General features: G+C 37.2%; 5 protein-coding genes and 5 long non-coding RNA genes across 21 annotated transcripts; 3 read left to right on the plus strand and 7 right to left on the minus strand.

Moving 5' to 3' along the window:
- Positions 1-6,865: 6,865 nt before the first annotated feature.
- Positions 6,866-7,805, minus strand: LOC126598449 (uncharacterized). Its single transcript, XR_007614831.1, has 2 exons — positions 7,365-7,805; positions 6,866-7,238 (listed from the first exon to the last, which is right to left on the minus strand). It is a non-coding gene; the product is annotated as an uncharacterized LOC126598449 (long non-coding RNA).
- A 36,646-nt stretch (positions 7,806-44,451) lies between these two features.
- Positions 44,452-46,895, plus strand: LOC126599102 (uncharacterized). Its single transcript, XM_050265449.1, has 4 exons — positions 44,452-44,810; positions 45,012-45,099; positions 45,232-45,938; positions 46,604-46,895. Exons 1-4 carry the CDS (start codon positions 44,452-44,454, stop codon positions 46,893-46,895), a joined length of 1,446 nt encoding a protein of 481 aa, XP_050121406.1.
- A 2,789-nt stretch (positions 46,896-49,684) lies between these two features.
- Positions 49,685-53,269, minus strand: LOC126599835 (uncharacterized). Its single transcript, XM_050266285.1, has 6 exons — positions 52,275-53,269; positions 51,913-52,075; positions 51,592-51,768; positions 51,416-51,499; positions 50,715-50,796; positions 49,685-50,472 (listed from the first exon to the last, which is right to left on the minus strand). The coding sequence occupies exons 1-6, from the start codon at positions 52,637-52,639 to the stop codon at positions 50,021-50,023; spliced, it is 1,323 nt and encodes a 440-aa protein (XP_050122242.1). The 5' UTR covers positions 52,640-53,269; the 3' UTR covers positions 49,685-50,020.
- Positions 53,270-56,030: 2,761 nt separating this feature from the next.
- Positions 56,031-58,598, minus strand: LOC126600435 (uncharacterized). 2 transcript variants are annotated; one of them, XR_007615444.1, is made up of 3 exons: positions 58,385-58,598; positions 57,544-57,648; positions 56,031-56,616 (listed from the first exon to the last, which is right to left on the minus strand). It is a non-coding gene; the product is annotated as an uncharacterized LOC126600435 (long non-coding RNA). The 2 variants fall into 2 exon arrangements; XR_007615443.1 differs by having other exon boundaries at positions 57,544-57,657.
- Positions 58,599-64,296: 5,698 nt separating this feature from the next.
- Positions 64,297-68,201, minus strand: LOC126598359 (beta-1,6-galactosyltransferase GALT31A-like). The gene is made up of 11 exons (XM_050264716.1): positions 67,873-68,201; positions 66,662-66,767; positions 66,524-66,585; positions 66,183-66,394; positions 65,994-66,057; positions 65,828-65,900; positions 65,471-65,591; positions 65,278-65,365; positions 65,080-65,205; positions 64,856-64,965; positions 64,297-64,586 (listed from the first exon to the last, which is right to left on the minus strand). The coding sequence occupies exons 1-11, from the start codon at positions 67,974-67,976 to the stop codon at positions 64,438-64,440; spliced, it is 1,215 nt and encodes a 404-aa protein (XP_050120673.1). The 5' UTR covers positions 67,977-68,201; the 3' UTR covers positions 64,297-64,437.
- A 2,635-nt stretch (positions 68,202-70,836) lies between these two features.
- Positions 70,837-72,209, minus strand: LOC126599999 (uncharacterized). Its single transcript, XR_007615332.1, has 2 exons — positions 71,725-72,209; positions 70,837-71,459 (listed from the first exon to the last, which is right to left on the minus strand). It is a non-coding gene; the product is annotated as an uncharacterized LOC126599999 (long non-coding RNA).
- Positions 72,210-85,648: 13,439 nt separating this feature from the next.
- Positions 85,649-88,705, minus strand: LOC126600001 (uncharacterized). Its single transcript, XR_007615333.1, has 2 exons — positions 88,640-88,705; positions 85,649-85,813 (listed from the first exon to the last, which is right to left on the minus strand). It is a non-coding gene; the product is annotated as an uncharacterized LOC126600001 (long non-coding RNA).
- A 1,773-nt stretch (positions 88,706-90,478) lies between these two features.
- On the minus strand, positions 90,479-101,779 carry LOC126599998 (uncharacterized). 9 transcript variants are annotated; one of them, XR_007615329.1, is made up of 11 exons: positions 101,596-101,778; positions 101,339-101,480; positions 101,013-101,124; positions 99,728-99,879; positions 98,912-98,982; positions 95,521-95,624; positions 93,544-93,692; positions 93,395-93,463; positions 92,902-92,980; positions 91,979-92,050; positions 90,479-91,835 (listed from the first exon to the last, which is right to left on the minus strand). It is a non-coding gene; the product is annotated as an uncharacterized LOC126599998 (long non-coding RNA). The 9 variants fall into 9 exon arrangements; XR_007615325.1 differs by lacking the exon at positions 95,521-95,624 and having other exon boundaries at positions 90,479-91,690; positions 91,775-91,835; positions 101,596-101,773; XR_007615324.1 differs by lacking the exon at positions 95,521-95,624 and having other exon boundaries at positions 90,479-90,852; positions 91,775-91,835; positions 101,596-101,772.
- A 419-nt stretch (positions 101,780-102,198) lies between these two features.
- LOC126599103 (subtilisin-like protease SBT3.3) lies at positions 102,199-114,985 on the plus strand. Its single transcript, XM_050265450.1, has 8 exons — positions 102,199-102,432; positions 102,612-102,709; positions 102,966-103,386; positions 103,424-103,506; positions 103,593-103,705; positions 103,980-104,174; positions 104,253-104,517; positions 114,470-114,985. The coding sequence occupies exons 1-8, from the start codon at positions 102,199-102,201 to the stop codon at positions 114,777-114,779; spliced, it is 1,719 nt and encodes a 572-aa protein (XP_050121407.1). The 3' UTR covers positions 114,780-114,985.
- A 6,497-nt stretch (positions 114,986-121,482) lies between these two features.
- On the plus strand, positions 121,483-125,312 carry LOC126600332 (subtilisin-like protease SBT3.3). 3 transcript variants are annotated; one of them, XM_050266914.1, is made up of 10 exons: positions 121,483-121,640; positions 121,753-121,844; positions 121,978-122,075; positions 122,255-122,410; positions 122,607-123,268; positions 123,349-123,428; positions 123,524-123,766; positions 123,854-123,968; positions 124,204-124,396; positions 124,475-125,312. In XM_050266914.1, exons 1-10 carry the CDS (start codon positions 121,551-121,553, stop codon positions 125,053-125,055), a joined length of 2,310 nt encoding a protein of 769 aa, XP_050122871.1. In that variant the 5' UTR covers positions 121,483-121,550; the 3' UTR covers positions 125,056-125,312. The 3 variants fall into 3 exon arrangements, with proteins under 3 accessions (XP_050122871.1, XP_050122873.1, XP_050122872.1); XM_050266916.1 differs by having other exon boundaries at positions 122,847-123,268; XM_050266915.1 differs by having other exon boundaries at positions 121,981-122,075.
- The last annotated feature ends 18,867 nt before the right edge of the window (positions 125,313-144,179 follow it).

Consider the following 144,179-nt stretch of genomic DNA (forward strand, 5'->3'; position numbering starts at 1 on the left):
CGTCAAACGAGTGCAGCGCTTCCACCAGAGGGATCCACTCTAGCTTCACTCTCTTTGACTTGTTTGGGAACACATGTTTGTTCAACCAATAGAGGAGGAAGTATGTGTTCCTGAGCCCTATCTACAATGGGAGAAGGCGAGCTGAACATCTTCTTAGCAAAAGGAATGAAGCTCATGAATGAGGTTTCATAGCTTTTGAAGGTGGAGGAGTTATACTCCAGATGAGTGATAGACTTGGAAGTTTCTGAGCCTTCAACAGTCGGGCAAGAAGGTGTGTGATGTCCACACACCTGCCCAAGGGCCTCAGACCGAAGACTTGAGCCATGTCTAGAACTGTAGAAGACATGAGACCCATTCTGAAATCGAATGTATTGGTCTCATTGTTCCAGAAAATGAGAACAGTGGTCAGAAGCTCAGGCTTAGCTATGACCGTGATCATGGACAACATTATGAGCTCGTAGATGCCGTTCGTCATCCACTTCTGCTTCTAGATAGGCTTGAGCTATCCACCCATTGTGACCAGGCTTTACCCCTCATCAGTGGAAACCCTTTCTTAAATTCGACCATTTGGAGGCCAAAATTCCAAAGTAAGGGTTGGGGGTGAACCAATTGGCGGTGGGCATGTTGTTCTCCACTGCGATGGGGACTCGGGCAGTTCAAGCAGGCCTTAGAGAATGTACATTTCCTTCTTAAAAAAAAAATCGACAGGTTTAGGCTAACCCGAGGGCGATGAAGGTCGTTAAGTTGGCGGCACAAATTGACGATCCTCTCGGCAGACTTGCATGCAGGGTGAAGTTTGGGTGCTATAACTGATTTTTGGAAAGAAAAGTGAAGGGGATTAAAGGCAAAGAGTAAGAGAAGATGGAAAGTGCAAAGGAATCAAGAACTCTGCAAATTCAAGGAAGTGGGTTTGCTCGAAGTGATGGTTGAGGAAATTTAAATTGAGGTTATTTAACAGGCAGTTAGTTAACGTTGGAGATCATAGGTTAGTACAAGGGTTTATTCGAAAACGGTTGAGTAAATGGCGCAAGCTCCAAGTTAAAGCATGCAGTTAATGTTTAATCATTATTAATGTCTTGGTTAACAGACTTAACAATAATTACAGGGGGCACTGTTTGGGTTAATATTTAACATTGGGCTTTATGGTAATAAAGGCCCAAAGGTGCCAAAGCAAATAAGGACTCACTTGAAGCCCAATTGATAGGCCTGAAGCAAATCGAAGCCATTTCAAATAAGGCATAGGTCATGTGCCTATGATTGAAATGATGGATGGTAGAGACCAACTCACTACCAGCCAAAAAGCACTTTTTAAGAGCATGACAAGTAAATAAGGGATGACTCACTGCCCTCCGAAAGCTATCAGCCAGAAACAGAACCAAGAAGGGTCGGGCCAAATTGTATATAAAAGGAGAAAGGGACACCGAAGACAAGGACACTCAACCAACCAATCAAAAAACATACAAAATCTGCTCTCAAGCCAGTTCGTACCCAGCAAGTTGAATCTTATCAAAATCCAGTCCTTTTTAGCTATAGTTCCCTTAGGAAAAGTCATATTTTGTCTAGTGTAAAAGCTCTGCTACCTTCCCTTAGTATTGTAGTATTGATTCCTTCGTGTGAAACCTATTCATTTTTCATCTCACACCACATATAAACCTCTGTAAACTCGAAAGAGAAATGGCTACAAGAAGTTGTACCTTGCCCGAGCCTCTTTTGTTTATACTTATATGTCGTAGATCTGTCGTTTAACGTACTTTCCTTCATGTATTCAAGTCATTTTTCAACTGTTTTCTACTTAAGAGTTTAATTTACATTCGAATCTGATTAAGTTAAGAAGTTTGGTTTCATTAAAACAAACTGTGATCATGGAAATGGTTGGGAGGGCCTTGAACACCCTTTTTGGACATATAAGACTATGAATTAAAAGTCCTCATTTACAAGGCAAGAAGAGAACTTAATGCATACTTAACCCATATGTGACAATCATTTGATAAACAAGAAATTCAAGTAAATTGGGACGCAAGCAACCAATTTAAATCACTTCAACTCAACAATCTGTTATACAAAGATAACAGTGACACGCTCAGACCCTTGTTAGTTTTGATTGCGAACCTTAAGGCCTACACCAAAGGCCCCAGAAAGGCACTTTTCAAACTAACTGTAAACTTATCTTGCATCACAAAAAGCAGCAAGAACTTGCCCGACAAGTAACAAAGTGCCATTCCCTCAAGGAGCCGTGCGAGGGACTGGACCCAGAAATCCTTGCCCAAACACCACCCTTATTACCAATCAGATTTCGGTTGAATACTCACATTCCAACAGACACCATTGCACCTCATGTTGATTGGAAGTTTGGAAGTGATCGGGCAACTAGCTGGAAGATCTTTTTCTTGAATCAAGTGAACGACACCGTGAGGAGTAGTCTGTGGCTGAGAGTGCATGGCTTGGTGGTGGTGGGGATTTTGAGGTTGATGGTTCCCACATACTCATGTTGATTGGAAGTTTGGAAGAGATCGAGCAACTAGCTGGAAGATCTTTTTCTTGAATCAAGTGCGAGAACGACCCCGTGCGGAGTAGTCTGCGGCTGAGAGTGCATGGCTTGGTGGTGGTGGGGATTTTGAGGTTGATGGTTCCCAAATAGGATGCAAACAAAGTACAAACCACATCTCGAATTTCTTTCTTCCATATTTTGCTGACTCAGTTGCTGATAATCGACGGTGTCTGGTTTTAGAGAGAAATGGAGACTCCGACACTTGCTTGGAAACCTTAAAAATAATGTAATCAAGTTGCAATTTTGTATTATATTATGCACGGACATTGTTGAAGTAACAATCTTAATCACTACGATCTGCTGCATGTATTGCCACACTAATTTAGGTTGGAAAAATGCTTTGAATTCATATTTTTTCAATTTATTTTTCATATTTGAGGGAAGAGTTGGTTCTGTACCATTTTTTGTGATTTAAAATTGGAAAAATTAGTATCCGGTCAATAATTACTAATGTTCATTGACTGAAACCTTATTAGTTTTCAGATTTTGACCCAAGTCCCTAGTATTAATGTAATAATGAATTTACATGTTAGTTACATAATTTTTCAAAATAAAAATTAATAATTGATTTAGGATTTTAATACTCACACCTTTATTAAACTCCTAACTAATTTTTAATCCAAAACATTTCCAAAATAAATAAAAAATTAGAATAAGTTTGTACCCATTAGCTTTTTAAAAAAATGTTTTCAATTTTTTAATCTTATATGTACCCATTCATGTAAATGTTTTCAAAATTTTAATCATAAAATGTACCCATTCTTAAATATACCAATTTGTTATATGTAAAAGGCACCATTTTTTTTTATATAAAATCTATTCAATTTTTTTCTAATCCATTTTTAAACTTCTATGGATACATTATTTTTTCTTTGATTTTGAGAATGTATCAATGTCAAGTTTTATCGAAGAAATTTACTAATGTTATTAAGCCTAATATCTATTATTATTATTTTTATTTTTTGTGTGGTTTTGAGGAATGTACCCATGTTGTGGTACAATAATTTTTTTTTTTAAATACACACACACACACACACAATAGTATAATTTATATTTTAATATTTTTAATTCCTCAAATTATGGGTTTTTATTTAAAATCTCATTAACATAAACAACTATAAATTTCAATTTTTAATTTAAAATATATAGTAACATAAATAGAAATAAATTGTCACATTAATTTCAAGGAAAACTAACAAAGTTTTAGTAAAAAATAATTGATAAATAGGGACCGTATCTAAAGTATCCTTTTAAAATTACTAATGCCAATAAAATTACTACTTTCACTTTACCCTTTTACTTAGTAATGGGGAAGTTCAAATTTCAGAAAACCTGACGTTGAATTCATGCCATCTTAATAAGGTGAATTGCCTACAATTGTTGTAATTGTTGAAAAATTATTGGCTGGCGTTGGAACACAATCGTGTGGTATAATTATTTTATGACGTGTTATAATATGGATGAACACAAGGCCTAGGTTTTTTTAGCTTCGATGAAGGAAATTGAAATTCTGCTATAAAACCAATTAGCAATATGAAGAGTAACTGAACTCCTTATGTGACGGTCTTCCTCAAATTTGGAGATACTCTCAACAACCAAACCTAATGGGGTTTCAACTGTAAACAAAAGTTGTCATTCTTTCTAATGAAATTTCTAAAGGGATCACGGAGTGAATGTAAGCAAAATCAGCAGCTGAACCACTATAAATTGTTGCTTTTGCATGTGGTTGTTTATTTCCTTGAGGTTGATTGCGTGCGTAGTCATCATACTCCATCGACAACAAAATCCTTAGAACGGCATGTGTACAACATGAATTAATTAAACTATGACTGTATTCCAATTAATACCAAATAATCTCGTGTTGATTACATATAAAATCAATGTTTTCCACTCTATCAACAACCTTAAAATGGCATGTATACAACATGAATTAATTAAACCACGACTGTATTCCAATACCAAGTAACCTAGTGAAGAACACTAGAAAGATCAATGAAACTCATGCTGTAAAGTCGCATTAATACTCATAGTCTCGTACCATCCACTTGTATTGTCTGCGATTGTAGGCCATTTGTTCGATTTGTGGCTGTGTTTTTTGTGTTCTTTAATTTTACAAAAGCAAATTAAGAAACAGTAGAATTACAACACAAGGCACTGCATTCGTAAGTTGCATGAAAACGATGGGGGAGCAGCAGCGCATGTAGTCATGACTCATGACTCACGTGCACTTCAAGTTTTCAACAAATGATATGCACTTTCCTGGAGTTAATTGGTGTGTCAGTCCAAGGTGTGGCCTATATGTTTTTAATTAAATCTTAATCACAAGCTTTTGATAGCATTTTACAGATCAAAGTCATCAAAACTGTTGGATTACAAAGGTAATTTTATAAGGTAAATATCACAGTCGTTGTTGGACCACACATGATTTTTGTAAACAAACTTATGTGGTATCCAGTCATCGCGGAATAAAAAATAGAAAGCAAACAATTCAAGGTTTGAGAAAAAATGGACTGCTAAATTCATCATGTTTAATCTGACTTTAAGCACCCACGAATATGAATGGCACCCCTTCCTCAAATTGCTGGTGGTGGTTGAATCATATGCTGTCCTCGTTTTACTACGATGTATGGAGGCTCTATCTTTGTTGGTTTGCTGCCCAACCCGTAGAGAGTGAGGTGCCTTGCTAATCCGAGTAGCATAAGACATGCTTAATACGACCTCACATCCTGTAAACGGTGGTTTGTGAACAAATTTCAAACACCTTACCCACTTGGCACAAGTTTCGCCACCACTAATCACTTTAATACCCTACTTAGTTACAAGCTCACGCTACCATGCTTTGCTGGAGACTCTATCTTGGTATTGCGGGAAACACACTCATGTTTCTATAGCACTTTTTATGTAACTCATCATAAGATAATTTAATTACGTAATGAATGTTAGAGAAAATAAATCTAATCAAATAATAAGTCTTACAGAAAAAAAAAAAAGTATAGTCACGTAATCAATCTTGTAGATGTATGAATGCATTCGCCCGGGATGCCTATGGTTCCCCACAAAAATATGAATGGCCATCAACACATCTGAAGATGGAAATTATTTTTTTCCGAAAAAAAAAATGAAGTCGGAAACTTTGTTAGTCTAATTCATAAAAGGTGTGGTGGTTGTACCACCCTTTATTTGCAAAGTTCTCTAATTCTGTATACATGTGCTTTCCTCTTGCGACCAAACAACCAGCGAAGAAATAGCCACACACCCCACAAAGATTCATAACCAGATATTTTCTGTGGTGAAAAAAAATTAAATGACTGATATTTCAGAGTACGGTTGAATTATTAAATAAAATAATCAAAATTTTAAGTCAGACATTAAAAACCACAAACAGGTCAAAGATATCATTACGACGGTCTTTCATGTTCTCAAATAAATCACGCAACAATAATTACGGCATAATTTAGTGGTTTGAGACGAATTTTAAATCCGTATTTCACATTGCATGTTTTAGGTTTGATTTTTGACGTTGATGAATCGAACAATAATGTCCAGAGAAGGACCAAAATACCTATGTGAGTCTTTCCAGCCCTCCAGAACGATCAACTGTTGTGGCGAAGCTATCACCTAATCCCCCTCTTTTAAAAATAAATAAATAAAATAAATCACGCAACGTTTTTATCTTTGCCACATAACAACTGTATTAACATCCTGAAACACCTTTTACATAACAAATGACCATCTGGCTTCCAAAAAAAACATAAAACAAATGACCATCTTCCTCGAAGTATTCAACTTCCGTTAACCTGTACGATTTTAAACATTTTGTTCAAGTCTGTCGCCTCTGGTTTTATTCTTTAATTCCAATTTAAAACTCATACAGGGCAAACTAAGCAAACCCAGCACGTTGGGTTATAAGAAATCGTGAAACAAAAATCAAACCCAGCAAATCGGTTCTAATTAAGCAAATTAAACACACAATTAACAATTAACAAAACGTCCAAAAAAACCGTAATTCCAACTCTGAAAAACCACCAACTGGAACCGGAAGCGTATGTTTATGCATTCCAAATAATTTCGACCGCATATAAGCATTCTCTCGTCTCTTTTTTTCCTTCCATTTTTCTCTCCTCTTGTTTGAAGGCTAAAGATTTTACTTTTGTAGAGAGGGAAAAAAAGTAGAGAGAAAGAAGAGAATTCCCCATCCGAGCAAGAAACCCCTACTCCCTACCGACAATTTAAAACGGAAGTACAAACCATGACACATGTACTTCTGAAAATCACGAAGATTCCCGATACAACCCCCAAATTAAAAAAAAATTGAAATTAAATAAGAAAAAAACCTTCTCATTTAATTAATATAAGATTAAATGCTAATTGATGTGAATTATGAGATTGGAGAACCCAAATTAAACACCCAAAAGAGACCCAATCACAAATCAACGCCAAAGTCTTCAACTTTGGAAAAATAAGAAAAACTAAAGGGGAAAGAAAAGGAAGTACAAGGTTTTTTTTCCTCTGAATTCTAATGGCGGGAATTACAACTAACTCTAGAGCTCCGCCGTCAAATTAATCATCTGTGCGCCGTCACCAGCGTCTCAATGAACCTCAAACCGTCGAATCTCGGCTCGAACTTATCCTTGTCCGACGCCGTATGCGAATTTTTCCCGCAGTTCTTCGACGCCGGGGAAGAAAAACCCTAATCAAAAGCAATTAACGCCGTAATTAGATTAAAGTTCCGATATAATAACAGATCCATTAATCCAATTTCACGAAATTCAAAGCAAAATCCAAACTTTGCAGCATTTTGTAATTTTGTGCGTACCTGGTTGGACGAAGACGACGTCGTCAGAGCCATGGTGGAGGCGGCGACTACCGATGCGACCAGAGGGCCCGAGCCCTTCATTTTCGGAGAACTCGAAGTCGACGAGAGGAGAGAAACGGTGCGTTTCGGGGCTCCGAAAACTAATGATTCGAATTCAGGTGGTCGAAACCCGACGAGGCTCGCCGGATCTCTAACCCGAACTTTGCGATTTCCTTCTCTCTTTTTTTTTCTTCTTAATTTTCCGTTGCGGAGAGAGGCTTTGGCTGGCGCCTCTGCCGGGCCGTTATTTATACGCGTTCCCTGGTGTGGGCGACTTTCACCGCATTTAACGGGATTTAATTTTAAATTTAGATCCGGCTTCGTGTGGAGATTCTTTGTCACGCTAGCGTTTTTGGCTGGTCGGATGGATGGATGGTTGTGATTGCCTGGTGTTTGATTCGCAAAAAATCTGACATCGAAAGGTTTACGCTCCCCAGTTTGGAAGAGATTTTTAAATTTAACCGGTACACGGGACGGTACATCACGTATCACTATACAAATGATTGGATATGTGTGTTAAAAAGTTAATAACTTAAAAAATAAATTTTTTTTATCACTCCTATTAAAACAAGTGGTGTACCACTTGTGTTTCCGTCACAACTAAAAATTTCTCCTAGTTTGGACCACGTAATTAAACAGCTAGATGTACGATGAAGAACTCAATAACTTGGATCGAACAACTAAACAAGTAAGCATTTCAGGGCATGTTTTAGTGGCTGATCCATGATTCATACCTCATAGGGGAATCTAGTGTAGAGATCAAAACTATTTTGGATTCAAATAATGTGTCAAATTTTTTTTTTTTCGAATTCCAATCTATTTCTATTAAGTTTTTTTACCAAGGCATTTTGTCAAGCATTTGTTGGCATGTTGACATTTGTTGAGACGTGTCGAGCCATGTGTCTAGGCTTGTCAAGCATCACTTGTCGAGCCCTAGCAAACTGACGTTTCTTCTAACACTACCCATTACAGGGTCTCCAGAGGACCTTCTAAATCATTTTTCAGTCTTCTATAGAGCCCTAAGGCTCAACTGGTCCCTTATTTAAAAAATTGTTGACGTGAACTGAAGGGTGAGTGTTGAGAGGTAAAGGTTGGTCCCGTTGATAGAGGTAGGTGCACCATTAGGTAGGGTGAGGGGGAGAGTAGGTTAGAGTGGTTTTTTCTTTGCGTACAGAAAGGAAGATGCCTTGATTTGAGCCGTTAGATACCAAGGAGGATGGGTCCCATTAGCTTGGGGAATTGCGAGTTCTTGGAGGGAAGGGTGGTTACTGGTTGCGTTAACATTCATTTGCTTAAGCTCGACGCCGTTTTGGTCAGTCAGTCAGTCTGCTCACGCAAGCGATCATCTTTTGGAATATTCAACTTTTGACTTTTATTTTTGAACACCTAACGTATGATAATCCTTTTTTAACATTCTTGTTTCTTTATATCAATCAATAACTTTCACTTTGATTAATGAACATTAATTTTTTTTTTCTTTCTAAAATGTGAGAATTGAATGTTACTAGTCCAAATAATTGTTTATGATAAATTACGTTTATATAAGAATTCAAGATTTTTCTAGTTATTTAAATACGCGTAGTTGACTAATTATCAATCAAACACAAGAAATATTAACCTTTTTAGTTGTACCAAAAATTGTAAGGCATGCATCAGGAGGATTTCCTCTTCTCCTAATCTCTTTTTTTTCCTCCCCTCCTACTTGAATGATTACGGTTAAGATACGTCAATATCTTATATTGATTTTTTTTTATAGAGACAATAAGACAAAAACATGTGAAAGGAGAGGAGGGAAAGAGATGGGGGGAGGGGAGAGAATCCTTCTCTCTAGTTTACAAAGTAGTTGGAAACATATAATATTATGATGAGGGAGATTTATGAATATGGTCAAAGAATCTTCAACTCATATTTGGTCTTTCTTGTGATAAAGCTACGGGTGTAAGTGGATTTCCTGCCCCTTCAAGCACCGGAGGATTCACCAACGAAAAAAAGGATATAAAGATGAAGCACTAGATGTGATTCTCCACCGCTCTAATTTGGTCAGGTGGGTTGCGAATCAAAGATAAATCCTTTTTCTTTTAATTTAATTTAATTTTTTCTTAAGCTAAACAATTATTAAAGCCACTGAGGAAAATCACTACTCATGAATAAACTAGGAATACCACATAATTTCCATACCAGAACCTACATTTACTAGGAACTTGGATTTTAAAAGGGAAAGCCTGTAATTCCTTTGAAATCCTTAATCCCTTGTCTATATAAGGTCAATGCATTTCTTGAGTCCCCCGTAAATTCGCAATCTTTTCGTTCCTCAATCTCGAATGATTGTGTTTAGTGAGCTGTTCGATTTGGAATATTTGCGAGAATGTCTGTTTTCAGTGGGTTTGGTGGAGGCATATGTGGTGACTCCTTTGGTGATGATCACCAAAATCAACCACCAACGCAAAAGATGCTAAGAGTAATTGTTGAGAATCAGCCCGGAGTGAAGTTATTGTGAGCAAGAACATTTAGAGTGTGGGCAACTCCAACAACTCATCATCATTGAAAGCCGATTTGGCTGTGAAACCGAGAAGTTCTTTTGCACCTTTTCATTTTTCATCCAACTTCCCCTTAAATAAAGGCAAATTTGCCATTTAACAAGGTAAAATAATAATGAAAATGAAAATAAAGAAAAACAAACGAAAAAACCTGTAACTAAGCCCCGATACCTAATTGAAAGTGAAAAACTTATCGGTAAGGATAACATTGGTCATAGTTTACAAGGTAAATTGGTTGGAAAAATTGGCACTTACATGATAGTTTAGGGAGGTAAGCAACATTTTACTCTTAATTTTAATATGAGGTATGAATGCTAAGTGAAGGTCGCCAAGTTGATCCCTTAATTTTCAACAACTAGAACCTCGGTCAGGATTTGCGATATTTGCTATGGAACTCATCCATAACTGCTCAATAACATGCCCCAATTTTGTCACACATCGTTGCCGAGCTCCAAATTTGTTCAAGAACATTTCTTCCACTCACTAAACAAGCAACTAGTCACAAGAGAGAAACGATACCATAATGATAACATATTAACAGTTGAAAATTGACATAACGATGGTCTATCGATCTAAGATCTCAACAACGATAAATACTCCTTTGAACACTTCACAAATTCTGAGGATCCAACCCCCTCTCAAGAGGCATTGAGATTTGGGTTTTCTGAGTTTTGGAAACGAACTATTTGAAAGCAAAGCCCTAGAACTTTATAAGCTGGGCAGTTGATTTGTGCACTTAGGCCGATTAGGTTGGGCTGCTGAGTAGTAAATCAAATTACGATAAATCTTTTTTAATTTATTTAAACTCTATCTTCTTCTTTTTTTCAGAAGGAACTGAAAATCAAATTAAGATAAATATTTTTTAATTTATTTAAATTTAATCTTAAGCTAACAAAATTCCATAATTCCTTGATTCATTAGGATTCGGAATCCAAAGGGGAAACTGATTTCCTCTAAAATTTTGAATACTTTGTCTATGTAAAGGTTAATGCGATTGTTGAGTCTTTCGTCAACTCATAATCTTTTTGTTCATCAATCTCAAACTCCTTCTCCTTCTCTTGGTGAGCTGTGAAATTTGTTGTTTTTGTTCATCAATGTCTGTTTTCAGTGGATTTGGTGTAGGCATCTGTGCTGACTTCTTCGGTGACGAATATGGTGTGGCTCTTCCTAGTTGCAAGTCAACTACCAAAACCAACGATACCACTCCGAGTTCTTCAGAATCATCAACCATGAATAAAGCTACTCCGAACAAGAACAAGAACGTGGAAAGTCCAGAAACTAATCAACCAAAGCCTGGAAGTGGAGCTATGCACTGTCTTTACAACCTACCTTTGATGGCATGTTCTTCGTTGTAAAACCCTAGTTTTTCCAACAAACCTACTTATATATTAATGTTCAATTCTTAACTTGCTACTGGCCACTCGGTATAGAAACCTTTTATTTTATGGAGTACTTAGGAAAATATTATTACGATTTATTAAAATTAAGGTTTTTATTCTTTGATAAATTATTTTTTTATATGCTACAGAAGACTTCAATTTGCTCCATATTTATATTCTAATCATTCTAAGTTAAACATAAGCACACAAAAAGATGACAATATACAAACCTAAATTTCAAATACGACAATTAGCAAACGACATAAATTTAAATCAGGATAATTAAAAGAACCAAAGTAAAACTTCGCATGGACCAAAATTCTGTTTCGCTATTCCAAATATTGGAAGTCAATCCATTAAGCAATATTCTATATGGTTCAAATCTTGAAGAGTTGAAGGTTGATATAGCATAATATTATATCTACCCATCTCCAAAACATGAATCCGGCCTTTTCAGGTTGCGTCATTCCCTTATCACAAACTCCCGAATCACCGACCGAGGAAGTAGTCTTGGGAAATTCAAGTTTGCGCTGCAGCTCCTGTTCATATCGAACAACCAACAAGTCTACATTCTCCTTTCTAACTATCTCCAAGACAAAGTCAATGATACCGGAATGTGCTATGAGTCGAGTCAACAGAACACTACGTAACTCGTTACATATCAAGCACTGTTGAGTTCAATTAATAATATCAAAATATATTCTAAATCAAATCAATAAAAAACTGTTTGACTCTTTATACACAGTACTCTGTTTAGTTCTGTACTCGTAGAAAGTCAAATATTTCCTGACTAGATAGATTTTCAATCCGAATTGCATCATATAGTATTAGATCCAGCTGTGAACTATGAAACTCAAAGGTTGATATTCACAAACCTAACATGCATAAATCAACTCACATGTATCATGCAATATTTTGTACATGTTGCACGTTATGCCTTATTCGTGCTAAGTTCATTATTTCAAATGTTGTTAATAGTATTGAAGCCGTAGAATCAGGTGATCAAGGAGCACCTTCAGTTTAGAATAACAACACTGCTTCGAGTTTGGCTGACTATGTTAGAATAAACATATACCAAAACAAGTAAATATGAATCACAGTGATCAAAATACAAATCTTATTCATAAGCCTATAGCACAGAGAAGAAACTTACCTGCAGTCGAACTTGAAGAAGCAGCCATTCCAGATTCTGCAACAAACAAACAGTGCACCTTCTCCTCTCTGCAGTAATCAGTTTGCTCTAACTAATAATAGGTCTTAGTTTGATGATTGAGTGTATAAACTGTGAGAGCAGAGGCCACTATATATACACAACATAATCCTCACCAAATCCCATAAGGATTCCCCTATTAGAATCCTTATAGACAACCAACATAGTGTTTCAGCATAACATGGATTACAAATCCATTCTCAATAAGACTTCCTATCCAAACTTGAAACAAATAACTTAATCCACGAATTCATACTCATGCTCATATTCTAACAGACTATTTATCCAAGTCTCTGTTAACAATGAGTCTTTGAGTCCTTGTTGGAAGAGTTCATCTCATTAGTTTGTTGGCGAGATGAGGTGTCACCAAGTTACCACCTTTATGTAATCGGATATTCTCAAGTACATTTCAAAGTTTGGCATTCTGACGATTGAACTACATTTACCATCAACACACTTATCTCTTGTGAGTATTTGTGTCCTTACATTTTGATATTGATTTAGCGCACCCATATTCTCAGGAATATAGTTCAGGCAGCCGAACCTGGTGCAAGAGATCTTGAACTTTGCAGTGAATTAAGCAACCTTGTCTTCAAGTTCTAGAACCCAGAAGCCAAGATGAGTTCCTTCCTTGGCCATGATTGCTCGGATAATCGGAGTTAGTAGCGCATTCGACACTACCACCACATTCATTCTACTCACTGACTGAGTTTGTTTGTCGAGTTGGCTCACCAGAATGACGTAGTTACCTTATTAGCTATTCGACATGTGCGTCATGTAGGCTAAGTAATGTTTAGGGTCGACAAGTTCACAAGGTAAATTTATTGAAGAAATTGGCACTTACATGATAGTTTAGGGGAGGTAAGCAACATTTTACTCTCTATTTTAATAAGTTATGAATGCTAGGTGAATGTAGTCAAGTTGATATCCCTTAACTTTTAAGGACTAGAACCTCGGTCGCAATATTTGGAACTTCATCCATAACTGCAAAATGACATTCCCCAATTTTGTCAAACATCGTTGTCGAGTTTAAACTAAATCAAGCGTCCAAATTTGTTCATAAACATTTCTTTCACTCACTGAACAAGCAACTAATCACAAAGGAGATAAACGATACCATAATGATAACATATCAACAGTTGAAAATTGACATAACGATGATTTATTGATCTAAGATCTCAACAACGATAAATACTGTGGATGCAAATTTCCGCCTTCTTCTTCTTGGATAAAATTGCACCTACAAAACAATTAACACCTTAGGTCAAGGCCAAGAGCCTCAAGCGCCCAAGATGAATGGGGAGCTTTGGCCGAAGAACCTCTGATGCCAAAGTTAGAATTTAGAGAGAAAAATATTTGAAGAGTTTTTGAGAGTTTTGCAAGAGTGTAGACCTCCTTTTTTAGAAAAAAAATAGGGTCATATATATAGAGAATGGAGGTGGCTGGCCCTTAGAGGTTTTGTGTGTGAAAATGGGTGATTTAATTGGTGAATAATGGATTAATTAATTAATCCATTAATTAGGAATTAATCCATTAATTAGTCAATTAATCTCCATTTATATGGAATAATTTGTAGGTTATGAAGATGAGGATGGATGAGATAATTTGGAATTTGTTACCTTTTTTAAACACTCTTGGCTTTATTAAAAAATGATTGTCCATTGCTCGCACGTGGGACAACCGATGTGTCTCAGGGATAACTTTCTCTTTTTAACAAAAAATTCACGTGTCGCCTTGTGATTATTTTTTGCTTCACAAATACTCTTTTGAACACTTCACAAATTCTGAGGATCCAACCCCTCTGAAGAGGCATCGAAATTTGGGTTTTCGAGTTTTGGAAACGAACTATTTGAAAGCAAAGCCCTAGAACCTTATAAGCTGGGCAGTTGATTTGTGCCCTTTGGCCAATTGGGTTGGGCTCCTGAGTAGCAAATCAAATTACGATAAATCTTTTTTAATTTATTTAAACTTTTATCTTTTTTTTAGAAGGAACCGGAAATCAAATTAAGATAAATATTTTTAATTTATTTACATTTTATCTTAAGCTAACCAAATTCCATAATTCCTAGATTCACTAGGATTCGTAATCCAAAGGGGAAACTGATTTCCACTAAAATCCTGAATACTTTGTCTATATAAAGGCTAATGCAATTGTTGAGTCTTCCGTCAACTCATAATCTTTTTGTTCATCAATCTCAAACTCCTCCTCCTCTTGGTGAGCCGTGAAAAAATGTCTGTTTTCAGTGGATTTGGTGGAGGCATCTGTGCTGACTTCTTCGGTGACGAATATGGTGTGACTCTGCCTAATTGCAAGCCAACTTCCAAAGCCAACGATACCACTCCGAGTTCTTCAGAATCATCAACCATGAATAAAGCTACTCTGAACAAGAATAAGAACATGGAAAGTCCAGAAACTCGTCGTCCAAAGCCTAGGATGTGGAGCTATGCACTGTCCTTACAACCTACCTTTGATGGCTTGTTCTTCTTTGTAAAACCCTCCAACAAACCTTAATGTTCAATTCTTACTTTGCTACTGGCCACTTGGTAAACAATGATGAACTAATTGTACTTTATGATATGTAAACCTTTTGTTTTATGGAGTACATACGAAAATATTTTTGCGATCTATTGAAGTTAAGGTTATTATTCTTAGTTTGATCTCTTTATATGCTATTCTCTATGCCGAAGACTATTTGCTCTGTATTTATATTTTAATCATTCCAAGTTAAGCATAAGCACACAAAAAGGTGACAATATACAAATCTAATTATAATTAATGAACCAACCAAAATTATAATTTCGCATTTTCAAAGATTGGAAGTCAATCCATAAAGCAATATTTTATGTAGTTCAAGCCTTGAAGAGTTGGAAGATTGAATAGCATATAACATTATATACCTACCCATCTCCAATACATGAATGCAGCCTTTTGAGGTTGCATCATTCCCTTGTCACAAACTCCCCAATCGTTGACTGAGCTGAGGAAGTGGTCTTATTCCTTCGTTCCATCCTTATCCAATACTTGACAGTTGGCTATCCCATCCAACAGTATCAGTCTTGGCAAATTCAATTTTGGGCTGCAGCTACTCTTCATATCGAACAACCAACAAGTCTACATTCTCCCTTCTAACTTTCCAAACACGTATTCAATGACACCGGAATGTGCTATGAGACGAGTCAATGGAACACTGCGTAGCTCGGTATCGAACACTATATTCAAAATATCAAAATTATATATATACTAAAAGAGAAAATGAACTGAAACACCGTTCATTCGACAGTGTTCTTCCGTTTTTACCTCTTCTTTGTTTCTTTCGTTACTATTTATTCTACAGTGTGATTCCGTCTTTAGCCCTGCTTTCGTCTTTGGTCTTTTATTTCATTTCTGGATGCTTTGCACCGTTTACATGGCTCCCACAACAGGTTGCATATATCCAATGTAAGTACCAATGTTGTTTTACCGGCTTCTTTCCATTCTTGTAGTAAGGTCATATCTCTGTCAAGCAAGGTAGTATTGAGAGTGAGAACACCAAGGGCACACTCTCTTACCCTCATTGTCCCACATTAAAAAAGAGGCACATTATGTTTGCACCCTATTTTCATATCTCTCTGTAAATTTAGGTATTTTTTACCCAAATTTTTTTTTTCGTTAAGATTTCATCTTGCTGTAAATTTAGGTGTTTTCCCTTTGTTAGGTGTCTGAGAAGTGAACAATGTAAATTGACTTTAAGACAAACTCTAATCAATGAGATGGTAAAGATTGATTAAAATTCGGACTACGTAATAAGCCAGACTAATGAAATCAAATTCAGTAATTTAGTACTAAAAGAGTGTTACTGAAATATTAGATGGATAAGACATAATTGAGGAGAGCCGGTGAACAAGATTTTAATTATTATTTTCTTCCAACTAACTTATTTTACTTTTATATTGAATGGGGAAGCAACATGTGATGAGTAAGACCAAGTAAGGCTCAATTCTTTCAAATTTGTCTTAATTTTGGATTGCAGCTGCCGAAGAATGTTTGAGGCTAAGCTTAATACTAATCAATTTAGCTTCAAATTATTTTATTTTCTGTCTTCAAATTAAGACTAAAGATTTAACACCCGACAATATAGTTTCAATTGTTAAAGATAGTAGATTGAGGTTCTTTGAATCATGTTGGTATTGGTTTTTGGCATTCGATTTTAGTTTTGAATGTGACTTCGTGAAAGAGAATAAAACTAGCAATTCCATCAATAATAATTTGTATCAAACTTGCCATTTTATAAGACTCGAACCTCATAGCTCTATGAAAAAGAATGGGAACTTTAACAAAAAGCTTCTCGTATTGTTCACTTTAACGAAAAACCACATTTTTACACTAAAAAGTCAATCATGGTACTATTCACTTTACCCTTTATTTTGTCCTTATCATTAAAACTCAAAATTTTCAAGATCTTTTCATTAGTTTTTCTAAGAATAAAACTATACCATACCATTTTATTTATGTTTGATTACATTGGTTATTATTAGTAATAGTTACATTTTGTGCATATTGTAGCTTTCATTTTCGGGAACTTATGCGATATGTTCTATTGTTTGTTTGTTTAGATCATTATCAACTTTCTCCTGTCCATTCTGCTGCACAAAGAACATTGAATCTTCCTTTTGAACAGATATTACTTTTGCACCTCTAATCTATATGGATCGAACAATGTTTCTCTTATTTTTTGGTATGTAAATAACTCTCTCTAATCTAGGTTAGACAATATTTTTTGCATGTACGAGCCCAACATTTCTAATATTTTGTATGTAAAACCTCATCCTGATCTGTTGTCTAGGTTGAACAATATTTTGTGCATGTACATAGGCCAGCATTTTCCAATGCTCTCTGTCTAAATGCTGGAAAAAATGTGTAATCTAGGTTGACCAATATTTTATGCATGTACATAGTCCAGCATTTTCTAATCTTTTGTGTACAAATGCTAGTCCCAGTTAAAAATTGGATGAAAGCAATGAATTGCAGCGAATGATTACAATGTTTTGTGTATCTAAATTTATCTTATTGTTTTCTTCGACTATCTCTGATTAAGCATAGTAATCAACACAGTTTTTAATCCCGCTGCAACGCACGGGCAACATTGCCTAGTATACTCTAAACCAAGTTAATAAAATACCATTTGACATTTTATATATCGAACACTATTTAGTTCTTTACTTGTTCCTAACTAGATAGATATTCAAGCCCAATTGCATCATATTATGAGCTCATTTGGGTGTGCTTTTAAAATGATCGAAAGCTCTTTTGGTGAAAATATTTTTAGAACCAATCCTTAGTAAAAATACAAATAAATCCTTAAAAAACACTTAAAGTACTTCCTGGAAGAAGCATATAACTGGTGTTTTTTGCAAAAAACACTTAAAGTGCTTTTGGAATCCAAAAACACTTTCTCTAAAAGCGTTTTCAACCATTTTAGAAGCATATCCAAACGAGCCCTATATTAGATCCAACAGTGAACTATGAAACTCAAGGTTGATATTCCAAAACCTAAAATGCATAAATCAACTCACATCTTAGCCATTCATTGTACATTGTGCGATCAGAAATTATTTGAATTTTTTTATTTAAAATTAAACACAAATAGTACCAAAAGAAAACTGACCGCACGATGTACAATGAATGGTTAGGATGTGAGGATCCCTAAGATCCCCACAAAGAGTATCCGATGAAGATCCTATTCCCATGCAATATTTTATACATGTACGTTATGCATCGTTTGTGCTAAGTTCATTAATATTTATGGATGACTTATCATACAAAATAGTTCCTAAGATTTGCATGATCAATAGAAATGGTCTTTGAGATTGAAAATCAATAGAAATGGTCTCTGAGATTGTCCACCATCCATAATTTTGATCATTCTGTTAAAAACTCTTTGGGCAATTTTCAAAGCTTTGTAACTCAATCGTTTCTTAACCAAATTCGACCCATAATATATCCAAATGAAGATAGGAAAGTGTAGAATAAGATTATACCTATTTGGAAGCCCAATGGTTGCTAGAGATGGCCGGAAAATAGCCTGAAAGGTGACTGATCCACTGGAAAACTGGAAAACTCACTGGAAACTGGGTAAACTTTAAACATTCATAACTTCTTCAATACTCAACGAACTCAAGTGATTCAAAGACGAAAATCATACTTATTGACGAGACAAAGAGAATGGTATCTTTTTCGAAGGCTAACTCGCCGTTGTTTGGTTGGACAACGGCTCGAAAGTGGCTAACTATTTTTGAGTTAGCCACTTTCAAGCCGTTTTTCAGCCAAACCACTGTGAGTTACCAGTCAAGAAAGATTCCATTCTCTTCGTCTCATTGAGAAGTATGATTTTTGTTTTTGAATCACTTAATTTCGTTGAGTATTGAAGAAGTTATGAACGTTCAAAGTTTACCCAGTTTCCGGCAAGTTTTCTAGTTTTTCCGCGGATCAGTCACTTTTCAGGCTATTTTTCGGCAATCATTGGGCTTCCAAATGGTATAATCTTGTTATACCCTTTCTTATCTTCATTTTGATATATTATTAGTCAAATTTGGTTAAAAACATATTGAGTTACGAAGTTTTGAAAATTGTCCAAAGAGTTTTTAACGAAATGACCAAAATCATGGATGATAGACAATCTTAGAGATCATTTCTATTGATTTTCAATCTCAGAGATCATTTCTATTGATCGTGCAAATCTCAAGCACTATTTTGTATAATAAATCTTTCTGGATTAAATTTCAACTTGCAGAAATATTTTAATCACCAAAAAAAGGAGGAAAAAGATCCTTAGAAATTGGTTGTATAATCCGCAACATGTAGTGTGTATGCAAATTATGTTTAATTATTCAAGGTGTTGGATCCCATAATTTAATTTTTTATGACTAGAACATTTGCCACGAATCATGGCTTCCGATCGTTGGTATGAAACTTCCGTAATTCAAAATTATATGTCCCATATTTGTCTTATCTTATTATAACCATCTAAATTTGCAGATAATCTTTGATTTTTTCCTTAATTAATATAAAACAACACACCTAACCGGAAGAACTAATTAAGGAGCAACATAATTAGTGGTTAAAAATTAATCGCATTAGCATAAGAATCCACTAATGACATAATTAGTGCCAAATGTTATCTTTTAGTTCCATTTATCATAAGAATCCACTAATGACATAATTAGTGCCAAATGTCATCTTTTATGACCATTCATCTGTGCATGTAGGGACCTTAGCAGCACAATCCTCTTTTTTCTTTCGGTTTACAACACGACTTTTTTAGTCCTCAAACAAAGAATCTTTTATTTTGAGAAGTAAACTATTTTCGCTTACCAACAATATGTGAGAAGGGGCACCTTGAGTGTAAGTAGCCTTTAGTTACGATGCAATGATTATAAAATTTTCTAGACCACTTAAACTCAAGGTGGCCTAGAGTTTAAGGGAATTTACGCTTGTTTTGAGTTCTTATAAATTATCATTAATTTTTCAAGTTTATATGTGTTATTCCATGTGTACAATAATACCTGTTTGGAAGTATTTTTAAAATAACTAAAAGTCTTTCTGATGAAAATATTTTTGAAACCAATCCTTAGGAAAAATCTAAGTGGATCCTAGAAAAGCACTTTAAGTGCTTTTTGGAAGAAACACTAGATATCTGAATTTCACCAAAATCGCTTTCAGTTATTTTAAAGACATTTCTAAACGAGTCCTAATATAATCCATCTAATGGTATCAAATCTGCTCATATCGTAACGAAAATAAATTTAAAAATCTGAACATCATGCCAACATGACACGTGTATCTAGGGGCGGATGGACTTAAGGACCAAGGTCGTTCCAAGACCACCAGTAATCCAAAAAAGATACATGTGAAGGTCTTCTGAAGACTCTCCGAATGTTTGGTAAGGATCTCTTTTGTGCCTACTAAGTGTTTGATGTAATGCCTTCTAGGCATATCTCGACAGTTTGCATTGACAATACTTGACAAATTCTTTCACATCGCTCATCAGATTGATTCAACATATGTCGATATTTGTGGGCAATTTGATTTTGGCTAACCACACCAAGTGTTCGACGAAATGCCTATTTGAATAAACTTAAATTTCTTTTTTCTTTTTTAGCATGTCGTGCTCTGTTTCTATTTAAAAACTTGTATTTAACACTGAGATCCTTCAAAATTCAAATACCAAATTCACACTGGGTCTATCTTAATCACACACAAAATAACCTTTTTTGGGCAAGTGTGCGCAATGTGCATACAATATCCCAAGAGAGGATTCTCGTCGGATCTTCTTTAACATCCATTCATCGTTCATCGTGAGGCTATTTTTGTCAGGTACTGTTTATATTTAATTTTAAATAAAAAAATTTACAATGATTTCTAATTACACAAGTACAATGAACGAATATGATTTGAAGATATTCGAAATCCTTACAAAGAGGATCCGGAGAGGATCATCTCTCCAATTTCCCAAGTCAAGGAAAGGAATAAGGTTAGACCAAGTCAAAAGATACTGAAGACCTCATTTTCCCAAGTAGGGAGGCGGCTATAGAAAGACCTAGAGTTAGTCTTCACGCGGCTACTCCAGAACAGAGCATCCACGCTATTTCTCTCCGCACGCATCTTCCTCTCCCTCTCAAACTTTCTTTCTCCTTCCCTATAAATACCCACCTTTCTTCTTCAACTCCCTCATCAATCAAACATTCAAATTCTTTCTCTACACTTTCAAATTATCAATTTTGCGAATTGGGTTTTCTTAACCGAAGGAAAAAAGAATTGGGTTTTCAAGTTTTGGTTCATCTGATCAGAAAAATACCTTCAAAGAAATCATGAATTCCATGTTCAGTTCGTTTGATGCTTTGTGTGCTGAGTTCTTGAGCCAAAGGGTGAAGTCCTCCTTTCCCACACAGCAGCCGAAGGGTACTGTCGCAGTTCCATCAAATAACACGATTAGTACAGCAAAGCAAGAGGGAAATATGGAGTCTTCGCCGGAGGCTAAGAAGCAGAGCCGGAGGTCGCCGCCAAGGTTTGCGGTGGAGCTGGACGGCCTCAACTGCTTTGAGACCCTCGTCTCTTAACTACAGCCGCCGCTGGAAGTACAATCCCAGATCATATTTAGATTGTTATACCAGGGAAAGGAAAAGAAAAAAAAGTACTGATGTAAATGTTAATATGATATATTACAGTTCTTTCTTCTCTTTTTTTCCCCCAAATTGTGTTAATTTTAAGTTGAATTTTTGGTATATTGGCGACTTAACAAATCAAATTTCGAAGAGTTTTCATCAAGTAAATTTTATTTTGTTTTTATTTTGTTATTATATTACTTTGTTGCTAAGTTTACAAAACGGCGGCTACGTGGAATTTTGCCTTCCAATCAACAAGAAATAGGGAACTGGAATCTGGGTTGCGTTTGTAAAGTGTTCATCTTAAGCTTGCAGCCAATTAAAGCACTACGAATTTTAGGGACTCAAAACGGCACGTGCATAGATTTTTAATTAAGTAGATGTGATTTGTAAAACAAAAACCTGGAACTCTTAAGGCTCGTTTGGTATTGCTGTGTTTTGAAAAAAAAACTGCTATGAGAATAAGCGGCTGTGCTGTGAGAATAAGCGGCTGTGAAATAAATCAGTAGAGTGTTTGGTAAACTTTTTTGTAAAAGCGCTTTTGGAAAAAAAAAAAAAAAACAGTTGAGTCTTTTCATTAAAGGAGCACTGTAGCTGCTTTGAAAAAAAAACCAGTTTTCCAAAACTGCAAATAGCAGCTTCAGCTTTTTCCTTTGATTTCAGCTTATTCTCACAGCAGCTTCCAAAATAAAGATTTTTTTTTCAGTTTACCAAACACCTAAAATTCTCACAGTTTTTTTTCATGGGTGCTTTTCTTTTAAGCACCTCACTCCCAAACCATCCCTTAGTGCCCTGTCTCCCCCAAAGCGTTTAAACCTCTAAACCCTCTTTTCCATCGGCCTCTTGCTCCAACTTGGGTCGGCGGCAGCTTAGTGCCCTTCCCTCCTTGCCCTTCTCCCTCTTCTCTCCCTATCTCCCATCTCTCCCTGATTTTCGCCCTTCTTACTCTTCTGCTTTTTTCCACCCAGTGTTTCCTTACTTTCTCCCATTCTCTCCCTCTCTTTTCTCCCGATTTCACATCTCTCCCTTTTTCTCCCACTCCACCACATTTTTTCCCTTCTCCAAACCACCAAGGTTGGAGATTTAGATTATATGTTCTTGCATTTAGCTTTTGGTTGTTTTCTTTCTGAGCATTTTGTATCTCAAATTACTCTGAGCTTAGTTTCAGTCTTCTCTAAATTTATCTCAGATCTGTCTTCTTTGCCTTGTTCCTTTCCAAACATTGCTCCTCCACCGTGAATCTTCTACCATCTATCCTTGCTGCTCGTTTTATTAGGTGTCTTCTCCTACCACTTTGGTGGTTCGTAGCATTTAAAGTGCATTTTGCACTATTTGGTAGGATTATAAGGGCGCTCCTAGAGCGGGTAGCTTGCCTACCCCTATTTTCCATTCATCCATTTGATGCTTTGGCCTTTCTTCCAGGTGGTGGCGACAAATTTGCGGTGGCAGTGCAACTGTTTTGGTGGAGTTGGTTGTATGGGTTTTTCGGTTTGGTTGCTGATATGGAGTTGGGTTTTTGCTTGGCCATTTTTGACTCTCTTGAAGTTGTTTTTACCTTGTATTAGCTTTCTCTTTCAATGAAATTTACTTTGATTGTCCAAAAAATAAACACAGCACGTGCAATTTTTTTTTTGGCAAACATAATCTTTATTCATAGAAGAAAATGTTACAATTGATAAGCTTAAAGAAAAGCTGCTAGTAGGCCAAGTGAACAAAGAAATCTAACAATGACGCAAGTAGTCAATGCCACACATGATGTACCGTACCAATACCCTGTCTAGGTCATGCGACATAGTCAACACCAATAAAATACAAGGGTCATAAAACAAAATCACAAAAGCAAAACAGTCCCAAGTGAACTAATCTAATCTCTACCTTAACAACAAAAAAAGATGCACAAAGAATACATAAATTTGCCTCTAAAAAGCTAAGCAACATATATAAGCAGCCAAAAACAACAACCAGTAGAGAAAGACTTTCGATTTTGATGCCAACAAACCAAGAAGATAAAGTACTATCAGAAGGCGGCCTAGAGACTCAAATCGGCTACAAAGCGGTTTTGCACACCTTCATCTGAGTGAGCAATGATTCACTCTCGAAGTGGGTAGCTAACACAATGGCTAAAAAGGCTTCTTAATCAAAAGCAAGCATCTAGTAGGCAATTAAGTATTTGTGAGAGCGGATGAGTGGGAAGGTAGAGGAGAGCTCTCGTGTAATGTACAGATGAAGGAGATATAAGTAGTTATTCGGGTTAGGGATTCGAGATAAATTAGGGACTAATTTCAATTTGGTGCAGCAAACTGAATTTCTCCAAGATGTGAGCAGAAAATCAAAAGGATAAAGACAAAGCACCCAATATGAGACCGAGCTCAGGCTCACCACCGCTGAAATTTGAGGATTGAGGCTCACCATCATCTTCTTCCAGTTCAAGAGAGAGGCACAGGGAGGGCCACACTTAATGGAGATGGAGAGGAATAGAAGAAAGAAGAGAAGTCTTCATCAAACGCCGTTTGTGGGTTGCCTGTAAATAACCATGGGGAGGGGATGAGGAAAGGGGGGAGGAGGCTCAAGGTAAAGAAAAGGAAGGGGGAGAAAGACAACGCGGTATGAGTGGAGGCAGGACACCAGGGTAGGGGAAATGGAGGGCAGAGAAAGACGAGGCTGGGGGAAAGGAGGCAGGGCACAAGGGTAGGGGTGAGTAGAGCGAGGTAAAGGAAATGGAAGGGGAGAAAGAAAGAGGCGGAGGGAAATGATGCAAGACACAAGGGTAAAGGAAACAGATGAAGGGTGGTGGTGGTGGCACGGTGTGTTGGAGGAGACGAGGTAGATGACATGTTTGCCGCCGATCCTAAACTAAAGCAAGAGGTTGACGGTTTTCAAATATAGGTTTTTGGGACGTACTTTATCTTTACATTATTTGCAAGCGAAAAGCAAATGAAAACTTCGTGAACATACGTGGTCCGTTGTCGAATTTATTTCAAGTCAATGAGCATTCTCAATGTTCAATATTATGCCTTAAAGAGGACTTGAACCTCCACGTTCTTTAGGACGAGATTTTGAGTCTCACATGTCTATCATTTCGCTACCAAGGCATCTTAAAAGTGAATCGTATTTCATAAATATGATACCTATTCATAGCGATGTATTGAATATATGGCGAAGGTGGAATGTTAGAGTAAATCTATTGATCAGTTATGTTATATAGGCCCGACTCAACTATTCATAACGATTTTGGCGTTCCTCATTTACCGGTATACACTATACACTCTAAATTGAATATTTACTATTTTTAAAGAACGTCGCCATGCCGATTCGCAAGGATAAAAGAACTTCCATAAAAACATAGGAAGCACAGGAAAAACACAGATAGGCAGATCGGCTTGAAGTACTAAATAAATCCATTGAACCGGACAAGAGTCTTGACCGGTGCTTGGTGTACCTAAATGCATTTCAGATTACATTAATGAGTTTTTGGACTCTTTGCATGAGTCACAACAAACATGAATCAAAAAAGCTCAACCCTGGCCTAGCCAGCCATGTCCAATGTTCAAATGGCTCATTTGGTGCATAGGATTCAAAACAAGTCAATAACTTATAAAACTCAAAGTATATTGAAGGTAAAAGTGATTAGATAAGAAGCAAACTTGAAAATTTGACTCTTCTAATCACCACATTATCAAGTAATTCATCTTCTACCTTTAAATTTGATGCTATTTTATCGTTTCTTCCATTCAATATTGAGTATAGTAAGTTATTTATTTCAATCCAATCCTAAATACCAAATAAGTTCAACGTGAATGCAATGTAGGCTATTAAGCCTAGCTCACCAACCAAGGCCTCAAGTTTATGATCTGCAGACTGAGATTTTAGGAGCACTATTATGACTAGTTACACTCTCAAAGTGTACAAGCTCAGAGTCTCTTTCTGGAAGAAGACAACGGCAAACCGGAACGACATCGTTTCAGACGCATGCAGGATACTAACACTAAAAAAATATCAGCCTACGGCATCCTTTGGAATTTGGACACACATATAATATAACCACACAAAATATCGACAGAAAATATCCAAGTCACTTGTCCAACAATATTCATGAATCACATCGTCAACACAATGTATGCATCACTCCATGAGTTCATGTCATGTGATGAGAGAGATAGAGCGAGCAGAAATAGTGAAATGGATACACGCAAGAATCCCTGTTTAATGAACATCCATGATTGATGAAAATCTGGCTAGCGAGGCCAAGTTGAAAGAAAAGAAATGGATCAAGTAGTACTGTTGTAGTCGGAGTTTGTTCCGAAATTTGCATATGGTAGTGACTCTTCTACAGAAAACCAGCTGTTTAAAGAATGTTTTTGTAGATCCCAAACGCGTATGTCTAGTTTCTGATTGACACAAATCCTATGATTCAACTTTGTGCTTCCTACTCATTGGGAACATCAACTTTTGCAATTGTATCTCACCGCAACCAACAACGTAAAATATGAATCACAACAGCCTTCAAGTTTCCACTTTACCTTTTTCAAATGCGAGCTACACGGGAAACCCCTTGTTTGGGATATGTTTGTACCATACTTGACCAATCCCGAAACTACTGAGCACCGGTCAACGTTATACCGTTAAGGACCCATAAGAGTTTCCCTCCAACCAGGAGGCCAATTACAGCGCGACACGTGTCAACATCAGAAGCCAATCATAGCGCGACACGTGTCAACATCAGAAGCCAATCACAACACGACACGTGTCAATGTCAGAATGAAACTAGAAACTCTCTTCTATAAATAGAGATCATTCTCTCACAATATTTCCTAATGTCATTTGTACTAAATCATTCACTTGTACTCACTAAAGGAGAGCTTGAACCTATATACTTGTGTAAACCTTTCACAATTAATGAGAACTCCTCTACTCCGTGGACGTAGCCAATCTGGGTGAACCACGTACATCTTGTGTTTGCTTCCCTGTCTTTATCCATTTACATACTTATCCACACTAATGATCGGAGCAATCTAGCGAAGGTCATAAACTTAACACTTTATGTTGTACCAAAGTCCTCACTGATTTTGTGCATCAACATTTGGCGCCGTCTGTGGGAACGACACTTATTCCCACTCTCTTCAGCTTTGTTAAGCTGGTTTCCACCATTTGTACACTCTCTTTTGACCTGACATCCCTTTCCAACATGGGGAGCGAAGGAAGCCACAACACACAGAATGGCACCCCTCTTGCACCTAATGCGAAGCAACGAAAGAATGAAGGAAATAAGGTTGCTCTTCAAGCTAAAGTTGATGAGCTAGAAGCTCAAAACAACAAAATAGAAATGAAGAGTGAGGTCCTCCAGGAGCAGTATGAGAAGCTCTTTGAGACGCTCCATGAAACTATGCGTACTCAAACACGCGAGCTTGTTGCCCCTGTAGACATCAACCATCATCTGTGTGCCCCCCAACACAGAGGACCACCTTCCTTCGACATGGGTATCCCTGATGAGAAGCGAGCTAATCATCAAAACATTGATCAACATGAGACTTCTCTCAACCCAGCTGCTTCGACCCGAAGTAGGAGAAGTGGAGAAAGACACCTCCTTGCAGAAGGGTTGGAAGGATCGAAAGCCGTTTATTGTGACTGCTAAGACTTCCTAAAGCAACGTCGAGAGAATCCCCTCCACATATGCTCGAAGATCAATGACCCAAGGGTTTCTAAAAGACTCGGTCCTCTCCCATAATCCAGGCTAGCTGCCAATCTAGGGAAGGAACGACATGTCTTAGAAGAATATGAAGGTACAGGGGACTCTGAGGTATTCCGACAGACTCGCCCTAGAAGTCAGTACGGCGAGTCCAAGGAAAAATTACACGCCCTTGCTCAAACTTTCCTACTTCCAAGAGGTGATGGAGACTTACGAAAGAAAATCCTAGTGGTACATGACTCCACTCAAGACCCCCTTGTCCTACAGCTCATTGATGAAGTAAACAAGTTGAAGGCCGAACGTCAGGCCGAAATACCTGACTGGAACCAACCTAGGCCTGGCCCTTTCACAATGAGGATCCTTGACACCCCCTTCAAGCGAAGACAAAACAAAAGCTTGGTTTACAACTCTATACTGGAAGGGATGACCCAATTAAACACCTTAACCTCTTTGAGTCCACCATGGCATATCAGATGCACACCGACGAAGAGCGATGTCTTCTCTTCCCCTCTACCCTCTCTGGCGGAGCTTTAAACTGGTATTGCCGTCTTCCACCTGAGACAATAGACTCATTTGAGGAACTGAGGAAACTGTTTGTCTCTCAACACATCTTCCAGACCGATCGCTTGCATTCAGCAGATGACTTGTACACTATTCGCCAGAAGCCAGATGAGTCACTACGAGAGTATGCTGGTCGTTTCAACCATGAGTATTCTCGCTGCTGAGGCAGATGACAAGACCGCCCTCAATGCCTTCACGGCAAGCTTACGTGATTGTTTCTTCAAGTACATGATCAATGCCAACACTTGGAAAACTTACTCTGAGGTGATGGCACAGGCTTACAACCATGCCTCCCCCAAGGCAAGGACATATCAAGGGAAACCTCCCACAACCACCCCTTATCAGAAAGTAGGGAATGGAAGCCAGATCTAACAAAATGAGAAGACCTCGACCTTCCAAACGGTAGCAGTGCCTCCCCCTGCCTTACTTAATACTTTGCCAAGTCAACAGACATATCAATCTCAGGGTAACAGGAAAGATTTCCATCCTCACCAGTCTCATTTTAGTAAAAGGAGTAAGGGACACTACCGCGATAACCAAGGGTATCGCCATGATAATCCCCGACCCTAGGCAGTCAACACAGTGGGTCAAGCACGTGTCAGGACAGCCCCTACCCCGAGGTATGAGGCATACACACATTTGAATGCCACATGCATGGCCATTTACCTCAGCATAGCACACTTGATACCGAAGCCAAAGCCGAGGCACCCGGATTACAAGCCCACGAAGAACACGGGCACGTTTTGCTGCTACCACCGAGCATAACGGTCATGACAGCGAGAAGTGTATCACCCTTCGAGATCATATTGAAGCTTTGGCACGTGAAGGAAAAATTGATCAATTCCTCCTTCACCCTCTAAGAGGTAACTGTAACCAACGCCAGGTAAATGTGATATATTCCATAAGTGGTGGCACACACATATCTAAATCTTCCAACAGGGCCATGAAAAATAGTGAACGAGCTTTAAGGTCTGGCCACCAAGTGTTTCACGTGGAAGACACTAGGGGAGGTAAGTATCAAAAGCCTAACTGGGATCCAATATGTTTCTACCCTGAGGAAGAAAGATGTATCATCTACCCTCACAACGACCCACTAATCGTGGAAGCTCACATAGCTAACTTTGAAGTATGACGAATCCTGGTAGACACAGGGGCTTCGGTCGATATCATGTTTGCTGAAGCTTTCAGGGCACTTAATGTAGCTGAACACTTGCTCGATCGCTCAATTTCCCCTCTGATAAGCTTCTTCGGTGATATCATGCAACCTTTAGGGAGCATACACTTACCTTTCACCATTAGTACAGGCCCTTACACAGCTACCATTACCACTAACTTCCTGGTGGTTGATTGCCCAACGGCATACAATGTCATCTTTATGGCAATGGTTACATCAGAGGAGATCAAGGCCATGGTATCCACACATATGTTGTTGATGAAATTTCCAACCCTCTATGGCAATGGTTACATCAGAGGAGATCAACTTAGTGCACGATCATGTTACAACACTTCGGTCAAGCAACAACACTTGCATGTGCCCAAGGAAACCCTTTCTATACATGACCAAGTCATAAAGACCAGCCCAGACGAAGCTAACTTGGATCTTCACGGTGGCAACAGTCAACCCGACGATCCTCAAGATGACTCTTTCACCCAGCAAGCACAACCCGCTGAAGAGTTGGAGAAGGTCTCTATCTCAAAAGATTATCCGGATTGCATGGTGAAGATTGGCACCACCTTGTCACCACCCATTCGATTGGCATTGATCTCTTTTTTGCAAGAGAACACTGAGGTCTTCGTCTGGTCATACGAGGACATGCCAAGCATCTCTCTCGATATCATCTGTCATCGCTTAAGTATTGACCCCAAGACCAAACCAGTGAGACAGAAGCGAAGATCTTATGACGCCGAACGGTACGAGGTAATGAAGGCAAAAGTTGAAAAACTCAAAGGCATAGGCTTCATCCGCGAAGTCAATTATCCAACGTGGGTAGCAAATGTTGTCCTTGTTAAGAAGAATCCGACCAAGGAAAGTCTCCTGCTCCAAAAGGTCTTGTGGAGAATGTGTGTCGATTACACCGATCTAAACAAAGGATGCCCGAATGATAGTTTTCCTCTTCCTCTCATAGACAGACTTATAGACTCTACGGCAGGGTGTGAACTCCTGAGCTTCATAGACGCTTACTCAGGATACAACCAAATCCTCATGAACCCTCCGGACCAAGAATACACAGCCTTCACTACTGACAAGGGATTATATTGCTATAAAGTCATGCCCTTCGACCTAAAGAATGCAGGAGCGACTTATCAGAGACTGGTCAATTTAATGTTCGCCGAACAGATTGGGAAGAGAATGGAAGTTTACATTGATGATATGCTAGTCAAGAGCAAACATGCTGACCAACACATCACCAACCTATCTGAAACTTTCACCATTCTGAAGAGGTATCGAATGAGGTTGAACCCCAACAAATGTGCCTTCGGCGTAGGCTCTGGCAAAGTCTTAGGTTTCATGATAAGCCAACGAGGCATTGAGGCTAATCCTGAGAAGATCAAAGCAATCCTCGACATGAAGGAATCGGTAACTTCAAAAGACATCCAGAGCCTTACTGGCAAGGTGACAGCCTTAACTAGGTTCATCTCTAAGGCCACAAACAGATGTGCTCATTTCTTCAAAGCACTTAAGGGAAGTAAGAAGTACATTACATGGACTGATGAATGTGCTGAGGCATTCAAGAACCTCAAAGACTACATGAGTAAAGCCCCTCTGCTCTCCAAACTTGAGGTTAGTGACACTCTCATTATCTATCTGTCGATATCGACTTCAGTAGTAAGTTCCGTTCTCATTAGAAATGATGGTAATGTCGAACGGCCTGTCTACTACGCTAGCAAGGCCTTACAAGATGTGGAGACACGATACTCCAACATTGAGAAATTGGCTCTAGCATTGGTCATGTCTGCTCGAAAACTTCGCCCTTACTTTCAAGCACACTCCATCATCGTGCTTACCAATCATCCTTTTTGACAGATATTCCAAAGTCCTGACACTTTCGGGCGAATGATCAAATGGGCGATAGCATTAGGTGAGTTTGACATTTCCTACCAACCAAAGCCAGCTGAGAAGGGCCAAGCAGTGGCAGACTTCATCGCTGACTTCACATACCCTGTTGACATTGTTTCTATGCCTAAAGAAATGGTTTCATTACCCTCAGAAGCTCAGAAAATAGAACCAACAACCCTAACATGGAGTATATATGTTGATGGCTCGTCCAACCAACAGGGTTGTGGAGCAGGACTAGTCCTTACGACCCCTGACAAAGTGGCGATGGAGTATGCACTTCGTTTCAAATTCAAGGCATCGAACAATGAGGCCGAATATGAAGCCCTCCTAGCAGGCTTACGTTTGGCCAAACACCTTGGGGTTAAACGAATTGATATCTTCAGTGACTCCCAATTGGTGGTTAACCAGGTCACCAACAACTTTGACGCTAAGGATAGCTCCATGGCAGCCTATCTGGCACCAACATAATTGTTGCTCAAGCACTTCCACTACCAGATCACCTAAATTCCTCGAGTGGCAAACAGTCATGCAGATGCTTTGGCTCGCCTCGCCTCAACAGTGGAAGACAAGATTGGGAGAAAAATTCAGGTCGAATTGTTGGCAGCACCAAGCACCATGGCTGTGGAAGTGTGCAACTTACAACAGGGGATAGTTGGATTACCCCGATTTATAGATTCCTTGCTCATGGCACCCTTCCAAATGACAAAGTCCAAGCTAAGCAGATTCGATACAAGGCTACCCGTTACTTGATCATTAATGACCAACTCTACAAGCGGGGTTTTAACCTACCATACCTAAGATGTCTTACGCCCGCAGAGGTGGAAACTGTCATTCGGGAAATACATGAAGGAGTCTGCGAAGATCATGCTAGATCTCGATCCCTAGCACACAAGGCTTTTCGCCAAGGATATTACTGGCCAACACTCCACCAAGATGCCATCAGAATATCCCACTCATGTGATAAATGTTAACACTACGCAACTATTCCTCACTCCCCTCCCGAGCCGCTCACTCCTATGATCAGCCATTGGCCCTTCGCCCAATGGGGACTTAATTTGATCGGCCCAATGCCTGCAGGGAAAGGCAAGGTTCACTATGCAATCGTTGCAGTTGATTACTTCACAAAGTGGGCCGAAGTAAAACCCTTGGCAACCATTACTGAGGCAAAAATAGAAGACTTCGTATGGAAGAACATCCTTTGCAGATTCGGCATTCCCAATACGATAATCACTGACAACGGGCGACAGTTCGACAACAATAAGTTCAGGATGTTCTGCTCTAAGTTCAACATCAACTTATGTTTTGCCTCTCCCGCTCATCCCCAGTCTAATGGACAAGTTGAAGTCATCCACAAAATAATCAAGCGAACTTTGAAAACCAGCTTGGACAAGGCTAAAGGTTGTTGGCCAGAATTTGTACCTCAAGTTCTTTGGTCATACCACACTTCATATCGGACATCAACAAGAGAAACCCCATTCTCACTTGCCTTTGGTACAGAGGCAGTTGTCCCAGTTGAGTTTGAGCAAGCAATGTTCCGAGTCCAGAACTACGTGCAAAGCAAAAATGACAAACAACTTACCCTCAACTTAGATCTAGTTGAGGAACACAGAAACCAGACTCACTTGAGGAATGTCACCTATGAGCAGCGCATCTCCAACTACTATGACTCAAGGTCAAACCTCGTTCTTTCAAAGTGGAGGACTGGGTATTGAAGAAAATATTACTCTGCGACAAAGTCCCGAGTGAAGGAACACTTAGTCCAAACTGGGATGGACCGTTTGAAGTTGTTGGCATGAGTCGCCCTGGCTCCTACAAGTTTAGAAGCTCTGATGGCAAGACCCTTGGCCATCCATGGAACGCTGATCACTTGAAGTACTATTACAAGTAAACTCACATTGTACAAATGTTAAGCTTCAGCCGTTCGGCATCCTATGTAACGAAGACTATTTGGTTTGAATTCAATAAAGAGGTGATTTAGACAACTCGATCCTAATCCTCTTACATTCCTAGCAATGAAACACTTGGGTTCAAAGCTTCAACATGAATTCTTCCAACATGAAACAAAGTCTAAGTATATGTCAACAAGACTATACAAATAAACGAACAGCTTCACAGTATATTCGTTCAATCATACATTCCAACACATTCATACATAAGCCAACTGTGCTTTGAAAGGGTTCAACATATTTTGTGTCATTCGACACTTGCTACAATGTGCCTAGACACCTTGCCCTTATTCTTACCAACCAGGTGATAACATGTGAAGAAGGAACTCATCTTCATGCCACCAACCAAGTGATGAAATGTACAACCCGTACTCTCCTTCATGCCACCAACCAGGTGATGAAATGTACAACCCGTACTCTAATATCATTTGGCAACTTGCCACTCATGCCACCAACCAGGTGAAGAATGAACTCATCTTCATGCCACCAACCAGGTAATGAAATGTACAACCCGTACTCTCCTTCATTCCACCAACCAAGTGATGAAATGTACAACCCGTATTCTAATATCATTTGGTAACTTGCCATTCATGCCACTAACCAGGTGATGAAATGTACAACCCGTACTTTAATATCATTGCCACTCATGCCACCAACCAGGTGAAGAAGGAACTCATCTTCATGCCACTAACCAGGTGATGAAATGTACAACCTTTACTCTCCTTCATGCCACCAACCAGGTGATGAAATGTACAATCCGTACTCTAATATCATTTGGCAACTTGCCATTTATGCCACCAACCAGGGGAAGAAAGAACTCACCTTCGTACCACCAACCAAGTGATGAAAGCAACTCACCATTCATTCCACCTACCAGAAGACAACTGGTACAACTTGTACATGTGAACTCCTAGCATTCACAAATAATCAGAAACCCTCAAGCTTGACAACTCAACTAGATGAGGACTTATGCCCAACAAGAGTTATATTCACCAACAAAGTCTTATTGCAAGCCAACAACAACTTCAGTGCATGGCATACGAAGATCAAGCTATTTAGCCCTCTTGCATTTGCTTCAATCATTTCCCCTCTGTAACAATGCAAACGCTACAACTCGTAGAAAGCTTCACACACTCTTGATCAAGACAGTGTAAAGCAAAACCAATTTATGGTGCCAACAGGAGCTTCATCAAAGGAGTTCAACCACAATTCTCAAAAGCTTCACACATTCTTGATCAAGACAGTGTGAAGCAAAACCAATTTATGGTGCCAACAAAAGTTTCATCAAAGAAGTTCAACCCCCACAATTCTCAAAAGCTTCACACACTCTTGATCAAGACAATGTGAAGCAAAAACTAATTTATGGTGCAAACAAGAGCTTCATCAATAGAGGGCAACCACAATTCTCAAAAGCTTCACACACTCTTGATCAAGACAGTGTAAAGCAAAACCAATTTATGGTGCCAACAACAAGAGCTTCATCAATGGAGGGCAACCACAATTCTCAAAAGCTTCACACATTCTTGATCAAGACAGTGTGAAGCAAAACCAATTTATGGTGCCAACAAGAGCTTCATCAAAGGAGTTCAACCACAATTCTCAAAAGCTTCACACACTCTTGATCAAGACAGTGTGAAGCAAAACCAATTTATGGTGCCAACAAGAGCTTCATCAATGGACGGCAACCACAATCCTCAAAAACTTCACACACTCTTGAACAAGACAGTGTGCAGCAAAACCAATTTATGGTGCCACCAAAAGCTTCATCAAATGAGTTCAACCACAATTCTCAAAAGCTTCACACACTCTTGATCAAGACAGTGTGAAGCAAAACCAATTTATAGTGTCAACAAAAGCTTCATCAATGGAGGGCAACTACAATTCTCAAACCTTCGAAGCAAATTCAAGACTGTTCGAAGCAAATTCAATTTATATGGTTCATCCAAAACTTCGACTACTACAAGGTCTGGCTTGCATCACAATCTCTTGCTTAACAGTGTGGAAGCAAAATTTGTATATGTTGTCTCTCCCACATTTTCAAATTTCTAGTTTCCCAAAAAAAAAAGGGAAATTCAAAAAAGCTTCGTCAATGGAAGACAACTACAAATTCTCAAAAGCTTCACACTATCTTGATCAAGATAGTGTGAAGCAAAATCAATTCATGGTACTAAAAAAAAGCTTCAACTCCAAAGCTTCACCTACAAAGCTTCAACTCCAAAGCTTCACCTACAAAAGCTTGACCCACAAAAGCTTCACCTACAAAACTTCAACACAAAAGCTTCACCTACAAAAGCTTCACACTATCTTAATCAAGATAGTGTGAAGCAAAATCAATTCATGGTGCCCAACAAAGCTTGACCCACAAAAGCTTGACCCATAAAAGCTTGACCCACAAAAGTTTCACCTACAAAAGCTTGACCCACAAAAGCTTCACCCACAAAACTTCAACACAAAAGCTTCACACTATCTTGATCAAGATAGTGTGAAGCAAAATCAATTCATGGTGCCCAACAAAGCTTCAACATCAAAGCTTCACCTACAAAGCTTCAACACCAAAGCTTTAAAATATATATATAATTTTTTTTCTTTCAGAAATTCGAAAATTTAAAAATTCGGAAATTCAAAAATTCAAAAATTCGAAAATTTAAAAATTCGAAAAAAAAAAATCAAAAAAAAAATTCGAAAAAAAAATTACCTAGGCCTCCTCTTCTTTGGGCCTAACAACTTTCATAACAAATATATATGAAGGAGTTTTGGGCTACCACTTAGAAAGGAAATGCCTCATTCGTCAACTCCCTCGACCGGAGACTTGGGGGACTCCTACCATATGCTACTGCACCTTGATACTCGAAAGTCTCACGACCACTCAGTGACTTGGATTTTTCAAGTCTCCAAACGAGAAGTTTTCCTCACTCGGGAAATTAAGGGAGCACTACCTCAACCTACATGCTTCACTCACAAAGCTTCAACATACAAGCTTCAACAAAAGGAAAAATTCAAAGAACTTAGTGAAGAAGGCCTTGGTGTATTTAACACAATACGTTGAAATGAAGCAAAGCTTGTTTATTGATATCTCCAATAAGTTACAAATATGTACATATACATGAATCAAAATAAACAAACAAGAGGGAGCATTCACAAAGGTTGCTCAGGAGAAGTCTCAGCAGTCGGCAGAGCCCCAGAAAGAGGAGGCACCATAAGGTGATTATTCGGAGCCTCAGTACTAGGCAGAACCGCAGAAGGAGGAGGCACCGAAGGTTGATCATTTGGAGCTTCATTACGCGGTACAGCCCCAGAAGACGAGGGTAATAAATGCCTTTGGAACAAACCCACAAACCTCTGATGATCAAGTAAAATCTGACCATCAGATTCCTGCAGCTGGTCGAGCTTCCTCTTCATGTTTGTAGCATACTCATGTGCGAGCCTGTGCAACTATTTATTCTCATGCTTGAGCCATTTGATCTTCTGTTTGAGACTTATCACTTCAGTCGCCAATGATTCAACTTGGCGGGTTCGAGCAAATAGGCGTTGGGCCATATTAGACACAGAACCTGCACACTGAACACTGAGAGCCAGATAATCTTAATAGCCAACTCATCAGACCGTTTGGAAAGTAGTCTGTTATCTTTGGGAGTGATAAGGTTCCTGGCCACCACCGCAGCAGTTATATCATTCTTCATCACAGAGTCCCTAACGGTAAGAGGACTAGTAGGGGATAAGAAGGATGGGCGCCATATGTTGTCTTGAAAAGGCATGGCTGCCTCTTCACCAAAGTTCAAGTCAAAACGACGGTCGGATGGGCCAGACATTCTCAGAAATGATGAAGGAGAAATAAGGTGCAATAAATCTCTGAAGTAAAGGGAAAATTCCTACAAGAAATAACTCTCTGAATGAACTCCTTGCACACAATTGGTGCCCTTATAAAAGATAGGGCAACAAAACCGTTGGTTCAAAAATCGAAGAGGCACCATTCTCCGGATTTCGAAGAGGCACCACTCTCTACACGCAACATCAGCTCCTTGGGTACCACAAATAACTTTGACAAAGATCTCTGACAAAGTTTAGACACATAAATTTTAAAGGTCCAGTTACCCTACTATTACCCACAAGGGTAAAGGAACAGTACCACTGCTTGATAACTAGAAAGTCTCAATGTGTGTCAACCTCCGTGCTTCGTGGCAAGGCAGACTGGCAAAAATGCCCAACCTTTACTCACATTAGAGAAAACACTCCCAACAAGATTGCTTTCTAAAAAATCGAAGAGGCACCGCTCTCTGAATCTCAAGAGCCAGACTCCCAACAGGATTGCTTTCTCAAAAATCGAAGAGGTACTGTTCTCTGAATCTCGAGAGCCAGATCGCCGACATGATTGCTTGTTCGAAAACCAAAGAGGCACCGCTCTCCGAACTTCAAGAGTCAGATTTCCTTGGATAAAGCTTGTCTGCAATCTTCACACGCAACATCAGCTTTCCATATACCACATACCATTTTTTCAAAGTGCTCTGACAAAGTTAAAACATGTGAAGCTTGCCGCTCTCACTACATTGCTATGACCAAGAAGGGTAAAGGAATAGCATTATTACTTGCTCAGAAATCGAAAAGGCACTGCCTTCCGAATCTCGAGAGCCAGACTCCCAACAGGATTACTTTCTCAAAAATCGAAGAGGCACCGCTCTCCGAATCTCAAGAGCCAGACTCCCAACAGGATTGCTTCTCAAAAATCGAAGAGGCACCACTCTCCGAATCTCGAGAGCCAGATCCCCAACTGGATTGCTTGTTCGAAAACCAAAGAGGCATCGCTCTCCGAACTTCGAGAGCCAGATTTCCTTGATAAAGCTTATCTGCAATCTTCACACGTAACATTAGCTTTCCAGATACCACATACCACTTTTTCAAAGTGCTCTGACAAAGTTAAAACACGTGAAGCTTACAGCTCCCATTACATTGCTATGACCAATAAGGGTAAAGGAATAGCATTACTACTTGTTGTTAGGGAGACTCTTATATATGTCAACTTCCATCCTCCACGGACAGGCAGACCTGCAAAAATGCTCAACCCTTCCTCATATCTGAGAGGGCACTCCCAACGAAGCCTTTTGAAATACTCAGCTTTCTTCCCCCCCAATAATACTTATGCAAACCAGCCACACCAGAGCAAGAGTATTTCATATCATCAGGGTCAAAAGCAATAGTATCCCATATTATGCTTTTTCCCTGTTTTTTCCTTTGCCCTTGTTCTTACCTGCAAGACAAGGAGAAAGAGAGCAATCAGTCAACACTTGGAATCAAGCTTCCAATCAGGAACTGACTGCCTGGAACTCATTGCCTGATTACTTACCTGGCATTGCTCTCGAGTACTCGTCTTCAACATCTTATGCTTCCAGAAAAGATACCACATCTGCCTGAGGAACATATAGGGCAAGTGAGAAGGATACAAGGAAGCATGTGGAGACAAGCGCAACAAAACACATGTCGATTCATCTATTACTTCGTCAACAGCAAAAGTATCCCATATTATCAAGGTCGAACGCACTCTTGATTTGATGGACTTGTTTTGACCCTCACATTCTTGAGTCAGCCTTATACTCTGGAGGAAACTAGAAAACCCTCCAACCCAGTTCAAGAATAAGCCTATGGAAAGTTACTTTTTCGAAAGCAAAAGTATCTCATATCATCTATCCATTTGCTTCTCTTTATCCTTATTGTTGTTTACGACACAAGGAAAAGAAGAACAATCAACCGGAAGCCGAAGCCGAACCTCTAATCCAGGTTGCTTGCTTAGAAGTCTAATTGCTTACCTTATCTGTTACCTCTTTCGGCAAATCTCCTAGCTCGGCGACTTGAGGGACTCCTACTATAGGGTTTTGTATCTCACTTGGCCAAGCCCGAAACTATAAGTAAGCTTCAAGTGAAATTGATACATTACCTTGTGCATCTTCATCGGTTAAAGATACCACCCCTGGATGGAGGAAAAATACTTCCAGAGAAGATGCCACAGCTACGTATGAGACAGATAAGGCAAGTGAAAATGATACCACACTTCAGTACTTAGAAGTTTCGTGATTACTCAATGGCTTGGATCTTGCAAGTCCCCAACAGAGGAGCTTCCTTCACTCGGGAACTTAGGGGAGCACTGTTTGTACCATACTTGACCAATCTCGAAAATACTGAGCACCGATCAACGTTATACCGTCAAGGACCCAGAAGAGTTTCCCTCCAACCAGGAGGCTAATTACAGCGCGACACGTGTCGACATCAGAAGCCAATCATAGCGTGACACGTGTCAACATCAGAAGCCAATCACAACACGACACGTGTCGGTGTCAGCATGAAACTAGAAACTCTCTTCTATAAATAGAGATCATTCTCTCACAATATTTCCTAATGTCATTTGTACTAAATCATTCACTTGTACTCACTAAAGGAGAGCTTGAACCTATGTACTTGTGTAAACCCTTCACAATTAATGAAAACTCCTCTACTCCGTGGACGTAGCCAATCTGGGTGAACCACGTACATCTTGTGTTTGCTTCCCTGTCTCTATCCATTTACATACTTATCCAAACAAATGACCGGAGCAATCTAGCGAAGGTCACAAACTTAACACTTTCTGTTGTACCAAAGTCCTCATTGATTTTGTGCATCAACAGGATAAAACTTGAACTTTGGGTTAAGAAGAGGTTAGCCCAAAAGGAGGTTCAGAAGAAGGAAAACTCCAAGGCCCAGCCGAAGTCCAGAAGCAAGAAGGGGCTTGTTTCCCGACCAGGTACAGCTCATTTAAACTATCTGCTCACCTACATAGGGGTCAAGTGGTGTAGACCAGCCAACTAATCAGCCCAAAAGTACTTTACAATGGCAGTACAAGTAAAAAGTTGATGAGTCATTGCCCTTCAGATGCATTCGGGCAAAATCAACACTGCAGACAGCCAAGCCAAATCGTTTATAAAAGGAGGAAGAAAAATCAGAGATAAGGACACTCAATCAACCAAACAAATATAAGCACAAACTCTACTCAAACCAGATTTGCCTTCACGAAGCTGTAGCCCCAGTCTTCATCCATTTCGGGATCAACCTTCACCAGAAATCCTTTGTAAAAACTCTGCTACCTTGTTTAAATCTTGATGTAGTATCGATCACCTCATATAGATTCATCTTCCAATCTCCCTTTCTAGCATTCGAACATTCTGTAAATCACAAAGAGAGGAAGTTGCAATACAATCAGTCTTGCCAGACAAGGTGAAACCTTGCCCGACCTCCTTTGTTGTTGTCTTTCATTCATAGATCTAGTATTATGATGTATGTTTTCATCTGCATCCAAGTTATTGCTAGTCTGTTTATGATTAAAATACTTCTAAGTTCTAATCATTCGGGCAGACAAGATTGACCAATTAAAAGTCCTTGGTCTCAAGGCATAAAAAGAACTTTATGTGGACTTAACCCATCCACGACAATCTTTGATCATCAGAAGTCCGAAGTTACTTGGGGCACAAGTAATTGGTTGATTCTCTAGTTTTACTTCTGTTATATCATAATTCCCATAGAACGCTTGAGTATAGAATTAACTCTGATAGGAAGCCTCAAGGCCTATACCTAAGGCCCGACAAAGGCACCTATTTGACTTCATTCTGCTCTGCGGGCTCGGGTAATTAACGTATAACGGGAGTGATACGTACGCAATAATGAAACAACCAAGATGTGTTCAAGTATTCGGTTAGTTTTGACGGGAAGCCTCAATGCCTACACTTAAGGCCCCCACAAAGGCACCTTTCATAACTAACTAGGTCACTCGGGCATATATATATATATATATATATATATATATATATATATATATATATATACACACACTATAAAACTTAACATCGGTTTTACATCTGTCATGCTAAAGACAACAGTGGCACGCCTGGATTCTTAAAGTTAATTTTGATTGTGAGCCTCAAGGCCTACACCTAAGGCCCTACAAAGGCACCTTTCAGAATTAACTATGTCCTTCTCTTACAGCCCGCCAATAAGTAAAAGCCCAACAGACGATATCAATCGGCGCCAACCTCTCGGGGAGCTGTGTGCTTGTTGGCCAAGGAACCTCCTTACTAGATATTCCTCTAGACAAACATAGTTTTGGCACGCCCAGTGGGACCACATACGTCAAATCTTATTTTCTAAAGCAATATGTCAGAGCTACCTGAAGATTTGCAAACTACCTTGTTGCAGATATTGCACAGATTGGAAAACGCCTCCACAGACTTCAAAATGAAAACAGACCTTATGAAACCAAATATTCCCATATCTTTACCTCTAGTTAGGAGGGAAGATGATGGGGAAGAAGAAAGAGAAAAACTGGAGGCCAGCCAACCAGATGAAGAGACGATCTTGACAAATAATCCACCTAACCTATATCCGGTACAAGTCGAAACAATGCTAAACAAGCATGCAAACCCCTTTTCAGAAGCCCCAGTTAATATGATTAATTTAGCATGGGTTGAGAAAGGGAAAGGGAAGGTTGCAAATGAGACAGAAGAAGGAAGGCCAGCTGACAGGTCCACAAAAGAGGTGATCAAATTGCCCGAACATCCAAAAACAGCCATAATCAAAGGAATGGTTCCGTGCAGTAGATGCCAATGCGAGTGTGAGCTCGAAGTACCACCAGCAAGAGTCTTCATTGATCATGAACTAATCAAGAGGAAAGAGGAAGGAGAAAGAAAAGAGGCCTGTGAAAAAGCTAGACGGACAGCAAGAAGAGAGACTTCCCGAAGTGTCTTTTAGTGGTTAGGAGGAGATTCCCAACCTAGAGCTTTATCAGAAGTGTTTCGAAATCAAGAAGCTTCTGAGGAGGCAGAAGACAAGGAGGCTAAAGGTATAAAAGAGAGGGAAATAAGGCATCCTTAATATGGCCGTGCAGGGAGAGAAGATAAAAGAAATGATAGGATATCAAATCCTGTCAAAAATGAGAACCCTACCCGTCTCGGACGAAAATGGTACGTGGTCGGGAAAAATGGCCAACCCACCAAACAAATGGGAGCCTCTATGATCAAAAGGGTCCAGAGGCAGCATAAACCCTATATGAATTCTTTAAAGATTCTCGTGACATCTGAAGCCTCAAAGAATCAAAAGTTTGAAAAAACACCCTCTGGGGGAAGTAGTCAGTTTAACTGGAGGAGTAAAAAGGAGGTGCAGATGGCTAATAGCAAAACAGAGGGTGAGGGAAACCATGTACCACAAAGCCTACACCCTGAGAAGTACAGGATATTGAGAAGAGCTCAAGAAGATATGATAATGATGCCCACTCCTGGATTGAGGACATAGCCTATTTGTTTTGGAACTGTTTCGCCTGAGATGAAGCTCCCTGGTGTATCATTGGATCTTTTCGGTGAAGTTCCTAAGCAGATACCAGATTCGGGCATAAATTAACAAGAGGGAGCACCAGAACCTTTACTCCCAGAAGATGCGATGGCCTAGTTAGACGAATTTATGGAATAGATCGGGAGCAAGAAAGAAGACTTTCCAGAGCCTAGTACCTTTCATATCAACATGACGTATGTGTTATCCGCCATGTTTGGTGCTGAGCCTGATCAGCCCGCTACTATGGAAGGTGATTATTTGACAACAGAACCAATGATGGCCCATGTCATCATTGAAGTAGCCGAAGAGGAAGAATTGGAAAAAACTGAATCATCCAAGACATTCCAGAATGGTCTGTTAAGAATTTATACTGATAAAATGGTGTTCAGCCTCCCAAACATGTTGCTAGTCAACTATCTTAAGCCAATATATGTTGCAGCTCATTTGGAAGGAGTTCCCTTCAAAAGAGTTTTGATTGATGGAGGAGCAGCTGTTAACATATTGCCCGCCAAGCAAATGAAGAAGATAGGAAGAGGTGTAGAAGATCTCAATCCCACCGATCTCACGGTCTCGAGCTTCTCCGACGCTATCACCAAAACTCATGGGATATTACCTTTAGAAGTGGACTTGGGATCCAAGCGAATCATGCTGGCATTCTTTGTGATGGATTGTGCTTCCACCTATGGAGCATTACTCAGAATGGATTGGATCCACCAAAGTCTTGCCATACCCTCCACTCTACATTAACAAGTTGCTATTTACCACGAAGCAGGAACAGAGGGACCAGGCTTTTGGGAGATGGTAGAGGCCTAGTCATGGCCATTTCTTCCTACAGCCAACGTAGCGGAAGTAAATTTCTACGATCCCAATGTAGGAATTCTGCAATGTTCAGGAGCAGATAAGAACGGCCGCCCTACCAAGGTGACGGCCCAAAAGCTCTTAAAACAAGGAATGTTTCTTGCTAGAGAAGAATGGGATAGACCCTGTATCGTCCCAACACCTCAATATCATCAATGACAGAACAAAAGAGGAAGGATCAGGTAATAGCAGTTAGGTTTTTGATCAAAAGACTGTTGGTGTATGGGAGAGACAGAAAACAAGAAAGGGAACTCTTAGGAAAAGAAGAGCATGAGCAGCAGCCAAGAACTTCAACCGGCCAGGATGAAAACAGGGAAGAACTTTACGGAGAAGAATTGGAGGGGGTCATACGAATGGCCAAGTGCAGATATGATTTGGATGGACCAGACGACTTGCCCGAGAGCCCGGAGTTAGTCTAATTTTTGTGTACAGAACCTGACAAGCCACCATCAGAAGTGCAAGAACCTTTGGAAGTTATTGATCTAGGGACAGAAGAAGATCCAAGACCTATACAAATCAGTGGCTTATTAGAAACTAATGATCGGGCAAAGATTGTCTGTATTCTGCAAGAATTTAAAGATTGTTTTGCTTGGCATTATTCTAAAATGCCATGTTTATATTCAACCTTGGTGGAACACAGAATGCCCATCAAGGAGGGATATAAACCTGTCAAGCAAGCACCACGAAGGATGTCAAAAGAGATAGAAGAAAAGGTCAAAAAAGAAATTGAAAGAATAGTGAAAGCCGGATTTATTAGACCTGCCAAATATGTAGAGTGGTTGGCCAATATTGTACCCGTTTTAAAAGCCACAACAAAAGCAGTACGATGTTGTGTTGATTACAGAAACATTAATGGCGCCACACCAAAAGATGAATATCCCATGCTCATGGCTGACCTGCCCATAGATGATGTAGCAAAACATAAAGTCTTATCTTTTATGGATGGAATGCCGGATATAATCAGATAAAGATGGCCTAGGAAGATATACATAAAACAGCTTTTAGGTGTCCCGGTCATGTGGGGGCATATGAATATCTAGTCATGCCGTTCGGACTCAAGAATGCTGGTGCAACCTACCAAAGGGCGATGAATGCTATTTTTCATGATTTGATTGGCCATAACATGGAGGTGTACATCGATGACATCGTGGTGAAATCCAAAACAGAAGAGCATCATCTGATAGACCTCAGGCAAGCATTGACAAGGATAAGAATCCATAAACTCAAGATGAATCCAAAGAAGTGCGCGTTTGGAGTAAGAGCGGGCAACTTCTTGGGATTCCTGGTTCATCAAAGAGGTGTAGAAGTGGACAAGAACAAGTCCCGGGCAATAATGGAGTCACTTCCGCCCATCAACAAAATGCAACTTCAGAGACTGCTAGGCAAAATTAATTTCTTAAGGAGATTCATTGCTAATTTAGCAGGCAAAATTCAGTCGTTGACTCCTCTATTGAAACTGAAGGATACAAAAAGTTTCGAATGGGGACCACCATACCAAAAGGCTTTTGACAGCATCAAAGCCTATTTGACTTCTCCACCAGTGTTGGTACCACCTCAAAAGGGAAAACCCTTAAAGCTATATATCTCTACTTCAGAGAAATCAATCGAGAGTTTACTAGCTCAAACCAATGAAGGCAGAAAAGAGCAGGCAGTATACTACCTCAGTAGAATTTTGACTAAGGTAGAAACAAGGTACTCCCCTATAGAGAAGTTGTGCCTATCTCTATATTTCACTGCTAGTAAGTTGAGGCATTACATGTTACCTTGTCACATGCACATCATTGCCAAAACAGATGTGATAAAGTATATGTTGTCAAAACCAATGCTAACAGGAAGGATTGGGAAGTGGATTCTAGCATTAATAGAGTTCAGCTTTCAATATGTACCCCAAAGGGCGGTCAAGGGCCAAGCAATTGCTGACTTCTTAGCAGAGCACCAAGAGTCTCAAGATGAGATCATCAATGTACCAGGGATCCTGGAGGTAATTAATGTTTGGATCCCACCAGGCAAGGGCATCTCGGGCAAGGAAGAATGAGTCCAACAAGAAATAAAAAGGGTAACTGGTCTCTGGATTACTCCTTGGAAGCTTTATTTTGATGGTTCTTACACTCAGAAGGCTTCTGGAGCAGGGATTGTCATCATAAATCCCCAAGGAGTTCACAATTATTATTCATTCCTTCTAGATTACCAAGGGAATACCAACAATCAGGCGGAGTATGAAGCCATAATAATTGGCTTAGAGATCTTGATAGAGTTGGGGGCAATGGAGGTACAGGTATTTGGTGATTCAAAATTAGTGATAAACCAGCTAAATGGAGAATACAAGTGCAGACATATCACCATGGCTGGGTATTACTTGGCGACCACGCAATTGTTAAGCTATTGGGATTCTGAAGTATCAGTTAATTATGTTCCTAGGGAATCTAATCTGGCGGCCAACGAGATGGCACAAATAGCCTCGGGAGTACCAATCCAGGAAAGGAAGTATGGAGTAGATGTCGAGGTTCAAAGAAGAAATCTTCTTTCTATCTTAAAAAAAAGATTCAGTCTAGATATAATGGTCCTAGAAACCGAGACGGAAGACTGGAGATCGCCTATCATTCATCATTTGAAAGATCCTTCTGCACCCACAAGCAAGAAGAATAGACAACAAGCAACTAAGTACGTCTTATGGGAGGAGAACCTGCTAAGGAAAACGCCGGATGGGCTTCTACTGAAATGTTTAGGTCAAGAAGAATCTATGAGAGTAATGGCCGAGGTACATGAAGGGATATGTGGGGCACATCAAGCTGGAACGAAGATGAGGTGGTTGATTAGGAGGTATGGGTATTTCTGGCCTGATGTGGAAAAAGATTGCAAGTCTTATACCCGAGGATGTGAGGAATGTCAAAGGCATGGACCCCTCCAACATGTGCCTTCAGTACCTTTAAATCCGGTGGTTAAACCTTGGCCCTTTAAGGGATGGGCAATGGACTTCATCAGACAGATTTATCCATCTTCTAGCAAGGGGCATACTTTCATAATTGTGGCAACGGATTATTTCACCAAATGGGTAGAAGCATCAACTGTAAAAACCATAACTTCAGTTGCAGTCAAGAAGTTTATTGAGACCAAGATTCTGCATAGGTTTGGGGTGCCCGAAACCATAGTCACGGATCGTGGGCCATCTTTTATATCAAAAGAAGTTGAAGAATTTTCAAGCAAATACAAAATAAAGATGATCCAGTCTAGTCCTTACTACCCTCAGTCAAATGGTCAAGCCGAAGCCAACAACAAGATTTTGATAAACATTATCAAAAGGATGGTAACAGATAGCCCGAAAAAGTGGCATGAAAAGCTAAGGAATACTTTGTGGGCATCCCGAACCTCTAAACGAGCAGGAACGGGGATAACTCCTTATGCTTTGATTTCGGGCAAGATGCGGTTCTTCCCATGGAAATCAATGTAAGTTCTATCAGAATTCAAAATCAATTCGGGTTACATAGTGAAGAATACATAGAAGCTATGTGTCAAGGGATTAAAGATTTAGATGTAACCCGAATTGAGGCCTTGAACCAGATTCAGGAAGGGAAGAGAGTTATTGCCTTAGCTTATAACAAGAAGGTAAAACTGAAGTCTTTCAAGGAAGGAGATTTAGTTTGGAAGGCAGTCCTCCCTCTAGGAGCTCAGCTTAGGGGCTTTGGGAAATGGAGCCCGACATGGGAAGGTCCTTTTATTGTTAGTCAAGTATTAGACAAGGAAGGATATTACTTGGCTGATCTTGAAGGAAATTGGTAGAAACATCCCATCAATGTCAAATTCTTAAAAAGGTATTGCCCTACATTATGGGATGTTAGGGATTGTTATATTGAAGAAGATGAGAAATAAAGCAGGTGTTGGAATGCAGTGTATTCATCAACCATTCAAGAAGATAGAAAGATAAAAGTTTTTAAAATGATGCTTCATTCATTTCGACGAATTGATAAAATTACATCGGAGCAAGTCTCAATGTGTCATGTTTCTTTCCTTCTACATTGTGTTGGTATCTCGACTAGTTTCTGGTATCTTCATGGACAAAACCTGGTCAGGCAGGTGATCGGGTTGTGCGGCCAAGATGAGCTTGGTAGAGGACCTTCGATAAGGATCATCATTGGATATGATGGTGAAGCCCGACTTATCAAAGCAATGAGTAAGAGGGCAAACCCTCAGGAGAAAACCGCCTGACCAAAGGTGTTGGGGATAGCGGTGTGTCTGACCAAAGGTGTTGGAGATAGTAAATATTTGATGAAAATCCTTTTTCTCACAAAAATGAAGTTTTAGGAAACTGCAATTGAATCCAGAGGAACCCATTTTCCAGGTTTAAAAGAAGACTAAGAAGGCAGAAACGTCGAAGGGTGATAAAAGAGAAGGTTGAAGATGATCTGTTGGCTGGACATGAGAAGTTTTTAGCTGGAATTTATAGGAACCTCAGAGGATAGCTCAAAGGTCATGAGAACAGCAAGAGATGCAAGATCACATTCATCCCATCTGGAAAACACCAAGTTCCTAGATCAGGTATACAGGCATGCAGCTATTCAATCAATATTGGCGCCTAGAATTCCAGCCTGAATATTAATTGAATGGGGCACTGTTTGGGATAAAACTTGAACTTTGGGTTAAGAAGAGGCTAGCCCAAAAGAAAGCCCAAAAGGAGGTTCAGAAGAAGGAAAAGTCCAAGGTCCAACCGAAGTCCAGAAGCAAAAAGGGGCTTGTTTCCCGACCAGGTACAGCTCATTTAAACTACCTGCTCACCTACCTAGGGGTTAAGTGATGTAGACCAGCCAGCTAATCAGCCCAAAAGTACTTTACAATGGCAGTACAAGTAAAAAGTTGATGAGTCATTACCCTTCAGATACATTCGGGCAAAATTAACACTGCAGACAGCCAAGCCAAATCGTTTATAAAAGGAGGAAGAAAAATCAGAGACAAGGACACTCAATCAACCAAACAAATACAAGCACAAACTCTGCTCAAACCAGATTTGCCTTCACGAAGCTGTAGTCAGCCCCCAATCTTCATCCCTTTTGGGATCAACCTTCACCAGAAATCCTTTGTAAAAGCTCTGCTACCTTGTTTAAATCTTGTTGTAGTATCGATCACCTCATATAGATTCATCTTTCAATCTCCCTTTCTAGCATTCGAACACTCTGTAAATCACAAAGAAGGGAAGTTGCAAGATGATCAGCCTTGCCCGACAAGGTGAAACTTTGCCCGACCTCCTTTGTTGTTGTCTTTCATTCATAGACCTAGTACTATGATGTATGTTTTCATCTACATCCAAGTTATTGCTAGCCAGTTTATGATTAAAAGACTTCTAAGTGCTAATCATTCGGGCAAACAAGATTGACCAATTAAAAGTCCTTGATCTCAAGGCATAAAAAGAACTTTATGTGAACTTAACCCATCCACGACAATCTTTGATCATCAGAAGTCCAAAGTTACTTGGGGCGCAAGTAATTGGCTTATTCTCTAGTTTTACTTCTGTTATATCATAATTCCCACAGAACGCTTGAGTATAGAATTAACTTTGATAGGAAGCCTCAAGGCCTATACCTAAGGCCCGACAAAGGCACCTATTTGACTTCATTCTGCTCTGTGGGCTCGGGTAATTAACGTATAACGGGAGTGATACGTACGCAATAATGAAACAACCAAGATGTGTTCAAGTATTCGGTTAGTTTTGACGGGAAGCCTCAAGACCTACACCTAAGTCCCCACAAAGGCACCTTTCATAACTAACTAGATCGCTCGGGCATATATATATATATATAAAACTTAACATCGGTTTTACATCTGTCATGCTAAAGACGACAGTGGCACGCCTGAATTCTTAAAGTTAATTTTGATTGTGAGCCTCAAAGCCTACACCTAAGGCCCCACAAAGGCACCTTTCAGAATTAACTTTGTCCTTCTCTTACAGCCCACCAATAAGCAGAAGCCCGACAGACGATATCAACCGGCACCAACCTCTCGGGGAGCTGTGTGCTCGTTGGCTAGAGAACCTCCTCACTGGATATTCCTCTAGATGAACACCCCTTCCACGAATTGGATACAGAATGATGTCTATGCTTCTATATCACTCATCACGTGACGTCGGAACACAAGTAAGTTTTTTACCGTTCTAGGACGCTAGGACCACTAATATAGAAACCTAGATGAAGGGGGCCAATTGCTCAATAATCGATTGCTTTGACAGTATTAATTAGAACACAGATCCGTAAAAAGAAAAAAAGGATTCAGCCAACTTTGTGAGGTCAGAGGTGGCTGTGATTGTGTGAAGTGCGACCTCAAACTTCCATGACTTTTTGGGGTGCTTCACTGCTGGACCACGTGCGCTTACAATTCCACACATTTTTTTATCCCCGAAATTTCCCGTTGCACCAAAGACCACTAACTTTACACGGTTCACGCTCCAACCAGTGTAGACATGTGGCAGCTTGTGATTGATTTCTTGTTTTTCCATGAAGTCAATCTCAGATTAACCTTCTTGGGTTTTTCATAACCCTGTCAAGTTCAATTGTTTCTGAAGTTTGTATGCAAAGAAAGCATGAAGCAATTCAAGATCATTAGAACTGAAAGAATGAAAATGTAACATCAAAAGAAGCTGAAGGTTACTGTTATCCTTGTAGCACAAGATATCCTTTAATCACATTTCCAACTTTAACGAATACGGCTATACAATCACTCTCCTTTCTTCCCAGACATTTCTTTTACTTCTCTCTCTGGCTGGTCCTCTACAATTAAGTTGTATTCATGGCTCAAACAAAAAGGACAAAGAATAAGACCTCCAATGGAATCCTCTTGAAATGGGGCAAAGCGTGGAGATCCACCGTCTGGCAGTTCCTCACTTCACTTGACAACGGCATTAGCAGGCGTCTCTGGAATCAGAACCTCCTACCAATTTTGGCAAATCTTCGGGCTACTCCGAATATGACTGCCTTTGTTAAGAGCCCTCGGTCAAGACTACAGGCAAGGGCAATAGCCCCACCGACAACTAGAAGCTTAGGTATGCTCTTCCCTTCTGGTTTGTCCGATGAATCCAACTTATCTGACTTTTCAACCACCATGGAATCGCCGGTGCTGTTTTCAACAGATCTCAAGTAGTCTGCACTGACTTTGGTGTTGATCTGAGCCATGTAAGCACACCGCGAAAGTGGGGCTTCAGAGGCTCTCTCCTTCTGATATGCACGCAAGCCAGGTTCGATCTTTTTAACAGCTCCCCACATACCTTGCCGGACTCCAAGTTTTGCAAGTTCCCAAGGGATACCCATATCTTCGTGATGATAGAGTAAAATTTCACATGCAGTAAGCTGGCCATCCCCTCTCTTTGATTCAACTGGTTCATACCCAACCAATACAAGTCTTAGTGATGGTTCCCAAGAGCACAATTACAAAAAGAAAGCAATATGAACTTTCAAAGTTTGAATCAATAAAAATTAATCTGCCAATTGCACACCATAACAAAGAGATATCCCATTTTTTAATAGGTAAATAAAGAAAGATATCTTTCATTTAGGAAGATTGACAGATTTGTTTCTCATTTCAGAAAGCATTAAGATGTTATAAGACTTCCGTTACCTGCTCGAATGCACCAACTTGAATAGTACAAGTCAACACGTCTAGGTTTGTCACGCCTTGGTACAGCAGAGGAGGGTACTCCCTGAAACATGTTAAATCACACCATTAGGTTACGCATCACGAGTTAATAACCTTAAAAACAGAACCGTTCTACATGACGAGCACTACCGCTTATTTTATTCCCAAACTACGCACAATCAGCTCAAAACGAACTCTTGCAACAGTTACAAATATGTACAATCTGGAGTATAACTCGAAAAACTAGTTTCATTTAGGACTCTCCACTTATTAGCACACAGAAGGAATTCAAATTACTTTAGATATGAACTCAGTACAATAAACCGACCAGTACCTTCAAATGTTCAAATCCCTAAATTATATACCAACAAAATATTTAGAGTTGGAAATTACTAAATATGCATTGACCGGAAAACTACAAATAGCTTAGCACTTCAACTATTCACAGCTACAATCTTTTAACATACTAAATATAACCAAAACTAGTGCATTAACTGTCATTATTTCACACAGGACACCCAGCCTTGTCAAGAAAAATAATGAAATTTGGACCCTAAAGGAATCCTTTTGACATTAATTTTCTTCTGCATAATAGGTTACAGCAGCTTGTATATGTGACTAGACTAGATAGTGCATTGAACTGAGAGGTTTATATAGATAGCTAGATCTTCCGGTTTACATACCTTCGTTACGCAGTAGTATGTCCGTCCTGCTTCCCAAATGCGACGACCTATCAAGTATTCTCTGTCGCTACAAAAGAATGGGAACTGTGTCCAAAACAAAGAAACAATTTAAGTAATAAGCCAATGCAGCAACGACAACTCAAGAATCAAAGGAGACAAAGTATCATTGTTCTTACCTTGCGCACCCAGTGCACCAACATGGTTCCGGTGGTTGGACATTCTTCCAAAGTAGATGCATGTACAAGCATGTCATCCCACTTCACTCGAAACTCATCATCCCAAAAGAAATCCCTCAGTAACTCAGGTGTACAGTCCTCATATATAGTACTACTGCGGTATTGCGGAGGTCCAGTCTAGAACATATAGATGAAATCCAGTTAGTTAACCTCACCAACATAATACACGTGAGCAAAACACGGTTATGCATCTGAGAGCCACCAATATTTCTATTGAAAAAAGAATCGAGGATCGAATACAACGAAATGTAAAATAGCTACCTCGGGGTCTCTTCGCCAAGCTTGATAGCGCATAGTTGGGGTAGACCGATCCATCATATGAATCCAAGCAGGCCCTCCATCTTTCTCCTCAACAAGCTGGCATATGTGCCGTAAATCCTCATTGTTCACATGACCGGAACTTTCTCTTTCAATCTTTGAGGAGCTGCCATGCCATATCATAACATTCACTAATTAAGCCAAAGACCTTAAGTCGTACAAGTTAAACTGACAAAAATCCCCAATTTAACACATTAAACACTAATCAAAGTTGCGAAATTGAACACATTAAACACCTAAACTCGAAAAATTAAAGCAAACCCAAGTTGTAAAATTAGCCAAAACACTCAAGAAAGTCAACAAACCTGAAATCAGGATTGGTGGTAGGTGGCAAAGAAAGCGCCTCTTTCGGATTCCTTTCGTCGGCAGGCCATGGAATGCAACTGGGCAGCTGAAACTTCAACGAGCTCAGCCCCGGAATCAAACCGATACACGTGGACGAACTCTGCGAGGACGACGAGGAAGAGGAGGATTCTTTTTGTTTTGTGATTGGGCTATCCAACAGCTCTCGGCCAACCAAGTTCGCCCATTTGGGCTTCCACGCCCACCCAACAAAAACACCAACAACCACAGCAATCCACAGAGGGGTTATGAACATCATCAACTCACCGAGCACCTCCACAATCGTGGGTCGTCTAAGAATTTCCAGAAAAGCCGACGCCAACGCCATCGTCGAGCAGAAAAGAAAAAACCCAAAAAACCCCAGAAGTTAAAAAACCGTAAAAAAAAAAAGAGAAAAACCCTCGATTGAATCGGATACTGGTATGCAATAAGCACAGCGATTACTCAAGGGTTTCAGAGAGGAAGGAGATAAGAAGATAGCAAAACCCTGACCCAAGAGAGAGAGAAGGGGGATATTACTTATTAGATATATAAATACAGAGAGAAAAAACCAAAAAAAAGGGAGAGGAGGAGGAGGAAGCAGAGAATGAAGGGATATAGATATGGTTTATTTGCAGAGAGAGAGGAGGAAGAAGACAGAGGAAAGGTGAGAGCTTTGGATAAGATTTCTGAGATAAGCGGTATAGAGATGCGTTGGGGAGATTACCACAGGCTCGCAGAGCAGGGTCTTTGTTGTTTTCTTGTGCTGCTATTGCAAGTATTGCCCTTTGTTTTTGGCCAATGGCTTCAACTTAAGTGTTCAGTTTTTTTACTTTTTTGGTTCCCTAATTATTATATAATTTTTGATAAAAAAAAAAAAAAAAAGATGAGAAAAAGTGAATGAGTTATTGAGTGAATGTGAATTTTCTGAGAAAATCTCAGAAATCTGTGGGTGTAGAATTTATGAATGGATCTTGGGATGATGAGTTGAATTGGTGATTTGGTCCTCTTTTTATACCATGGTAATGGTTTGGCTCTTTCTATGGTGGCCGCGTTTCCCCTTTTTCACGTTCTCTGACTTGGACTTTTATAGATTTCCTTTTTCTCTCTTTTACTATGTAAAATGTTGGCCAATATAAAACATATGTTTGATTTGATTGGTTTTATTCTTTTTTTCATTCGTGGAAAAGTCTTTGAGATTTGAAATCAATAGAAGAGATCATTAAGTTTGTCTATTATCAATTATTTTGATCATTTTGTAAAACAAGATAAAACGACAAAAATACCTTCAAATTTTGTTGAATTATTTTGGTTCATTGTTTATTAACTTGAGGATATTTTTGTCATTTTGGTCTTTATTTAACAGATTTTTCCACCGAACAACTAAAATGATTGATAGTGAGCAAACTCAAAAGCTACTTCTATTGATCTCAAATCTCATAAACCAAAGTGAAGAGTTATGTCAATTTCAAAGATCATTTTGGCTAAAAAGCCTAAAAGTTTTTCACTAGCTCATTTTTTTGGGGGGGATCAAATTCACTAACTCATATGAATAATGAAAATGAAAACTCGTACTTGAGTGCAAAGTAGGTGATTGCGTAATGCTCTAACTCACTTAATTATGTATAAAATAAAAATTCAAAGTGAAGTGCATGATGCTCTAATCAACTTAAGTTATATCTATTATATTTTAAATGTTTAAGTTGAAAATTGGTGGATAACTGTAATTTGCCACTAATTGTTTCCGTTTTTTAAGGAAAAAAAAATCTACTCTAGTTAGTTTAGGCCCTTATCTAAGAAATTATAGTTATTGTCTGAATATTTGATTAATAGATTCCATCTTCGATTCTATTGCGTAATAATCTTTGGTAGAAGTTCTGATTTCATTCAAAATGCTTTTCTAGATGATGATTGTATCGGTTGCTGGTTTGCTTAAGTTAATGTTTATTGAAACTCTTACTAGCTCTTACAGTGGTATTCTTTTCACTAGTAAGTGAGAAGTTCTAGTCGTAGATAATGAGTTTAATAAAAATTTAGTTTTACACCCCATGTAAAATATCCTTAAATAACAAAATTTATCATTAATAAAACAAAAATGATGAGCTATTAACTTAAAAAAATAGTATTTGAGGTATTATGCTTTTTTTAAAGTGTTAATAACAACTCCTTTTTAAAATAATATCATGGTTATTTTTATTTTTATTGTTATGTGACTTTATTTTGAGTTCATGATTAATTGTTTTTTTTAATAAATGATATTATCTATATTAAGAGGAAGAGGTCGGCTTAGTTTCACAATGACCTAGTAATAATGTGGTTCAAATTCACCTTTAGCGAGAATTGAACCTAAGATCTCTCACTTACAAGTAAAGAATATTATTATACCGTAATATTAAAGAGCGATTAAGTATTTTTTATTAGTCATGAAATTCAGATTAAACATAAACAGTAGAAGTTTTCTCACTTCTCAGAGAAGTAATACTCCAATTACTTCTACTTCTCGGAGAAGTAATACGGTACCCTAATTATTTAGGGGAAAATGCCACCGACAAGGTGACAAGGGATATAAAACAATTTTTTTAATTAGATTAGAAACACTAATTTTCATTGTTTGGGGTTTAGTTGGGAACACTAATCATTTGTTGTGGTAGATAGAATGAGGCTAGTTTATTATTCATTTAATGAGAAGAAAATTAAACATATAATAAGATTGTTACTCAAAATTAAACAAAAATAAAAAAATGAAACATACAAGAGAGGTTACTGTATCAGCCGCCATATGCTAGTGGAATATAGGATGGTTCAACACCGTTGGATGTCAAATGAAGCAGCATTCCAGCATTTGACTGGTCGTGCGTGCATTCTTTCATTTATCAAATGGAGTACGCGGCTTGATGTTCCCACCACTTAAGACTAGCAATTGAGAATTGACCTGACATTTTAATTAAGATGGTCCGACGCTGAAATGAGACTTGTATAACACAATTAAAACATGACATTAATATCTCATATTAATGGTATAATAACACATATCAATGATACAATGACAGTTTTTTTTTTTCACTTCCTGTTGTATTATTGACAGAAAACACGACAATAATAATGTATCCATACTGTATAAGCTTCAATGGAAAAATGGTTGAGAAATTTCTCCAAAGCCTCCAAGGTCATAAAAGTACTAGGGCTACGTGAAGTGAAATGAAGGTTAAGATGGTCAAATTCATATACCATAATATTTGGTCAAATTCAATAGAGGGTTTCAACATAGCTTCGGGTCCGAAATGAGTGGATAACCGTGGTTTGCCATCAACTGCATTTCAAATATATATATATATATATATATATATGGTCAAATTCAATGGAGGGTTTCAACATAGTTTATTCGGGTCCGGAATAAGTGAATAACCATGGCTTGCCTTGCCCCTTTTCTTTCAAAATAAAAAATATATATATTGCTTGGTCTGCCCAACATTTATTCCCCGTAATGCCTCTGAATTGGCCAAACTCAATGACTCATTGACCCTTTTGCATGGACATGCAACTACTTGATCGTGTTAATTTACTGGTTTATTTGCCAATTAATTGGAATTCATCAGTGCAAAATCAAACCTTACTCTAGTCAAATTATAAAAATCACAAAATTACAATAATTAAGAATGTGAACAGTCTGCAGCTAGCTAGGTCTTTGGTCAATATTAATCAACAAACACGTTAAATGAGCATACTATACATGCACGCAAGCAACTGTGCAAGCGACTCGTAGGTTTTGCACCACCGACCGCCTAGCGATGTGTCTAACCGAGACATTGAGTACCAATTTGGTACATCTTAACTTTTTTAAAAAGCATCGATAAAAGAAAAGTTTGGGAATTTTTTTTGTTTTGAAAACATCTTGTAAGCAGCTATTTTTTTAAGTTTTAAGTAAAAAAAAACTAAAAACCCGAAGTAGCAAAAAATAAGCATAAAAAAAATCGGTTTTTCTTCATTGAGAGGTGGGTGAACAGTGTTGTTTAAATCTGAAATTAGTTGGACAGAGAGCATCCATCGTGGAGAGCACAGAGCGCCTCCAGGTCGTGATTCATGAACAACTATGTGTTTTCTCCTTCTCCTCCTTCAGCCTTCTCTTCGAAGCAATCGTTTGTGAGTCTCATTGCCAAACTTTGAAATAAAAAGGAGGAGTAATTTCGCTCCTCTTCTCCGTCAGCCCTAAATACGAAGTTTGAAGTCCCACTCGGAGATTGGTATATATGGAGTCATGGGCAAGCATCGTGCTATTGGAAATGTTTGCACCCTAGCAGTCCAGCAGATACACAATTTGGTGTTGAACTAGTGTTGAGCAGATACAATTATTTGTGTCAAAATGTTGTTCATGTAAGATACGATGCAAAGAAACATTTGATACAAATATGATTATGTATGTATAGTTTTCTGATAAGAAGAAATGATGATTGGAGAAACATTTGATACAAATAAAATTATGTATGTATAGTTTTCTGACAAGAAATGATGATTGCACATACTAATACAAATCGCAATGATGTGTCTTTCTCCTAAAGTATTGCACCTTGTTTACTTATCTACTGCAATTCACTTTCCTTTCGATTTCCTTTTTACAAATCTTCATACAAATTGCTGCGGGAACATACATGATTAAATGATGACTTGTGAAATTCCAAACATCCTGTTATGAATTAAGGTTGGGTCGAAAACCAAAAGAACAAAGTATATTAAATAATTGGCCTTTATTGATCAAACAATTAAATTAGGGGTGTGCTATCCACACACCCCTTTTTACTTCTCTCACACTTCTTGTTAATTTTTGTCCTTTAATCTTCTTCAATTCATCCGATCTGACGGCCGAAAATTAAAAAGGTGTGAGAGAAGTAAAAATGGGTGTATGAATATCACATCCCTTAAATTAATAGCATATTTAGTATTATGCTTTTTTGGTCATTTTACACAGTCACAGTTGTTTTACATCAAAATTTACCAAACATTATAGCATTGCTTTTTTTTTTTTTTTCAAAAGCGCTTTTATAAAAATGTTTACTAAACATTATGCTGCTTCATTTCACAGCTGCTTATTTTCACAGCACAATAAATATAGTGTTTTTTTTTCAAAACACAACAATTCCAAACTAGTCATGAGTGAGAAGAACGAGCACCACAACATTGGGTAACTGCTTGAAAGAAACCAGTTGATGACAGAAATACAATATGGCTGTGAAACCGACCATATAATGGTTGAAATACCTGCATGCTTTCGTCGTGTAAATTATTTTATATGGTAAACGAGTTCGCAGTCACACTCCAAGCTGTAGTGCTTCACCTTTTTGACCTCCGACCGTATGCATATGGCTGCATGAACTAGATGATGTTTATGTTTGAAAAATAGACAAGTCTTAACTTTATCAGGCTTTACACATGCAACCGTTTTCTAATCAATTATTACAATTATATTCATATTGGACGAACCGCAAGATTAATAATACAGAAAACGCTCATATTTTATAGTAGCCTCCTTGTAGATACAGAATTCTACTGTAGGGTGGTTCCAAAAAGTCTAAAAAAAATATGAAGACGAAAATAACATTGAAAATTAAACAATAAACTACTAACTTTTCATTCTTAATTTTTGTACAAACAACATTACAAACTACAAAGACTAAATATGGCGACGACGAGATTTCATAATCTGAAAACATATCATGATTGTTTCATTGTCAAAACAAGAAAAAATAGATCGATGATGAACTATCCAAAATTGGAGTTGTACTATTCAGAATAAGATCGGAACTATCCAAACTTGGAGTTGAACTATTTGAAATAGGACTATCCAAACTAATTGATGATGATTTTCGCTTGTAATATCATTCCATACTTCTAATTTCTAAACATATCAATTAATCAAAACAAAAAACCATATCAATTGATGAAGCGAAAAATATATATATGAACTAACCAACACATGATCCAAACAATATCAAAAAATCATAACAAATCAACAAGAACTATAATCTATTATGAATTTAAATTTTCCATTCAATACACATCAATTTTAACCTCTTAATTTAGACTAAAATAGAAAACTTACTTAAATTCAGAAATTACGAGATTAAATGGTGGTCATGGAGACAGGTGGAGGTGTGGAGCAGCTGGTGGTGGCCCGGATGGGTTTAGACGAAAAAAGGAATTGGAATTGGGAATTACCCAATTGGAGCAGATGGCGGTGGCCTGAGATCGGTTGGGTGGGGTTAGAGGAAAAAGGGAATTGGAATTGGGAATTACCCAATTGGAGAAAGTGAATGCAAAATGGAATTGGATGAAAATCCCGGGTAAGAGGAAGAGGTATACTCTATTTTTTTTTACTAAAAAGTGTCGGCTTAATAAGAAAATTTGTTTTTAATTATTTTGTTTTAAATGAATTGACTTAAAACGATATTGTTTTGCCCAAGTCATTTTAAAAATTGAATAGTCACCTTTTCTTTCGCTAATCATTTGTAGAACCTGCACCCGCCAATCCAATGTTGCACTCTTCTCCTCCACCACGCACCCAAAACTTTGGTGTCACAACCACTTATCCGGGCTTCCGGGTGGTCCCTTAAGGCATCCACCACTACTTTCGTCATAAAAGATTTTGGTCCCAACTTGGGTCAGCTATGTAGGAATAAACTCCACATTGTAATAAGTTATAAATTTTTTGGTCCATCTTAAGGAAACTTGCCTACACATAGTAATAATTATCAATAAGTCCAAAAACATGCAATGCCAAATAAAAGTTTAAGATGAATGAAAATATCTAGCTAAGGTTGTTTGAAAACAGTACATTATTTTTTAGGGTTTATGCCACATCTTTGAGCTTGTGGGTACACAATACCACTTCAACATGGATATCTTCTTGTTGAAGCCAAAATGTTTATAGCTTTTCAAGTATGTTTACAACTTCTTGGCTTAAAACTTTTGGTGTTTCTAGAGATTAAGTGTCACATTTTAGAAATTGGCATGATCTACTACTAATGTGGTTCTTTGTATATATTAAGGATACAAAAAAGAATATTTTTTGGGTTGTTTTTATTAACACCTCACATCTTTATGAATACCCACATCTAAAATGTGCCTAAACAATTCTAGCCTTGTCCTCTATTTTTTTTTGAAGCCACCACATCCCCATAAACAAATGATGGCAAAAAAGCTAGCTCGACAGCCACGGGCCACCCATATAAGAGGTATCTGTCATTGATATCGACACAGCCAAAAACCCTCCACGTCGCGGAAATTGGCAACTAAGATCGACTCTCTAACAAACCGAGAATTGCCCAACACTCTTGATTCACACACCCCATCTCCCAATTCCCTATTACCTACAGGCGAGTGGCTGGTGATTGGATATATATATATATATGGAGAGAGAACATGGTGAGTGGCTGGGATTGTTTGCCCAGACACTGTGGTGGTTGGCAGCTGGCATAAGGGGGTGGATGGGGTTTATTTTGGATTTCAGAACTTAATTCGTCAGGGTAAAAACAGAAATTTAACTGAAAAAATAAAATTATGGGGTATATTCATAAGATTGTGGGGGTGTTAATAGAATTAACTACTTCTCTATTAAATAATAACGTCTACATAGTAATAAAATTAATTTGGTCCCCAACATTATAGCTATATTTACTGTATATACATCCAAATCCTATATAGTTACAATGTTTTTTATAGTTCTAATCTTAAGTTATGTACAACTTTTATGTATAGTTAATAATCTGCATGTTATAATATTAATATATGACAATATTGATATTTTATGAACCTTAGGATATATTATTTATGGGAACTAATATTATACACGCGTTACAACAATACATTATGTCGTTTAGCTTATTGGTTAATTTTTTTTCTAATAAAATTTTGGTTAAATTTTTGTTAATAAAATTTTAATATAATAGGGGCGACCGGCGTGGGCTATGAAAAGTAATGATCCCCTTTACCACCTGTAACTATCACTAACAACACAAAGCGGTTTGACTTAGGGGTGGGCACGGGCCGGGCCGGGCCCAAAATTGGAGGGACCGGACCGGACCCGCTTGAAAATACAACGGGCCTGGCCGGGGCGGATTTTATCATTTTAAAATTAAGAACCGGACCTAATCCGGCCCGTATAAAACGGGCCGGTTCCTACGGGTCCAACGGGTACCCTGTTTTTTTTTTTTTTTTTCCTTCTAATTTCCAGAACTCAGATTCCCAATCGAATTCGAGTTCAAAATCAAATCAGGACAGGAAGAGGGCGCCGCTGAAGATGTAATCAAGCTCTTTCCTTAGTCGCTGCGAGAAAATCCTGCAAGCGTCCGTCCTCAGATTAACAACTACAGCCAATTAATTTTTTTTTTGCCAACTCAGAAGGTGAAGAACGACCTCGTTGAGGTCGTCTTCCTCAGCACAGAAAGGAATCGATGGTTGAGAACAAGTCGTGGACGACCCATTTGACGCCCGAGTGTTGGACAAAATGAGTGACTGCATGCTTAAGCAAGTCGTAGGATATTTTGAGGTAGGGGGCTTTGTTGATTGGTAGCTCGGAGGTGGGCTCGACGAATTCAGGTAAGTCGTCAATGGCGGAGAGAGGAAGCTCGACGAAATCAATCGAGTTAATAGCGCCATAGAATCAGGCGAGTCGAACCATATTAGGTGGTCATCTCCGATCTGTTCACCTTCGCCTTCTCTGATATGTTTGAGCGCCACAGAATCAGCCCAGTTGTTCATCTTCGCCTTCTCTGATCTGCTTGAGCCCACCGTCTTCTCCGATTTGAAGCCTCACAACGTTCGTCTTCTCCGATCTGATTGAGCCCGCCGTCTTTCGTCGTTCGTCCCCTCGAGTTCGATAGAGAGAGAGACTTGAGTTTGTCATTCGTCCCTTCGAGTTCAATAGAGAGAGACCGAGAATCAAGAGGGATGATAGTTGTTCTGAACTCTGGAAGAGAGAAATCTTAAGGGAAGAGATCGAGACACAAGAGGGATGACAGAGAGAGGAGATTCAATCTGAGTTCGGGAGTCTTCGAGAAAATGAACTGAGAGGAGATTCAGTTCATTGGATACGGTCCGGGCCGGGGGCCCGTGTCTTTAGAAAATTGGAACCGCCCCGCCCCGCCGTTTACTTGGACCCTCCCCGCCCCGCCCCGCCCCGTTTTGTATATAACATAATATGGACCCGCCCCGAACCGCTAGTACCCGCCCCTACCCGCGGGCCCAGGGCCCGTTTGCCCAGCCCTAGTTTGACTAACGGGATTTTTTACAATGCTTTGAAGTATAGGATACTAATTTTTGTACCCTTAGATCACTATTTTAAAAATACAAAAATTAAAATGTAACGGTTAAAAAGTTCAAAAAATATCATATACTTTAGAATACCATAGAGTTTTTAAATGACTATAACGCAAAAGAATAATGCAATTAATGGACACTTACAAATTTCTCAAATTCATGGGACAAAAAGAGGAGTTTTGTACCTTGAACATATATGATTATATCCATAACTCACTCAACATCTATTACTAGAAGAATATATTCTATCGGGTTATTTGTATACGGCAACACACTCACATGAGATCAACTTTTCTGCATATATGTCTTTTTTTTTCTTTTTCATTTTTTTTACTGAGGATGATGAAAGATTATGCGAGTCAAACTACTCTTAAAATTTGGTCATTGAACTACAAAAGTAGCCTTACTTTATAACACGCACAGAGCGGTCAGAAAGAACTAAGACCCGAAATTTAGTCATCAACTATAAAAGTAAGCTACTTCCTTCCCGCTCATAGCAATTAAAAAGAGCTAACTTTCTTATAAAACGAGCGTCTCCAAAATTTTATTTAAAGAAAAAAACAACGGGTTACAAGACAAAAGCCAAGACATACAAATCCCGAACCTATCTCATGTGAGTGTAGCCGCACAAATAAAATTTCCATTGACCCCGTTACACCGGCCAAAACTGTTAGTGTATGATGTTGAACCCAAAATTAGGCCACTTTGTACTTCAAGAATTGACATCCTTGAGAAGGAAGCTCACTGGGCATAGACGGTGTACTTTCTACATCAGTGTAGACTTCATATGATTTTGGAAAATCCCATCAGATGTGCCCACTTCACCTGTCAAAAATTGCATTTCGGCTGTACCACCGACCACAGAGAATTCCTCATGCAGTTAATTACAAATTTGAACAACTGCAAATTAAATAGGTAACTGATATGTAATCGATCAATTGTCTTGATGGTTATGATTTTTTTTTTTTCTTCAACTGAGTGCATTTTGGGTACAAACCTTCTCTCTTTTCTTTAGTATAAATTAGTTTAGAATATCGATGTAATGAAAAATATTCAAAGTGAACATGTATAACTCATATACATTGGAGAGCATATTAGTTTTGTGTGTTCAAATACCATCACCCGACGTACCCATATGTACGAAAGAAAGTTGAGTTTCACCATAAAATCAATTGACAATTAGTCCCTCCTTTCTTAATGTAGGCTTTACTCTCAACATGCCCCTTCATGTGTGACGAATTTTAAAGCCTAACATACGAAAAACACAATCGGGTGATTTGCAACACGTGTTGGGTTCGATACATGAGACATGCTTTGGTACTATAAAGAAAATTGAGGTTCGACCATAAAACTAATTGACAATATGAGATGTAATCCAATATCTTATAAGCACATCAAAAGTCCTTTTTTTTTTCTAATGTGAGAATTATTCTCAACATGCATGTACACTTGGTAATATGTTGGGGAAAGGGATCCTCTCCGGATCCATTCCACCTAATTCTTTTCATCAAACAATCCGAACCCTTGAAATTTGATCCAATAGCTAAAAACAGAGGTTCACTTTAAAAGTTATAATAATTTTAACCGTTTGATCAAATTTCAAAGACCTGAAGTGTTTGATGGGGAGAATTAGATAGAAGAGATTCGGAGATGATTCATTTCCATATGTTGGTGATCTTATTCCAAATCGATTTTCCAACCACGTAATGTTAGGTTTACCTGTGATAAGATAACACATTGCCCGAAGAACTGAACACACAGAAGAATGAAAAATCTTATTAGTGCTTAACAGGTGTAGGGTGTGAATGTCATCTCATCTCTGCAAATGGAAAAGTTACTACTTACAAACCCTAAGTGTACCTGCTGCACATCCAATAACTGTTTTAGGCTTCTTGGCCAGAAATTCTATCACCAAGACAACTCTAATGTCGCATTTATTTAATGAGTGCATGCTGCCGGTTCAAAATATGAAGATAAAAAGTTTTATTGTGATAGGAGGTCCTTAAAAGTGCAATAAATCGGGAACGAAGTAGATACTAAAGAAAGGCTGTGGAGTGGCTGTGCCACTAAGATGGTGTCTTCATTACAATACAGATTTGCCCTTGTCAGTGCATCTCGAATCCAAAAATTTATTTTATATTCGTATTCTTGTATCTGGGTCTAAAAGTAAAGAAAGATATACATAAAACAAGTTCACGGTCAAATAATGTCTTGATCTACTAATACAATAACAAGTGTGAATTTCACTGCACAGTATATGAGTATAGATTGTACAGTGTATAAGTCTCCATTAGAGATCTTTTGATCCAAACTCACTCCTTTGACATTCTCTTCCCTCTAACCTTTAGGCCCACAATTTGAGCTCCTTAATTAAAAGCAATCTCAAATCTAGATTTGGTAGGATGAAGCAGATTTGAGTTTTCCTTGTATTCTTAATTCTCCGATCAAGGAGAGCAACTTACAAAAAACATATACACTGTCATTTTGGGATCTCAATTTGATAATATACTTACACATGTCAATAAATAATTATCCAAGACGCGACATGACACTAAACATGTTCCATGTAAGTCCTCCCAACTCATAAAAATGGAAAGAAAAAAATAAACCCAACTTGCGAACTAGTTTCCATCCAAAGGGCATCAAACAGTTCAAAGTTGGAAAGAAAGAATTTTCTCCATATTTTCCGACTCAAGATTCTCTGTGCAATGATTAAATTAATCATATACCAACTGTCCCAGGGGCATAAATAATAGCAAAAATGGGGCAGCAGGTTTTTGTTTAACCAACTTTCTGTTAACTCATACACATTTACATCACAATCAAACGTGCCAAGTTTCAGAAACTAGTGTGCCAAATAGCTTCATCACCTTCCCCACATCGCTCATGCACCTCCTCCATTCTCTCCACCGATTTGCATATGCCGCTGCAGCTCCAGTCGAACGATGCAGCACAAGGATTTCCTGCTTGAGCTTTCCACTCACACTCTAAAGTTAAGATAGTTCCGAGTTATATACAGTTGCTTAATAATATCCAAAATGAACTAATCATAATGTGATATTTTTGTGTGGCTTTCCGGAAAAGTACTTATTTTAATGAGAGCTTTTAACAACCAATCAGATGAGATTTCTTCTCAATGGAACAATCAACTAATTATGTAGAAATGCAAAAAGCATCAATCTTGATGGCATATGGATAAATAAACGAACTGGTTAATGTCTTGAAGTGGAGATAAATCACATTGCCAAGAACTTACCAGGAGGAGTTCCACAGCAAAGGCTTCGCTCGTCAATGTGCTCAACATCAAGACCAATAAACCAAGAACCCAAAGAGACATCCTCATTTGCATATTTGTGAAGTATGTGGCTAAAGTGGAAAACAGAACTTTTCAAAGTTATATGGGAAGAAAAAAATGTAGAATATTTTTTGTGCGTTTAAGAAAAAAACCAGAGCAAAATGAGACTGCATAAGAGCACTTACTGATGCACTGAAATGTAAGTTGCTAAATCTTTGGAAATTGCGTATATTTGACCTGTTGCGTGGCGAAAATACTTATTTCCCTCCTCTCCGAATTTCCAATATTCCGGTTCATGGTACTTGACCCCCCTATCAAAATAGGTACAGATGAATGACGAACATAAATTAAACAAGAGAGATGCACAACATTTGGCTGCTTACTTATTCGCCAGGACAGGTCCAGACTTCATGCAACCGATATATGTACGAGGTTTTGATCTATGACGGGCCAAAGTAGAACCAACCATTCCTGTCAAATATTGAAATTAATTTAGTGTCGCAGATTCTCTAACAATTGTTTCGTTCCCTTATTTCCATAGCAGAAACAGCTGAATTAAAATATGTACACACTAACCAAGATTTATGTGCACATCATCATCAACCTTGATATAAAAGTCAGCATCCCACTTAGAGACAGCCGCCGTAAAATATATTTGGGTTTTTGACGACAACTCGCGATATCCTTCTATGTGATTCTGCATACATACAATGGTAAACAATACATCAGGTCCACCGAAGTGATATGAAGTTTGAACCAAGGGACAATCTAGATCTTAAAACAACTAACTAACAAAAGCCGACAAAAAGAGTTTCAGAATTTTGTTCCCCTGATTGGTCCCAAGACAATATATATGCATCAAGCATTGCACGAGTCTCCAAACAACTAACTGGAGATAACAGGTAATTTGGTCCTAGGCACTGAGTTACTTACCAGTCGGAAAAAATCCTTATGTTTTTCCTCTTCCGCCTCAATGGCACGATCCAAAACGCCTCCTGTAGTTGCACTGATGGCAAAAAAGGAACCAGTAAGTTTTGTTAAAATTTTCTTTCTGAAGCAAGCAGTTTATTAAGCTAGTCACTTGCAATATAAAGTCTACCTGTGTCCAATAACAAACCGCATTATAATTCCCTTTTCTTCCTCTAACTTCTTTAACTCATCCCCTGGAAAAGTGATAAACTAATAAGTTATGTGTGTGTGCATATGTATATGCGTATTTCTTATAACAGCAATGCTGGCAACTAATCTTTTAGTGAGAGAAATGAATATTGTAAATTTGGATTTCAACCTTGTGGCATCCATGTTTCCCTGATTGACTCCCTTCGTTTTCGGCTGCTAAAGGCAGTCATGATTCCCATCACAAAGAAAACCTTCTGGCGCTCTTTCAATGGCTCACCTCCTGGTTTTATCACCATAGGAGATCCTTCATCATTTCCATATTTGGAAGATCTAGCTGTTGCCAGCTGGACCTCCAATGTGGAAATTGTCTTGTCCAATGCCCTGGAAAAATATGCAACATAAATTTCAATAACATACCAATATTAATGAGTATATATTTGAAATACGAAAAATGATTGTGAGCTCTTATGAGATTTCTTCAACAAATAATAAAAGGATAAGGGAAGTTACATGATCACATCATGTGTTTGCGAGACTTGAGAAAGGATGTCTCCTACGCCGTTAGCTGCCTCCTGCAGCAGAACGGATAAATTATTAACGAGTTACCACAGAAATGGAGCTAATAAATATTTGAATCTTGTAACTTGCCTTCTTCTCACAATTAACTATGGGATGCAGAACTCTTCGTGATTGATCTTTCTCCAGTGGTGCAGCCTCCTCATCAATTTTCTCTGGATCGGGAACACCCCAAAACCTGCAAGATAAACATCAGCAACTGACCGATGCATGTGTACTTAGAAAAGAACACTATGAACCAGACAACATAATCTCATGTCACATGAGTTGGATAGATTAAAACAATTTTGTTTCCTTGCAATTTACAGTTCAACTCTCATACTTTACTGTATGGTAGTATAGTTAAGTTAAATCCTTAGCTTTCTAAGGTCATCCAATATCCTCTCATCACATTCATGTGATTTGGGTACCATAGTTGGGCTTCACCAGCCAAGTGTCTCGAGGGCGTTGGACTTTCGTGGTGATGATCAACAGTCGCCTTATATTTCTATGAAATATCAGAGATATAGGAGATTTGGCTCCAAATCGACTATTAAATCTATTGGCAGATTTGAAAATGTAGTATATAAATTACCAATCAACAGAGCAAAGCTAAGCAAACCAAGAGTAATTCTATTGGGTGCATCATTCGTCTTCAAGTTGCCAGCTTTTCACGGACTCCACTGGCTAGAAATCTCTTTCAGCACCACTGAACTTTGTCAACCGGCTGCCATTATTTACCATCCAAAGGAGTTAACTCGAAACCATTTTCCTAGTGCCTGGTCTCCAACTTAAAATCGATCAACCAGCTCCCCAAAGTTCTACGGAACTTGAAAAATCTGCTTTCCGGCCAAATAAACACCCAAATAACATGGAGAACTCCATATCCAATCAGAGTTAACCTCTCAGATTCCAACGCTAAACATCACTGAATCTACTACTTTCCACACTAAAAAGCCAATAGATCACAATATATTCATTACGCCAATTCATGTAACTTTAAATTACGACCAAGATTTAGCATCCATTAGTCCAATTGGAAACTTAAGTACAATTCAAAATTACCAAATAGATAGCAAACATCCTAAATTTCAAACAATGGTGCCAATAGAACTTGAATCCAGAAACCAGAGCATCATTTGCAAAAAGCAGCAAAATGGTCGAAAAAAAGAAAGCTCATTTGCAGCAAACAACATTAAAAGAATGAAAATTTACAATCCCCATTAGACTGAGAAGCAAATCTAGAAGCTGTGAGAACCACCTCAGCACAAGATCTTAGAGAGAGAGAGAGAGAGAGACAGAACCTGTTGACAACAAGAACACCGAGGAAGAAGCTGGCAATGCAGAAGAGAGAAACCCATCTGGCGGGGACTCCATTGCCGACCTTGTGAGGTCTGCTGACACCCATCTGGTTGCAAAAATGTCCTCAGCTTTAAGGAACCCCCCTTTTGGTTTATGGGAGGAAGCTTTAGGAAGAAGATATGAGCAGCAGCAACCTAGAGAAAGAGCACAGTTTTTCGTACAGACAGTAACAAAATCAGGTCATGAGACAGTGACATACATATTTGAAAAGGAAAAGGAAAAGGAAAAGGAAAGAAATTGATGGAGTTAAGGAAGGGCCTTCCCTAAACCTATCAAACACCCTGATCGCTATATTATATACTTTCGATCGCTTTATTTTTGTTAAATCAATTTAAATTTTGAAATCTATCTGGTGAGTATACACAAATTTAAAATTTAAACTTATTTTATGAAAATAGTTAAGGAAAACTAATGAAAATCACTTGAAAACTTTGAGTTTTAATGATAAGAACAAAATAAATTGTAAAGTGAATAGTACCAGGATTGACTTTTTAGTGTAAAAATATAATTTTTCGTTAAAATAAACAGTATCGCGAGTTTTTCGTTAAAACTTCCAAATAATTAAGGGGTAAATATTACAATTAATTAAAGTTGGCGACTGGTGAAGGCAAAAATACACCCAGTAATTATAATGTCTCATCTATTCCGTTGTTCTGTCATGATGGGTAAATAATATTATTCAAAATGTTTTTGAAAATGACAAAAGCCATGGCAGCTTTAAGTTTTTAACTGCCAATAATGCCCCTTTATTCTTAAGCAATGGGATGCATTGGCAAATGGCACCGGCCATACTTTCTGCGCCTTTTGCCCCTCTGTTTTTCTATTTTTATTTTTTATTTTTCTCTGTATATTTTCCAAAATGCTCATTTTTTTACAGATTTCCAGTTTAGTTTAAAATAGGGATGGGCACAGTTTGGTTTGATGCGGTTTTGAGTGAAACCAAAACCAAAACCGAATTTTTTTGCGGTTCGCTTTGGTGCGGTTTTGAAGCCAAAACCGAAATGAAACCAAACTGTTTGGTTCGGTTCGGTACGGTTTCAAACGGTTTCGGTTTGATTTTTAAGAAAAAATTTACAATTTACAATTTAACATATTAATAAGTATTTCCCAGTAGCAATAGGAAAAAAAACATTTGTTATGTAAACAATTAGCATGTTGCATGCAGTTGTGATGTTAAAACATGTTTGTGCAACAAAAGGGTGTCCCCGTATAAGGTATAACATAAAACAAGTTGAATAACTTTGAATTCATTAAAGGTGAGCGAAACTTTCATAGTAGGATATGTGATATCATGCTTCAAATGAGTGGACTTCATTAGATGATTGTTCTACTCTTGATAACAAGATTAGTCCACCCTTGTATATATATGTGTGTGTGTGTGGTGTGATGGTATAAATTAAATAACAAAGGTCCTTCAAGTTAATGAACGAAAGAAAGTGATGAATGATGATATTCTAGTGTGGTTGAGTCCATACTAAGTGTATGGATTCTAACAAACAACCAATTAAAACATAAAATCTAATATGGACATTTAATTAAAAGTTTATTAATATTTGCGGTGCGGTTCGGTTTTGGTGCAGTTTTCAAAAGCCAAAACCGAAGCCAAACCGTTTTCTATGTTGCGGTTCGGTTTCAAAACCGAAACCGTTTCAAAACCGCAAAACCAAACCGTTCGGTGCAGTTCGATTTGGTTTGTGTTTTGGTTTCGGTTTTCGGTTCTAAATGCCCACCCCTAGTTTAAAAGAAGAGTATATATATTTTTCTGCACAATATTGTTTATTTATCAGTTATATCTAAACAATCCAAATAAACATAAATGTTCAAGAAAAATGGAAAAGTAGTGTGCATCTACCAATGTTCCAAAAGTCTCTGCCTAGGTGTTAGGCGGTTAGCTACCGTAACGATTAATTTCTAGCATTTAAAAATAAGAAAGGGCGTCCACACTTGCTTAGACATCTGTCTAGTCTGCCTAGACCCATGTAGGCACCCGCCTAGACCATCTAGGTCGCAACTCTCACTTACACATAACTTCCTTTTTGTACTTTATTTTTTAATAAATTGTAAAAGACTTGTTAGATACGTGGGCGAACAGTCATTATATGCTTATTCCTCATGTTTTCAATATATTATAATATTTTATTATTTATATGTCATTCTATTTCACACCATATGTATTTTTTAATTAATATTTATTTATATGTTATATAAAAGTTTAATTAAAATTAAAAAAAAAACTGCATAGGCCTTCGCTTAGGTCTAGACTCCTAAGCCCTTGGCTCCTGCTCGCCATTCAATTTTAACGTCTACCACCTTTTAAAACCTTGATATCTACTAATAAAAAAAAGTTGAAACCTCATAAATTTATATATTGTTTATGTTGACTCTAGTATTGTTGATGTTGAGCAATTTGTCAAGTTATTTAGCACCCCCAATTCTGAGTACAAGTCCCTATGTAGAAAAACAAAAGCTTATCTAAATGTCTGATGTGAAACCTTTATTTGTGTGTTATAGTAAAGAGATTTTAACATATCACCAACACATTATATGAATAGAACACTTATCAAGTGACGATGACCTAATTACGTGACGATTGTTAGTTATCGCACGTTAGAGGTACTTAGTAGTTGGTAAGTAGCCAAGTCTTTTCCCCTTGTATGGGAGGTTGTTTTAGTTTTGCCCCATAGGGACAGAGATCATGTTTGTGTAACCAAATTCGAAGTTGGGGTTTCAATAACATTTCCATTGATCTAAATAAAGAAAGAAAACTTTACTTTGAAGGAGCTCAACATAAAACAAATACAGATTTGTAAACTGAAATAATGCCTAAACCTGATTTTAATATATATATATATATTTTTTTTTTTTGAACAAATGATATTATCTACATTAAGGGGAAATGAGATGCATTAGTCTCATAATAAGCTAGTAATAATATGGTTCAAATTCATCTTTGACAATAATCAAACCTAAAATCTCTTATTTACAAATAAAGAAAAATATCATTAAACCGTAATACTAAACAACATCTAACTTTAATTTTGGAACTGCATAAATCTAACTTTCTAGACCTTTAGTTTTGGAGCAGAGACATAAGCAATCAATGAAGCCGAAGAGGGCAGTCTGGTCCACATGCAAAAACAGAGATGCGAAGTTGGCCATATACTGTACCTTTTTCTGTAGTAGAATTCAAAACATAAAAGCTGAAAAAGGTCGGTTGGTGATGTTATAGTAAATGTGACCTAAAGTCGAGGGTAATATAGTCCATTTGATGCCAGGGTGTCGAATCAGACATGGGGAGAGACAAGACGACGTGAATGCATGATGAAATCATTGATGTTAAAACTAGGGGTGGGCACGGGCCGAGCCGGGCCCAAAATTGAAGGAACCGGACTGAACCCGTTGAAAAATAAAACGGGGCGGGCCGAGCCGGGTAACAGAAAAATAAAAGTTGGAACCGGACCTAACCCGGCCCGTTTAAAACGGTCCGGTTCCTACGGTTCCACGGGTCCTTCTCCTGCCTTCTCTTGACCTGCAAAAAGTAGCAAACAAATATATGAAGCTTCAAGAAATTTCAAGTTCCCAGTGCCCTACATGCATGTTTCAGCCCAAATTCTTGCAAATAATAACAACAACCCATAGATCCAATCAGCTACGAAATGAGCAAGAACCCAAAAAACACATACATGATAATGCAACCTTCAACCTAGATAAAAAAAACAATTCAATAAGAACCATATGATTGAAATTAGCTACGAACACTGGAAATTTTAAGATGGATCGTCAGATTTGAATACCTTTTGTTTGAAGATTTGGCTTTGAGATGGATCGTCATGGTGGTCGGAGTTGAGAGGAGCTGAGGAGGGATCTCAGGTGTTGAGAATTCGGTCAATCTGGGAGAGCGAGAGTCGGTCAGTCTGGGAGAGAGAGATCGAGAGGGAGGAAAGTCTCCGAGCGACGAAGATGATCTATGAGGGAGAAATCGCGAGGAGAAGAGTCTCCGAGCGACGAAGATGATCTAGGAGGGAGAGATCGCGAGGAGAAGAGTCTCCGAGTGACGAAGATGATCTAGGGGAGAGAGATCGAGAGGATGAGAGTTTTTGAGTGTAAGAATCAACGAACACAATCTGGGAGAGAGAGATCTCGAGGGATGAAAGTCTCCGAGCATAAGAATCAACGAAGACGGTCAAGATTCGACGAAAACGATTGAGGACTGAGGAGAATCGGAGAAATCGAGAGAGGAATTGCAGACAGTCTAAGACCTGTGTGTGTGTGAGAGAGAGAGAAGGAAAGCAATGAATGAGTATATGGTCCGGGCCGGGGGCCCGTGTATACTCAGAAATTGGACCCGCCCCGCCTCGCCATATACTTAGACCCGCCCCGCCCCGATCCGTTTCAAGTATTAAATATAAGGCCCCGCCCCGAACCTGCCCAAAACCCGCCCCAAACTGCCCCGGACCACGGGTCCAGGCCCGTTTGCCCACCCCTAGTTAAAACAAAGAAAAGAAGAGTTCTTTAAGTGGTACTGTGGAGAAGTAGATCACCATCAAGGACTGAAAAATCGATATTATAGGCGAAATATCGTCGATAATATCGTTTTTTTTAGACAGCGATATTTTCACACGTTTACACTTAATTATCGTATTAATATCGCGATAATATCGATAATGTCGCGATATTAGCGATATTATCGCGCCGAATCCGTCGTCATCGTTGCAACGGCAGCCGAAAATGAGCAATCCACGATCAGACCCACGCTCAAACCCTGAAAATGAGCAATCTTCTCTCTGCAATCTACGCTCAGACCCTGAAAAGGAGCAATCCCTGCTCGGATTTGATGGATCTGATCATCTGAAAGCCTCGTACGGCCTAAACAAGGCCTCCCCTTGCCTGATGGTGCTCGCCGCCGTCGGGAGGTGAGAAAGGGAGGAGGAATGGTCCACAGGTGGTGATGGTGCTCGGCAGAGTGTGCGCCACTGTGGTGGAGGTCACGGTGGGGTGTGTCTGTGCTCCGTGAAGGAGAGTTGCAGAGAAGAGATGGGGGGAGAACCGGAGAAGAAACAAGGAGAGGAATGAGGGAGAAGCGGAGAAAGAAAAAAAAGCAGGAAATGACAAACAGAGAAGTGAAACCCAAGAAAAAAAACCAAAACAAATGGAAAAGAAAGAGTGCAACAATCATCAACACGTGCAGCGATCATCAATTTTACTCTCTAACCAATATGGTCTGATTCTGATCTGAAAATGATACGTCATGATATGACTACTGTTCATGAACAGTAGCCTTCCTCCTTTTTTTTTATTTTTATGTTTTTTGGAAACTCAGTGCTTTCTTTTCTTTATATACCAGCCACATGATTTGTGGCACAACAAATAAGAAAAATTTATATAAAACAAAAATAAAATATTAAAAAATGTGACAAAAATGCCGTTAACAATTACATATGGATGGCATGTGGGTGGCATGTTAACAATTACATGCAAAATTATTTTGGAGATTTATCATTTGATGACTACTCTTCACAATACACTTACTCTACACATAGAGATGATGAAGATAGTGACAATTTTGAACCTCATAAGAACTCTATGTGGTACTAAGTCACTCATGTATCTTACCATGCAATGTATAAAGTGTAAAATATTGTACTAATTCATTATATATAAATGATTATGGTGTGTTTAAACTTCTTTCATTAATTACTACATATTTTCTATACTCACAATGTTTGCCAGCTCGCTATATAATTAACTTAAATCAATTAAATCCATCATGCAATGCATTTCCTTCCAATGTTTTGTGATAAACTAATAGATAATTGACTAAATAAACATCCTGCAAAGTTTCAATAAAAATTTCCAAGTTTTTCTTACAATTTCCGTAGTTTTTATTCAATTTTTATCGATATCGATAATATCCCGAGATTTCCATCGAAATTTCCCTATTTTTGAACTACCGATATTTCCGATATCATCGATATTTAATACCTTGATCACCATTAGGTCCATTACCATACCGTACTCCCAAATTCTCCTACACTCCACGGAAATTTTTGCATGTATTAGAACGAAACATCGTTATGTGTAGTTCTAATTCCAAAACAAGTTAATAGATTTGATATATCTTATCAGATGGCGTGTTGAGGGATAACGAATGGTGCAGTTAGAATGTCTCAAATTTGAAGGGTCTTAAAATTTTTGTCATCCAATATTATGTAATAATGTTCTATATTTAAAAAAAAAGGTAAAAGACTGTTTACTACCCTCATGTTTTGTGGTTTTCAACATTTAGTACATCAAGTTTTTTTCATCCCAGAATCATACTTAAAGTGTAAATTTTGGAACAGCCTCATACATCCGTTAGTCAAACTGTTAAGTCTCCCGTTAACTGTGACGTGGCGCCCATGTAGACAATGATTAAGCGCCACGTGTCATCCAGGTGGAAATTAAAAATAAATTATTTATAAAATAAATAAATAAATAAAATTAAATATATATATATATATATTTTAAAAAAAACCTTCATCTTCCCCAAATCCCACTCGTGCCCACCCTTGATAACGCTAAGAACAAACTATGAAGAAGAACTTATGAAGAACTCAAGAAAGCTTTCGAAGAGAGAGAATGTAGAGAGAGAAACTGTATTATCATTATATCCAACTATTACATCATACATCCTTATAAATACAATGACAAATAACTGACTTCTAGAGTTCCCAATACAATTGTGACACCTGGCAATGTAAAACAATACTAATCTTTTATCCTAACATTCCCCCTCAATATTATGTTGGGCAGTGGCTAGCATAAGATTGTGACAATGAGAACTAAACAATGGAAAACAGAGACCCTTTGTAAGAATATCAGCAAACTGTTCAGATGAGTTAACAAACTGCAACATAATGGTGCCTTGCTGCACTCTTTCCCGCACAAAATGACAGTCTATTTCTATGTGTTTAGCTTTAGAATGGAGAATGGGATTGGTTGCTAGAGCCACGGCTGATAGATTGTCACAATGAAGTAAAGGAGTTGGTGAGGGAGATAAAGAAAGATCCTGGAGTAACTGCTGAATCCACACAACTTCAGCAGTGGTAGTTGCCATTGCGCGATATTCTGCCTCAGTTGAAGAACGACTAACTGTATGCTGTTTCTTGGAACTCCAGGAAATTGGATTATCACCTAAAAACACAACAAAACCAGTGGTTGACCGTCGATCATTGGGATCCCCAGCCCAATCAGCATCTGTGTAGGCTCTTATATCCAAATTACCAGGTTGAAAACACAAACCAAGATGCAGAGAACCTTTGAGATACCGCAATATGCGTTTGACAGCAACAAAGTGACTGTCAAGAGGAGAATGCATAAACTGACATACCTGATTGACAGAATATGCTATATCAGGGCGAGTGAAAGTCAAATACTGCAATGCCCCGACGATACTTCTATAAAGACCGGGATCATGGAATGGAGGACTACCATGATTTAAGAGCTTTTGATTTGGATGACAGGGAGTGGTACATGGCTTACTGTCAAACATATGCACCTTATGCAGCAAGTCCCTGATATATTTGGACTGATGAACTAACAATCCCTGAGGTTGATACTCAATTTGCAGCCCAAGAAAGTAGTGGAGGACCCCTAAGTCCTTCATATCGAACTCCCTGGTTAATTGACTGATCACAGACTGAACATGTACATCATCATCACCACTGAGTATAATATCGTCAACATATAACAACAACACAACAAGGGAAGGACCATCACGTTTTACATATAAGGAAGGATCGGCATAAGAGGATGTGAAGCCCAAACTGAGAAGGAAGCTCAAGAACCTTGCATTCCAAGCACGAGGGGCTTGTTTGAGGCCATACAAAGACCTTTCTAATTTGCAAACAAAATCTGGATGATCCTTGTCAATAAACCCTTGTGGTTGAGACATATACACTTCTTCATCTAGAAAACCATGTAGAAACGCATTTTTAACATCTAACTGCTTAAGTTTCCAGCCCTTTGTTGCAGCCAATGATAACATTAACCTAACAGTAGTAGGCTTAACCACGGGGCTGAACGTTTCATAGTAATCAAGGCCGGCTTCTTGAGAAAACCCCTTGGCCACTAAACGAGCCTTATATCGAGCTACAGATCCATCGGGATTTCTTTTGACTTTATATATCCATTTGCAACCCACTAAGTTCTTATGAGATGGGAGAGGAACAAGAGTCTAAGTATGCTGTTTAATAAGAGCATCCATCTCTTTTGTCATTGCTTGTCTCCACTGAGATGATCGAGCAGCAATACTAAAAGACTGAGGTTCCTTGACATCTTCGTGAACAACAGCAGAAAAAACCTTCTTTTTGGAAATCCCTGACTTGGATCTTGTTTGCATAGGATGAGTATTAGAACTGACTACAGAAACATGTTGCAAATCTGGAACTTGAGAACTTGTTACATCAGGATGAGACTCAGACAGCAACAATGAAGATGCAGACCGTGAAGCAGAATTGCCTCCAGTAGGACCAAGATCACCAAGTTGCTGAAAATCGGACTGAGTAACTGATGGGTGAGAAGATGATATGTGTGGAAATGGTATTGGAATAAATGGAGGATGATCAAAGGTAGTAGGAGGAGTTATTGAAACTGGAAGTGATGCAGACGAGACAGTAGGACTGAAGGATGAAGAAGACAGACCATATGTACTAGGGAAGACAGATTCATCAAACAAAACATGCCTAGAGACAATTAGTTTATTATCTCTTATAGCATAACAAATATACCCCTTATATTGAGCAGCATACCCCAAAAATATACACATAGTGGTCTTAGGATCAAGTTTATTGGTTCTATAAGGTTTTAAGGAAGGGTAACAAGCACAACCAAAAACCCTCAAGTGATCAAGTGTAGGTGGGGATTTATACAACACTTCAAATGGAGATTGCATCTTCAACACGGAAGTAGGTAGTCTATTAACAAGATATGTACTTGTGGCACATGCATGAAACCAAAACTTAGATGAAAAAGAGGCTTTTTGAAGTAATGTAACAGCAGTTTCAACAAGATGCCTATTTTTCCTTTCGGCTAAACCATTTTGCTCAGGGGTGTATGGACAAGATTTTTGATGGACAATGCCTTTGGTGGTGAGAAAGTTTTGAAATCGAGTACTAACATATTCCCCTCCCCCATCACTTTGCAAAACTTTGACAGTTGCAGAAAAATAATTTTGAATATATGCAAGAAACTGAACAAAGATCTCAAAGACAGCAGCTTTATTATTCATGGGAAAAATCCATGTATATCGTGTACATTCGTCAATAAACGACACATAATAGCTATACCCTTCTATAGACTTGGTAGGAGATGGACCCCATACATCTGTGTGAATGACCTCAAGTGGAACAAAAGATTTGGAAGCCATTACAGGAAAAGGCAACTTGGTGAACTTGCCTTGGAGACAAGCAGTACAAGTTTGAGATGGGGAATTACAAGAGGAAGTAATAGCTGACTTACTAAGAGCTACGTGTAAAACAGAATTGGTGGGATGACCCAATCGACAATGCCAAAGAGAATCATTTATTTTCTGTCCAAGAAAAGCTGCAGGATTAGTCTTTGGTGGTTTGAGAAGTGGAAGAGGATAGACAGCTTGATTACTCAGTCCTTGATAGAGAACCTTGTTGGTGACCTTGTCCTGTATACACACAGAAAACTCATCAACAATACACCTACAATTGTTGTCTTTGCATAATTGATACATAGACAGTAAGTGCTGTGACAATTGTGGAACATGTAACACAGAATTTAACTCAAGTGTATGAGAAGGAGTGGATAAGCGAGCTTGACCAATATGAGAAATTTGTAAACCTTCACCATTAGCACCAGTCACAGTTTTTGATGAAGCATATGGAGTAGCAGCTTGCAGATTTGACAAATCGGATGTCATATGATTAGTTGCTCCCGAATCCAGCAACCAAAACTCATGTGTGGGGGCTGATGGTGAGAAATTAGTGCGTGCAGTAAAAGCAGCCTGCGAATTATTGGGAGGAGACATCATTCCAGTAGGATACTGTGATGGAGACATCATAGTAGGATGCTGCACGTGAGATGAAAATGAAGGTGAAGAGTGAGGATGGGGCTGCAACTGTGAAGAAGTCTGAGGATATGAATGCTGCGGAAACATCATAGGAGATGAGGAGAAAGTAGGCATAGGCATAGATCCAGTATTGTTCCTGTCAAAGCAAGTGGCAGCTGTGTGTCCTTTTCTGTGGCAGATTTGGCAGCCATTCTGAAAGCAGTTCAAAGCGACATGGCCCTTTTTATCACATATTTGACAAATCAGCAGTGGTTGAAAAAATTGTCCCGAAGCCATTTGAGATCCAGAATTCTGAAACTGAGATTGTGACGGAAGAGATGGTTGAGCAAAGGTTTGATGTCCAGAAGGTTGTTGAAAACCAGTGTTGAACCTTTTCCCTTTACCCTTGTTTCGATAGTTAGTCCCCCTGAAATTGTTGTAAGTTCCAGAACCAGTCTGAGAGACAAAAGCAACAGGACCATTGGGAGATGGAAATGGCAACTGTTGAAACTGAGCCATTGGTGAAAATGAAGAACCACCAGTATATGAACCAGTATGAGAACCCAGATCAAAGTTTCCAGTATATGGACGAGAATTGGAAGATCCACCAGTTTCATAAGTTGGGTTGGAAGCATTAGCAAACATAGCTGCCATTAACTGTGGTTGTTTAAGACCTTCTTCCAAAGTAGACTCTTCTGCCTTCAACTGAGACCGAAGTTCCTTCAAGGAGACCAAACTTTCTCTGCCCCGAATCACAGACTTAATGGTATTGTATTCTGTAGGTAATCCTCTTAAAGCCACAATCACAATATCTTCATCAGAAATCACAACACCAGCAATAGCTAACTGATCCCTACATTCTTTAATCCTCTGCAAGTAAGCATCAATCGATTCTGACCCTTTCTTAATGTTCTGCAGATCAATCTTCATTTGAACAATACTAGTGCGAGTCATATGAGCAAATCTTTCTTTCAAATGATTCCACATATCACTGGAGCTTTGACATCCAATAACACAAGATAAAGCAGCAGTAGATAGTGTGGCAGTTATCAAGGTCATAAGAGCTTTATCATGAATACGCCAAACTTGATAGGCATCAGTCAGTGGAGAATTATTTACAATCGACTCATCATCAGACGCCAACGCAGTATATTTCTGAGGACAAGGAATGGTTCCATCAATAAATCCCATAATTCCATTCCCTTCTAGTAACAAAGAAATCTGGAAATTCCAAGTAACATAATTGGAATCATCCAATTTCACAGTCACCGTGTTTCCAACACTAGGTATAAGCGACGAAATTGGAGATTGAGTGAGGGCTAATTGTGCAGCCGTAACCATAATGAAAGAACAGTAATCAATAGATCAAGAAAGCAACAGAGAAACACCTCAAGAATCACGCAGCAAGAAGTACCACGAAGCAATAATTTTGATAGCCAAAATCTTGCAAATATCAATACGAAGAAATCGAAAGAAAACACCTCAAGATGATCAGGACTGCAGCTGCAAAGATCGACCAACAAATCAACCGTTGACGACTACAGAACGAACAACCAACAAGAAGAAACTCCACCGACTTAGAGCACCAGACTACACGAATCACGGCACGGCAGTAGCTGCACAGATCGACGAACAGATCAACAGTCTCCAATGGCAGAACGAACAACCGACAAGAAGAAATGCCATCGACTTAGGGTTTGAGAAATCAACACTGCTCTGAAATTACGAACAACCAGCAAGGATCCGATGTCGGTCACCGGAACAACCACCACCACTACGACTACGACGACGACGACGACGACGACGAGCGGAAGCACAGGAATCGTTAATCACAGGTGTTAACCATGGCAGGCGAAGATACCATGATAACGCTAAGAACAAACTATGAAGAAGAACTTATGAAGAACTCAAGAAAGCTTTCGAAGAGAGAGAATGTAGAGAGAGAAACTGTATTATCATTATATCCAACTATTACATCATACATCCTTATAAATACAATGACACATAACTGACTTCTAGAGTTCCCAATACAATTGTGACACCTGGCAATGTAAAACAATACTAATCTTTTATCCTAACAACCCTCCCATCACCCACCTCTTCGTCTTCCCCGCACCCTCACCCTCACCCTCCCTTCCCTCTTCTACAACCCTCTTCTTCCTTCCCTTCTCTCTTCTGAACCTGCACCACCACCCTCCATTCTCTACTCTACAACCCGTACTCACCTTTCCCGCACACCCAACCCTTCTTCTTCTTCTTCTTTTTCTTCCTCTTCTGGGTTGCAAATTGGGGTTTTTTTTTTCTCTTCTTCTTCTTCCTTCTTCTTCTTCTTCTGGGTTGCAGATTCGGTTTTTTTTTTCCTCCTCCTCCTTCTTCTTCTTCTTCTTCCTTCTTCTTCTTCTTATGGGTTGCAAATTCGGTTTTTTTTTTCCTCCTCCTTCTTCGTCTTCTTCTTCCTTCTTCTTCTTATGGGTTGCAGATTCGGTTTTTTGTTTTGTTGTTTTTTCCTTCTTCTTCTTCTTCTTCTTCTTCTTCTTCTTCTTCTTCCTTCTTCCTTTTCTTCCTCCTCCTTCTTCCTCCTCCTCCTCCTCCTTCTTCTTCTTCTGGGTTGCAGATTTGATTTTTTTTTTTCCTTCTTCTTCTTTTTCCTCCTTTTTCCTCTTCCTTCTTCTTTTTCTTCTGGGTTGCAGATTCGGTTTTTTGTTTTTGTTTTTTTTTTCCTTCTTCTTCTTCTTCCTTCTTCTTCCTCCTTCCTTTTCTTCCTCCTCCTTCTTTTGGGTTGCAGATTCGTTTTTTGTTTTTTTTTCTTCTTCTTCTTCTTCTTCCTCCTCTTCTGGGTTGCATATTCGGCTTTTTGTTTTTTTTTTCCTTCTTCTTCTTCTTCCTCCTTCTTCCTCCTTCCTTTTCTTCCTCCTCCTTCTCTTCTAGGTTGCAGATTTGTTTTTTGTTTTTTTTTTCCTTCTTCTTCTTCTGGGTTGCAGATTCGGCTTTTTTTTTCCTTCTTCTTCTTCTTCTTCTTCTTCCTCCTTCTTCCTCCTTCCTTTTCTTCCTCCTTTTTCTTCTTCCTCTAGGTTGCAGATTCGCTTTTTGTTTTTTTTTTCATTCTTCTTCGTCTTCCTCCTTCTTCTGGGTTGCAGATTCAACCAGTTTTTTTCTTCTTATTCCTCCTTTTGGGTTGCAGATTCTTTTTTTTTTCCTTCTTTTTCTTCTTCTTCCTCTTTCTGGGTTGCAAATTCTTTTTTTTTTTTTTTTGTTCTTCCTCCTTCTTCTTCTGGGTTGGGGGCGAAGGGGGGGGAGGAGAAGGGATGTTATTTATTTATTTATTATTTTAAATATTTAATTAATTATTTTAATATTTTTAATGACACGTGGCGCCCCCGTCATTGTCCACATGGGCGCCACATCATCACTTAACGGGAGAATTAACAGTTTGACTAACGAATGTATGAGACTGTCCCAAAATTAACACTTTAGGTATGACTCTGGGACGAAAAAAACTTGATGTACTAAATGTTGAAAACCATGAAACATGAGGGTAGTAAACAATCTTTTACCCTTAAAAAAAACTTTAAAATCTCATTGTCCACTTCTTATAAGAGTAATTTTTTTCTTTCTAAATATAAAAATTCGGCATAAAATGAGATATTTTGTGTGCCAGTAATAACACCCTAAAAATAATATTTTTTTTCAATTTTATTATATAATAATATTATATGTTCAAGTGAAACTTTAAAGTTAGAGATTTGAAGTTTTTTGTTTTTCATGTTTGGTTGTTTCAAAATGAAATGCTTTTAATTATTTAGTGAAGGTTATGTTTGTCTTTTTATTTATAATTAATGACATTTGTAAACTTGCAACTAGTGAGTGCTAAAATTTGTTTTGATTTAAGTGATTTTTTTCTAGCATCAATACATTATCTTTTTTTTTTTTAAAAAAAAAAAAACCATTTTAAGGAGGGATTCATTTTCAAATTTTGCACAAGATTTTCGAAATCTCAAGACGGAATCTTACATTTAAAATTTATTATGAAAAATAAAAACATGTTATAAATTAAATAAAATCAAGTTTTTGTGACGGTGATTTGGGTATTTTAAACCGCACTACTACTATACTAATCCCTAGGCTTTCTTATACCAATCCCTTCTTCACGAGCCTTTGATCGCCATGACTAATTTTGACTTGTCACCACGCTTCCTATATTTTTCCGGAAATAGATCATCTTTGGATCCCTTCCATCAAATTCTCCTTATCAACTAATTCGAACTCTTGAAATTTGATTTAACAGCTAAAAACAAGGACTCACTTTAAAAGTTATAATAACTTTAGTCGTTGGATCAGATTTTAAGGGCCCAAATTGGTTGATGGGGAGGATTTGGTGGAAGGGATCTTTCCTATTTCTCCCATAAACTTTGTTTAAGTTTACGAATGAGTGAATTTAGCAGTTCATCAGATCCAGTGCTAGATTCCTTTTTGTTCTGTTATGTTATGTGATGTTTTTCTCTTTTTATGTAAACACGTAGACAACATATATGAGATGATGTCAAGTACGTGTGACCCGTTAGACTTCACACGTGAGATATTTTTCTTTAATACCATGAAGGAAGTTGAGGTTCCACCATAAAGTGTGTTGAGAATGAATATTACATTGATGAAAAGATGGACCTTACATAGGCTTATAAGTTGATCTACTCTCCATATTACCGAGGAATTTATAGTGCAACATCAACTTTCTTCATGGTATCAGATCGAGCTGTCCCATGTGTAATGCCAATTGCCAAACATGCTCCACATTTGTTCGTGTTGTCCATGTGTTAAGCTTGAAAAAATTCACCACACATGAGATGGTTTGTTGAGAATAAATCACACATTAATAAGAGAAAGAACCTTGCATTGGTCTTATAAATAAATTAGGTTACTTCTCATATTAACAATTGGTTTTATAATAGAATCTCAACTTCCTCCTCATCATGCATGCTCAGATGTTGTAGAAGAAAATACATTAAGAAGCCTAACAAACCTTTGAAAAGTTGGGTAGTATTGTTGAAGTTGTCAGTAGCGTTGGGTGAATGCTGCTCTTAATTTAGTTTTATTATGTCATCAGTTTGATCAGTTGAAATTAGTTATTTGAGAACTGAAACTGGTGATGCAAACTTGATGGTGGCTGCCAATCAAATTATTTTAGGGTAAATTACATAGTAGCCCCTCATGTTTGAGGTCTATTTGCAATCTTATACAACATCTTTAAAACATTTCACTTTCATACCTCAAGTACTATTTTATTTCAATTTCATACAACCGTTACATTTTCCATCCATAGATCTATTAAATGCTGACGTGGCTGCCACATATATGTCATGTGGCTGCCAAATGTCTGCCACGTGTCAAATAAAATAATTTTTTAATTTTTTTTTAAAAAACCTGAAATTGGAAGAAAAAAAAAAGAGACCGAACCCCTGCAACCCAGAAGAAGAAGCAGGAAGAAGAAGAAGAGAAGAAGAAAGAGGAGGAGGAGGAAGAAGAAGAAGAAGAAAAAAAAAAGACAAAAAAAAAGAAAGGGACCGAACCCAGAAGAAGAAGGAGGAAGAAGAAGAAGAGAAGAAGAAAGAGGAGGAGGAGGAAGAAGAAGAAGAAGAAGGAAAAAAAAAAAGAAAAAGAAAGGGACCGAACCCAGAAGAGAAGAAGAAAGAGGAGGAAGAGAAGAAGAAAGAGGAGGAGGAGGAAGAAGAAGAAGAAGAAGAAGAAAAGAAAAAAAAGGGACCGAACCCAGAAGAGAAGAAGAAAGAGGAGGAAGCGAAGAAGAAAGAGGAGGAGGAGGAAGAAGAAGAAGAAGAAAAAGAAAAAAAAAGGGACCAAACCAGAAGGAGGAAGAAGAAGAAGAGAAGAAGAAAGAGGAGGAGGAGGAGGAAGAAGAAGAAGAAGAAAAAAAAAGAATGATCGAACCCCCTGCAATCCATAAGAAGAAAGAGGAAGAAAAAGAAGAGAAGGAGGAGGAGGAGGAAGAAGAAGAAGAAGAAGAAGAAAGAGAAGAAGAAGAAGAAGAAGAAGAAGAAGAAGAAGAAGAAGAAGAAGAAGAAGAAGAAGAAGAAGAAGAAGAAGAAGAAGAAGAAGAAGAAGAAGAAGAAGAAGAAGAAGAAGAAAGAGAAAAAAAAAAGTGGCAGACATGTTTTTTAAAAAAAAATTAAAAATTTATTTTATTTGCCATGTGGCAAACATTTGGCAGCCACGTGGCATATATGTGGCAGCCACGTCAACATTTAACAGATCCATGAATGGAAAATGTAACGGTTGTATGAAATTGAAATAAAATAGTACTTGAGGTATGAAAGTGAAATGTTTTAAAGATGTTGTATAAGATTGCAATAGACCTCAAACCTGAGGGACTACGATGTAATTTACCCATTATTTTATTAGGCAGTTCTGTTAGATTATACATCAGACTTTCATTTCATATACTAATTGAGATAAGCAGCTGATAATTACTTACATAAAGCTCGTAGCTCAAATAGCTAAGATCGTTAATCTTTTGCACCAAACATCCTAACTCTAGGTCTGACTGATTACTGAAACAAATAGAAGAGTGCATCTCTGAGATGCTCAAGTTACAAAGTAGTTCCTGTGAGAGGCCCTATTTACCTATTTATCATGCAGCATACGAGATATCACAAATTAGAAAAGTTGCAGCAATTGGTAACGTGCAACTTCTAACGATCATCGTCATCCTAATCGGTGCTCAACCCTAATAGACACGTAGATTTACCCAAACCCTTCCCCATTCATGGTGGGCTTTTACAAAACCTCCCTTTTAAGAATTTGCCCTGCAAAACTTATGTGTCAAATTATACAACTTTTAGATAAAGAGTTGCAATTTTGAGACGTAAAATTGTATTTACATCCCATACATTTCTAGGAGATGTAAATCTAATAGCTACTCTGATGGGAGATATTTTAATTTGGAATCTAATTTACTTTTCTCTTTGATTGACAGGGCCCTTCATCAAAATATATACATTTATATTTTCGACAAAGATGAAAATTTTATATTCCATATAATGTAGAATTTTTTTGGCCAACAAAAAAATGTAAATGTTCGTTCCAATGCATTTTGCTTGGACATTTCGCATCTCTTGTTGGATGGAAGTGATCCCCGTTACTTTATAAAAAAATAATGCATTCCAATGCATTTTGCATTTCCGATCTCCTATTGGATAGGAATAAATCCCTATTATTTCATTAATTCACCTATATTAAGGAGTGTGTCTGTTTTTTTTTTTTTTTAAAGAAACGATATTATTTACACTAACGGGGTGGAGGAGTGAGCTAAGCCTCACAATGGTATAGCAATAATGTGGTTCAAATTCGCATTTGACGAGAATCCAACATAAGACCTTTTAGTTACAAGTGAAGAAGAGTAAGAGTATGTTAATTTTGCGTTTTCCAAATAACATTATTATTATTATTATTATTATTATTATTTGGTTGATTGATAAAATTCTCCCCCAAAAGTACGGTTGAGGTTCCCTTTAAAAATATCATTCTTCACTTGGTATTTCACAAATTTTTTAATACTGTTTATACCATACTTAGGGTTTCCGTATTTAGATCTCGTATAAATACTCGGGGGACTTAAATGTAATTATGTAATAAAGGAAGGGGAAAATATGTAAAAAATGAGGAGCCCTTATTCTATAAAAGGACTCCTCACCCTCACAATTAGGGGAGGCCATTTTCTTAGGCCATGGGAAGAGTTCTCTCACCCTCAGAAACTCTCTCCCTCACTCCCCTCACCTCTCAGAGAAATACAATATCAGTGTGGATGTAGCCCAAACCTTGTGGTGAACCACGATACATCTTGTGTTATTTACATTTCTTGCAGATTCACGGTCGGATTTACGTTGTTCTAAGACCTCCGATTTTATGCATCAACATTTGGCGCCGTTTGTGGGAAACAACACGAAAAGCTGTGTCAGTTCTCTCTCATTCTTTACCTCCGCCGTGGATCTGCAAAAACCCAGAAAAACCCACTTCCCAATCCAAGCCTCTAAATCCGCAAAACCCGGAACCACTCTCACGCCACCACCGTCGCTTCAAGGTGCAAAACCCATCGCCTTCATCATTTCCATCGCCGTAGGCATTGCGGTCGGCTTTTTCGTACCCAAACCAGTCGAAGTCACCCCACAAGCCTGGCAATTGCTCGCCATTTTCCTATCCACCATTTTCGGCTTGGTTCTGAGCCCGTTACCCGTTGGTGCTTGGGCCTTTCCCGGCCTCACCGCCTTCATTGTGATCGAAACTCTATCTTTCCAAACGGCCTTTGGTGTTTTTACCAATGAGGTGATCTGGTTGATTGTCATTTCCTTCTTTTTCGCTTGCGGGTTCATGAAGACGGGCTTGGGGGATCAGATTGCCACCTACTTTGTCAAGTGGTTGGGGAAGAGCACACTGGGTTTGTCCTACGAGTTGACAATAAGCGAGGCACTAATTGCTCCAACAATGTCGAGTACCACGGCCAGGGCTAGCAGTGTTTCTTGCCAATTATCCAGTCATTATCCCTCTCCGGCGGGAGTAAACCCAGTGACTCCTCCAAACGAAAGCTCGGTTCTTATCTGGTTATGTCTCAGTTTCAGGGGAGTGGTGCAATGGGCAGAGCCACGGCGTCAGAGTGCAGACTTGCTCCGATGGCAGCTGATACGTTAGGGAACTCAAGTATGGCGCCAAGCACTGCCTCAGTTGCTACCATCTCAGGTCAGTTCTTCGGTTCCTGATCTTGATTGTACACTCGATTGCAGCAAAGTTAAGAGACAGAGAAAAGCATCAAGAGCCATTTAGAACGTGATAGAGACAGGAGAGAACGTGACCGCGAGGGTGACAGGGACCGGGAGAAGGATAAAGAGCGGTCACGTCGAAGCAGGAGCCATTCAGAAAGGCATTAACTTCTGAAAAAGATAAAGACTCTCATCATGAAGGACTGCATGTTCCCACTCTTTACAGACGACACCATGATGTTAAAGTGAAAAGAAAAGGCAAAAGAGAAAGCAAAAGCAGAAAGCAAAAGTAAGGAATAAACACCTCACCATAATGATGTGATTTACTTTTTTAACAGATGTATGATGTAATTTATTTTTCTTATCTCTCGGAGACATCTATATAAACCCCATCAGAGGGTAAAAAACAAAAAAAAAAAAAACGACAAAGCCCAAAATAAATAGGTTGGAATGTTGTGTGGAGAGCGAAAGCTCATAAACCCAAAATAGCACCAATTAGGCGATCAAAAGTAAGCCCAGTACTCCAAAATTATTCGGCAACCTGCCGCTATTACCACCAACCAGGTGATCAAAAGTACGCACAGTACTTCAAATTATACATGAGCATTACTCATGTCAATCATACATAAACATTCATGAGCATCACTCATATCAATCATACATAAACATTCATGAGCATCACTCATGTTAACATTCATAAGCATCACTCATGTCAACATCCATGAGCATCACTCATGTCAATCAACATAAACATTCATGAGCATCACTCATGTCAATCAGCTTCAAAAGCTTCATTTACAGAGTTACAGCTTCGAAAGCTTCATTTACAAAAGCTCTAGCTTCGAAAGCTTCATTTACAGAGCTCTAGCTTCAAAGCTTCACTTGCAAAGCTTCACCTACAAAGCTTCAGTGCAGGGTATACAAATACCGCATCTGAACAACCACCACTACTGCCCATACATGGATTTAATTTGAAGTCTCCAGCCAACAGACTTTATTGACCGAAGACTTGGGGGACTACATTATGTACCATATATTGGGCCTCAACTGGGCCTCATGAAAAATACTTGGGGGACTTAGCCTATTATTTATGTGTTGAGGAGTGAGCCCTTATTCTATAAAAATGACTCCCTCACCACCATTAGAGAGCTTCAACTCTAGCCCATATTTATGTATTGAGGAGCGAGCCCTTATTTTATAAAAGGGACTCCCTTACCATCATTAGAGAGCATCAACTCTAGCCCATTATTTGTGTATTGAGGAGCAAGCCCTTATTCTATAAAAATGACTCCCTCACCATCATTAGAGAGCATTGCCGCCTACTGAGCAACCGCCTCGCCGCGAGCATCAACTCTAGCCCATCACTTATGTATTAAGGAACGAACCCTTATTCTATAAAAGAGACTCCCTCACCTTCAACGCCACAAGCCGAGCCAACCAAGGCAACATAAACCACAAGCAGAGCAGCCTCACAACATATGCTACTTCTAGTTAAGCATCATTTTAGATTGGGCACCGCCTTATATCGAGTATCAGTTCTAGACGACATCTAGTTACTTCGGCCCACACATGGACTGAATTTCAAGTCTCCAGCCAAAAGACTCTTTTGACTGAAGACTTGGGGGACTACTGTTTATACCATACTTAGGGCCTCCATATTTAGATCTCGTATAAATACTCGGGGAACTTAAATGTAATTATATAATAAAGGAAAGGGCAAATATGTAAAAAGTAAGGAGCCCTTATTCTATAAAAGGACTCCTCATCCTCACAATTAAGGGAGGCCATTTTCTTAGGCCATGGGAAGAGTTCTCTCACCCTCAGAAGCTTTCTCCCTCACTCCCCTCACCTTTCAGAGAAATACAATATCAATGTGGACATAGCCCAAACCTTGGGGTGAACCACGATACATCTTGTGTTATTTACATTTCTTGCAGATTCACGGTCGGATTTACGTTGTTCCAAGACCTCCGGTTTTGTGCATACAATGATATATTTAAAATAAAAAGATGAAAGTATAAGGTGATTGCGAATCTATCATTATTGATATTCGAACTTAAAACTTCTCACTTTTAAGTAAAGAGAAGTACTTCTCGACCGTAGTAGTTCGTGGCTGGTATTTCACAACTTTGAATTGATGCGAAATATAATATATTTTGTAGTAAAAAACACCCCAATAAAATAAGTGAAAAAAAGGCATAGGACCACATAATTATGTTATAACTTGGTAATGAATTATTTCTGTCAAGGCTTCTGCAAGTTAGGGTGGCAGCGTGTCTAGATTATCGATTGTATGGATTAGAGATTAATTACGTTACCACCTGAGACTTATATCATATTCCATTTATACTAAAAAGGCTCCAAAATCGTCTTTGATATAGTAATGCGTTCTACTCTCCTACGGTCATCTCCAACTAAAAGAGGACCAAAATGTCATGTTTAGCCTTATGGTCATGCAAGAAATTATATTTTAATAAATAGTGTCAGACCATATTTTATACCATCTATAACCGAGAAGGCCAAAGGATCATAGGCTAAACATAGCCATTTGACAAAAAATTATCTCCAACTGAGGGGGCCAAAGGGCCATAGGCAAAACCTAATTTATTATTTTAACTGAATTGATATGGTTAATTGCATTGAACTGCTATATTAAAATAAAGTTTTTGGACATATTTTGAGTGTCACTTGTCCCTAAATTAATAAGTGTTTGGATTTCTTATCTTTATGAATGAAAATGATGTGAAAAATTGGTGAAAATTTGAAATAAAATGGAGTATGATAGTATAAAATAATGAAAATGATGTGAGAAATAAGGCAGAAATGGCTTAGGTATTAAAAAAACAAAGAAATCAAATAGTAACCTAACGTCAGCATAATGTCAAATAGCATGTGTTTGGGCGGTGGCTATAAGGTGAGCTGGCTGGCTGCTCTTGGCCAGCCCTTTGGTCGGGTTCTCCCATTTTTGGCCGGGTAGGGCCCATAAGCTCTTTTGCCTAGTCCTCAGTTGAAGACAGTTTTGGTGTCAAAACAGATTATTTTTAACTCTATAATCCTTTGGCCGGTTCTGTTGGATATGACCTAATAAAACTTGGTGGTATTTAATTCATTTGTGTAAACAATATATGCCACCTGGTTTGGAAAACTATGTCTAGCCCTCTAGAATTATGTGAAATGTCTACCACTTGTGAATTGTGATGCTCGATACCTGTCACTTTAATTTATAAATTTTGCAAAAGACGTTTCCAAAAAAAATAATATTGCAAAAGACGTGGTCTTTATATTTGAATTAGTACAATCTGATCAACAAGCACACTGTTTTTTGATATTAATACGTTTGATATTTTACTTCAATTAAATTAATCAATACAGTTGAAATCGAATGCATAGAAAAGCACATCCAGTCTAACTAATGTAATTAATCTCAATCTCATGTCTGCAACAATTACGCTGTTTGGATGAACTGATTTGTCAAATATTTTCGAAACTTCTTGACAAGCAGGAAGGGAGTTTAATTTCCAGTGTCAAACATTCACCGCCAACCTTTTTGTGCCTTTTGTCTTCTTTTCGGGTTTAAGGTTTAGAGTTTACTAGCAATAGTGCCCGCGCGTTGCTGCGGGTGTTAAAATTACTGGACGTAAAAATGCATAAAAAAACATGAGAATATGGTGTAAAATGATATGTAACCCAATCTTGTACTGAGAAAGAACTCACCAGGAAGCAGTTACCTGAACTCAATAAAAAATGAAATATAATTACTCTTTAAGTATGCTTATTTTCAGGAATCAGTACAACTTGAAAATATCCCAATCAGACTCTTATACCTCATGTATCCAATAGAGATATCCAATAGAGCTTCAATTTCTAAAGGAAAAACTTGAAATTATATACGTAAGAGTTGTGTTCCATCTGCAGATAAAAGTGAGAAAGACAAAGTTTTCCAAAATTCTAATAACTTTACATATTATCAATTTCGCAACAAAATACATAGGTTTCAACACTAACAGCATAAACAGTTTTAAAAGTGTAATCTAAACTAATGTTTTCAACAGAAATGTAAATATTGTTTTTAAGGGATTAATACGATTGGTAGTGTGATAGCACTGAATACAAAGTAAAATTTCAGGTCAATAAGTTGAAGAAGTTGATAGGAGCAAATATTGTGTGCGTACAAATATTATAATTGACCATATATTTTTAGTACGATGATGATTTTTAAACAGAGAGAAGAGTATAAAAAGAAAAAGAAGCAGAACCTTTATGGAAAGCGATGTGATCTGTGACATACCTGCAGCTAGGTCTGTGTGGTCAATTCTAGTTATGAACATTGGTAAACAAAATATGACATACTAATGATAAAATTGTGTTAAAAGTGTTATGATATCGATGTAAACTTGTGGTGGAGAATCATGTATAAGTGGGTAAAATGATCGTCAATTTCAAGCAAATCATTATTAAATGAGTAGAATAGAAGGTGAAAAAGATTGAAAAGTTGTATTCAAAATGGATAAAAAAAAATGGGAGTAAAGTGGAAGAAGATATGCAATGTAGTACTATGGTGATTTTTGTTGTAATAATGGGGATAAAGAATGTTGAAAGATGGATCAGATAGAACTTAATTGGTGTAGATAAACAATCATCATTTCCATCTTTCCTCTTCAGAGGAATTGACTGTTGCAAATTTATACACAAAGACTTTCGTCATTCGATGTGCTATGAATGCATGTCAAATTACTTGGTTAATCACAAAAGGGTTTAAGATGGACATCCAAAAGTATAAATGTAGATATTTTAAGTAACTATATATTGTCTCCACAGGATGTTCACCAATGCTTTGGATGTCCAGGTTAACTCATTAGTGGGGAAAAAGTTAAGTGGACATGCGTTCAAAGCAGATGAAATAAAGATAGTGCGTGCATACATTGGAAATAGGCAATTTCCCTGAAGAGAAACATTAGTGAAGGTAGAACTTAAGCATAAAACATTAATGAAAAAAAGTAGAAATTTTTGAGTATTTTGAGATACCGTAAGTAGTTATACAGATGTGTCCACAGGAGAAACAGAGCAGATGATTGGCTGTCAAAACCTAATTTTCAGTAATAATGAGATTTATATTAATATGTTTTTTTAGTATAGACGATGTTTTCGTGCATATGTTTTTATGAAGTATTAGATAGATGGCAAATCATTTGTTAAGCTATTTTTTTCTTTTTTGTTTTAATTAGTTACCTTGAGGACAAAGCACCTTGAAAGCGAAGAACAAACAGGGCAAAATGCAGAATAACCAAGATTTTTGAAATCCTGTATTAAAAAAAAAAAGAACATTAACCATGATCAAACATAATTCGATTCAAGTAGACACTAAACTGACATAAACACTTTAAATGCAGTAGATGCATAATTGATTTAAAAACATTTAGTAAATACTCAGTTATCTTAATCAGTCAACCATCACAAACCATGAAATTAACATCAAATGATCAAATTAGTGAATCTCAACAAAACAGTATACCTCACTAACCAAGCTTAATAATTTTCACACCATCTCTTTAGTTTCTCAATTACTTTGACACCACAGGCTCATTCATGACCAATGAACTCACATTTTAGACAAAGATAGAGGACACCTCATTTGGTTTAATCCTTAACATCTAAGCAAGCTCAAATACAAATGTTTTGCTGAAATTAATGAATCATAACTTTTTCTCTCATCATTTTTCTCCAAATTGTGACCCAAGCAATACAATGAAAAAACCCAAAGAAATGACTGTAAACATATAAATCACTCCATCAGTCAAAATTTACAACGATGTATAAAGGAAGCTGAATTAATCGTAGAAGTTTAAATCAGCTACCTTTATATACCCATTTATCAATTGAAGCAACAAAAGTTTTAAAAGTGAAATCATAATTTAAGCATTCTATATCACCGTGCACCATTTTTTTATCGGTTTCTTTTAAATTAAATCTAAATGAATCACAATGAAAAAAAATACCAAACAACATTTATTATCCCTCTCTCCAATTTAATCCATGAGGTGCAACGCCAAATCAAATAAGCAAAGAAAGTGAATACACCAAAGTGGTCACAGATATTTAATCAACAAAGCAAAGTTAGTAATAGTGTTAATTTATAAATGTCATGTACTCACATATAAATAACGATCCTGGTATTTGCAAATTGTGGATAAGTTGATGTGGAAGCAGAATTTGTAGTATTAGTTTTGAAAGCTGCAAGTCAACAACAATAACTCAGGATAATACTGTTGTTTTTGCTTTAATCCGTATGAATAAGACAGAACGGATCCATAGGCTTAACAAATTAAACACACATCTAAGACTCGAAAAGCTTATCAAATCAAACACAAAGAACGGATCCATATGCTTAACAAATCAACAAAACAAAAATAAATAAAAAATAAAAAATTCAAAGCATAACCATCACAGCAAGTCAAATAAAAAGAAGAAGCTATGGATTTAAATAAAACTGCCAACACAAAAATCACCAAGAAAATATGCATTACTAATTAACAACCCAAACACACAAAAAAGGTCCCAAATCACCAAAACAAAGCCAAAAATAAAAATAAAAAATTCAACTGCAAAGAAAACAAAGGAAAAAAAACAAATAATACATTTATATACCTTTAGTACAGAGAGTTCCAAGAATCAGAATAAAAAATCCAAAAATCTGAAAGGGGCTATTTGCTGAATCTGGAAAACAAAATGCATCAGACATGTTCAACAACGATCCAACCAAAAACAATATAAAGTAATAAACATGCAGAACTCACCTGGAAACGCCAGATTAAATCGGTCACAACCAAATTCCAAGCGAAGTCGACACGTTGGTGTTCTCGAGCCTTCCATGCTTTTTGATCCCTGTCTCACAAACGCTTTTCTTCCTTTGAATCCTCATGTTGGTACCAACGTTATTATACAGCTATTTTAATGACATTGAATAAAAAATGTAAACGTTTAGATATTGGTTAGTAAAATAAACAGTCTGCTTATAAATTTTGCAAAACATCTTGAAACACTATGTTTGCAGTATAATTGTTTACATTATTGTCTCCATCTGGAATCAAAATTTTCAGACCTTTTTTTTATGTAACTTTGGATAATGCTACATATAATTGACCATGGATGAAAACAGGTTCAGGAAGATATAAACCAACTTGTTTCAAAGATTGGCCTTGACATTTGTTGATAGTCATTGTATAACATGGTCTAACCGGAAATTGACGTCTTTTAAAAATGAAAGGCCACTTATTTTCTGTTGCTGTCAGAGTGATTCTCAGAATGAATACTTTGTGACCAATATTGTTTCCAGCAAGTATTTTAGCTTCAATAATTTGGTTGAATAATTGCGTAACCACTAATCTTGTTCCATTGCACAAACCCTAAGACTGATTTAAATTTCGTAACAACATAATTGGCATTCCTATTTTCAAAATTAGCTTACGTGTAGGTAAACCATTGAAATCAAGTTTATTCAAAAATTCAACAGGATATAATGTTTCTAAATTTTCATTATTTCCATTTGAAGAACACAAAGAATCATAGCTTAGAAACACGTGTTCTTCTTTAGGTAACAGATCAGTTATATAATTGTTTATATCTGTAACAGTTGTGTTTTGAGGTGTTATAATAACACGTTCTCTCAAGTAAGCAAAATCTTGATAAGAATGTTCAAAATTGGGATAAGTTGCAAGAAAAATTGATAAAATTGGGTTGTCAGAAGAATTAACTATTAAATCTTTAGGTATTTCAATTAGACATGTATCTTTATCATTTGAATTATTTTCACCAATTTTTCCATCATCTATTTGTAAAATCCAATTTGCAAAATCATTGATTCTTCTCTTTTCATCAATGCTTAACCCATTTTTTGATAATCTCATGTTTTCTTTTAAATAAAATATTTTAAAATGTGACCACAAATAAGAACTATTTAAAGAAGCATTTATTATGTCCTCTTTGCTTCCTCCAAGTATAACAAGTAATATTTGTCAAAAATCACCACCTAAGAAAAGAGGTTTACCACCAAATAAAATATTACCTTGTGAATAATTTAAATGGGACATAATGTCATAAAGTGATTTATCTAATGCTTCAAAAAAATGTTTGTGATTCATTGGTGCTTCATCCCATATAATCAAATCTATTTTTTCAATTAATGTGGCAAGATGAGTTTGCTTTTTTATTGCACAAATTGAAGAATCAGTAATAACCAAGGGAATTTTAAATCTGGAATGTGCTGTTCTACCAGCTGGTAATAACAATGAGGCTATCCCTAATGATGCCACAACTAAAACAATTTTTTTCTCAGATCTAAGCTTACTTATGATAACATCCCATAAGAAAGTTTTTCTAGTGCCTCCATGACCATAAACAAAAAACAAACCACATTTTTTTTCTTTCCATAGCATCTATAACACAATCATATATAAGTTTTTGACCTTGATTAAGTTGTAATTTTAAATTTGCGTGTTTTTTTTTGACAACTCTTAAGAATCATAGTTTAATTCTTCTCTTAGAAGCTTATTGTTAATTTTTAACATTTTTCTTGCATCAGGCATTGGTAAATGATACTTAGCTAAAGAACTCAATGCATTGTTAAAAAGCAATTCCAATTCAAACAATACAGAATTTTTTAATTCATCTTGTGGTATGATCATATCAGGAATTGCAAAAGTTTTTCGCAAGCTGTACAAAATGTCATCATACATGTTTTGCCAATGAGTATCAAAAAGAGTTTGAGGATCTACCACATCACAATATAAAATGATTGTAACAAATAATTGTCTCAACTGAGGAGATGACGCTACATTTACAGCACTTGATAAAGCCTCAATCCATTCTTTATCATCTCCTAACAATCCCAATGATTGACATGCATCATGATATGAAGGATGTACAATACCATTAACAGTTTTGAGATCATTAAAGTTTAATGTACCTTTTTTCAAGTTCAAAAGCATTCGTAAATAATACAATTCACCAAATGTAGGATGCACATATGCTATTCTACCTATTGAACCTTTTTGTTTTCTAGGTTTCCACATTTTTTTTCCGTGTGTCATATAAGAATTTTGAAGGGAATTCTGCATAAGTGAGTGACCGCACTTCACTATATATTTTGTTAGTTTCAAACCAACTTGTTAACATTGTATGGTTAGAAGCGTTTTGTTTGATAATTGAATGGAGTGATTGATCACCACTGAAAATAATGTTTTGTTCTAATGGTAAATGCACTGGTAATCGCTCTATAGAAGGTTCCCTAAGGTGTATAGAATATTGAAACAATCTCCAAACAGCTTCGTAAGACAATATGTATCTACAGTTTAGATGTGTTAATATTTCATCATTCGGATCATGTTGGAGAGCCAATCGTGCTCTATCTGAACCTTTGTTTACATATTTGAATAAATATTTTATAAGCATGGATTGACAACAGGATTCAACATTTATATAAGCATTATATCTCAAAAGTAGTTCAGGATTATAAGGAACAACAAAACTGTTATCAATTTTTATTCCATTTTTTATAACAAACTTTGTATCATCATCCCGACGCCTATAAATTGGAAAACCATTTTGTTCAAAAATTGTTTCATTTTTATAAGGCTTAGGAAAGTTTTTGGAGCACTTATTTTCCCGCATGCAAGGAGAATTTTTATATACATGCCCACATGGACCATGAATCATAAATTGATTAACAATCTCATAAAGTCGAGGGTTAACAAATTTGTCTGGCAATTCTGCACAAATAATTGAATCTATATCTGATGGCACATAGCATTTGAAATTTGATTTCAACCATATTAACATATGAGAATGAGGCAAACCTCTTTTTTGAAATTCAATTGTACAAACATCTGTTTGAAAAATCAATTGAGACAAGCAAAACCCCAAAAACAAAAAGTTAGCTTCTTGAAGAGAAAAAAAAAACAAATCGAGATAAGCAAAGTAATAAGTTTTTAGAACTCAGTTGCTTCAACTTGACCAAAAGGCTCTCCAGATTTGATGAAATCAAACATATCATCAAGTTTTATTTTAAATATTCTAGAAATTATATCAGGTTTGTCCTCAGGTTTGTAGCCTGGCTTTTTTTTTCAAATTCTCTTATAATTTCTGGTCATTTCACATTACAGGTAAATGTTATAAACAAATCAGGATGTTCATATTCTCTACAAATAGCCATAACATCTTGATAATTATTAATCATATATCTAGGACTTCCTGTGTATGATGCTGGTAAAACAATTTTTTGTCCCAAACTGTTTGCATCGTTGTCACCTCTTGACACAGCATCGTAAATTCCTTTGTAAACCTCACTTCTTAAATTTTTTTGATTTTGCCTTATGTAATCCAACTTATCTTCTTCAAGTGTTGCATAAGAATCTACTAAATACTGTTGAAAAAGTCTACCTTCTTTCAACAATGTAGTTAAGTATGCATCTCTTTCTTGAATCTGATAAGCTATATAAGTTCTCATAGGTATTCTTTGTCTTTTTGTTTTTGGACCGTTATAATTTTCATTCCATTTTAAATCCAGCCTGTAACTATCTTCACCATATGGAAAAAGAATAGGGTGCTGAAGAGCCATAAATTTTGAATTCAATTTTGTAACACGATTAGCTTCAAATTTATCTCTTACTGTTCGAAAAAGTTTAACCAAGTCATTGCATGAATCAAACATTTTAATTAAACCTTCTACAATTTTTGAATCAAGTCTTTCATTTGTTCCATCATTGTCAAAAGCTCTAAGACGATTTTGTACTTCATTATATGTATCATAAACATATAATTGAGCAAATTTTGAAGACTGATTATCAGGAGGTAAAAGAGATCCCATCAAATGACAAACTTGACCACTAATTTTGAAAATGTAAGAGCTTGTTCCATTATTAATTGAGTGATCAACTTTGGCTCCCATTGAAGTAAATGAAAACATAGAATTGTAAGCTCTAATATTTTCTCGAAATGATAAACATTTTTGTCCTCCATTTGGATCAAGCAAGGAATCTAAATAGGGTGGTGTTGGATTTGGAGTTGGAATCTTAATTTTTCCTTGTTGACAACAAAGAGTAAAAATGGGTTCATTTTTTTTTTTGAGCTTTTTTTAGAGACTCATTTAACCAAAAATAAGCACCGCAACACACACACTTATAACTCTTATCACCCAGATCTATATAATCCCTGACAACACCTACAAAAAAATATGTCCAAACCCGAAAATAATAGGACATTAGCGTTATACGCCATTAACTAAACACTAAAAGTAAAAAGAAATTTAAAAAATTATTATAAGAAATTAGGAACATACCCCTTCTGTTGTTTTGAAAAAAGGCTTGCCCTTTACTCATAAGATTGTGATTACGATCACAAACTTTTTTCAACTACGCTTCCAACATCGTTGGAGACTAAGAATTTTTTTTCCCTTTGTGTCACAACTGTCAAAGTTTTTTTCAAGCGTAGTCATATCCAATATGTTATCATTATCAGAATGTTCAACAACAGAATCATCAGCAAAAGATCTGCTTGTACTGCATTGATATTCACCCCGTGAATATTGACAAACTAACGCATCAGTTTGAAAAAGAGAGGTGTTTTCAGAATTTTGCATATAAGTGGTTGTATATAATTCATTATCAAAATGCTCAACAACAAAATCATCAGCAAGAGATCTGCTTGTACTACACTGATATTCACCTCGTGAATATTGACAAACCAACGCATCAGTTTCACAAAAAGATGTGTTTTCAGAATTTTGCATATAAGTGGTTCTACACAATTTTTTTGGTTGCTGGTTATGCTCAAGGAAAGGATTATATCCATTATTGCCAATGTTTTCTTTTTGTTGTAGACTATCGTTTATTCCAATATTTAAAGATCTTTTAGACATGATGCAAACAAATTTTTACAGCCAATTCAAAAACAAACTGCTGCAAAGCACAATTCGAACAAAAGAAAAAATTAATAAAGATATAACACATATACTAAAACAACATAGGAATCTAAACAAAACCTCAAAACCAAAGTTTGATTTAAACAAACATAAACACAATACAATGGTTGACTTTGGTGAGAAAAAAGTATATAAAACTATATAATGAAACTTTGAATCAAAGTACATTAGAAGTTTAAATTACTTACTTGTAGCACAGAATGTCCTCAATGCCAAAAACAACACTTCAAGAGGTTATAAAAGAGAATTCCCTCAAGTTCTGTAAAAAGAAAAAAGAAAAAAACTACATACCATAAGTTCACAAAATTTTATCAGGCCTGATAAAGATAATTTTAAAGCTTAAAAATTTTACACCAATGATAAATTTGAAAAGCATAATAACCATAAAACCTTAATTTTGGACACATGCATTAGTCAGCCTAGAAAAAAAAGGACCAAAAAAGTACAATAATTTAAAAACAGCAACCAACATTTCACAGTAAGAAAAAAAGTGACACTAAAACAAAATAAAAAACTATTAAATTCCAGACTATAAACTTTATAACCAAAGAAATTAAATGGATTTATTATTAAAATTGATAGCACAATTAAATTTCATTATACCACCACAGTAACCGTCACATAGCCAATCATAATTAAAAGAACGACAATTGTCAAATAAAAATTTTAAGCTATATAAAATCAAAAAATAAGAAAGCACGGAAGCAGGGAGCAATACTCGCCAAATTGATTTTTTTTGTTTAAAATGTAGACCCCAAACAAAGCCCCAAGTAAAAGACCCAGCCATTTTCTCTGCCTTCTCTCAACTACCCTTCTTCTTCCATTTCTCTGAGTTTTTTCATTCTGCCTTCCCCTAAACCCCAAGTAATTAACGATAATTTATAACACTACAAAATTATTCCCAATTCTCAACCTCACATAAAATTCAAAGCTCGAAAATAAAAGAGTCTGAAAGAATGAATCTGAAAGAATGAATCTGAGAAGGGTAAAATGTGGAAAAATACCTAGATATTTTGTTGGAGGAGGAAAGGAGCCCAAGCAGCTGAATGACTGTGCTCACGGTGATTCTCAAACTCCGCACAGTTTGTCTCTTGCAATTTTTTTCAAGATCTTGCTGCTTTCTTTGAAAGTTTGGAAAGCTTTTTATGTTCGTATACTATTAAAAAGAAAACACATGTTAGTAAAAAGAAAATATCATTGACAACTGCATAGATTATTTCAATTGTGCCTACTATAATCAATTAGAGAGAGAACGAACATGAAGTAATCCATACATTTTCAATGTGAAATATATATATTTACAAAGCTCTATTACTGAGAAAGACCAACACCCTCTTTTTTTTTTGCACCATGATCAGTTTTAATGTTCACATTTATAAATATCACAGCTTTTAGTTCCAATTTTTCTCTCTCTGCCTATTTCAATAAAAATTCTTTTTTCACTTGGTTCAAATGATAGAAACTTACTAAAACACACAAAGTTTAATTTAACTTTAAACAATGTTATCCAATGAATTACATTAACCTCAATCAATTTACAGCCTTCTCAGTGCATGAGGAATGAAAAGCGGAAAGGGACCTTCTAGAATTAACAAAAATAAGTACCATTTTACATTAGTTGAAGGTAATATAAATTTGTTAACAAAAAATACAAACATAAAAGTACAAAAAAAAAGACAAAAGACAGCCATTAGTTGAGGAGAAACCATTGTCATCTTGAATCAACGACAAACAGTTGCTATCTCCTCGAATTAACGAAGATAACCATCATTTTTCATTAGTTGAAGGTAATATAAAAAGAGATTATACATGTGCAGTTTTAATATGCACAAATCCTATGCAATCAACCAAATTGCTCGTGTCTTCTCAGGCAGGAAAATACAATGGAACGATCAGGAGGTTTCCATGGCTATCAAAGACCATGACTACCCCAAACACAACCTCTGCTTCTGGTAAAACTATTCTTCCTTAATTTTCTTAATAATTAATTTACCTATGTATAATTTCACATTTCTTACAAATATATATAGACACACTCTTCTTGATATACATATGTGTGTGTGGTACCATTTTTATATATCTATTGCATGTATTAGATGTATGTATCTTGGTTAATTCAGAGCCTTGCTGTCCGTTTGTCTTTCTCAAATGCATATATTTTCGAACATATCCAGGCAAACACAAAATTCAAAACTAAATTCATAGTCAAAACATTTAAAGGCAAATGACATTGATAATATCAACCCAAATCAGCAAAGAAAAGTAATATTGGGAAATATCCACCACTACCTCAGACGGAAGCTCGTTTTCAATAATCCTTTGGTTGTTTATAAACCCTTTGATGGGCACACAGATGCCACGCACAGTCTCAAGGTTGATACGACCATAACGCTAAAATTTCCTACAGAGATAAAAAGAAATCAACAAAATTTAGCCAACTCTAAATTCAGCAGAGGAAAACAAAAAAAACCTTAAAACAACAGAAAAACCAACATCCAGAAACACAAAAATAATGGGTTATAGCAACGAAATCCATCTGTAAAAGAGTTTTACAAATTTTAACAACAACTTCCCCAAAAAGGAAAAATAAATCAGAAAAAGGTAAATTAATTTACCTGAAAGTTCAAATCTTTTGGGGTTTTGGCTTCAGTTTAAATACCAGAGAGATGAAACCCAAAAGAAAAATTACTCCCAATTTTTTCAAAATCCCAACAGCTCCGATCCTGCGAGAGAGAGCTCGAGAAGATGGAGCAAAGACTGAGAGAATCAGGACGGGAAACAGGCCAAATTAGCATAAAATTATCGGGAAAATTAAATAATAATGACTTGCCTGGTAAAACAAAAGGTTTTAAAGAGGTCGTGGAAACCCTACCAAATTTGATGTGGGTATTAGAAGAGAGAATCTGACTGTGATTGGTTTCAGATCAGAGGAAGAAGAAGAGAGGAACCTTCGAGAAAGAAAGAGAGAGAGAGAGAGAGAGCTGCTTCGGCTTTTGCATCCTCCTTCCCATTACGCGATATTCAACACGCGCACAACACGGGTAAAATTGTCATTTCACTGTGCAATACAGAAAATTGGCGTTGAGAATCAGCAGCAGCGAAGGGCATTACCGCCATTTCACTGTTCATGAACAGTTAAAAACAGTGCCAACAAAACCGAGTTTTAGTATATAGATAATTTTCCAACCTATTATTCTGGGTAAATTACATAATAACCCTATAGGTTTGACATCTATTACAACCTTATACAATATATTTAAAACATTTCACTTTCATACCTCACATACTATTTTATTTCAAAATAATAACTCTGTTACATTTTCCATTTATTAATTCATTAAGTGCTAACGTGACTGACACATTTGTGCCACGTGGCTACCAAATGTGTGCCACGTGGCCTTTTTTTATTTTAATTTTTTTTAAAAAAACCTGAATCATCTAAATAAATTTAAATAAATTAAAAAAAACTTAGAAAATGCAGAACCCACCCCCGCAACCTCTCCCCACCCCTATCCTCCCTCTCAAGCTTCCCAACCACCTCCCTCTCCTCCCATCCAAAAACCCACCCCACCCCTACCTTCCCCAAGCCCTTTTCTCCTTTTCACCCCCACCCCCTTTCCACCCACCCTCCACACCCATCCTCTTCCCTCCTCTACATACCCCACTCCTTAAATCCACATCCATTCCTCCCGGCGTAGACGAGATCTGGGTTTGGAGAAGAGAAGGGAGGAGGAGGGGGGAAGACGAACTGAAGGGGTTTTTTATGTTTTTTTTAATTCTGGGTTGCAGGGGAAAGAAGATGAAGATGGGGGATAAGAGATGAGGAGGAGGAGGAGGAGGGGGAGAGACGAACTGAATGGCTCCTTCTTTTTTTTTCCTGGGTTGCAGGGGGAAGAATATAAAAGAGAGGAGGAGGAGGGGGGAGGGAGGTTCGTCTGCGTGGGTCGTGGAGGGATAAGGTTTCTGGGTTTGGGGGTTGCGGGGAGGTGTGCTTCAGGTTTAGGGAGGTGAAGAGAGTGAATGAGAGGGAGGTGGTTGGGAGGGAGAAGAGGGGTGGGGAGAGGTTGCGGGGGTCAGTTCTGCATTTTCTAAGTTTTATTTTTTATTTTTTATAATTTATTTAGAAGATTCAGGTTTTTTTTTTTAAAATTAAATTTTTTTTGCCATGTGGCACACATTTGGCAGCCACGTCAGCGTTTAACGGATCAATGGATTGAAAATGTAATGGAGGTATTAATGGTATATCAATGGACTTCTTGCCGAGTATGCAAAGCCATTGGACAAAGAATTCCATTCTCCTAGAGATGCACATGGACATGGTACTCATACTTTAAGCACTGCAGCTGGTTCTTTTGTGGCTAACATTAGCTGCAAGGGCCTTGGTCTTGGTACAATTAGAGGTGGTGCTCCAAATGTTCGGTTGGCCATTTACAAGGTTTGTTGGAATGTGCTTGGAGGCAAATGCTCAACAGCTGATATGTTGAAAGCTTTTGACGAAGCAATACACGATGGGGTTGATGTGTTGTCATTATCACTTGTGAATTATGTTCCCCTCTTCTCAGATGTTGATGAGCGTGATGGCATTGCAACTGGTTCGTTTCATGCTGTGGCTAAAGGGATTACTGTTATGTGCGCAACTGGAAATAATGGATCTTCAGCACATGTAATGAAGACTTTCCATGCTTTATATCCATGCTTTATATCCATGTAATGAAGACTTTCCATGCATTGAAGTTGACTATGGGATTGGCACTCGAATTCTATTTATATCCGGTCTACCAAGTACGTAACTTTAAACTTTATTGTAAAATGTGTGATTAGTACTGCTAGGTTTGTTTGTAATCCTCAAAATTTGTTTGGAATGCACATATATCCTCTTGTAAAGTTGAGCCCTCCTAAAATGATTGTGGGCAAACCACTATCTGCAAAGGTGGCTTATTTTTCCTATAGGGGGCCAAACTCCATTACACCAACAAGTCTCAAGATATCTACTCTAAATTAATGCTGATGTTCGATGTATAACGGGCTGGGCAACTGTAGTTTTCATGTTGACATCAACTTTTGAAAATTTGTAACTCTCAACAGTTCAATAAACTGAAACTTTTTTCAAGGGATCATCTCTTGCATGTTTTCTCCTGGAAAAGTTAACAAGTTTTAGGTAGAGACAAGTTGGTGTCATTCGAGATTCACTTTAAAGTCTTAAACTGTTGAGACTCTTCTTATAACACTTTTTTTATTGTTGTATCTTTGTCGGACAGCCAAATATAGCCGCGCCTAGTGTGAACATACTAGCAGCAACTTCTCCACTTTATTCATTCACGGAGGGTGGATATGCCATGATGTCTGGAACATCAATGTCAACTTCTCATGTCACAGGCATTGTGGCACTTATCAAGAGAATGCATCCTAATTGGTCTTCAGCAGCCATCAAGTCAGCAATAGTCACAACTGGTAATCACATTATATGATATGTTCCTAATTTCAATAAGATATATGTGAAACCTAACAGTTTTATGAATTTAAATGAAGCATGGAGGAACGGCCCATCTGGTTTACCGATATTTGCTGAAGGATCTCCTCAAAAGTTGGCAAATTCATTTGACTTCGGAGGTGGTCTGGTGAATCCAAATGGCGCAGCAGAGCCTGGACTAGTATACGATATGGGCGCAGCCGACTACATGGAATATCTTTGTGCAAGGGAGCACAACAACTCTGCCATCTCTCGGCTTATAGGGAAAATCACAACGTGTCCCGTGAAGAAGCCCTTTATCCTTGACGTTAACCTACCTTCCGTGACCATACTTGTGGATGCAAATTTATTCCTCCTTGATCTTGGACAAGATTACACCTACAAAACAATTAACATCTTTGGTTAAGGCCAAAAGCCTTACGCGCCCACAATGAATGGGGGGGCTTTGGCTAATATGATATGACCGCCGCTTGCCCTTTACCATTATGTCGTCGACATAGACCTCCATGGTTACCCCAATTTTCTTTTTGAACGTTATATTTACTAACCTTTGCTAAGTGGCTCCAACGTTCTTGAGGCCAAAAAGGTATGACCTTGTAGCAATAAGTGCCCCGCTCGATCACGAACACGGTTTTCTCTTTGTCGGGCTCATGCATGGCTATTTGGTTGTAATCAGAGTATGCGTCTAAGAAGCTAAGCAGCTGGTTCCCAGAAGTTGAATCTATTATCAGATCGATCTAAGGGACATGATAAGGATCTTTTGGGCATGCTTTGTTGAGGTCGGTGTAGTCTATGCAAACCCTTCATTTGCGCTTATCTTTCTTCATTACTAGTACAACATTGGCAAGCCATACCGAGTGTACTACCTCTTCTATGAATCCGGCCTCCAATAGCTTGTCAATTTCCACCTCAATGATCGTTACTCGTTCGGGTGCGAAATGTCTTCTTTTTTGGATCACTGATTTGGCAGTGGGGTCGACGTGCAGCTTATGGCAGGCCACATCCGAGTCAATGCAGGGCATGTCGGATGGTGACCATGCGAAAACGTCTCGATTTTCTCTAAAGAAAGTCGTGAGTTCTTCCTTCTCGGTTGGGCTTAGTCGTGAGCCAATTTTAGCCGTCTTTTCTGACTGCTGGGGATCCAGAATGATGTCTTCGGTGTCTTCTTCGGGTTTCCATCCTATCTAGTCTGCTTGGGCACCATCTTCTCGATCTTTCTGCTGTAATTGCTATTTGGGAACCTCTCCGTCCCTTTGGACTTCAGTAGCTTCTACGGGGGTAAAGGTTTTTTTTTTATTCTTTCAACATTTGCACAGTGCATTATCGGGATGTGGCCTGGTCAGACTTGACCTTTCCGATTTCTCCTCCCGGGATAGGAAATCAGATTTTTTTTACACTTGACGGAAGTGACGGTGTCCAGCTTAATCAACCAAGGTCTCCCAAGAATCCCATTGTAAGGAGACTGGTCACTTATGATCGTGAATGTCTGCTTAGAAACAACTGGCTGTGTTTTCACGTTAAGTGTGATGTGACCGATAACAGTTGAGGTGTGTTCGTTGAATTTGGTGAGTACCTTTGCTCGGCTTATGATTATGCTTTCTAGGCCCATCTTCTAAATGACTGAGAGTTGAAGCAGATTGACTGCACTTCCATTGTCAACCATCATCCTGTCAACTATAGCATAGGCTAATTAGACAGATACTACTAGTGCGTCATCATGGGGGAAATCGACGCCTTCTGCATCCCATTCAATGAAGCTGATGATGGGTCCAAGTTGGGTATCAACTGTTTGGATTTGCGAGATTAGTAAAGCCTGCTGGATCTTCCTCTTTTTGGAGTTATTAGTGGCCCTCAAGTGTTCGGATTCGGCGAAGATGTCATTGATTCGAATCGTCTTGGTTGGCGGCTCCTTATCATCGTCTGCATTCCTTCTTGGTTGCGCAACTGGCTTGTCCAAGTATCTATCGACCTTGCCTTCTTTCATGAGTTTCTCTAGATAGTTCTTCCAAGTGTAGCAGTCGTCGGTTGTGTGACCAGGACCTTGGTGGAATGAGCAATACTTGGTGTGGTCCAACTTGGAAGTATCTCATTTTGATTGTTTCGGCAGCTTGAACTATGGCTCATTCTTGATGTCACGAATGATTTGATGGATCAGAATTGAGAACTTAGAATAGTTCTTGGTTATTGGGCCTTTTTTTGTCGTGGGTCGGTCCCTACGTTTGGCCTCCTATCTGCTCTTGTTGGGCTGCTTCCTGTCTTCCTTCCTTTGAGCCGCTGCCAACTCTTTTCAAGGCTACTCGGGCACTTTTTCTGCTCGTCTAGCCTCGTCCCAAAGTGCATGCTTCTCTATCCTGCTAGAGTTAGGTTTTCTTTCATGATCATTTCTCCGAACAGTGAATGGTTTGTTGGGAGTCCTTTTTGGAAGGCTGCAATTACTATTGAGTCGTCACATTCGACGATCTCTGCCTTCTCTTCTTTGAACCTCTTTACGTAGTCGAGAAGCGACTCATTTGGGTTTTTCTTCACGTTGAACAAGTTATCAGACTTTTTCTTGATCGAGCGATATGATGAGTATTCTTTGCGCATCGTTGTTTCGATAAAGGACCATCGCACTTCGGTAGTGCTTCAAGTGCCTCTCTAGATCTCCATCTCTTTTGAAAGATGTGAAGTGTGACATGCTAAACTTGCATGAAGGCTCTGCTTGCTCAATCTCATTCGTGAAGGGTGATCTACTTATATTGGTCATGTCCCGCCGTAGTACCTCATCGGCCGCTTCGTTGTGTTGAAAATCACGCAATCGTTTATTGAAGAGTCTCTTTAGCTCTTCTTGGATTTGCCTTTGCTGAGGTAGCAGAGCTCTTGACTACCCCCGGTCTTGACATACTGATCTAGGTTGCTCTTCCATGTTCTTGGTTTGTTCACACCGAGGCGGCGGTGCATGTGGCCCATCCCTAGCAGGCAAGGGAATTCTTTGCAGGCTACCGGTTGAACTTGATTCGAATTGAGTGACTGCTTCTCTTCGTTCGTCATGTTGTCTGCTCCGATGTGATGTGGAGAATGCTCATTGCGGACTTAACCGCAAATGCACATTTTGCCTTACTCATGTTGATTATCGAATCGTGGCCCCAACTGTGAATGTATACTTGCCCGTGAGCCTAATCGAGAATGCACACTCCTCCAAGTGCTAAGACTGGAGTATACTCTATCTCGATGACCTAATCGGGAGTGTACATTACCCGAATGCTCGATTTGTGGTTGGTTGAGTGACTGCTTAATAGGGTGCTGCTAGAGAGGTTCCTCGTCTACCCTTATCCTACTTTTGGACACCTCGTCTGGGGCACGTTGTATCTCGGTGCGTTACAAAAGTTGATTCACCAAGGTTGTCTATTATGCCAGGGCGCTCGCCAACTCCATGACTTATCGGGACAAGTGCTATTCACCGTTTGGATTGGAAGAGCTTAGAAGGAATATGCCTCTTTAAGCAGTGGAATAGTGGTAGACTCTAAGCGCGATATTTGAGTTAGGAAATGTCAAATCCGCCGAGAAATGTGGTGAAAATACCCCCGGTTCGATGATTGGTCCTGATGGTTGGGATAGTCTCGGACCGACTTGGGCTGCTTGGGAAACCACAGAAGCAGGTTGGGTTGCAGGAGCAGGTTGGGCCACGAGAGTGGGCTGCTCAGTGCATGATGCACGCGAATGCGAGGCTTGGGCTCGGGTTGGCAACGCATTGAGCTCGCGTTGGGCTTGGAGTGACATGGCTTGGGTTATGGCCTTAGTGTCGTGGGCCTTGGATGGCAAGGCTTGGGATTGCTTTGGTGGCACGGCTCGGGCCCTGGTAGTGGTGCCATGGACCTCACCGCGGGTGGCTACCACCGCGGTGGTTCCCGTGGTGGAAACTCGTGGTGGTGGTGCCAATCCACCTATTGTCACATTTAGCCTCGTGGATTGCCGCAGTCCCATCTCTTAAATATTGGAATTTTCACTTGTTGAATTTTCTAAGTTTCTAGCCATTGCTCTTCTCTTTTACGTTTTATCAAAGAATTTTTGCAAATAAAAAATTCTAATAATAAAAACGTACGAAAAACTACAAGTGGACTAGAAAATAGAGAAAAAAAACCTTTTTATGCGAGAGTCTTGTACAAGTGTGTGACTCTTCTCTCAATGAAAGCACTAATTTGTGGATGCAAATTTCTTCCTCCTTGATCTTGGACAAGATTGTACGAGTGTGTGACTCTTCTCTCAATGAAAGCACCAATTTGTGGATGCAAATTTCTTCCTCCTTGATCTTGGACAAGATTGAACCTACAAAATAATTAACACCTTTGGTTAAGGCCAAAAGCCTCACACGCCCACGATGAATGAAGGGGGGCTTTGGCCGAAGAACCTCCGATGCCAAAGTTAGAATTTAGAGAGAAAAGTGTTTAGAGAGTTTTTGGAGTTTTGCAATAGTGTCGACTAAGGTTTTTAGAGAAAATGGGGTTTAATATATAGAGTATGGCTGGTCCCCTTTGGAGAAAAGGTGGCCGGCCTTTGGGATGTTTTTTGGGTGTATTTTGTGGTTTAATGTGTGATTTATTTGGCAATGAATTGATTAAGTAGGCAATTAATCCATTGATTAGCCAATTAACACATTTTTGGAAATAAAGTTTTGGAGGTTATTGAATGAATAAAATAAATAGCTAATTGATTAGCTAAAAAAAGGGAAAATGAGGTAAAATATATATGGAATGAAATAGGTTTTGGGAGTTACCTTGTAGAAGGGATTTGATGAGATAGGTTTTGAATTGTTACCTATTTTGGGCACTTTTAATTTAGTTGAATGATGATTGCCCGCTGCTTGCGCGTAGGCCTGTAAATGGGTCGGGTTTATTGGGTTTGGGTCGGGTTTAACCCGACCCGTTAAGCTAATGAGTCTTAACGGGTCACCCATTTCACCCGTTACTGTTTTTTTATTTTATTTTATTTTATTTTTTACTCATTTCATCCAGTCAATGTGTTTTCCTCACATTACTTCAACTATCACAAATTCAATATCAGTTAAAAAAAATATTACTAAATAAATAACTGCTACAAGGAAAGTCAACTCATGTGTGCAAAACTTATTTTGAGTATATGTTACTATATTTTACCACCACACACTAAAAACAAGGGGTTCCCTAATGCCGAGTACTAAACACATATGAGCAAAAGGCATTTTAACAAACAACTCCTCTGTGATCATACAGAATCTGGACTTCTGCAAAACTCAAATAGAAGAAGCACTGCATTTTAACTATTAGATTATGGGTCCATTCCAAACCGACCAACTGGAGAACAAGTGCATGGCACGGTAAATACTTACATGACTGGGAGGGATGTGTTTTCCTCACCCATACAAAGTACGTGCAGCAATCATTTACAGCGTATTCATCAAAGGTCAGATGAGGATTGAACTCACAACAAACAACTTAGAGGCCTCAGAATTATATCATGATTACAAGTACACTCCCATTGATAAGTTCCTTGATATTTGCTTGGTTGATCCTCCCAAGCCAAAATTAGCAGCATTCTAATTAGCAAACTTGGTAGATCCTACAATGTACTTTGCTGCCATTTTCCAACTGCAATAATAAAGAACACAACAATAAGAAAAATGGAGAAATGTTGAACGAGAATAGCCATTTTCCAACTACACTTCACTCATCACCTATATAGCCTTTAACACATTGTGCCTTAGCTTAACAAGATAGTATTACATGCAGATTACGTAGAAAAATGTCTTTAAAAGAACAAGTTAAAAAACATACCATACTTAATCAAGACTAATACTACTAGAGCATTGTCCCGAGTTTTCGTTAAGGCTCATGTCAAAAATTTCTTCAGTAAGTTCTTCCAAGTCAGCACCCTCTTTCTCTAAAGCTAAACATAAAAAGAAAAAAAGAAAAACAATTATAACCTATTATCTAAGCAAAAAAACAAAAAAAAAATACAAAGAAATATGAAATTTACCTTATTTGCCAAAAAGCCAATCTCTAGTACATAGCAAGGCTTGAACGGTTTCAGGCAACAAAGAACTTCGATATTGATCAAGCACCCTACCACTAATACTAAATGTTGATTCCGAGGCAACAATTGAGATAGGAATTGTTAACACATCAGAAGCCATAGAGAAAGTACGGGATAACGAAATTGCTCCAGTTTCCACCATGAAAGAATATTCAACTCTTGTTTTCTATCGAGTCTCTTTCCTTCAAGATATAGATGTAATTTAGTTTTTTCAACTGAAGTTGACCCATCTTGATAAATATTATCAAATTCCTACATATAAAAACAAAATAGAAACAAAATAGAAACAAAGATCAACGTACAATATAAAGATGCATATAAAAAGTATAAAAAGAGGAATAACAAATATAAATACTACCTCAAAGGGTTTGTCTCCAACTTTTATTTGAGTAGGAGTTTGATTAACTGGGTTGGATACAAGAAGATGAGAGAACTTATCCATGTAACTACCAAAGAGTGCAAACAATGTGTCACTATCATCCTTCAACTCTCTCGACTCCTTACCATAAAGCTTGTCATAACCCCACTCTACAAATTGCAATTTATAGCGAGGATCAAGAATCACTGCAATGGCAAGGATCAAACTATACTCTGACCAATACTTTTCAAACTTCAAATTCATATAACTCCCCATCCGTCTCATGAAATCATCACAATCTTCCATAGCATCTTAAATACAATAATGGACTTTGAACACTTTTGGGAAGAACAAGTTTGATGTAGGGTAATTTGTTCCGGAAAATAAGCAAGTAACTTCATAAAAATACCCCAAGAAATTGAAAATATTCTCTATTTTATCCCACTCTTCCAAGGAAGGATATGAACTAAAATTAGAATCAACAAGTGCCAAATTGAAAAAAGCACGACGATAGAAATGGCACTATCAAGCATTGTATATGTCGAATACCATCTAGTAGGCACATCTTGTCTCAACCCTCTTTTACTACTTGCCAACCCTACTTGTGCAACGCAAGTAAAAAACTTATTTTTTCTCCCTTCTGAACACTTTATATATTTGATGCACTCACGAACTTTCGTCACTGATCCATCAATTTCTTTTAGTCCATCTTGGACTATCAAGTTTAGAATGTGAGCACAACAACAAACATGGAAGAACTTTCCATCCATTAATAGCGAACCTCTAAAATTTAAGTGTTTCTTCAATAACTCAACAGAACAATCATTTGCAGAGGCATTATCCAAAGTAATGGAAAACAGTTTCTTTTCAATCCCCCATTCAACTAATAAGGTGTTAATTTTTTCAGACAAAGCAACCCCGGTATGTGGAGGAGGCATACAACAAAAATTTAAAATTCTTTTGTGCATTTTCCTTTCTTTGTCAACAAAGTGAGCTGTGAGTGAGATATCCATCAGTTGTAGCAGAAGACCATAGGTCAGATGTCAAACAAATTCTTCCCTCAACTGTATTTAACCAATCTCGAAGTCTTATCTTTTCATCTTCAAACATCCTCAACACATGTTTCTTAACTGTATTTCTACAGGGCAGTTTGATATCAGGAGATATGTATTTAAACAAAGTTCTAATGCCCTCATATTCAACAAACCTAAAAGGCAAATCATGCTTAACTATAGCCTCAATCAATAGCTCACAAAAACTAATATGGTTAAACTGAGGAGAACGCAATTCAACTTGAGATTTTTTCATATCAATGTGATGTTTTTTACTACACGTATCCATATGATTCAATAGGTTTTTCGTCCCACAATTACTATCACATACGTAAACTATCCCACAGTTTTTACACTTCGCATGTTGTTTATTATCAGAACCAACAGGCAATTCTTCAAACAAAGTCCAAACACGGGATCTCTTTTGACGTATCTTACCTACTCGTATACCTTTAGCCTTTCTTTTTGAAGGACTTGGTGCACTTATTGTACCTTGCGTATCACTTAGATTGAATGTTGACATTTCCATAGCCTCGATGTTCTCTTCATCAATATCCATCTGCACTAACCATAAATGAAAAGACGTGAATGGAAGATGCAGTTTAATTTCTACAAAACATTTATGTCTGACACACGCTTAACATTCAATAGCATCAACTGCAACCACTTTATCTCTCTTTTTACCAATGTGCATGACATTAGCAGCAAATATTCAATCTGTATATTAAGAATTCTGACCATATCCTGTATCTGCTTGGAAAGGAAGCCAATACATTGATCATTTAAAGCTTACTTTTTTAACATGAAAGCCATAAGAATCACCATACACCTTGTGATTGACATGTAATGATAGGAATCATCGTTGAAACATCACATAAGGCAAACAAAACTGGTTTGATGAGATGACCCCTCCCTCATATTTATGTCTGACACACGCTTAACATTCAATAGCATCAACTGCAACCACTTTATCTCTCTTTTTACCAATGTGCATGACATTAGCAACAAATATTCAATCTGTATATTAAGAATTCTGACCATATCCTGTATCTGCTTGGAAAGAAAGTCAATACATTGGTCATTTAAAGCTTACTTTTCTAACATGAAAACCATAAGAATCACCATACACCTTGTGATTGACATGTAATGACCCCTCCCTCATATTTGATGTTCGCGCCAACAAACTCTAGATTAAATTTTAATAAGAGATCAGAAATGCTAAACATTTGGAGTCTCGAAACATCTTCTATCTCCAACCAATTTAATCCCATAGCAAAAAAAATTCCTCTTCTTAGCAGTGCCTAGGTGACTATATTACTAAGCAAATAATCCTTCGTTAAACATAATCGGTTCTCTAAAATTTATCGATGAAAGGAAAAATATATATATTCACTAAGAGTGAGTGAACAAAGTATGTGTGAAAACCTTCCATGCTCCTGATCTTCCTAGATTCCTACTCTCGATGTATTACTCTCTTGGTTATATTTCTATTACATATTCATATGCACAAACAGGCAGGGAAACAATATCCCTCTTAAATCTTATTGACACTTGACTTCCAAACTCAACATTGAAAAGAACTCCTTAAATTACATTTCAATCTAAACAGGAACCCAAATATTAGATATGGACATTAGCTCAAATATTATATTAGTTTGGGTTCCAGAAAATAAGCAAATATTAGCTCAAATATTTGGCCTGTTTAAAAGTGAAGTGCTTTTGTTTAGTATTCGTAAGTGATCAAGGCCACCAGTGGTGGTTTTTCTGATAAAATGCAAAAACAACAGCATCCTATCTCAACTGTTGGATTTACCTAAAAAATGTGGAGACCTAATCAATGCAAAAGCAGAGACCTAATCAATCCAAGAAAGTCCTGCGATTTACCCAAAAATGCAGAGACCTAATCAATGCAAAAGCAACAGACATAATGCAAAAACAACAACCCAATTCCAATCCAAAAACCTACCAAAACATAGCAAACTCAATACTTTTAATTTCATGGGGGTGAAATAACAACTCCAATTTACCCAAAAATGGAAATTTTAATTGGAGAATATACAAATGAACAAATTTTATACAAAACCCATGAACAAAAAGCAAAACCCAATATCCAAAACACAACCAAAAAAAAAAAAAACCCGAAAAGGGTCGAATCTAATCTGCAGAGACCACCTAAAATCAAGCTCAAGTAAAATCTGAGAAAAAATAGATGAATCTAATCTGCAGAAACGAAAAGTAATCGAAATGAAAGAAAAGGTGGAAGGGAATTGGAGCTTACCAAAGAGAGAGTGGTGGAGTTCAGTAAAAATTTTGAGGGAAGAAGATGAGGGAGATAACCGGAGCACAGCGATCTCTCAGTCTCAGAGAGCTAACGAACGGCGTGCGAGGCAGTTTGAGAGAAGAAGATGAGGGAGATAACCGGAGCACAGCGATCTCTCAGTCTCAGAGAGCTAACGAATGGTGTGCGAGGCAGCGACTAGCAACTAGCAAGAGAGCTAGGAACCTGAGGGTTTTGTAAACTATTGAAATTACACATAAGTCCTTACTAACGGGTGTTAATGGGTGGTTAACGGGTTTCACGGGTTCACCCAAACTGATTCGTTATTTAACGAGTGATTAATGGGTTGACCCGTTAACCACCCGACGTGTTTATCACCCACCCGAATACTAATTTTAACGGGTTGGGTCGGGTCGGGTTAACGGGTTGGGTTGAAAATGCCAGCCCTACTCGCGCGTAGGAATCCCGTTGTACCTCAAGGGTATTTTTGTCCTCTTTTGTCCAAAGATTCACGTATCGCCTTGTGATTATTTTTGTTTCCACAATACCTAGTCCGAGAAATCCCATCACAGTAAAAAGGACTGTAACAAATGTTGGAGCCCCTGAGTCCATTTACAAAGCTACCATTGAACCTCCATTCGGTACAATTGTATATGTGAACCCTACTGCTCTGGCCTTCAATTCCACAGTTGAAAAACTCACTTTCACAATCACAATCTCCGCAATCCACGAGATGAACACTGGTTACTATTTTGGAAGCCTTACTTGGGTTGACGGAGTGCATGCCGTGAGGATCTCTTTGTCCGTGAAAACTGAGTTCTTACAACCTCATGATGATGATGAAGACTAAATTGAATACTGAAATAAATTTGTGCATTTTAGTAATGAAAAATATCCGATAACTATAACATTATCATTCCATATGTACTAAAAATAAGATACCAATGATCTCACACCCGAAAACACAAGAAACAAAAAGAGGGAAAATAAGTAGTGGATCGTATGTGTTTTCTTGTATCACCAGAGGGACAAAGGAGAAAGAACTTGTTGACTGAATCTCAATGTCCATTATTTTCGCTAGGAAATTATGGAGGAAAGCAATTTATAATTTAATTGTTTAGTTTTTCATTTTAATTTCTTTTTTGTATTAGCAGGTGACAAGCGTTGAGTTGGGTCATAGTTTCATACAACATGGTCACCATTGAAGATCAAAGCAGGTGGTATTCGTATCACTTCATATTTCTGATCAATACTTGGATGATATAAAATTAAATGTGAGAAATCATAACCTTTCATTTCGCCATATATATAATTATATGGGTAAACAAATCTCCATAATAAAAATGTTCTGGTTCTCTCTCTTTTTTAAAATCACTAAAGCTTTTGGGCATAATAAAACTCTTAAATACCAATCCTTGTTTCAAATAAATGAAAAATGAATGATCGAAGTCCGTTGTATTTTTTCCCTTCAGCTATTTCTTGGAAAGGTTCTTTGTAGGGTTTGGTGTCTTTCTGTGCAGTGCATAAATTTTGTAAGTATATTGTGTACAGGGGTTTGTAAACATTATTAACACACTTTCTTTTCTACAAAGATAAATTTAACCTGAAAAGAAAATAACTCAAACAGACTTTTGGTTTTTGTCTTTGAAAAACCTAGACAGTATGAGGGTGATTTTATTGATGACAAAAAAAGAGAAATTACACTTAGTTAAGGGAGACATAAACTTTACTCCTCATAAAAGTACATGAAAAAAAAGGGATATGAAACCTGAGTCCTCTAAAGCCAAACCTAAAAGGTCTAAAACCCGCAAAATAAGTCGAATAATTCCACAAAGTTAGGACAACTCAAATGGACTTATATGTATGCTTCTTTGTTACAAACTATAGCCTATTCTTATAAAAACAATTTCTTGTATAGGCTTCTTATATGTATGCTTCATCTTCTCCACGAACTTATGAATTAAGTGAATATTTTTTTCCTGCAAAATTTATTCCTCACAGGACACAGGATTTTCAAGTGATCAATGCACTTTCGTCCTTAGTTTTCCAACGACAAATTTAACTCATTAGGTCCATTACCATATCGTACTCCCAAATTCTCCGACACTCCAAGGAAATTTTTGCATGTATTAGGAAGAAATACCGCCACGTATTGTTATAATTTAAAAATAAATTAATAGTTTTGATATATCTTACATTTAAAATTTAATTTAAAAAGCAAAAACATGTTATAATTTGAATAAAATAATAAATTTATGTGATGGTGATTTGGGTGTTTTAAACCGTACTACTACTATACTAACCATATCTTTCCCTTCTTCACGGGCCTTTGATTGCCATGACTCATTTTGACTTGTCCTCGCGCTTCCTATATTTTTCCCATAAACTTTGTTTAAGTTTACGTAGGAAGGAATTTAGCAGTTCATTAGATCCAGTTCAAGACTCCTTTTTGTTCTGTTCTGTTCTGTGCTGTTTTTTCTCTTTTTATGTTCAAGCCAAACACATGGACACTACATATGCAGTAATGTAGAGCATGTGTAATTGTTGGATTTCACATGCGGATAATTTGTTTTGATACCACGAAGGTAGTTGAGGTTTCACTATAAAGTGTGTTGATAATGAATCACGCATTGATGAGAAGCGGGGATCTTGCATGAGCTTATCAGTAAGCTAAGATATTCCTCATATTACCAATTGATTTAAGGTGAAACCTCAACTTTCTTCATGATATTAGAGTAGGTTATCTCATGTGTGAAGACTAGCGGCCACACGTGCCCCACTTCTGTTCCATGTGTTAGGCTTGAAAATTTTCACTACACGTGAGAGGGCATGTTGAGAATGAATCACGTATTAAACGGAGGAGGAATCTTGCATTGACTTATAAATAAGTTAAGTAATGCCCCATATTAACAATTAACTTTATAATAAAACCTCAACTTCTTCACTATCATGCACATTCAGATGTTGCAGAAGAAAATATATTAACAGGCCTCTAAAAAGTTGGGTACTATAGTTGAACTTGTCAGTAGCGTTGGGTGAATGCTGCTATTAGTTTTATTATGTCATCAGTTTGATCAGTTCTGAAATAAGCTATTTGAGAACTGAAACTAGTGATGCAAACTTGATGGTGGCTGCCAATCAAATTATTTTATTAGGCAGCTCTGTTCATAGATTATATATGATATATCACACAATCAAATTATTTTATTAGGCGGCTCTGTTCATAAATTATATACCACACTTTCATTTCATATGATCATTGAGATAAGCAGCTAATAAGTACTAACATAAAGCTCTTAACTTAAAGAATTAAGAACATTTATCGTTTGCACCCAAGGTCCTAGCTCTAAGTCTGATTGATTACTTAAACAAATAAAAGAGTGCATATCTGAGATGCTCAAGTTACAAAGTAATTCCTATGAGATGCCCTATTTGCTTATTTATCATTCAACACACGAGATATCACAAATAATAAACGTTGCAGTAATTGCTAATGTGCAGCTTCTTAATGACCATCATCATCCTAATAGGTATTAAACCCTAATAGATAAGTAGATTTACCCAGACCCGGCCCCATTCATTGTGGGCTTTTACAAAACCTACTCATACCATAATTGCCCCAAGCCCATATTCAACCTAATGGGTGTTTTGGTAAAATCACTTTCAAGGATTTGCCCTTCTAAACTTATGTGTCAATTGTCAAATTGCTACTCTAATGGCTCTCTTTTATTGACAGGCCCTTCATCAAAAGATGCATATTTTTATTTTTATTTTTATTTTTATTTTTATTTTTCGACAAAGATGAAAATTTTATAGTCTGTATACTCGGCCAACAAATATTTGTAAATGTTCATTCCAATGCATTTTGATTGGACATTTCGTATCTCTTGATGGATAGAAGTGATGCCTATTACTTTATAGAAAAGATTAGAATTCTCTCACTTCTTCTTTCCATCTCCTTCTATTTCATTCTCTCAAATTCTTTATTATTTTTTAATTTTTTAATTTTTTTTATAAAAAATTAATATAAAATTTTGATATGGCTTAAATGTGACTGTTCAAATAGAATGGAAAAGAAAGAGAGGAAAAAAAAAAGAGGGACTAGAATCGGGAATAGAATCATACTCCTTATGGAGAATGTTTTCCAATGCATTTTGCATGGACATTTCCGATCTCCAATTGGATAGAAGTAAATCCCTATTATTTTATAAATTCACCTATATTAAAGAGTATGTCAGTTTTTTATTTTAAACAAATGATATTATTTACATTAATAGGATGGAAGAGTGGGTTAAGCCTCACAATAGGCTAGCAATAATGTGGTGCAACTTTGCATTTGGTGAGAATCGAATATAAGATCTCACACTTACAAGTGAAAAGGAATAAGAGTATGTCAGTTTTGTGTGTTCCAAATAACATTATTATTATTATTTTAGTTGATTGATAAAATCCTCCCTCAAGAGTACGGTCGAGGTTCCTTTAAAAAGATTTTCATTCTTCACTTGGTATTTCACAATTTTTTTATCAATGATATATTTATAGTAAAAGGATGAGAGAATAAGTTAATTGCAAACTTGTTATTCTCGTGATTCAAATTTAAGACATCTTACTTTTAATTAATAAGGAATACCTTTCAACCATAGTAATAAATGACCAGTATTTCACAACTTTGAATAGATGTGAAATATAATATATATTGTAGTAAAAAACATCCCCGATAAAATAAGCGAAAAAGGAAATGGATAGGACCACATAATTATGTCATAATCATTTGGTAATGTATTATTTCTGTCAAGACTTCTGCACGTTAGAGTGCCAGCGTGACTAGAATATCCATTGTATGGGTTAGAGATTAATTACATTACCACCTGAGATATATATCATATTCCATTCATACTAAAAAGGCTCCATAGTCGTCTTTGATATAGGAATGCATTTGACTCTCCTAATAAAACTTGGTGGTATTTAATTAATCCATTTGTGTAAACAATATATGCCACATGATTTGGAAAACTATGTCAAGCCTTCTAGAATTCTGTGAAATGTCTACCTTGTAAATTGTGATGCTCGTTACTCACCTGTCACTTTATTTTATAAATATTGCAGAAGACTTGGTCTTTATATTTGAATTAGTACAATTTGATCAACAAGCACACCGTTTTTTTTTTTTTTAATACGATTGATATTTTACTTCAAATTAATCAATACAATTGTATTCGAATACATAGAAGAGCACATCTAATCTAACTAATGTAATTAATTTCATGTTTGCAAGTTTGGATGAACTGATTTGTCGAATATTTTCGAAACTTCATGACAGCAGGGAGTTTAACTTCCAACGTCTAAAACTGTATTCACCGCCAACCTTTTTGTCCCTTTTGTCTTCATTTAGGGGGCGTTTGTTTGCCCTCACTAAGTGGGACTGGACTGGACTGGACTAGCTGTTAGTCCAATACTGTGTTTGTTCCATGCTGGGACTAACATTAATGAGACTAAAGGGGACTAGCATGGACAAAACCCTTCACTAAGAGGTCTTAGCGAGACCCCCCAATAACCATGGGACTAGCTAAGACTATCCTTTCTCGTCCTCGTCATGCTCAACAACCACTCCCGATAGACTCCTCGTCATCTCCGGTCACCTAGATCATAATAAAATATTAATAATTTATATATTAAATAAGATAATATTAGAATTTGTTATTATCCAGCTTCTTAGTCTAACACTGCACCAAACGCTTCACTAAATTAGTCCAGCTTAGTCTAGTCTAAGCCAATCCAGCTTAGTCCTTGAAGCTAGTCCAGTCTGAGATAGTCCGGCTCAACAAACGCCCCCTTAGGATTTAAGGTTTAGAGAGAGAGAGTTATTTTCCAAGCTACGATTCTAGAACGTAAATAGTCAATCTGTCTCCGTCACCTTCTGTATTATCATCCCTTGTTTCCTTCACTCTCTCTCTCTCTCTCAGGTCAAGATATTACTAAGCAAAAAGGATTTGTATTTTGTAGCTTTCAAAAGAAAATAAAATATATTAATAGGAGCCTACTGCTAAGAGCAATCATTCTTGTATACCCGATGTTTCAAGTAGGATATCCCCCTTCCGGCTAATATTGCTTGTATAAAAATAAAAGAATTTTAATGAAATATTTTTCGTTTTGTTTACTTTTAACGAAAAATCACATTTTTATTTTTTCTGTCTACTATTTACTACACATATATTTATCACTTTTCATTAAAACTAAATTTTTTTTGAATTTTTAATTAGTTTTTCTTAAAAATAAAAGTCTGAAGTGATCGAGGACTTTAAAGTTTAACTTTTCCCATTATTTATTCTCTAATTTGCCCTAACTTTTATCGACTTGACCTACCCTCCATGCTAGCATGCACCAGCCTAATGCTGTTATAAAAATAGCGGCTAACAACCACGTTATGCAGAGTTAATCAAATGTTCATATACATGCACTTGGTATAGTTCATTGCAAGTCATATGTGACCCTAGTTTTTTTTATGGAGAAATTAGATTCACATTCTTCTTTTTCTACTCCATTAATTAAAATTCTATTCATTTTCAATTTTTGATCAAGGTTCTTAGATATTAATAACATCATTAATTATTTGAATAATAAAATATTTTTATTTTTAAATATATTCCCTTAGTGTTAAAAATGTTACAATTAGTATATTTATATTTATGGCTAAATTTTTTATCATATATTTTATTTTTAGTTTGTACCTATTTTTAATTTGTACCAATTTTTTTTTTCATTTTTAATTTGTACCCATATATTAGTTTCTTTTTGTGCCCATATTTTTTAAAAGTTTTATTCTTGTTTGTACTCATGTGTATACTGTTACGTGACATTGTAAATTTAATCAATGATATAAAAATTACATATGGTATATTTATGTTTTATGCCTAAACTTTGTATCATATATTTATATTTTTAGTTTATACCCACTTTTAATTTGCAACATTTTTTAAATTTGTAGTATTTTCTTTTTAGTTTTATTTTGTACCCATGTATTAATTTCTTTTAGCGCCTATATTTTTTAAAAATTCATTTGTACTCATAATTTTTTAATCTTTTATCTATACCCTAATTTATTTATAATGTACCCATTCTTCTTTATTAATGTACTACTTTGTTATATGTGAAATGTACCAATTTTTTTGTAAAATGTACCAATTTTTTAACACCATGGATACATTCTTTTGCCATTTATTATTTATTATTTTTACATAGTTTTTATCCATTTATTCAATAAAAATGTTTGAATTTTTTTATTGTAACCGTTTCTAATAGTATTATAATGAGGGATTTTAAATTTATAGGATTATAAATCTCATAAAATATCAAACAATTAATGTCAAAACTATAAAAATATAAATATTAATTGTAATATAATGAGTTGTACAAAGTCAAGGGACTTTGATCAAACTTTGAATACCATTAAGGATTTAGTCAAAGAATGTTAAGGATTAGGAACCACATCCAAAATATCTTTTTTTTTTATCTATATATTCGAAAGAGAGTGCTCAGATTCTTCATCTTTATTCGGTCATAATTGATCAACCTCTTCCACACGATCCCCCCCTTGTCTCTTTCTCTATGTGGTAGAGACAATATGAGCAGCTCAAGTTCAATACTCGCTCTACTCAGCCTTATCTGTTTTACTGGTCAGGGATTGATAACAAGGGTGGCAGCAAAGAGCCATGTATATTTTCAACATCTCAAACACTTTTCTTGTTCTTTACGATTTGCCTTTTCTTTGATTTTTCTTCGAAAAAACTTGAACTGGGTGCTCTAATACATCTCTCAACCAACAGGTACACATTGTTTATATGGGAGATAGGCAGCATGACAACACCAAGTTAATCACAGATTCACATCATGACTTGCTTGCCACTGTCGTGGGAAGGTAATATAAATGGATGTAGAAAAATAAAGCCTTAAAGACCAATTATGTGAATTTTAGTCTAGGATCGATGCTTAAATAAACCAAATTTGGAGTAAAATGTTTGTTAAGTAATTATGTGGTTCTTATGCCACAGCAGGGAATTAGCCTCGGAATTGATGGTATACAGTTACAAACATGGTTTCTCTGGGTTTGCAGCCAAGCTCACGGAGTCTCAAACCCAACAACTTTCAGGTATCTTTTAAAAACTTTGCCATAGATCATTCAATAAAGTCATGTATCGTGTTCAATGATTGGCAATGATAACACAAACTGCCATGGACTCATGAAATGTTCTTCAAATTTAAATGAATAAGAGCATTGTACTTATTATAATTATGGCTTCTTATGCTTATAACATTTGTGAATTCAAGAGTTGCCTGGTGTTGTACGAATCATACCAAATAGCCTTCATAAGCTGGAAACAACTCGGAGTTGGGATTTTCTTGGCCTCTCACCTCACTCTCCTTCCAATATTCTTCCCAAGAGCAACATGGGGGATGGAGTTATCATAGGTGTTCTTGACACAGGTTGCTCTCTCTCTCTCTCTCTGCCTCTCTCTCTCTCTCTGTCTCTCCCTTCCTCCCTCCCTCCCTCCCTCCTTCCTTCCCTCCCTCCCTCACACACACACACACACACACACACACACATACACACACACACACACACACACATGTACACACACGTAGTGGTCCCTTAACATAACCACTCAATGAATCAAGGCAGGTATATGGCCGGAGTCTGATTCATTCAATGAAAAAGGCCTCGGGCCTGTTCCATCTCATTGGAATGGTGTTTGTGAATCCGGGGACAATTTCAATGCTACAATACATTGCAATAAAAAAATCATCGGAGCCCGTTGGTTTATCAATGGACTTCTTGCCGAGTATGCAAAGCCATTGGACAAAGAATTCCATTCTCCTAGAGATGCACATGGACATGGTACTCATACTTCAAGCACTGCAGCTGGTTCTTTTGTGGCTAATATCAGCTACAAGGGCCTTGGTCTTGGTACAATTAGAGGCGGTGCTCCAAAGGCTCGGTTGGCCATTTACAAGGTTTGTTGGAATGTGCTTGGAGGCAAATGCTCAACAGCTGATATGTTGAAAGCTTTTGACGAAGCAATACATGATGGGGTTGATGTGTTGTCATTGTCAATTGGGCATCCTATTCCCCTCTTCTCAGATGTTGATGAGCGTGATGGCATTGCAACCGGTTCCTTTCATGCTGTGGCTAAGGGGATTACTGTTGTGTGTGGAGCTGGAAATAATGGACCTTCAGCACAAACGGTTTCGAACACAGCACCGTGGATCATAACTGTTGCAGCAAGCACCATGGATCGAGAATTTCCTACTTCTATAACTTTAGGAAATAATAAAACTTTCCTGGTATGTGTTTTTGTGATTGGGGCAATTAGCATTTTGGAGTTTGAAGCATCTCATACACGTATACTTTGATATTCTTGTAGGGTCAAGCTATGTTTACAGGGACAGAGATTGGATTTACAAGCTTGGTATACCCAGAGTCTAAAGGGCTTACCACTAGAGGGTACGTAGCATTCTTAATAACATTGTGCCAGATCTTACAGTTTGCCTAATTTACAATATATTTATTATTTGTTTTCACGAGTTGCTTGTTTTCAGTGTGTGTGAATCCCTCTCACTTAACAAAACTATAGTAGTTGGAAAGGTGGTTCTCTGCTTCACTACAATGGGTCGTCGGGCGATAACAAATGCTTCAGCAGTTGTGAAAGAAGCAGGAGGTGTTGGCCTAATCATCGCAAAGAATCCAAGTGATGCTTTATATCCATGTAATGAAGACTTTCCATGCATTGAAGTTGACTATGAGATTGGCACTCGAATTCTATTTTATATCCGGTCTACCAGGTACGTAACTTTAAATTTTATTGTAAAATGTGTGATTAGTACTGCTAGGTTTGTTTGTAATCCTCAAAATTTGTTTGGAGTGCACAGATATCCTCTTGTAAAGCTGATCCCTCCTCAAACAATTGTGGGCAAGCCACTCTCTGCCAAGGTGGCCTATTTTTCCTCTAGGGGACCAAACTCCATAACACCAGCAACTCTCAAGGTATCTACTCTAATCTAATGTACTTTTCATGTTCACATCAATTCTTGAAAATTTGTAACTCTCCGCATTACAATAAACTGAAGCTTTCTTCTAGAGATCATCTCATGCATGTTTCTCCTGGAAAAGCTATCAGCAAGTTTTTGGTAGAGACAAGTCTCTGTCGTTTGAGATTCACCGTAACCGTTGAGTATCTTCTTATAACACTTTTTTTTGTTGTTGTGCCTTTGTCGGACAGCCAGATATAGCCGCGCCTGGTGTGAACATACTAGCAGCAACGTCTCCACTTTATTCATTTGCGGAGGGTGGATATGCAATGATGTCTGGAACATCAATGTCAACTCCTCATGTCACAGGCATTGTGGCTCTTATCAAGAGAATGCATCCTAATTGGTCTCCAGCAGCCATCAAATCAGCACTAGTAACAACTGGTAATCACATTATATGATATGTTCCTAATTTCAATAAGATACATGTGAAACTTAACAGTGTTATGAATTTAAATGAAGCATGGAGGAACGGCCCATCTGGTTTACCTATATTTGCAGAAGGATCGCCTCAAAAGTTGGCAAATTCATTTGACTTCGGAGGTGGTCTGGTGAATCCCAATGGCGCAGCAGAGCCTGGACTAGTATACGACATGGGTGCAGCAGACTACATGGAATATCTTTGTGCAAGGGCGTACAACAACTCTGCCATCTCTCGACTTACAGGGAAAAAGACAACATGTCCCGTGAAGAAGCCCTCTATCCTTGACGTTAACCTACCTTCCGTGACCATACCTAGTCTGAGAAATCCCGTCACAGTAAAAAGAACTGTAACAAATGTTGGAGCCCCTGAGTCCATTTACAAAGCTACCATTGAGCCTCCATTCGGTACAATTGTATATGTGAACCCTACTGCTCTGGTCTTCAATTCCACAGTTGAAAAACTCACTTTCACAATCACAATCTCCGCAATCCACGAGATGAACACTGGTTACTATTTTGGAAGCCTTACTTGGGTTGACGGAGTGCATGCCGTGAGGATTCCTTTGTCTGTGAGAACTGAGTTCTTACAACCTCATGATGATGATGATGATGAAGACTAAATTGAATACTGAAATAAATTAGTGCATTTCAGTTATGAAAAGCATTCAATCACTATAACATTATCCCTCCTGTACTAAAAATAAGATACCAATGATCCCACGCCTGAAAACGCAAGAAACAAAAATTCGGAAAAGAAGTAGTGGATTGTATGTGTTTCTTGTATCACCAGAGGGACAGAGGAGAAAGAACTTGTTGACGAATCTCAATGTCATTATTTTCGCTAGGAAATTATGGAGGAAAGCAATTTATAATTTAATTGTTTAGTTTTGCATTTGAGTTTCATTTTTATATTAGCAGGTGACAAGTTTTGAGTGGATCGTAGTTTCACACAACATGGTCACCTCTTGAAGGTCAAAGCAGGTGGTACTCGTATCACTTAATATTTCTCAATACTTGGATGATAAAATTAAAATTTGTGAATTCATAACCTTTCATTTCGCTCTGCCCTCTCCCGAGATCCTTATGTTGAGATCATATGATTACTTGTATTGAAGTCATTAACATTTGCAAAAACAGGTGTTAGTTAAACAATCAGCGACTTTGCAGCCAGCAGCACAAGTTAAACCATCGCAGTCGCGATTATGAGCACAGTCTGTCGCGTCTCCTGCATCGGCTTGGATCTCTTTTTCATTTTTATCAAGAGGAGGACAAATGGATTCAACACCTACACATTCGCCATCGTGTTTTGAATATGAACATAGACCTCCATCTTTTTTGCATTCAAAATCGCGCACACATGGAACAAAGTATCTAGTTCCATAAACCTTCCAATTTTGTGAACCTAAGAGATGCAACAAGCCAATTCGATTTCATCAGTCCTGTAGTACAAAAAAAACACTGACTAGCTAAAATTGGAGAGAGAGAGAGAGTGAGTGAGTACATGTAGTAACAAAGACGACTAGCAGAACAACCATCAATCGAAACTACGAAGGATGTATCAGTTTGTAGTTTGTAAGTCGGTTGTATGTGATATTGAATATATAGGGTATGACCGGATTTAGGCCATAATGTTATTCCTAGGAGCAAAATTGGTAACACGGAAATTTGCAGAGTTCTTAAAAGGTTTTTCCTGTTTAAAATATAATTTCTTTCTTTAACAAGATTTTTTACATTAACCCTTTTGCCATACATTTAATTATATGGGTCAACAAATCTCCATAATCCGAAATTTAATGAAACTTTATGGACAGCTATAGTTAATTCACTTATAATCGATGTTGTTGATATGATTCTGGCTGAGGATGATCAACAAGAAATTGTAAAGTCTTCCGACGATTTGGTTTCCGAATTTGAAATGAAAAGATTTGGGTGCCTTGAGTGTTTTTCGGGGATTGAAGTCGCGCTTTTAGACCAAGGTATATTTCTATTACCAAGGAAATATGTTCTTGATTTGTTGACAGAAATTGGTTTGCTAGATTGTAAGCCATCTGATACACTTACTGTTCAAAATCATGATCATGGAGAGTATTCAGATCAGATTAGTAGGAAGATTTATTTATCACACAGACCAGACATTGCATATGCAGTAAGTGTTGTGAGTCAATTTATGTATGCTTTTAGTGAACATCACTTGAATGAAGTCTATTGGATTCTCACATATCTAAGTCTGCACCAAGAATAGGAATTACGTTTACCAAAAAGAATAGGAATTACTAGAAATATGCCCACGAGTTGCTGTGGGACTTGAATGCACCAGCCTTAACTACATGAATAAGACACATTTAACCTGGAAAAAAAAATTCAATATAATCATGAACGAACAAAAGGGATAGATGAGTGAACGATATCGGTAAGATAAACAGCTTAGCTTTTATATACATTCAACCGAGGCTGATTACAAAAGATGTGGTTGCAAAAAAATGCTCTGTTTCCTTGAGAAAAAGAAGCAACAACCCTGTATGCTTGACCAATGGTTCCATACTCGTTTTCAATCTGGTATAATTGAAACAACAATTAACCCATAGAAAGGTTCTGTTAAGTGCTTCTGGAAAAAAGGGTTTGTTGGATTGCTTTTCAGCTTGCTTGCTTTGTGGTGATATAGTGCTTGGGATTTCATGCTTGGTCCAAGAGAATGGAGAATACTGTAGATAAACAACAGTTGAAAATTAGTCGGTTCACTGCCTCAATTTAATGAAAATTCTTTGTTACAATTGATCACACCAAGACAAAAATAAAGGAAGACTTCTAATCCCATAAATTACCAAAAATTCTACTATCCTATACTTTTGTCCTTTGTCTCCCATTGACTAAAAACACTCCCAAATCACACCAGCCAGCCATACAAAGCCATTGGTCACATCATATATTAGGTAACCAAATTCAAATAACAAAGTTTAGATAATGAAATGCAAAGAACACGATACATATAGAAAATTTCAAGAACATGATTAAGAGGATTTGAACATGTCAAGTAAAATCAGATTCAGTTGAATCCTTTCTATAGCATGCTAAATAAAGACGGAAAATGATACGACAGTATAAACTTTTGAGAATGGACATAAAAGAATTTATGTTTTGAAAAGAACTTCAAAGAGGAAGAGAAAAGTTTAATGCACTCACAGCATCCTCCATTGTGGTACGCCATTCTTGCATGGACGATAAACCATATCTAACATAGCCATTTTCCCAATCTTCGGAGAACTTTTCAGTTTCAGGAGTGCTCAGATTGTACTAGGTCTGACAATTCCTGACACGACCCGATAACCCGACACGACACGACACGAAATTAACAGGTGTTTGGGTCGACACGATAACGAATCGGGTGTTATCGGGTAACCCGATAAGCACCTGTTAAGATAACGGGTTGGTTCGGGTATACACATGGGTAACACGATACACGATAAGCAGAATATTAATTTAATAATTTTATAACCCTAAAAAATACTATAATAATTATATATATATATATATATATTAAATTAACTATAATAATTATATATACTATAATAATTATACCCCCAAAATATTAACTATAATAATTATATATATATATATATATTAAGTTTTAAATTAAATTTTATACCCCTAAAAACTATAATAATTATACGTACAAAATAAATAGATTTAAATCTACATAATAAATATATATATATACACACACACACACCATTGAACTTGATGGGATACACGAAACTAATTTCAATGATCCAACCGTTAAACTCGTTTGTATATGCTTCGAGATCGTATACGCCAAAAATCGCAAAAAACAAACATTCAGAGATCAAGTAACGGGACAAAACTTTTCGACGGTTTTAAAGCAAAAAATCACGATTTAACGGTTATTTTAACTCCGATTTTGATGATTTTTTACAACTACACTCATTGACCTTATATGAATACAATGAATGAATTCGATTTTCAATTTAAAATATTTACACTAGTGGATACCACAAAATCTTATGTTATACTTAATGAAAGTATAAATAAACTCTAAGTGTTAGTGAATCTATCGTTTTGATGGGATACAAATTATATGAAACTAATTTTAACGATCCAACTGTCAAACTTGTTTGTATATGCTTCGAGATGGCATACGCCAAAAATCACAAAAAACAATCATTCAGAGATCAAGTAATGAGACAAAACTTTTCGACGGTTACAAAAAAAAAAAATCACAATTTAACGGTTATTTTAACTCCGATTTTGATGATTTTTTACAACTAAACTCCTTTACCCTATACTAATACAATGAATGAATTTGATCGTCAATTTAAAATATTTACATAAGTGGATACCACACAATCTTATGCTTTACTTAATGAAATTATAAATAAACTCTAAGTGTTAGTGAATCTATCGTTTTGATGGCATACGAATTCTGTGAAACTAATTTTAACGATCCAACTGTCAAACTTGTTTGTATATGCTTCGAGATCCCATACGCCAAAAATCACAAAAAACAAAAATTCAGAGTTCAAGTAATGAGACAAAACTTTTCGACGAATATAAAACAAAAAATCACGATTTAACGGTTATTTTAACTCCAATTTTGATGATTTTTTACAGCTACACTCGTTGACCCTATATGAATACAATGAATGAATTCGATTTTCAATTTAAAATATTTACACTAGTGGATACCACAAAATCTTATGTTATACTTAATGAAGTATAAATAAACTCTAAGTGTTAGTGAATCTATCGTTTTAATGGGAAACGAATTCTATGAAACTAATTTCAACGATCCAACCGTCAAACTTGTTTGTATATACTTCGAGATCGTATAGGCCAAAAATCACAAAAAACAAACATTGAGAGATTAAGTAATGAGACAAAACGTTTCGACGGTTATAAAACAAAAAATCACGATTTAACGGTTATTTTAACTCCAATTTTGATGATTTTTTACAACTACACTCCTTGACCCTATATGAATACAATGAATGAATTTGATTTTCAATTTAAAATATTTACACAAGTGGATACCACAAAATATTATGTTATACTTAATGAATGTATAAATAAACTCTAAGTGTTAGTGAATCTATAGTTTTGATGAGATATGAATTCTATGAAACTAATTTCAACGATCTAACCGTCAAACTTATTTGTATATGCTTCGAGATCGCATACGCCAAAAATCACAAAAAACAAACATTCATATATCAAGTAATGAGACAAAACTTTTCGACGGTTATAAAACAAAAAATCATGATTTAACAGTTATTTTAACTCCGATTTTGATGATTTTTTACAACTACACTCCTTGACCCTATATGAATACAATGAATGAATTCGATTTCCAATTTAAAATATATTACACTAGTGGATGTCACAAAATCTTATGTTATACTTAATGAAATTATAAATAAACTCTAAGTGTTAGTGAATCTATTGTTTTGATGGGATACGAATTCTATGAAACTAATTTCAACGATCCAACCATCAAACTTGTTTGTATATGCTTCGAGATCGTATACGCCAAAAATCACAAAAAAAAAACATTCAGAGATCAAGTAATGAGACAAAACTTTTCGACGGTTATAAAACAAAAAATCACAATTTAACGGTTATTTTAACTCCGATTTTGATGATTTTTTACAACTACACTCCTTTACCCTATACTAATACAATGAATGAATTTGATCGTCAATTTAAAATATTTACATAAGTCGATACCACACAATCCTATGTTTTACTTAATGAAAGTATAAATAAATTGTAAGTGTTTGTGAATCTATCGTTTTGATGGCATACAAATTCTGTGAAACTAATTTTAACGATCAAACCGTCAAACTTGTTTGTATATGCTTCGAGATCGCATACGCCAAAAATCACAAAAAACAAACATTCAGAGATGAAGTAATGAGACAAAACTTTTTGACGGTTATAAAACAAAAAATCACAATTTAACGGTTATTTTAACTCTGATTTTGATGACTTTTTACAACCACACTCCTTGACCCTATATGAATACAATGAATGAATTCGATTTCCAATTTAAAATATTTACACTAGTGGATGCCACAAAATCTTATGTTATACTTAATGAAAGTGAATATATTGTTTTGATGGGATGCGAATTCTATGAAACTAATTTCAACGATCCAACTGTCAAACTTGTTTGTATATGCTTCCAGATCGCATACGCCAAAAATCACAAAAAACAAATATTCAGAGATCAAGTAATGAGACAAAACTTTTCGACGGTTATAAAACAAAAATTCACGATTTAACGGTTATTTTAACTCCGATTTTGATGATTTTTTACAACTACACTCCTTGACCCTATACAAATACAATGAATGAATTTGATCGTCAATTTATAATATTTATACAAGTGGATACCACAAAATCTTATGTTATACTTAATGAAAGTATAAATAAACTCAAGTGTTAGTTAATCTATCGTTTTGATGGGATACGAATTCTATGAAACTAATTTTAACGATCCAACCGTCAAACTTGTTTGTATATGCTTTGAGATCGCATACGCCAAAAATCACAAAAAACAAACATTCAGAGATCAAGTATTAGACAAAACTTTTCGACGGTTATAAAACAAAAAATCACGATTTAATGGTTATTTTAACTCCGATTTTGATGATTTTTTACAACTACACTCCTTGACCCTATACGAATACAATGAATGAATTTGATCGTCAATTTAAAATATTTACACAAATGGATACCACAAAATCTTATGTTATACTTAATAAAAATATAAATAAACTCTAAGTGTTAGTGAATCTATCGTTTTGATGGCATACGAATTCTATGAAACTAATTTTAACGATCCAACCGTCAAACTTGTTTTTATATGCTTCGAAATCACATATGGCAAAAATCACTAACTTGTTTGTATATGCTTCGAGATCACAACCGTCAAACTTGGTTTTTTATTAGGCTTTTATTTTCGAGTGTAGATGTAGTACTTAAATGACAAATATGTTTTAATGTTTTGAAGTAATATTTATGTGGTAATGTGTGGTATGTGGAAATTTAAGAAAATTTATATTTTTCTTAACGGGTCATAACGGGTTATAACGGCTCGGGTCACTTTACCCAACACCTGTTAAGGACCCGTTAAGATAACAGGTGTGACACGACACGACCCGTTAAGATAACAGGTGTTACACGAAAACAACACGAACACGACAGACACGACCCATTTGCCAGGCCTAAATTGTACCCATTCCAATATGAAATTAAATAAGAACTCAATCAAAAACTTTAATCCTATAATTCAATGCTGAAAAACTAAAGTAGCCAGAAACCAAAAGATCTGAGTGACAACTTGTACGGACGTTACAAAAATGCAGGACACGAAACACATTAAAACTTCTAGAAACTCTAAGTTATCACTATTTGGTTATGAAGATAGATGTATATCACTAGGAAACCAAAAAAATGGCAAGGATTTGCCAAAATTTGTGAATCAAACACATGCGTCAACTCCTTTTCCTTTGTTAGTCTGTTATCATCTCACATGCCACACTATTCAAGACTGGATCAATTCGATCACAGCCAAACCGTCGGTATTAAACTTAACTAAGTACCGATCAAATGATCTAAACATTGTGTATTACAGATCCAAATCAATAGTGGTAATAAATAAGATAATTTCAGTTGCCATTTGCAATTAAAATTGAACAATGCTTACTCCCAAGGAATATCTGACATTGATTGCAGCAATCAAATGTGCGTTTAATTGATTTAGCTATGTATTTGAGGATTTGGGAAAGGTTTTTTGAGAGTAAACGGACGTTAATTATTAGCCATGTATTTGCTTAACAAACGGGAGCTGAAATTGCTATGTATTTTTGAATGGGGAATTTAAAAACCAATCCCAATTTGTCATTGCTCAAACAAATTGGAATTTCAGAACCAATCTCAATGATCAAATTAACGAAATATTCAATTTTATGAAAACTCTTAAGCTAATTTAGAAAGGCAAATTGCAAGATTTTGAAGGAATTTGAAAAATGAGGGAGAAAAAACCAAATTAGAAGGTCGTGCCTTATCTCCCTCACAAAATCAATCGCACAAAAACCATAGCTTTTGATGGAATTTCAAAACCAAACAAATCTCTAAGATGAATTTTTCAAGTAAACATGTTTAACACAAATTTCTCAATTATTAACACTACTCTTTCTCAATTATTAAAAACATAAAGATCAAAGTCAATTGGGTGTATAATTATATACCTAATCGTGTCAAGCAAGCAACCAACTTTTGCCTCCAACGACCCAAAATTCTGAAAATTCTAAAAAATTTAATTAAAAAAAAAAAAAAACAACATAAGAAAGATAAAACTCGACATAAAGAGAAATCTACAAACCGGATGCCAGATCATCAAAGATTAAAAACCACTCAGAATCTATTAGCATTTGAGTCTAAATATGAGAAATTGTGAACTTTGTTCCATAGGATAGTTAACAAGATACTATCATATCGAAATCAACGCTGAATAAAATCCAGCAATGAGATTGTGATGATATAACGTCATTTCTTTAAAGCTGCATATACGAACCTAAAAAGGAAAATATGGCCAAGGATAGACTGTCTCCATTGGCCCTTCAAGTCTCCTAACCACCAAAACCACCCGTCTAGATGCATTTGCCTGTTCTTTCCCACAATTCTTAGAGATCAAATAAAACCCTCAGATTGACTGGGGACAATATCAAAATCCTTTTTGAAACCGTAATACAGGAAAACATGAATAATTTCGACAGAAAGACACACAAATTGTTGAGGGAGGATGTGAAGCTTCTGTACGGAAGGTTTCTACTCTTGTACATGTAAAAATATAAAATGAAGCAAGAGAAATTCAACAAAAAAACTTGAAAACCCTTGCCCAAAAAAACTCACTAAATTCAAAGCATAACATCTACACAGAGTCACTAACATACATTGCTTAGTTAGGACTCTGTTATACTCATCATCCTTGATCAATGTAATCATACATTTGATAGCTACACTCCCCATTGACATACACTGACATAGCATCTACTTTTTTGCTGACTTTATTTGTTTAGTCAAGCAATAACCAACATACACAATATGACAATCATAGCAGCTACACCAACCATCCATAAATGGCAGAAATACAAATACAATTCCAATGGGGTTTGGAACAAATGAACCAATCATCCAATTCGAATGTCATTTGGAACAAATACACCAACCATTCAATTGGAATGGGGTTTGGTACAAATACATGCTTAGTTATCTCAAGCTTTACATAAATGGACAGATACAGACATGCGCACAAAATAGAAAGAAGCCCAGTTCCATTCTAAGCTCAAACGAACAAAATTGAATTATATATTTAAAATCCAAGCATGAAAGCTTCACAAAGATAAATTAAAAACATGTAAATAACTAATTAGGCTTTGAATAAAAATGAGGGTGTATAATTATATACCTCAAAATGGCAAGGAACCAACTTCTTGCTCCAACGATCCAAATTTTTGAAATTTGCAAACAAAGTAAATCCATTAGCAACTCAGAGACTTTAAAATTTGAAAGACCAAATCTAATGAAATTTTAGTTAAATGACCAAAGCCACACCAAAAGAAAAGAAGAGATTTTAGAAATATTTTGAATCCAACACAACTAATTTGGTCTAACGAAGAATATGAAAGCTTAAGCCTAGGTGAAATGTTCAATAAACTGCAAGAGGCCTCGGCCAAGGCCATAATTGAACAATCATGTCACAATTACTTCAATGCATTTGGATATAAAGGAAAATTAAATTTGTTCAATTTCAATATAAAGAACTTAATGCAGGAACAACTTTTGTGCTTCAATGGCGTGAGAAGTAAATAACCAAGTTTATATATTGCAGTTCGGATAACAGAATTATAGGTTCATAACAGTCCAAATAAACTTCACCTAACCAACATGAAATGACAAGAAAAATGAGTCGATTACATAAGTTTTAAATAATCTTGTGCCAAACAGCTTATGCTAGTATGGCCTCTTATGTTTAAGGAGCAATTGAAAGAAAATAGTTCATGAACATCGCGTTTCTGTTGGTAGCGCAGTGCATCGAACGGATTTGATTTCACAGCAGTAACAACCAAAAAATCAAATAATGTAATGGAAGAAAAGCAAAGATTAATAACCATCAATGTTTTAAAAGGCTCGCGTCAAGGGGCGCCTAGGTGCGCCTTGTGAGGCTGGGCTTGAGGGTTGCCGCCTCTGTTTTGAGGGAGTGGGCGGAAGGCGCCACCGGAGCTGCCTAGGCGCGCCTCAGGGGAATTTTTTTTAAAAATTTTTTTACTCCCAAACCCAAATTTTAGGTAGGGTTTTAATTGCCTCATACCACTTCCTTGCACTATTGTCTCTCTGCCTTTTTTTTTCTTTTTCTGATTTTATTTTTTTATATAATGGATGTGTGTGTTGTCTGCGTGCATTGTTATGTGTGCTCATTGTGCTTTTCATCCTCTATTATATATATATATATATATATATATATAAAATATATGTATATATATGTGTATTTATAATATATGTGTGTGCTTAGGGTGATTATTGATTAATAATCTTTTTTTTAATATAATATATGTGTACGCTTAGTGTATATATTAAAAAATTTAGGTCCCGTGAGGTGAAGGCTGGGCTATCCCTCGAACGCCTTGCCTACGCCTCACGCTTACATTGATAACCATACACCTATCCATTTTCTCTTGTAAACAAAATTTTTCATTTGCACCTAATTTAAAGTCATCTTGTTTAGAGATATAATCATAGCAAATAGAAAGACTCAATCCATTGCTAAAATCAGCAACCATAATTTCCTACTAAAAAGAACTTAGCACAATAGATTTCTTAGGAATTAGGATGCCTAAGACAATGATTGAATCTCTTGGAAATCAAATCAATGCTAAAAAGTTTTAAGCAATCGACATATCAGACTCAGTTCGAGTTCACCAGCCGCAATCAAATATACACTCGATACAATTTATTAGGACAATATAAACTTATATTTTGACCAAGAAAAAAAAGATAGTTCATCATTATATTTCACTATTCGACTCACAAAATCGAATGGAATAACAATTCTTGAAACAGGGGATCCTTCAATGTTACGAAACACCCACAACAATCTTAAAACTACAAATGTGAGCACCGAAATCTGTAAAAAGGAATCATATCTGATGTAGCATTTGCATATCTGCCTTCTCTCATCTCCTCCACACATAAACTAAACAATTTTTGTGCACTACAAATTCGAGAAAGAATCAAGTTGGCCTCTGCTGTGCAAATGATTTGTTCCACATCTTTTCTCCAGTTCCCAAAACTATAGATACGATCGTAATAAAACATAAATGGTCCTCACACAGTGCACCCCACCCCCACCCCCTAGCAATCTAACAAAGAGAGATTTGTCAAAAGAGAAAAAAAAAAAAGAGCTTTAAATGCGAGTTGCTTGATGTGGTTTTCATTTTCTCCTCTTCTATTACGGACTAAGCATACACCGATCCATCCATATGTATAAATCTATACACACACACACATATATATTCACACACACATCTATATACACACACATATATTTATATAAATAATAAAAATAAAAACCTCATTAACAAAAATCAATCACTTATTGGTCTTATCTCATAAAGTCAATCAAACAATAAAAAAATATAATCACCCCACATATAAAGATCGGATCTTTACATATACAAATCCATCAAACTACATCACAAAACTAACAAATACAACAATCAATACCTCTACGCAATCACAAACCCACACACCACAAATCATTTTTCACAAAACCAAAACCAGACAACAATCAAACTTACAAATTTCATTGGCGAATATATACTGGATTCTGAAAGCGATGAGAGAAATATACCTTTGGGGTGTCGATGTCAGAAGGGTGAGTGAGGCCGAGATTGGCCCGAGCGACAGTGCGAGCCATGAGCTTCCCTCTGCGAGAGCACAGGAGTGTAACTGCAAAAGAAAATTGGAGACTGAGGGCAGATCGTAATTTCGTCAAAAAGGAGAGAGTACAAAGGAGAAGTGACAGCAATAAGCATGTAGACGCCAAGGACAAAGTAAATATGTATTTGTGAATGGGGTTAAGCTGCTGCTAGCTTTGTATAGTGTAATAATGCAACCACAAATAGACCAAGCTTCTGCTATTAAAAGCTTTTACAAAATCATAAAACTCTTAACAGTTTGAACCCTATCGGAAAGTTTATATGAGTTAAAGAATGGTCATACTTAAGTGCAGCAAGATCATAAGCTCTTGTAGCTTCTCCTTCATATCAGAACCACCTGCAGTCCAAATTAAACCAAGATTCAATGCCAAATCAAGAACAAATTAGTGATAATTTAAACTAAAGTCCCTAATATTGTTGCAGAGAGAGAATTCATATCAAGATTAACTACATTATTTGATTCGAATGAAATCCAAAAGCAGCATAAACATGAAAGGTCAAAAATTAATAACAAAAGTCACATTTCAGCAGCAGTTAATAGCATAAATAAGATTTTAGCGGCATGGACCAAAATAATTCAGTAAAAGAGAAACAATCCCAAATAAATACAAAGAACTGGAGAAACAATTCCAAACAAATCTTTGGAAAGCAACTGCATCCCTCCCTCACCCCCCCTCTCTAATTCCAACTTCTCCCTTCATCTATCTTTCTCTCTCTCTCTCTATAATAGACGTGCAGTTTTATTAATCTTTGTTACCAAAGCATGCAAGATATTGAAAAGGATGTTTATCTAAGAAAAAAAGGGCACATTGTCCATCATAGAAAGCAAGCGTGGAAGAAGAAGAAAATTAATCATATTCCAGAAACCAAATATTCACAGTATCTTAGAAACAGTCACAGCAGCCGACCCCATAAAAAGTTGCTCTTCTGAAATTTACAATCAAAGAAACAAACTATCATGAGTTGTACCGTAACAAAGCAGGAGCATAAAAGGAAAAAATTGAGTTTAATAAACCCTAGTGCAGTTGTATCGTCAACTCGATCGATTTTCGATCGATTTCTTGCCTTCTTCTCTCTGATTCTTTGATCTTTGTCTTCGATCTTTCTTGAATCTTGATCGCTGCAAGAAATGGCTGCTCAATCTGCATCGCCACCGACTGGGTCGTCTTCTCCGATCATCTCTCCTTCGGTCCAAAACCCTAATTCCTCTTCTAATCCCAGTCCTCTGAATTTGTATACCTCTCTTACGATTCACAAAATCGGTAGTATGGTGCCGATAAAGCTGAAAAGGTCCAATTATCTGCCATGGTGCGCTCTGTTTGCTCCCATTTTCCGACGATAGAAACTCCTTGGGATTATTGATGGCACTGAGATCTGTCCTTCGCCATACTTGCCCGATCGAACACTGAACCCTGCCTTAAAGGATTGGTATGAAAAAGATCAAAATCTCTTGATCTGGATTAATTCTACTTTATCCGAAGAGATCATTCCTTTCACAATTGGAGTTTCCTCTTCTTGTGAGCTCTGGTTGAAATTAGAAACAACATTTTGGTGGAATTTCGGAGGCTCATGTTCACCAATTGCAATCGAGGCTTCAATCAATTCAGAAAGGTTCTCAGTCCATCTCTGAATATCTTCAACAAATCAAGGAAATTGCTGATTCCTTGCAAGCTGATGGTGCTTCAGTCTCCGATTGTGACCTAATTGCTGCCACCCTACATAGATTGCCTGATGAATTCGAATCCTTTATTGATTCCATCATGCTCCGATTATCTTCTACCTCTCTTGATGAACTACATGGCCTCTTACTCACCAAAAAGTTGTCTATGGCTCGTCGCAAGACTGTTTCTTCATCCTCTGCAACTGAGCCATTTCAAGCTTTCTCCGTGCAATCTCAGCCTCCTCTGCTGCCTACTCCATCTGCTTTTGCTGCTCAGAACCAACCTCTTCAATCTGCTTCTTGGTTTAACTCAAGTCGGAGTAAGCCATCTCGAGGTAATTTCTCCTCCAATCGCAGTAATCGTAGCTTCCATAATAATCGTGGTAATTTCTTCAACAATCGTGGAAATCAGACTTATCAAGGCTCTCGCAATTATCAAAGTTCTTCTACTTTCAAAGTTCCTTGTCAGATCTGTGGTTCCACCAGTCATAAGGCCATTGACTGCTTTGATCGTAGGAATCCGAACATTTGTGGTCGCATTCCTCTGGCTAAACTTGCTGCTATGTGTGTGCATCATTCCGCCAAATCCTCTCAGCCATGGTTAATTGATTCTGGCGCAACCTCTCACATCACTAATGATGTAGCCAATATCTCGTCTCCTACTCCCTACACTGGAGAGGACAAAGTGTATATTGGAGATGGTAAAGGCTTATCTATTCATAATACTGGTTCATCATCTCTGCAAACTTCTCATACCTCTTTTAAGCTGAACAATGTTTTACATGTTCCCTTCATGAAACATAATCTCTTATTTGCTTATCAATTTCTTAAGGATAACAACTGTTCGTTGACTCTTGACCCCTATGGATCCATTGTCAAGGATTGCATTTCGGGGAAGACGCTTTTGCAAGGACCTGTTAAAGATGGTTTCTATCCTTTACAAGGTTCTATCAACTCTTCTCCTTCTCTACCTTCAGCTTTTCTCAACATCAAAGCACCTGTCACAGTATGGCACAAGCGCTTAGGACATCATTCTTCCTCAATTTTTCGAAGGATCTTATTTACCAATAATCTTGCTTTGCAAGGCAAGCAAATGTTGACTTTTTCTGCTCAAATTGTGCACTTGCTAAGAACCACAAGCTTCCTTTTGGAGTAGCTTCTTCATCAACAACTCAAAGTCTTCAACTTCTACATTGTGATCTATAGGGACCTGCCTCTGTCACATCTAATAGTGGTTTCAAATATTACTTACTACTTGTTGATGACTTTAGCAAATATAGTTGGTTTTTCCCATTGAAGTCCAAGTTTGATGTATTTTCTACCTTTGTTACTTTAAAAAACTATGTAGAAAACTTCAATGGCAATAAAATCAAGATTCTGCGTTCCAATTCAGGGGGTGAATTCACTAATAACTCTCTTGCTTCATTTCTTCATGAACATGGTATATTACATCAATTTAGTTGTCCTCATACTCCTGAACAAAATGGCTGTGCAGAGAGGAAACATAGACATCTTGTTGAGACAGCTAGAACATTACTTGTTGCTTCTCATGTTCCTCATATTTTTTGGGTTGAAGCATTCTCCACTACTCTATATCTCATTAATAGACTTCCTATTTCTAGATTAACAAAGTCACCGTGGGAACTTCTCTTCAACCATCATCCAGATTACTCAAAACTGAAAGTCTTTGGATGTCAATGTTATCCGTGGCTTAAACTGTACATTCCTAGTAAATTGGATGCTAAGAGTAAAAGTTGTGTGTTTTTGGGATGTAGTCTTCAACATAAAGGCTATAGGTGCCTTGATCCTATTACAAATCGAATCTACATATCAAGACATGTTGTTTTTGATGAACACTCTTATCTATTTCAATCACTGCAGATTTCAAGTTCATTTTCAGGGAGTTCATCTTCCACCTCTTCATCATTTTTAGATCTTCATTTCCACAAACACTTCTCAAGTTCTCATCCTGCAAGTACTTCTTCAGCACCACCATGTTCCTTTGCTCCTACTTCTATTACAACTCAGCATTCTTCAAGTCATCTGACAATGGATACTTCTCCAAGTTCTTCCAGTTCTGTCTCTATATCAGACTTCTCTATCTTGCCTCTTCAGCCAAGTCATCTACATATTTCTACGAGTAGACATCCTATGATTACAAGATCTAAAGCTGGAATCTTCAAGACTCGAGCTTATGCAGCCACCAAACATTCACTTCCTGTTGATCTTGACTTTGTTCCCAGTATGTATTTGCAAGCATCAAAACATGCTCATTGGAGAGCTACAATGCAAGCTGAGTATAATGCTTTAATAACCACTGGCACGTGGTCTCTTGTTCCATCTCATCCTTCTCAAAATGTTGTTGGTTGTAAATGGGTTTTTCGGATCAACAAAAATCCTGATGGCACCATTGATAGACACAAAGCCCGTCTAGTAGCCAAGGGCTTTCATTAACAAGAAGTGGATTTTCAGGAAACCTTTAGTCCTGTTACAAAACCGGTTACCATTAGGATTCTTCTTACACTTGCTGTTCAACATAATTGGTTTTTGAACCAATTAGACATCAGCAATGCCTTTCTTTATGGCGATCTAAAATAGGATGTTTATATGCAACAACCTCCTGGTTTTGTTGATCCTAACTCTCCCAGTTTTGTTTGCAAGCTACAGAAATCCTTATATGGTCTTAAACAAGCTCCTCGAGCTTGGTTTGATAAATTGTTCCAAGCTCTTCGTACATTTGGCTTTCATCAATCACAATCGGATGCTTCCTTATTTGTTCTCAGTGGTCCTCAATTGGTTATTGTCCTTGTCTATGTCGATGACATTTTAGTCACTGGGCCTAACTCTCAGCTCTGTCAACAGTTTATCCAGCAACTTAGCACTCAGTTTCCAGTTAAAGATCTTGGTCCTTTACACTATTTCTTGGGGTTGGAAGTACACCGATCTAACAAAGGTCTCTTCTTGCATCAGACCAAGTACCTCCTTGATCTTTTTAAGAAAACAAACATGGAGGGTGCAAAACCTTGTTGCACTTCTCTTGGTTCTCAGAAATTGGATCACAATGGGCCTCTCTTATCCAATCCTACTGAATATCGTTCTATAGTGGTGCGTTACAATATCTTACTTGGACTCGACCGGATCTTGCTTTTGCTGTCAATCAAATTTGTCAATTTATGCATGCTCCACGAGAACAATATCTTGAAGCAGCAAAACGTGTCCTCAGATTTCTCAAAGGTTCTATTTCTCATGGTTTATGGTTTACTAAGGGTCCTATCACACTTTCAGCATACTCTGATGCTGATTGGGCAGTCTGTCCATTTGATAGGCGATCTACTAGTGGATATTGTGTCTTTCTTGGCCCTAATCTCATTAGTTGGAGTGCTAAGAAACAAAGCACTGTTGCTCATTCCTCTACCGAAGCTGAATATCGGTCTTTAGCCCATACTGCTGCAGAAATTACTTGGGTGTGCAAAATCCTTAAGGATCTTCATTTTCCTCTACCTCAATTGCCTACACTTTGGTGTGATAATCTCTCGGCTATCTCTTTAGCTTCTAATCCTATTTTTCATGCTCGAACCAAGCATGTTGAGCTTGATTATCACTACATCCGGGAGCTAGTCCTAGCAAATCTCATCAAAGTTCACTATGTTTGAAGTGAAGACCAATTGGCTGATCTTCACACCAAGTCTTTGTCTAAAAGTCAGTTTTCTTCTCTGTGTTCCAAGCTTCCAATTGGAATCCTCTCTGATTCCTCCTTAAGCTTGAGGGGGTGTATTAGGGAGAATGACAAATCATCAAATATAGTTAGTGAAAAATAGTTTGTTAAAGCTAAGTGTAGTTAGTTTTATTAGTACTTGTAATTAGTTAAGGTAGTTGAGGGTATTATTGTAACTAGCCTAAGGTAGCTAAGGCTATATATATTCACATCTGTGTAACTGAATTATTCATTCAATACAATTGTAAATCTTACAGAGGAAGTTTTCTCTTTCTATAAACATCTCAATAAAAAATTGACAGTAAACCAATCTCAGGCAGAAAACCAATCTCCTTATAGACACCACAAAAAATGAAAACTAAGTTTACCCAAATGAAAACAGTTTCAAAAATCTCACATCTCTCCTTTTTTTTCCAGATGGGATACACACTGAATGCAAAACCATGGCAGAACCCGTACTCGAATCAAATATATAGACAGTCAAATAAACCTCTGGATTTCAGCACAGCTTCAAAAATTAGACAAACATAGATTCCAATTTCATCTTTTTCTGTTGGGTATCAAACACCACCAAAACTGAGGTCACCGACACACAAATAAGCACAGTGACAGTGTTCGGGACATATATAGAGCTCCAGAAATCGATTCGATTTGCTACTCTTAAGGACACTCAAGAAACCAAATCCCTAATTACTCAAGCAACCGGATTCAACATATCTCAACAAATTAAACTCAAATAAAATACAAAAAAAATTATAAAAAATCAAATGAAAATAATAAAGCTGCAAAATTGAGCAAAAGAAGTTCAAGATCCGATTGAAAAAAGTAGCAAGAGTATACCTTTTCAAATTGAAGGGATCAATTGACTGATGACAGACAAAAAAGTATGTCAATTTGTACCCAAACCGAATAAATCCATAAGAAATTACTCCATCACTTGAAGAAAATTCAAAATTACCATTTGAAATACCAGTGGTATAGCCTCTTGAGCTTCCAAGCCTGAAAATTCCAAAAAATATGCAATCTTTGAAACACCCATTTCAATTAAATATCAGAAGAATTTTCCTTTCCAATTCAAAGCTTTGAAAAAATTGAGAAATTCAAATTCTCAGTGACCAAGCAGGACATTAACCAATCAAGATCCTAAACCCACAAAATCAATCCTAAAACGAAACCTAATTAAGTACTATGTACATATATAACATGTTAGCTTTCTACTTTTAAGAAAAATTATTAAATTGGGGAAGTGATCAAATGGGATGGGTCTTCCCTATTAAGCAGCAGGATTAATTCCAACAAAAGAAACAATGTGATCAAGATCAAGAACAATGCATGCAACAAAGTTACAGAGAGAGGGTGTGTGGAAATTAGCAGGGTGGTAGAATTCCATACATAGAGATCCTGAGTGATGTTGGAGATCTCTTCCTTAGCTTTCTTAGAAACCCAAAAGCTCCAACGCAAGATTTCAGCATACGAACTCCTACCCAGTCAACCTCACACAAAATTAGTTCAAAATTAAACAGCTAGTCCCCAAATTAACAAAGAAAGAGACAAAAGTGTTACTGAATAGAATTAAATTGCAGTATCAATAGACTTCAATATAAACCATTTACCCTGAAAAAACACCTCAACCATGAATAGAATTAAAGTGTAAGTGAAATAATATTTTGTACGATAAATATATAAGGGATATACATTACAGATATACATGATGCATAAAGTCTCCCATGTTTTTGAAATGATAACGCTGCAAATCCAAGATATATGGCCAATTAATTGTTCAACCGCTAATGGATCGCTGGATATTCTTAGCTGCCTTTGCAGTTCGTGTTTGTCATATTCAAACACAACTCAGGAAAAATAAATATAAACACAAAGAGAGAAGAAGATATAAGACAATTACCTATTTAGTGAGTTCTTGAACCTATTTAGAGAGCATTGGAATGAAATGAAGCCAACTCTGCAACAGAGAAACAAAGGAAAAAGTCAAAATCCAGAAATCCAAGTTTAACTCGATCAAATATAATAACCAATGAAGGTTGCATATTGCAAATTCTCGCAATGTAGACAAAGAAATTTGTTTCTCACCTAAGTTGCTCCCTTCTTGTGATCCAAATTTGAAGAAGGCCGATGGGGAGGGGCAGTTATAAGTGTCATCCTCTTTGTTTCTCCTATCCCTGCATTGTCGACCAAAACAACATCAAACCAAGAGCAATACAATCCAATGTAATGCTCACAAAATTTGAGATCCAAACAAAGTCACAGGTGGACAATCACCTAATCGATCATAACACCATTCGCAAATATGAAAAACATAAACAATTAAGTCAGCAACATGATATGCCATTCCTT

The sequence above is a fragment of the Malus sylvestris genome, chromosome 14 (genome assembly GCF_916048215.2).
Source record: "Malus sylvestris chromosome 14, drMalSylv7.2, whole genome shotgun sequence".
NCBI classification, from domain to species: Eukaryota; Viridiplantae; Streptophyta; class Magnoliopsida; order Rosales; family Rosaceae; genus Malus; species Malus sylvestris.

Bases quoted from the DNA above. Each gene is read 5' to 3' on its own strand.
- LOC126598359 (XM_050264716.1), bottom strand. From the start codon at position 67,976: ATGGGTGTCAGCAGACCTCACAAGGTCGGCAATGGAGTCCCCGCCAGA. The intron at 66,586-66,661 runs GCAAGTTACAAG...GTTCTGCTGCAG, and splicing joins TAGTTAATTGTGAGAAGAAG to GAGGCAGCTAACGGCGTAGG. The intron at 65,592-65,827 runs GTAAGTAACTCA...GTATGTATGCAG, and splicing joins ATAAGGATTTTTTCCGACTG to AATCACATAGAAGGATATCG.
- LOC126599103 (XM_050265450.1), top strand. From the start codon at position 102,199: ATGCAGAACCCACCCCCGCAACCTCTCCCCACCCCTATCCTCCCTCTC. The intron at 102,710-102,965 runs GTGTGCTTCAGG...GTATTAATGGTA, and splicing joins GGTTTGGGGGTTGCGGGGAG to TATCAATGGACTTCTTGCCG. The intron at 104,518-114,469 runs GACCATACTTGT...TATTTTTGTTTC, and splicing joins GACGTTAACCTACCTTCCGT to CACAATACCTAGTCCGAGAA.
- LOC126599102 (XM_050265449.1), top strand. From the start codon at position 44,452: ATGGAGTCACTTCCGCCCATCAACAAAATGCAACTTCAGAGACTGCTA. The intron at 44,811-45,011 runs GTACTCCCCTAT...TGTACCCCAAAG, and splicing joins TTGACTAAGGTAGAAACAAG to GGCGGTCAAGGGCCAAGCAA. The intron at 45,100-45,231 runs GTAATTAATGTT...TCTTACACTCAG, and splicing joins ATGTACCAGGGATCCTGGAG to AAGGCTTCTGGAGCAGGGAT.
- LOC126600332 (XM_050266914.1), top strand. From the start codon at position 121,551: ATGAGCAGCTCAAGTTCAATACTCGCTCTACTCAGCCTTATCTGTTTT. The intron at 122,411-122,606 runs GTTGCTCTCTCT...GAATCAAGGCAG, and splicing joins CATAGGTGTTCTTGACACAG to GTATATGGCCGGAGTCTGAT. The intron at 123,969-124,203 runs GTATCTACTCTA...TTTGTCGGACAG, and splicing joins TAACACCAGCAACTCTCAAG to CCAGATATAGCCGCGCCTGG.
- LOC126599835 (XM_050266285.1), bottom strand. From the start codon at position 52,639: ATGGCGTTGGCGTCGGCTTTTCTGGAAATTCTTAGACGACCCACGATT. The intron at 51,500-51,591 runs GTAAGAACAATG...TTTTGGACACAG, and splicing joins TGGTGCACTGGGTGCGCAAG to TTCCCATTCTTTTGTAGCGA. The intron at 50,797-51,415 runs GTATGTAAACCG...AACATGTTTCAG, and splicing joins CATACTACTGCGTAACGAAG to GGAGTACCCTCCTCTGCTGT.